Below are 141079 nucleotides of genomic sequence, written 5' to 3' on the forward strand. Positions count from 1 at the left end.
CTCGTGTTATCTTCCATCTGTCACAGTTTTAAGGGTTGAACAATAATTAGTATTAAATATCTTTTATTTCTCGAATTCGTACGATGTGTTCATCATATAACACAAAACAAGCAAGTTGTTATGACAAAAAAATAAAAAATAAGATTTTGGTGCTTAATATATAATTATTTTTTATTTTAATTACCTAATCCAAAATATTAAGAATATGAAGAGGGAGTTTTTTAAAAAGGTTTGAAATTTAAATATATATATATATATATATATATAATTAAATTTAAGAACATAAACAAAAATAATTCAATTTAAAGAATAAATTTATTGAATATTAAAAAAAACGATGATTTCTTAGCCACTTGAAACTTACTTTAAGTCATAAATATAATTAGTTTGGTGTATGAATATGTATATTTAAGTTTGTAGTTAATAAATTACAGCTAAGCAAGCTGAACGGGTTTGGGCTCTGTTTCGGCTTTTATTGGCAATGAAGTCAAAGGCTAATTTGGCGGTTTTGGATTTGAATAAATATATATTTATAAACATGAATTATAATAATATCCAATAAAATTGTTTGGTATATCTATGTAATCAATCAATCTCACCTAGTGAGAGGAGAATAAAAAAGGTTGACCTATGCTATAAAAAAGAAAAAAATAGGCTGAAAAATATCATAAAACAAAAACAAAATAATAATATGATTAATATTTTTTAAGTCTTTGATAAATTAATTAATATACTTAATTAAATAAATTAAAATAATTACATATTAAATTAATTTATTGTTGTAATAATAATAAATAAATAAATAAATATTTTTATTGTTATTTTATTTTTTATTTTTATTCTTTTAATTATATAATAAAAATAAATTTTTAAATTATTTTCATTTTAAATTTTAATATTTTTAAAGAGTAAGTATTTAGATAAAGTTTAGTAACATAAAAAATTAATAAAGTCAATTTTAATAAAAATATAGTATAATATTTATATCAAAAAATTGATCTCAATTTAGATATAGAATTAAATAAAATTGGAATTGAAAATACAAAACCACACAAATGTCTTTAGTGTGTTGATATAATATTAATGAAAATAACTTAATTGATATTTTTTTCAAAAATTAAAACTTAATTAAAAAAAACTACTTAAAATTTTTCAATCAAAATTGAAATGAAAAACTAATAGAAAAAAAAAAGACGATACTTAATAGAGTAAAGGATTTGTGAGTTGGGCCCAAAATCTTGTGCTAAGAGTATGACATATGCTACCTAGCGCTTTCTTTTTCCATAAAAAAATGGTGGTTAACACCTATCAAATAAATATGTGTATTTTATAATTTAAAATAATAATAATTTATTTCTTTAAAAATAATATACTCACTTTAAAATCTTTTATAATAATATAATAATACATATTAAAATTTTAAATATAAAAAATAATAATTAAAACATTATTATTTTAAGTTGTTATATATATATATATATATATATAAATAATTATTTGTTTATTTTTTAAACATTAACCGTTATTTGTATATGTTTTCTATAAAACTATTAGCAAAAACACAAACACTCTCGCGTACATGTGTATGCAAAAACACAAACACTCTTGCATAAAATAATTAATTTTTAAAATAATAATTAAGGGTTAAACTCAAATAACGAAATGTGGATACAAAAAATGATATCCTTTTTTATATATTGTTATAAATTCTACAGTTATTTTTTTTATTCATTAACAATTATTTTATCTTCTTTTCTCTATCTATTATACTTTAATTTTAATAAATATAAATTTACTTTATATATTAACCTAATAATATTATAATATTATTATCTATTAATATAATATCATATATATTTAAAATATATTTTTTAATTATAATTTTTAAAATAAAAATATCTTAAATTTATAAAATATATTTTTTTATGACATTGATTATAGACAATTTTTTATTGTAAATTGAGTTTAAAAATAATTATAAAATTTAAAAATTAAAAGTAAAATAATAAAATAAATTATATAAACGAAGATACAACTAATATGGAGTTGTTACACTAAAAACAATTACAAAGTGTCAATAATTATAAGGAACAAAAATTAATGTCCTTTAAAAGTGATAGATTATGTTTGATTTGAAGTGATAAGAGAAAAAAGAAAAAGAAAAAACAGTTTGTAAAGAGAAAGACTCTGGAGGCTAGTTGAAAAGAAAAGTATTTTTATTTTAAATTAATAAATCATTTTTTTCTCATTTTGTTTTTGCGCCAAATAAGAGTTTATTTTCGATTTTATCTCTTTTGGTTTTAAGAATGACATTAATTTTCTATAAGCATTTTATTTTATGATTGATTTTTTAATATTAAACAACCTTAATCCATTATTAATTTATCATTAAAACACTAATAAAAATGCTTACATAATAAAAAATATAAAAACTTCTGCACATTCAATAGCATTATTGAAGTGTCATAAAACAACAACAAAAACATTAAACCACACTAATAAAATATAATTCACTAGTTTTTATCTTTACTTGGATCATTTTGTGCAAAACGTCCACACCCCACACCAGTGCTTCACAATGAGCCAAATCCCATAGGATAACTATAAACACAGAATTATATTTCTTCCCTGCTTCACCTCTCTATCAACAATCTCTGTAAATTGCATAACCATTGGTTCACTTCTTTGCACTTCTGCCACATCGCCATTGGAGAAGAAATATAGCCAGTAAAATAATGCAGCTCAAGATGAAGATTCCTCACAAAAGAAGCAACATCTAGCAAACTAATATATAAACAAGTTTGGCTTGGACTTGAGGTACTTAAAATGTTGAACACCACTTAATTAGGGTCAACTTTTGTGTATGGAGACCCTGCACTTACATTATCAAAGGTGTCGTTGCTGTTATAAGGATGGCTGGAACTTCCTCTGCTTACTTCTTCATAGCTAGAAGAGATGGAGGGTGATTCCTCAGTAGGGTTTGCACCAGCTGACTTCAATATGTTCTCAATTTCTCTTACCACATCACTCATTTTAGGCCTTTCTTCACCTGACTCTTCAACACATTTCAGGGTCAAATTCACAAACTTGTCAAAACCTATCAGTGTTGTGGACGACACTCCCATGGCTGGATCAATAAATTCATGAAGACCGTATAAGCCTTTTGTCTTATCCACAGCATTCCTAATCTCTTTCACTATATACTTCCCTCGTTCCAATGGCTTTCTTGCAGATATCAGCTCCAGCATTAGCACTCCAAAGCTATACACGTCACTCTTCTCAGTCAATTGTTGAGACATATAATACTCTGGATCCAGGTAACCCTACATCACCAACCAAAAGTTCTCCATTCTCAGCATTGTTAGCATTAGAGTTTTATATATTTTCAGGAAGATACTATACTAACCAGTGTTCCTTTAACTTGGGTGGTAACATGATCCTTTTCTGCATCTACCATAGACTTGGAGAGACCAAAATCAGAAACTTTGGCATTTAGGCGGTTATCCAGCAAAATATTGTTTGATTTTATGTCCCTATGTATGATGGGAGGATTAACAAGTTCGTGAAGATAAGCAAGACCACGGGCAGTACCAAGGGCTATTTTTAGCCTTCTAATCCAATCTAGCTTAATCCCTGACTTCCCTGCATAATCAGTTACAGGAAAATTGAGTTACAAATCTAACACATGAGCAATTCCTTTAGCAGCAGGTATCGTATCAAAGATGTCATAGCAGAGAGAGGAATATGCAAGTTCAATAACACTGAGTGATGTAAAAAAAGAAATAAATTGAGAATCATTTGGTAACCATTTGCTCATATACCTGATAGAGCGTCCTTTAAACTACCATTTTTAAGATACTCATAAACCAGCATTTGCTCTCCTTGGTCAAAGCAGAAGCCCAAAAGGCTGACAAGATTCTTGTGGTGAACCCTTGATAGAAGTTCAATCTCCGCTTTAAACTCGAGCTTTCCCTGCATAGATTCTTTTTGAGCTCTTTTTATTGCTACCACGTTTCCATCGGGAAGGGTTCCCTTATAAACCTGTGTGTGGACTTTTACACATTACAAAGTTGGTTTATGTATTATAAGCACAGATGAACTTATGTCACAGTTGATTATACTACGATCACAGTAGTACATTCGGTACCTTCCCAAAACCCCCAGATCCAATGTCATTGACTTGAGAAAAACTTTTGGTGTACTTTTTAAGGTCTTCAAAAGAAAACATTCTTGCTTCTTTCAACTGAGGGACATCACTCTTGCTATCAACCGTATCCCAGCGTTCTGCACTCGTGAAATTTAAGCATGTTAGTTAAATCAATTCCATGTGAATGATTAGAATGCAGGAGATATAAGTATAGAGCTATATTACTAAAAGGATTGCTTTGTCCAATCGCTTTTTCGGCCCTTTTCTTCTGGCGGAAAGCATAAAGACCAGCTAAGAGTAATAACACTAGCAAGACCAAACCACCAACTGCAGCCCCAATTATGATTCCAATGTTTGAATGTTTACCCGATTCACTCAATCCTTCTACACAACAAGAAAGGTTGAGAAGAAGGTTATCTTAAAATGGAGCAATTACTACTACAATTTTATTCCAATCGTGTGTGAAATTGTTTTTACCATGGTTCCCAAAGTGTTCATATCCATCTGCAAGAAAAAAAAATGGTCCAAAATCCGGCTGTGGAGGCTTAAAAGTCTGGTTGCTTAGCATAAAACCAATTGTTGAAGTCCCAGTTCGATTGAAATAATCTAGTCCTGATGGGAAGACTTGTAAGCTCAATTTGAGATACCCAGTTGAATCAATACTTGGATGGCTCAACAAGACCGAATCCACAGGTACAAAATGTGACTTAAAAGACCGCATAAGAGAATCCTCAAGCATTGAGTAGTGTGTTATGTTATCCAAGTCCGAAAAGGAAGGTGACCTGAAAGCTAAGGTTCCTGTATATGGATATGCGCATTTACAGTTGGGACTCGAAGTCTGTTCGGAACTGCAGGCATCAGGTTCACAGTTATTTGGTTGTGTTGAATACGAGAAATTGGATTGAGAAGAGGAGCAATATGTCCCTCGTTCATTAGTTTCTTGGCAAACTGGGTTATCTTTGAGTCTGCAGGAAAAAAAGTTCAGAAAAATGGAACACCTTATAAAACTATTCGAATTACTAATCCTATGCAGTGACATACACAAAAGATGTCAGCTTACATTATCCTGACACCTGAAACTTCATTTTGCTTAATGTTGTCGATTGAATTTGTCTCCAAATCAATAAGTCGCAGCCGGCTGCTGTTGGAGGAGCCAACATCCAAGGTTCCATTTATCTTGTTGTCTTTTAGCACCCTGTGGTCAGATGTTAGGACATAATAAATATAGATTACTATTAGGAACTTTATTTAAAAAGATAAATTCACATATTTATAGAAACTTTCCCTAGTCAAGATGCTGAAGATAGGTGTACTTACACAGTCTGTAAATTGACAAGTTCAAACAAAGAAGAGGGAACCTGTCCTTGAAGTTGTGTTCGCTCCATCTCTCTGCCATGAAAAACAAGGACTAACTGTGTAACCGGATTTCATTCACGAAAGTAGAGAGAGGGTGGTGAAAGGTCAAAGAAGTGCACAATGAAAGACTTACAATGTTACTAAGGACTTGAGAGTAGAAAACCATTCTGGAAAATCCAATGGTTTAAAACTATTGTTGCTCATGTCCCTTCAAAATAGATTAAAGAGGTTACTCACTCACCATTACAAGGTAGAATAACTTTGAGTAAACATAGGATACGGAATGATAGTAACAACTACAATACAACTATCATAACTAAATGCTTTGAAATTTACAGGTAGTTGAGGGCATTCATTCCAGTAAGGTCTGGCAGGGAGCCTGAAAGTTTATTGTTGGACAAGTACCTGAAATGCATAAATCAAAGCCAAAAAAGTTCACTTTTCAAGTAAAAGTGTGGGTGCAGGGAAAGGAAATGTTTCACATGTTCTTCATGTTTGCTTACAGATCTCGAACATTTGTAAGATTGTTGATGTTTGAAGGCACAGGTCCATCCAATGAGTTACTATCTAAGCGCCTATTCACACAACAACAGTGTATTAATGCCAAAAGCAGAAAAAAAATTCATGAACTTGTTTGAGGAGTAATGTAGACACTTACACCACCTCCAGACTCTGAACTAGTCCAAGTGTAGCTGGAATTTTGCCTTCGAGTTTATTGCTTTCCAAAAGCCTGCCAAGAAGATTTTCAGGATCACAGGTGTATATTTTAACATATATGGGAGAAACAATGAAGATTTTTTGTGCACAAAATAAATCTAGATACTTCAGCATTGCAAGGAATCGAATATTAAAAATTCCCCGACAGATAAAACAGAAACGAATATGTTAATTCAACCCTTTGTAGCAACCATAATTTGAATTCTCTATTGGATTTTACTGTATTGTTCCTCTGCTGTGCTGTGTCTTTAAGATACACCGAAGAACACTGATTTTGAAGTTTTAAAATCTATTAAAAGGATTTTTAGAATATCAACATAGTATATTTTGAATGTTCAGCAGTTCAATGCAGGGTAATGTTACACGTGTTCAATTATCTGAATGGAGTCTACATGAAGAAAAAATGTAAGAACTGTTCTTACAAATGAATGAGAGCCATTTCCGGGCTAAAAAGTCCAGGAGGGATGGTGCCTGAGAGATTATTCTTCCCAAGATGACTGTATAAAATGGAGATGTGTTAATGTTTTTAGTATGTACAACGAAAAACGTGTTAGAAAAAATTGACAAGCCAAGTACTACAGAATAAGAGATTTGACATACAAATGTTTGGCATGGTGTAACTTATCAAGACCAAATGGGTCATCACCAGATACCGGGATGCTCCCTTCAAGTTGATTGTCTGCTAAATCTAACCAATAAAGCTTTGATAGATTACCTATAGAATTCGGAATCACTCCACTAAAGCCATTGGAATTTAAAGACCTGCAATTCGAAGTCTATGATTTAGACTAGGATCCAAGATCTTCTATTATAATGCCAAAACTAAAAACACAAACGAACATGAATGATGAAACCATCATTCAGTGAATTTTGCAGCAATTAATGAATTAAAAGGCATTACAAAAACAGGAGCTCCTGCATATTTCCTATGCTGTCTGGAATAGGACCACTGAAGCTGCAGCTAACGAGAATTCTGTTGACAAACGAATAAGAAAAATTTGTTGTTAGAATTGTTTTCATCAAAAACCACTTAAAACGAGTTACTACTTTAGCAATCAATTCTGCATTACAAGGTTGTCAGCTTCCTCAAATCCCCGATGGATTGTGGAAGTGGTCCAGTCATGTCCTTGTTGTAAGATAGATCCCTGTAGAGAAAAATCACTAGTTTAAGCAGAAAAAGAAGAATCAAGAACCGAAAAATAGATCAAATCATAAAATCGCGAGCTTAATAGTTTAACTGAGATGCATTAAAATACTTACAAAATCTCCAATTCAGACAGTGATCCAATATCTCCAGAAAGCTGACCACCCAAACCAGTACTTGCTAGTGTTCTGAAATAAATAAAATGAATCTCTCAAAAACACACTTAGGATAAGCGAAAAACAATTAAACATATTCAGTAACAGACGCTACATTGATGTAACACGTGTATTCTTGCACTTGATTCCTTCCCAATCATCACAAGGATCTGAACCCTCCCACTCTGGAGGGGTGTTCTTCCAGGTACTCGTAAGAGACTTTAGTGTGCTAACTGCAAAAAAGTTACACAAAGAATACAATTCAGTAACTGAAATCTTGTGTACATAATTGTCTAACTTTTGATTGCTCTGAAGATGTCCAGAAGAAATAATTGGTCCTGACAAACTTTTTCTAAAGCTTGCAATGTAAGAAAGATGGTATTCGCAGGTGAAGAAAAGGATCAAATACACAGTATATAACTAGAAAACTGAACTTACAATCCACATCATTTGTTTCTCCTTTTGCAACCAACACATAATTCAAAACAATCAGCAGAACTACTAATATTCTTTCCCACATTATCAACTTCAATGGATCTCAAAACCTCACCACTGATAACTATGTGATTACTGAAACCCTTTCTCATCCACCTTCCGTCCAAATTTATTCACTATACATTAATTATACAATCCAAAGTCAACAATGAACTAAAAGAGAAGCAGTCAATAAAGGTTGTTCTAGGGTAAAGGCTTTAAAGTTCTTCCTTTTCATGTTCTGTCACATATAGTCCCTCGTATATGTATTTTCCTTTTCAGGAACCTCCTGACAAAAATATCTTGACACTTTTTTACTATGATCTTGTGTTACATTATTTTTTCTTCACTGTCTTCAATTACTCAACAACCTTTTTTCGAATTTAGATTCTCTGTCATGTTTCTCACCGGGGAGATACAACACTAACTAAATCTGAGCTCAACCGCATAAGGTATTGACACCATTCTCAACCCAAAAACTTAAGATAATGGGTTTATAGGTATTTATTCTTATATAGTGCTCTACTTTCTCATTTCCATTTCTAGTATAGAATTTGGACTATTTTTTTTCAAAAAAAAGTGGATTTTTTATTTATGAAAAACCATATATTGAAAGAGACAGTAATCTAACACGTACATGGATATGTAGACTTAGTAAGAGTGGGAGATATTGGAGAGATAGAAAGAAAGGTAATATGTTTGAAGGTTGATGAGAAGGAGTTAGAAGAAAAAGAAGATTATTGTATTGTTATCTAGAATAGGGTTGTGGCGTCACTGTCAGCGTAGGGAAGACTGCATTGAATTAGTGTCTCTTCAGCCACACTGGAAACAGGCACTGGTGTGGTGTGCAGTTGACGTAGTCATTCAAATCTCTCTTTCTTGTTTTGCTATGCTCACCATTCAATTCCTTCAACTTGTATCCCCACTCATTACCCACTTATATGCATTAAGCTAGATTTTTAAAATCTGTTCAATTCAACTATTCTATCTACCACTTTTCCAACTATTTCATTACAATACTCTATACAGATAACAGAGCCTTGTATTCCTGACTGAGAAAGGGGTAGAATTGAATGTTTCAGCTACAATCCAATCGCTACCATTTTGGAGGACTACGTTGGTTTTGGTCTTCGCATGCTCGCAGACTTTAGTGTCGCTGTTAGGTTCACTTTTATTTAATATGAGATTTTATTACTAACATTGGCGTTTTGGAATAAGAGTCACACTGACTTTTCTTTTTCGGGTTCAAGATCCTTTTCAATTCACTTACCATGCACACTTTTTCTTAACTACTCATGTAAATTTCACTTTCTGATATATAAACTCATCAAAAACTTAAAAATGAAATTTTATTAATCGAAATAAATTATTTTATTCAATTTAATATCTTATCTTAAGAATATATACTTGTACTTTTTTATTTTGTAGTCTTTATATGATAGTATTTCAACTGATAATTTTTTTAATTTAATAAAATAGTTTTCAATAAAGAAAAATCGATGAGTTTTGACTATGATGTCTATCAAACTTTTCTTATTTTACCTATGCAAATTTTAATCACATTGTTTCTTTACAAATGTGACGATTTTAGTTTTAGTTTTTTTTTTCATTCTTTAGATAATTGACATTATTATATATATATATATATATATATATATATATATTATTAATTTATTATTATCTTTTCTAATATTTCAAGTTTTATTTAATAAATTTAAAGAATATAAATATTTGATTTATATCGTGTAGATAGGTGAAAATATCAAATATTTAAAAATATTATTAATAGAATTAGTAAAGATGATCGAATATTAAAAGAATATATCAACAAAATCAATTATCTACCTAAGTTAGTTCTTCAATTACAAATCACAATATTTGAAGAATATTTCAAAAATATAGAATCTCCAAATATTAATATATATATATATATATATATATATATATATATATATATATATATATTTAGGATATTCAATTATAAAATTAAGTACAAATTGAGAGATCTACTCCAATAAAAATCTATAAATTATAAAATTAAGTACAAATTGAGAGATCTACTCCAATAAAAATCTATAAATAAGAGGCTTGACAAGAATAAAAAACAAAAGTTAAAAGTTAATTATTGATGGTCCAATAACTTAAAAAAATGTATTAGATATATATAATTTATTTTATAATTACAGTTAAATTTTATAATATTTTTTATTATATCGGTAACAATGATAAAATATATAAATTTTAAATATATTATTTTGAATGTCATTAGCACCTGATAACTTGTCTTTAAGGAAATATATAGTTTTACTATTTTAGAATACACTATTAATTTATTCATCCCAACATTTACTTAAAATTAATTTAATAAAATTTGTGATATTAAATCTGCATAAACAGTTATTGTTTTTATTTTAAAAATAGAACGGCTGCATTTCGATGCCATATTAATTTTAAAAAATATTGAATATTTATATTTAAACTTTCCTATATATTAAGGACACTAATTGTGAGATAGTAAAAAAATATTAAATATTTCTTAAAAAAATAATAATTTAATTATGAAAATGCACGATTTAACGATAATTGAACAAGTCTCGTTCAAATCTAACATCCACCACAAAAAACTTTATCCAGACTTTTTCAACTCATTAACCTTTACCAAGACTTACTTTGAGTCAATATCTTTTAGTCACACATTTCAGTTGTCAATCTCAGTTTTCTAGTACATCAGAATACTTTCTTAAGAGAATGACAAGTAAGAAATATAAATTTAAATAATATAATTATATATTAGTTATGAAGATTACAAATAATTCAGTGAATTCATAAAATTTATGTACATTTTTTAAAATTTTAATAATCTATCTGTGATTGTATGATTTAAATTATTGTTCAATCTTGTTTCTTTTATAATAATAATAATAATAAAGTATTTTCACATAAACATTATCAATGCTAATGAAAATAAATGAGTAGCAGAGCAGTGTTATTTTTTTTATAAGGTTTTGTTCATGTTTCCGTCTCAATTGGATTTTTAGATTTGAAGTCGTTTTAATTGAGTTTTTTTTATTTTTTAAATATGTATTAAATAAGTCATTTTCGTTATGTAGTGTCAAACAACATCAACATAGGTGTCATATCATGTGTTAGCTGTGTTTTTTTTCTTTTTTTCTAAATTTATATTTTTTTATAGAATAAAAAGAAATATATATATATATATATATATATATATATATATATATATATATATATATATATATATATATATATATATATACTCTTCTAATATGTTTGTGACTTTAAATGCATAGTCCACATGACTAATTTAGTATGGGAAAATAAACATATACCAAAAAGCAGACCCATGTAAATTTTTTAATCTTAAATCCTAGAAAAAAAATGTTTTATTAGTTTTCATTAACATGAGAAATAAACTTTTGAGAAATTTTTGTACTCAGAATTTGAGTCTCAAATTTTTAACTTTAATGAAAGAGACCTTCAAAGTTTATAAAATTTCTACAATCTCCATTATTTTACTCTAAATTTGCATACTCCATTAATCACGCATCGACCATGATAGAAGGTCCAAAATGCAGTCAAGTCAATAAACCATCAAAGAAACAAAGCAGCGAATAGTAGGAACAGGTAGATCGTTAAGAATTATGTAATCTCAGTAAACTAGCAGCAGCGAGATGAAAGCTATAATCACAAGGATTTTTAACCATACAAAATAAATCACTTTCATCCACTCTCCATCATATTGTATCTAACAACTCTATTGCAAGAGTAACTAGTGACGCTGAATCAATTGCTGCTTCTGCAATATTTCCAACCTAATACCAGATATTTCTCTGATCAATGATTGGTGTTTAAAGTCATTAAAACCAAATAAAACTTGTATAATATAATGTATAATATGCCCTGTTATCTTCATCACAGAACTAAGCCAAATATGGCTATGAAAAATTGCATAGTTCTGGTCACTTACCACTCCCAAATTATTGGTTCAACTAATGAACTGCATCTGGCTGGTTCTCTGGCAAAGCCTCCCGAAATGCTGGGATTTCATTATATGCCTCATGTAATCTTGATAGAGTAGGGAATTCCTTCTGTTTGAACAAGAAAAGGAATAAAGATATATGAATCCAGACAGTTATATGAACTAAGATTTTGTATCATGAAAATACCATATGTATGTATGGAAAACGATAAAATATGAAAATATTTTACACAATGAGTTTCGTCTTGATAAAGTGTAAGTTTGAAAAATCTAACAGTATCAACTGAGGATTTAATCAGTATGGAGTAACAGTATAATACTTTTTTACACTCGTCCAATTATGGGCTGTTATCTGTGGTAAGATTATAGTTATGAACAACAGAGAAATCTTACTACTAGAGAACCATATTAAGTTTGGGAATATCACTGGCATAACTTGGAGGACGTTGAAGGGTGAGTATTAAAAAATGAAGGCAGAGAAGATCACATCACACACTTTTATCAATGAAGCTATCGTAATGATACCAAAGTAACTCAATTAAAACATCTTTTTATCACACTCTATTCCGCACCAAAATGGTAGAGGCCGAATCATGGACAGAATAATACCATGTCAACGTTGAATCTCTGGATTGCTGTATCTAACTGAGGTGCTAAAAACAAATCTGCCTGCAAACCATAATCATTTCTCTGTTATATTATAAATAGAGATGTGGAACATGCAACTGAAAAGTATACTCTGACAAAGATACAGAACAAGACAGAAAAAAGGAAGAAGCAGTGCATGCCGATTGATTTTCTTTATCCTTTCTCATTCTCTCTAGCTTCTCATCTTGTATAAAAATCTGATTTCATATCTCATCTTCTTCAAGATCGGATCATAACTTATGGATAGTTGTGAGATAGGGAGCAAATCCACCCAATTAGATTTGGAAACAGAGTAAGATAATTTTTGCTCTAAAATCCCTATGATTTCCACATTCTTCCTTAGTTGTGTAATTGAGAACTTTGATTATTCTCAACTAACCTTTAAATTGTTTGTAATTTGTGTTTTTGTTATTTTGGAATTAAAGGCTTCTGGGTGCAAAGGTTTTTCGAGACCTTGTTCTTGATCCTTTCGTGGATTTCAATTCAGTTCAAGGTAACACGGGAGTTATTACTTAGTTTTGTTTTAATTGGATGTGTAAATGTTGATATACATTGAAGATGTGTTGTTGATATTAATGAAAGTTGTATTTTTGGATGTTAGCTTCATAATGGCTTTTAAATCACCTAAACAGCAGGTCAAAAACTGTTTGTGAGTAAAGGTCAAGCTATCAGATTTAGTTGAAGTTGTTATAACTTTTTAACTTTTAAATAAGTAAATGTTATTTTTTACAACTTGAAGACTTCATATTCTCTTAGCTTTCTTATAAGTCATATTTAAGTTTGTTTGGATGAGTAGAACTTAGTATAAATTGCTATCTTTAACTATTATCGTGGAATGATTTATGTTTTATGAATTGTTTGTGTTTTGTTGGGATACCCTGCTGTGATTGTATTGGATAAGCAGGGGATGATGCAGGTATTGATGGAAACTCTGAGCATTATTAAGGTAGTTATGCATCAACATTAGCACACACATACGTATATTGGCTTATGTATTTTTTTTTTCAGCGGAATATTGGCTTATGTATTAAGTTGTTTTACAAAACCTTTGTTGGTAAAAGCTTAAACTATGTTGGATTTATTATCAGATTAGTGGATTTTTTTTTTGTGTCTTTTGAGTTAAGTTTTTAAGGGTGTAACATTGTCATTTTCAGAAATTTGTGCTGACTTTTTAGTTAAAAATGTGCTCCAAAGCATAAGTAGAAATGTTACATTACAGCAGGTGGGCATGCAAAGCAAGTGAAGATTTTTATTTTTTAGGTTATCGGACCTTGGAAAAGAAGAAAAGTTATGATATTAAACTCCATTAACATACCAGGAAAATTTCATCTCCAGTTGCATATCTTCCTGCATGGTCTTTCAACAGTTTTTCAAGTGCTGAAACACATGTACAATAGCATTTCAGTATTTAATTAATCCTAATCCACAACACTCCATTAAATGGCTCAAAATATTGCATTTTTTTGTGTTAAATTTCGTATTAGCCAAAGGGTGATATATACTTGTATACACACACAGAGAGCAGGACCCTAGAAGTTTAAAAGGCATAATTTGGAGCATTGCCCCAACCCTTCACCCTTCACCGAAAAAATAAAATGCAAATGTACAACAAGACCCCAAATCAAACTAGTGGTGATATTATCTCTACAAAGAGATAAGCTAAGTAACAACCTCAGCCATTATTCTTGGATAACAAGCTAGCTTGTAAAGTAAACAGAGTTACACAGCTGGAAAAACAGGAACAAAACAATCTTATATGTTCTTATCCTCTTAATTGGAATTTCATTCTTGTATATTGAGCTGAGTTTTAGTTACTGTAGTTAGTTTTTTGTCAATAACAGGAACAAAACAATCTTATGTGTTCTTATCCTCTTAATTGGAATTTCATTCTTGTATATTGAGCTGAGTTTTAGTTACTGTAGTTAGTTTTTTGTCAATAAGCGTTAGCTTAAATAATTTTCAGTCTCTAATATATGATTGATCTTTGGTTTGAACACTCAATAGATTTTTCTTTCAAATTGGATATGTGGTAAAGTAAACATTTTGATTTCAGTTCTTAAATGAACTATTTAATTTTTATTTCATTTTTTGCTTTAAGTTTCTAAAATAATTTTATTTTTTTCTTTCAGTTTCTCAAAATGATTTTTATCATAACAATAGATATTTTTGCATCATATGGTGATGTATAATATAGGGAATGGAAGAGACTTGTTCACTCAAAATGATGAGACACATGGATAAATTTAACTATAACTAATAGAACTGATACAGATAATATAAAAGACTTAAACCACAATGGTTAATTTATTAAGTACCCAATTTAAATGAAATTGTTATTGATAGAAGGGATTGAATAATCTGAAAGCATAGTGAAAGGATCTCAACTTATTTCATATGACTAGAGAAACTGAGAAATGAATTCTGCATTCATAATTGAAAGCAATGGTGCAATGGTTCCTTAGATAGATAATGAACTTGGCATAATACTTGACAGAGTAAATGAACTCAGAAATCCAAACTTTAAGAATACGGACAGAATGTCTTACAGTTGAAATGTTGGAATTAACTAACACAGGGAAGAACTTTTCCCTTAAGTTTTGAGCAGGCAACTTAATGAAACTGACACGAAAAACCTTTTCCAATTAAACTGTAAAGTGATGGTGAACAAGTTAGAGAAAACCTCACCCATAAAGCCTTTTCCTATTACACGTTGGGTCCAAGGAAGTTTTTCATCAGGGCCGATTTTTTCCCCTATATACTTCTGCAAATACAAAAGGACCAAAATAAATAATACATGATATACACCCTTGCGTCGTGATAAAGTTGCTTCAAGAAAAGAAATAAACGAACAATAATGTGTAACATCTAGATACGCTTAACTGATCAATAAAAAAGAAAAAAGCACTTAAAATGTACCACAACAGTATAGTTTTGAAAAGGTTGTATGGACGAGGAAACAATGGTGACAGCCTGTGAATGTGGATGAAAGTATTAGAAGAGATGGCATGTGATATAGAATTCAAAGTTGAAACGAATCAAGTAATAATATTGTACCTGGAAATTGATTGCTCTTTTGAGAATGTCATGAGGCAGCAAAGGAGGGTGAGGATACTTATCTTCCAAGTACTGCATGTGAAAAATAAAAATGAGACAATGGAAAAGAAATGAGGAATCACTCACTCCGTCACTCACTTACCATAATAATGGCAAAGGAGTCAAAAATTACTGAATCGCCATCCACCAGCACAGGGACAAATCCAATAGGGTTGTGCTTGAGAAACTCTAAACACAGGTCAAAGGAAAAAGAAGAAGGTCACAAAGAGGGAACTGAATTTATCAGCACAACTCAACTTACAATTTTGGTAGAACAGAAAAGAAACAAACAAACAAACCGGGCTCGGAAAATGTGGTGACTGTTTGATAATCGTAAGGTAATCCTAAATAGAAGAAAAAAAATGGGAAGGTGAGACATTTGGAAGATAGGAAGTAAGAGAGTAAGAGGGTAGTGATGAGTGAGTTGACCTTTGATGTTGAGAGCAAATCGGACTCGGAAGGAACAGGAGCTTATCCAGTGTGAATACAGCTTCAGCTTATTCTCAGAGGCCTCCTCATCAAACATGAAATATGCACAAACAAAGAATAAAAGGGTAAAGAAAAAAAGAAAAGCAAGTTGGTGTGGTGGCTTAATGCCATAACATAGTTCCATACCCTACCATGTCAGTACCACCAATGAAGCTCAGTCGCAGGCTAAACCCTCCGCTGCTGTTAGTATTTCCGCACTACTAACCCTGTTTGACTTATTTGCATCAACTTGCACATGGAAATTATATACAATACTGTGATGTGACTAGTCAAGTCTCTTGTTTGTTTTTCATCGCACAAGTTCAAGTATTGACATCAGCAGTGACACATACAGGTTCATTTTGTGATTTTATAAGAATTCTTCTTGTAATAATCATTTTCAAGTTTGTTACGAGGAGAAAAAAAAAGTATCAAACATGCAACATTTGTAAAGTGGTACCGTTTTCAGTAAAGTATTTGATATGATTTGGATAAGTTTTATATACTCTTTAAGAACTACTATTATAATAGATTAAAGACTTCATCCGAAACGCTGAATTTGATTTATTGGTGATCAGATCGAAGGTTTTGTCGGACAAACCCTAAAGCTTAGACAAATTAAAACTTTTACTGACACGTGCATGAGTCTTGTTAGACTTCATCCATGTTTCATAAAATTCTAACACTATGGACAGATCGAAGGTTTTGTTTGACGCGATTAACCCAACAAATTGTACAAGACAAAGTGAGCTTGGAGCCTCGCGTGACAATAGTGGGGAACTTTGAAGAAAGACAAAATAGAGTTAAGATAGTGGTGTGCTAACATGGAGGTTTTGTAAAGTCGTCAGACGAGTTGCACTGATAAAATGAAAACTCCATGCTATTGATAAATCCACTGATAAATGAAAACTTCCTAAACTTTTGTAGATAGCGTTCGGCCTAAGTTTTTTTTTTTTTTTTTTTGTGGGGTAATGCAAACTTCAGTTTTCGCATTTCTTATATAAAAAAAATCTGATATAGAATGTTATAAATATTATGGACACTTCTTTACTTACATTTAAATGTTTACTTATTAGTGTTACTTTTTACTAATATTTAAATTTTACTTTAACAATATATATTTTTACTAAATGCTTTGTATAGTACCAAGATAAAACTTTTAATATAATTAGAGAAAATAGATACAATATATAAGTTTTCTGTCATTATTTTTTGAGATACGAATTTGATATCACTTTTCCTATCATACACACTGAAAAAACAAGAAGCTTCTAATCTGATAAAATAATTGTAGATGATGTCCTTAAAGAATGTTACTTTGTACAAAACATAGGTCAAGTTGTTGAATTTTTTATTTTTTTATTTTTTTTTAATTTACCCAAAGTTTTGTAACTGTAAAAAAAAACGTTACTAAACAGTTTCAATTACCTAAAAGCAATAACCAAATGATATAATGTTATTCCAATTCTAACCTGTTTCTCGGTTATGTTAAACAGATTAAAACACAACTAAGAAAGCATAAAAGATAGCAATTTCAAATGATGTATAGTTATAACATATTTGATGATATAGTCAATCATAGAAGATAAAAGAGATGTAGAGGATATGAAATTCACTCCTGCTATTAATCCCACAACAATAAAGTGTTCATTATTTTCAATGGAATGTCCTAATTAATACATTAAGTACCTGTATGTCACCTTCACGATCTAGGTACGTGACACTTACTTTAAATATGTATGATTTTCAAAGGAATGCACTGAACTTCAGATGCATAAAAGTAACATTTTTTAGAAGAAAAACGTTTTACAAATTTCAACCAACATTCTAAGAAAACGTAAAATGAAGACTTTTAATTTCTTCCAACCATGCACAATTGGAGTCAGTCTGACATAACTAATGAGAGAATAAAGGGAATGGCGAGGTTTATGGTTGGTGCAGTGACACATGTCATAAGCTTGTGTTCTCCATTCTCACATTCACATAATATGAAAATGACATCATTCTAATGCATGACTAGGACTTCACCCCATAAATCCACTTTTGACTGCGTAAGGGTTGAATAATATGTTGAACCTAATCTCCAGAACTTACAAAGTGAGTTTTAAAATTGGTTCATTGTTAAAAAACCATCATTCTCATAAGCTCAAACTTTTTTGAAACATTGATTTAACGTAAAACATGATCATTAAGATTTGGAACTAAAGATAATATAACACTTTACGGACATACAATATAACCCAAATCAAAATATCTCTTGAACTACACAGGATGTGTGATACAACAAGATGTGGTAACCTTATTACTGAGTATCTTTTTATACCTTAATAACAACAAATTCAACCGGATGACAAATCCCTGCTGCAACTTCCCCTATTAATATCAGATCAAATTTCCTGAGAACAATAAATTAAAATAGTTTGAAATTAAAAACTGCTACCCAAATAAAAGGAGGGACACCCAAAATTAGTATGATATAAAAGCCTTAATAATAATTTTTGTTTGAAGTACTCAATAATATTTTTTGAAATTGAACTTTGAATAAATTACAAAATTTTAGTTTAAGGCCAAAATAAATATTTATTAATCCTTCCAATATTTTTAAATTATCTTTTATTTGCTCAACGTATCTTTATCATGACAACCAATGTGCCACGTCAGTATAAGTGACAGAAGATACTTAATGTATATCATTCTTCAATACTCTAGATCATATGAATCGCTACTAATGAACTCCTGAATAGTAAAACCGATGGACATTAAAGAAGAGACTTAAATCAAAATGTTTAATCTATTAGGTATCCAAATCGAAAAATAAAAATAAAAATTAGGTTCTCCAAAAAAATCAGTCACATTGAAAATCTGGAATTTAATTAGGCCTAATATATACGGTTCAAATAATAAATGGAGGTTATAAAAGTTTTCTAAAGTTCGTTAGAGATTGATTACCGGTCCCAAATTATTGGTTGAATTAGTGTACTGCATCTGGCTGGTTCTCTGGTAGAGCCTCCTGGAATGCGGGGATCTCACTATATGTCTCATGCAATCTTGACAAAACAGGGAACTCGTTCTGCTTGGACAATAAAGAGCAAATAAGTTGTCACAATAAAAATATTCAACAAACAATAAAAAAATTTGCAAACAACAAACAAAAGTTGTAAATTTTAAAATTTATAATCGATATCATGTCAATAAAATGGGACCGTAGATGAAGAAGAAACAATTCAAAGAGAAGATGAGAACTTGGAAGGATAAGAATCACCTCAAGAAGTCACTATTAGGGACATGACCAAAGAAATAGAAGAGAAGTACATGGGAAGAATAACTAAAAGAAGAATGAAGGAACCAGAAGAAGAAATTAGGAAGTATAACATGATTTGTAATTTTTAGAAAAATGACGAAAACGTATTTTACAAGTTTCTAGAGAGTTCTAAACATTTATATAAATTTTTAGTAGTTTATAAAATATTCTAAGGTGGAACAAAGTGGAAAGATGCATGAACTCACCTAATCACATCATTAATGGGGAAGTTACCCAAATTCCTGAATTTAACCACATTAATGAGAAAATTATGCAAGTTCATGAACTTAACCACATCGACTTCCTCCTTAGATCACCATCATGCATATTCAGCCAAGTAAGATTCATTAGACTTGCATAGGTTTGCTTTGCTTCATTAACACTTTTACAAATGCTTCTTTAACCCTTCAACACTATAGAGTTTCCTCTCTACTCCTCATATATTGACTAGTTCTACCCAAATTTGAAGTCCTACAATTATCACATCCTCCAGATGCTTCAAGTACCAGTTTTAGTTTTATGAAATTGCCTGCAAGTATTGTAGCAACCAATGTGTAGTTAAAGTGAGAAATTCATGTATTTTTGAGAAATACTACTGTCAAACAGATCTGAACAAACAGAGACCAAAGACAGAATACTACCATTGGGATGTCGAATCTTTTAAATGCTGTATGTAACTGAGGTGCTAAAAATACGTCTGCCTGCAAATGGTAATCATCCTGTTAGATTATAATTTTTAAATAACTATGATGTGCAAGCAACATTATGCTAAAAACTATATTCCAAAAGAAGATAACAACTCGGTGCTTGTTTAAAATAGTTAATGCTGTTCATTTTCAAAGTGTTGTGATGATTGACTTTGAGTTTGGAGTTCAATCGCATTGTAATAATGATCCAACATATTAGAGCTAGAACTGTCAACATGGACCAAAGCTCGTGAGTCAATCCGGCTCACCCCGAATTCAAGCCAGGTTTGGGTAAGAAAATTGCAAATTTTAGTACGAACCGAAATCAAACCCAACCAACTAAGAAATCCGCTCACCAACATGTGACAAAAAAAAATTAAAGAACACCCTAAAGTGGCCCAACAACAGCACAACACAACTAAAAAAATGGGATGGGGGAAATATACATGGCAGGGGTCCGTTCTCCTCCCCAGCTCTTCTCTCCTTCAGCTCTTTTCTCTCAAAATCAAAATCTCTCACTTCACGGGTTATTTTCTCCCTCTACTCTAGGGTTATTGACTTTCCACCGCCTATTACTGCACCTACCACCTCCCGTCACTCCACTCTTCATTGCCTGATGTTGCTGAATTACATTATTCTTCCAGCTTATTTCATATCACTGCCAGCAACGCTGCACATCAAATTATTTATTATTTAATCTTTCACTGTTATTAGTTAAGTTAAGATTTCTTTTTATTGTAGATGAGAATAAAAAAGATGCTTCAGGATATGAATGTGTTTTGAATTTCTCCATTCAAGACTCTAACTCTGATGTTAAAGAAAGACAGGGGACATAAATCATTTGATGTTAGATAGCAATTTGTATTTTTATGATCTTGAATCGTATGAGTTTAAGTTTTAAGATGATTTAGATTTTATTTGGATGTTATTTAGAAGTATCGTTTAGTGTTTGTGTTTGGTATGCACGTTATTTTGATGTTTAGAAGTATCATTTGCAGGTATTTATATATACACACACATACATATGGCATGGCTGTTTTATATATATTAACATATGATGATTTATTTGTCACCGTTATTTTAAATATATTAACATATGATGATTGATTTGTCATGGTTATTCCAGTGATTTGGAATTTGGTTCCGATTTTCATATTAGAAAAAAAAAAGTAGATTGAAGAGAAAAACAACAAAACTAGAAAGTTGCAATTTTATTTTCTTTTAAATTGAGTGAGTCGCCAAACGGTGATGGGCTGGGAATGGCTCCTTTTTCTGAAGCTCACTGAAAAGTGAGTTGGCCCATTTAACCCGCTAAACTGTGATGATTTGGCAGAGCTCAGTTTTCAGAAGCTCACTCATAAGTGAACCATGTTGGTTTGGTCTACCAAGTGGCAAACACATGGTGGCTACCCATGTTGACAGTTCTAATCAGAGGATCAATGTGAAGATATTGCATTAGGCCACCGTCAGACACAGGAACTTCTGATATTGCTAGTTAAGGCTACTATATGGGAAGACGTCCTCTTTTCCATTTATTAATTTTCAAATGACTAAACTCCAATAAGTACCAACATACCAGGAAAACCTCATCTCCGGTTGCATATCTTCCTGCGTGGTCTTTCAATAGCTTTTCAAGTGCTGAAACACAGGTTTTATAAATAGCATTTGATTAAGATAAAAACAAACCAAAATCTGGAAAGACGTACATAAACAGGATATATCTTAACAACAAGGGGGGATAACAGTGAATATTTTCTTAAAAACTACACCAACTTAGGGATAATTTGGAACATTGGATAGGATACGTTATCACCAAAGATTTCCCTCTTCTTTTTTTGCCCAAATCATAACTGCAATTTAAAAAACAAATTGTTTATAAAATGCTGTAGTGCTAACTACTGGATTCTCAATTTCCCTGCTCCCGATTGACTGTCATTTTCAATTTGGTATAGTCAAATTCTGTATGTACTGCCTATAAATGAAAACCTTACAATATTTAAGAAAACACCAATTAGGATGGTAGGATCCACTGTATAGGAAGAAAATTTTAATTAACGGGGTCATCCCCCTTTTGAGTCGTTTAGATATAAGCTATATAATATAACACTGGGCTCTTAAGTTTCAAACAAATGAGATCTACAGAACTAAAATTGAGAAAATAAAACTGTTTTATGAATTATCTGTTATGTTATAGAGAGAAATAAGCTAGTATTTCATAGTAAATTGTTTAACTTCGAACAAATTCTTGACACTTCAAAATCTCTATTTTTGCGTCTACTTCCGTTCTTACTATCTATATAAAGCAGTGGCAGCAAGCTAATCAAACCTCACCTGTAAAGCCTCTTCTAATTACACTTTGGGCCCAACGAAGTTTTTCATCAGGGCCAACTTTCTCCCCGATGTAGTTCTGCAAAGATAAAAGTAAAATAACAATAAAACATATCACAGGCAATCCAGCACCCAGCTATGGCTGCTTGGTAAACAAAAATAAATAAGGCAACAATATGTTAAAAATAATCAGCAAACTAAAAAACTGAACGCATAACTTACCAGTAAACTCAAGTTCTGAAGAGGTTGTATTGTTGAGGAAACAACACTAGTAACCTGCGGATCAAAACATCAGAAGAGAATGCACGCATTAGGTTGCGAAACTCCCCACTTTCTCTTTCCTTCAATATTGAATAAAAAGGAATAACATTATTATCGTCAGTTTCATCTTGGAGGAATGGGATGTAAGTGTACCTGGAAATTGATTGTTCTCTTAGGAATATCACGAGGGAGCAGAGGATTGTGAGGATACTTATCTTCCAAATACTGCATGCATTAGAACAGAAAATGCGATAAAGAAAAACTAACAGCGAAGATGAGACATTAAAGATTTTGAAGTGAAAGAAAAGACAGAAGACCAAAATAATGGCGAGAGAATCATAAAGAACAGCGTGGCCGTCCACTAGAACGGGAACCCAACCAACAGGGTTGAGCTGCAGAAACTCTGGAAAAAGATGAAACTCCTTCGTTAATCGATGAATATCTTGAAATTAGAGAAATTTAGGGTTAGAAAACAAACCGGGGCTAAATTGTTCTCCCTTCAACAGATTGACGGGCTTGTAGTCGTATTTAAGGCCTGAATCGAATGCAACAAACAATGGCGAGTGAGTGAGTGAGAGATAGAGAGATAAAGGAAGGAAGTTGGAGTACCTTTGAGGTTGAGAGCGATTCGGACTCGGAAGGAACAAGAGCTCCTCCAATACGAATAGAGCGTGAGTTTGTTATCTTCTTCTTTAGCAACACTTGCGCTTGCCTGTTATTCAATTACAAACAAGTGTAACAGTGATCAGTGAGTAGCCATCAACATAGCAGATTAAGGCATCAGAGGCATTGCATACCATTGCTGATGCTTCCAACTTCAGACACCGACCAGAGTAGTGTTTTGCCCATTCTTCCAACTTCATTCCTTTAAACACTGTCAGCCATTTGATTTTCCTAATGCTTCAGATTTTGCCACATGTCCTCGCATTCTTCAATACGTCTTAAATACATTTTCCGTACTCATTTTCCTAGTGTTTGTTACGGATATTCACATATTGACACAATGTTTAAAATGATTCTCATATTAATGGAGTACAGGTGATACTATTTGTATTACGTTGCATGTGTACTGTATATATGGCTAATTAATGATAACTTTTTAATTTGGGAGAAATTTTGCAATTAGTGCTTGAGTTGGATTGCAATCGTGTTTTTTATCGTTGGAGACGATTTCTTCATCTTCAATTTTCCAGTTAATCATCATCAACAAGGTAGGTGGGATTAGGGTTTTCTAGGTTGTGTTTTCTCGTGGGTTAGGGTTTCTATTTTGGAGTTTGTTTTTGTTCAAACATTCGTTACCAAAATCCTAACTCACATATTTATCCTCAAATATCTAATTACACATGTACAGACCACGTAACACATTCTAATACATACAAATAGTGTCACCTGTACAGTATTCCGTTACTGATTTAAACGGCGTCACAGAAAAGGACCAAATAAAATACGAATTACAAAAATGAGAACTATTTTAAATATTCTGTCAAAATAAAGACCATTCAAAACAAACACTACAAAAATAAGACAAAAAAAGGTATTTAGGCCTTTCAATAACAGAATTTGTTTATCAGCTCCAGGTTTTGCAAACGGGTGTTTATGCCTCCTAATTTGTCTATTGAAAATAATCTTTGGAAGCCTTTACGAGCATGTAATAATTCTCTTGAAAATTCATATTATTCCATTGAAATGTCTATATTTAGTCATCTAATATGGCATTATTTTATTACATTCTAACTTTTTGGCATCATTCATTTTTTTTTGTGCGTGCTTGATTAGAAAGTATAAGAAAAGAGAAAAGGTAATTTATAAGAACAAGAATTTATGTTTTTTTTAATTTTTAATTCAAATTTCAATGATTTTTATGCATCTTTATTTTTCTTCTAATATTAGGAAAGAAACCATAGGATAATAATGAGAGAATAATAAATTTGGTAGTGGCCAGTTGGAAATTTGGAATGTATGCTTGCGGTCAAATTGGACGCAGCTGGACGGCCCAAAAGCCATGATACACAATGGCCCATTATGGAATCAACTTCTCCAATTTTAAGAAACGCATTATTATTTTGAGAAAGAAGATTAAGAAACGCGTTAATATTTTAAGAAAGAAGATTAAACAAGACCATATACTAAAAACTCTGTTAGAATATTAATTAGTTTTTAGGTTTATTTATTTATATTTTTATTTAATGAAGTAATTTCCACAAATTTATTTTTCATACTATTTTCATTGTGTAACTTTTATTGTTAATCAGTTAATTTGTCACCTTATATATCTGAAGAAAATATTTCAATGACTACGGATGATTAATGTATAAAATATTTTATTGTTAACTAGTTTGAATTTCGCCAGTGCTAATTTTTACACTATCACATTGGTACATGTGTTACTAACTACTTTCATACCTAAAATACTAAAATGACAAATTTGTAAAGAAATTAAAGAGACTAAATTAAGAGAACAATGATCAAAACGAAGGTAGAAGTGAAAAGAAAAACAAGATTTGTGTTGTGTGGTATACAGCTCTGTTTCTGTTCCTAATTTTGTCGTATTTAAATAATTGCATAAATTATTTAAGTTGATTTTGCTGAAAAATAATTATTAATTGTTAGTTGATAAAAAGGAAGAAAAAGAAAAAGGAGTGGAAGAGAGAGCCGTTGGATGAGAGAGTGCAGATTAGTGAGAGTGAGCTGGCTAATGGGTGTCGCGAACGTCAATAATTTAATATGCGAAGAAAAAAGAGAAAGAAAGAAGAGTAAGGCGCGTCACAGTCACGTGTCTCAGTAGTCGTCTCTTTCTTCTGTCTCCAGAACCGACACTCCCTGCACACACAGAGAAGGAGTCACTGCAAATCTACTTTTCCAATCACAACATTGCATTACTGCATTACGTTGTTAGATTAGGGATTGGGGATTGGAGATTGGGGATTGGGAAGTAGGGGTTGGTATCGAAAATGAGTATGTACGGTAGGGATCCGTGGGGTGGGCCGCTGGAGATCCACGCCACGGACTCCGCCACCGACGACGAGCGCAGCCGCAATCTTCAGGAGTTGGACCGCCCGGCGTTAGACGAGACTCAACAGAGCTGGCTCCTGGGCGCCGGAGAACAGAAAAAGAAGAAGAAGAAATACGTAGATCTGGGCTGCATCATCGTCAGCCGCAAAATCTTCATCTGGACACTTGGCACTCTCGCCGTCTCCGCTGTACTCGCCGGTTTAATCACTCTCATAGTCAAAACCGTCCCACGCCACCACCACAAGCCCGCCCCTCCCGATAACTACACTCTTGCTCTCCACAAAGCCCTCCTCTTCTTCAACGCCCAAAAATGTAACTACTCATTTCACCATTTTTATTTCTTTATCGTAATTCTAATTTAACTGATTAGTTGATTTGGTTTCTTGTGTTGTGCGTAGCGGGAAAGCTTCCGAGGCATAACAACGTTTCGTGGAGAGGGAACTCGTGCATGGCCGATGGGAAGAAGTCTCAAGGTACGTCGAGTGCGATCAAGGATCTGATAGGCGGTTACTACGACGCCGGTGACGCTATCAAATTCCATTTCCCCAAGGCCTTCGCCATGACGATGCTCAGTTGGAGCGTTATCGAGTACAGCGCTAAGTACGAGGCTGCCGGCGAGTTGGCTCACGTCAAGGAACTCATCAAGTGGGGAACCGATTACTTTCTCAAGACCTTCAACCACACCGCCGACACCATAAATTCCATCGCCGCGCAGGTTGGCTCCGGCGACACCTCCGATGGGAGCACCACTCCCAACGACCACTACTGCTGGATGAGACCCGAGGACATCGATTACGACCGCCCCGTCAAGGAGTGCAGTAGCTGCTCCGATCTCGCCGCGGAGATGGCGGCGGCCTTGGCGGCCGCCTCGATTGTGTTCAAGGACAACAGGGCGTATTCGCAGAAGCTGGTTCACGGCGCCACCGCGCTGTATGGCTTTTCGAGGAGGCAGAGAGGGAGGTACAGTCAGGGTAACGAGGCATCTGTGTTCTACAATTCGACTAGCTATTGGGATGAGTTTGTTTGGGGAGGGGCTTGGATGTACTTTGCCACTGGGAATTCGTCTTACCTGAAGCTGGCTACCACTCCCGGCCTTGCCAAACATGCTGGCGCCTTCTGGGGAGGGCCTGACTATGGTGTCCTCAGCTGGGACAACAAGCTTACTGGTGCTCAGGTAATTCCTTTCGTCTTCTCCCTTCGTTTTTTCACTTATCTGCGACCTTCAATTTTGACTCAACACCTCTAAGGCAGTTTGAATTGTCAACTTCTGTGTTCAGTTCCAATCAACCATAGCTTTTGATGGAAAAGTTTATCCAAATAGCTTTCAAGTATTTACTGCGTTTTCATTCTCGATGCTTTTCAACTCAAAACTTGACCCATTCTCATTACTTGTTTAACTTCAGAAGGTTCCCTTGCTTTCACCCCATGCTTAATTTGATCATGCTGTAGATCGTAGTCATGTGGACCATTTGATTGACTGCTTCGTTTTCAATTTATAAGAAAGTCAGTTCTGGATATATGTTCAAGAGTGGAAGGAAAGTAACTTAATGTTTTGTCTTGTATTTAGGTTCTTCTGAGTCGATTGAGGTTGTTCCTGAGTCCTGGTTATCCGTATGAAGAAATTTTAAGGACATTTCACAACCAGACAGGCATAATCATGTGCTCCTACCTGCCAATGTTCACCAGCTTTAATAGAACAAGGGGTAAATAATTCTCGAGTTTCGACCTTTTTTCTGCACAACAGGTTTTCCATCTATTGTTCTAATGAGAATAACGATGTCTTCTTCACCAGGCGGCTTGATTCAATTAAACCACGGTAGGCCTCAGCCTCTCCAATATGTTGTCAATGCAGCATTTTTGGCTGCCCTATACAGTGATTATCTCGATGCTGCTGATACTCCTGGATGGTACTGCGGACCCAATTTCTTTTCAACTGATGTTCTTCGAAATTTTGCGAAGACCCAGGTGTGTGCTATTATACTCTTTTAAATCGTGCATAATGAAAGCCTAAATATCATGTGTTTGGGCTAATTTATTTTCCTTTTCTCTTTTCTGGGTGATTTTCTAGATTGATTACATTCTTGGGAAGAACCCTCGGAAAATGAGCTATATTGTAGGTTTTGGCAATCACTATCCAAAACATGTTCACCATAGAGGGGCTTCTATACCAAAGAATAAAATTAAGTACAACTGTAAAGGAGGATGGAAGTGGAGGGACACATCGAAGCCAAACCCGCATACAATTGTTGGAGCTATGGTTGCTGGTCCTGACAAGCACGACGGGTTCCATGATGTCCGAACCAACTATAACTACACAGAACCAACTCTTGCAGGCAATGCAGGTTTAGTAGCTGCGCTTGTGGCGTTGTCGGGTGATAAGAGCTCAGGAATAGACAAAAACACGCTTTTCTCTGCTGTTCCCCCAATGTTTCCAACGCCGCCCCCTCCTCCTGCACCATGGAAACCATGAGGTGTTTTGTCATTCATCATCCTCTATCCGCCAAGTACCACATGTGACTTCAGTGTATCGATGATTTTGAAGATGGAGGTACATTAAAGCCAAGGAAAAGTGGAAGTAGTGCAACTAGGCATAGTGAATCTTGTTTGTCTAAGAACAATCTTCGCTTCAAGAATAGCATTAAAATTGATAGTGGTACTTGAGACTGTCTTTTTTTTTTTTTTTTGTGATATACGTAGTATGTATGTATGTATCAAATCTTGAATTCTTTAAACTTGAAAACGAGCATAATGTAAGGAACACGTTGAACTAATGTTTTAGAGTAGTTACTTTACCCAACTTTCTTTTTTCTTTACAAGTTTGAGGACTTATTTTTTTTTTTTTTCAATTTTGCAAAAGCTCGTTTGTTCTGCATGTGTTCACTCAAATTGCTCCTTCATTCTCAAATAATTGATTGTTGGTATAAAAAATTGCTATTTACAACGAAACAAGTGTTTATGAGATTTGAGGTTGAGACCAATTCCTATAGACCTGCATGCACTTGCCAATTCAAATAAAACAAAAATCATTATATCAAAACCGGAGGCGGCGACAAGTTGCATTTCGTTACTGAACGCTGTGCTGATTTTATATTCCAACTTCAAAGCCGCTGAATGTTCTTTCCTGTACTGCATCGAATCAGGTGCCATATTCTAGGGACTGGTCCTCATGTCTAGTCTAGCACTGTGGGACATCATTTCTTTTTCATGCGGGAGTTGTGGAAATCATTGACCGACACATGTTCCCCATGTCTACATTGGTGCGTGTAAAAGAAATATAATTGATGAATATGGCATTACCATTAACTTGATGAAGGGGGCATCAACATCTACAATTGAGCTTCCGTGCTGTCCAATCTCTCTACTGGCAGTGGCAAAACAGGAGTGTCATACCAAGGTTCCAAACCACCGATACACTGTTTCACACGCATCTGCTGAATAAACGACTAGCACATTGTATGACAGCATAAGATGGTGATTCAGACTATAATGCAGTGTCAGTCAGTCAGCACCGGAACAGAACGACATAAGGATAGTTCAAGAGAGGTCACAAATTTACATCTGCAATATACATGGTTCCAATTTGAAACTCAGACGTATTGCACAAAACAATTCAATCAGCCCTTCTCAACTCTCTACATAAACCATTGTTGGCCTTTTTGTATTTTCTCCTTTAACCTGTTCTCAAAATATTGTTATTATATTACAACCCAAAATGGCCTATGGGAGAAATGGGGTTGTCATATGAAAATCAAAAAGACATAAAAGGAAAAAATATTATAATTTATAAATGTAATTCAAGAGCAACTTGTTAATAAACGAGTCACGAAAATTTCGACCAACTAGGCTGTTTAGGCCGTTCAAGGGGAAGCTTCTCCAGCTCAAAACACCCCTTCTCAGAAACAGAGGTCACTTCCTCATTCAACCCTGACAATTTGAGTTCATTGAGCGTTCTCTTTGCATAAACAGTGAAAGCAATGGTGGTAACTATTGCACTAAAGAAAGAAATAATGTTGTATACGATTTCCACAGTAGTCAAGTGGTGCCTCCCGTACTGTGCGTCAGCCAACGTCTTTAATAACCGACCACTGACGAAAAACATTAAGATGTTAGTGTGGGGGTTAAGAATTATAAAGAAAAACACAAACACCCTGGTAATCGTGGTAAGAAAAAAGAGTTTGAGTTAGTGAGGGTATTTGTCTGAAGATCTAACAGAACTCCAAAAAACTTCGTCTTCTAGCCATATCAGAAAGGAGGAAATGGCAAGTGTCTTTGCAATTACAATACATTTACAGTTCCTCTTTCTTTCTAATCTTTTTCTTTAGGGAACTCATTAAGCCAATGAAGGACCCTAAATAGAAAGAAAACAAACCTGTAGATATAGATGAAAGCTTCTGGTACCATTCCAGCAATTGACCCACCTAAGTAGGGCCAAAACCTCATATTTGTGACTACCACAGCATAATTGAATATAGTATAAGGAAAAGGAGAAACCCTAAACAGTGCAACGACTTGAAATTGATGAAACCAGTTCCCCTCCCCAGCAAGCCTAATCATTGCAGCATTCCGGGGCCATCTCCTTAACCATCGCTGGAGAATATAAAGGCAACAATCACAAACAAAAGGAAAAAAACTAGTCAGAAAAAATACAGCACGAAATTTAAGAAGACTCTTGATCATATAAGAAATAAAATGACTTACATGAATGCGGTCACGGAACGGTAGCCCAATTAAGTAAGGCAGGACCATCCCAACAGTTGTTCCAAACATTATTATAACGAAGCCAATGCCATAACCAAAAATCATCCCGCTCAGCCACATGGAGGGGCCAGAAGGGATTAAGAATACTGGGAATAAAGCCAGAGAAGCAACAAGTACCAGAGCAAGAACTGGACGGCCAAAGGCAGCAGCTTCCCATGCCATAAATGGGTAAACAGCCTGCATATCAAAATTAAAATGATGAAGCATCAAAAAACTAATTTAATCAAATATTACAAGCATCCATATGGAATGCATTCCATTCCACAAGAGCTGAAATATAGAGTCTGAGCTTGCTTTTAGTAGTAAAGATGTCATTACTATAATGCTCTTTTTTAATATCATGCTCAGAAGTAACCTTAAAATGTCAGCGGGATTTGGAAAGTGAAAATGAAAACAGAAAGTGTGCAAAAATAATTTCTTGCTGAGTTGAAAGAAAAGAGTCCCTCTTGTGCTTCTGCATAATTTCATCCATGCCATAGATCGCACATCAAGTCAACTCATCTAGGGTGTGTTTGGATTGCACTTAAAAAAATTACATTTGGTTGAATGAAACTGAAAAAGTTTTATGATTTTGCTTTGAAAACAAACCACGTTTAAAGTTCAATGAAACAGAAAAAAAATTGTCAAACATCATTTGTAACTTTCTATGTAAAGTAAACTTGGGTTTGAACTCCGAAACATTAAACCAAACACACAACTAGAGATTTCCTTCAACACATTTACAAAAAATATGGTAAATTGTTCGTTTGTGAAGCATGATTTAAATCAAGTGGGAGGAGAGCATGGAACTAGCAACAATAACTATGAAGATTGGCTCGGTGAAATCTTGATTATGGTTTCTAGACTGTCTAATGTAGTAGACCGCTTGATATTTCAAGAGTGTTTGATGGTACAAGACCATTTGTCTACAGAGCATGTGGTGATCGCCTAACCGTTATCAGACTGTAACTTCTTTCATTTGTCATTAGAGACTCCGCCTTGTTGTTGACGTTTCAAGCTCAGATGTGGGAGCACTATTTATGTGTCTTCTCCAACAGTTTAGGCGTGTAACAATTATTTCTCTAGATATAAAACTTTGTATAAATTATTTAACCAATTGAGAATTGAGAGTTCATTGAGAGAAACTTTGAGTTGTAACTTTGGTTAATAGTAAATTTTTTACTGTGAATGTAGATTGAAGGTCGTTAATACTTCGATTGAATCATGTTAATTTTATGCGTTTTCTTCATTACTCCTCTTTGTTAAACGTCTAACTGTTGCAGGTTTCTCTATTATCATTGTTATTCATTTGTGTTTGGTAAACGGTCTAGTAGGTTTGTTTGAACAATTTCCACAACAATTACTGAGCTAACATATCATTTCATATATCATCATATATCATCTCTTCAATAATATATTTCAGTTAAAAACATTATAAGAACAGCGAAAGTGACACAGGATTGCCACAATTTAGTCCATATCAACGAATGCATATTAGCCAAATAACGTCAATACCAGTTCATTCTGAACAGAAAATGAAACTGTAGTACCAAAATGGTTGTAAAAGTAAGAGCAAATACCTTTTTGAAAAAGAGTGGCACTCCCCATCTGATAAGAATAAAAGCAAGTAACACAATGACAACACACCATAAAGAGGATTTAGTCCACCACCAGAAAGACTGTAATCTTGATTCTGCTCGAGGCAGCAAGATTTCAGATTCAACCGCCCTTGTTTCATCAGGTATGACCAATCTAACATATTCACTATTCCCCCTCGCATGAGAGCCCGAGCCTGCATGTTTTTCCAACACCTCTGATGATTCTTGTGTCATCATTGAGATGCCGGCAGGCTATAATAACAGCAGAAAAAAAAAATCAGAATATAAGCATCAAACTGAGAGTGTATGATTCAAAATTCAAAGTGCATATCTGATTCCACTCTAAATAGTTACATTACGGCAAGAACAGTCAGCAAATAACAATATATAAAAAAAGAGGGACACAAGGGATTCTATACCATCATTGTAGGCAAGTAGCATTCCCAATATTATGACAATAAAGCCAACTTAATAAAATAACCCAAAAAGAGATAGAAGACACCGAAAAGATGTTGAACTGACTTATAATTATATGCAGGTGAGTATTAAGGACGTAAATATTTCAGAGATCCGGTAGGGTGCTCTGTTAGAATAAATCCAAGTCAGACAGAAAGAAAAAAAAATGGACTACAAGAGTTATTGCATGAGTAAAATAATTTTAATCTTATGGGTGGAACAAATTTTCTTCAAGCATAATAAAAATTATGGCTGATGGACAAAAACTAAATGTAGACAGCAATATCGGTAGGTTTATAATGCATTTCAATCAGATATATCAGTAATCCCTCGTCTTCGATGAAACTCTCAATTTTATATACTTTAAGAAACTGCACCTCCTGCTACGTAATTCCAAAACACTATGTTTGAACTTCTAAATTTCCCAGAATCCACTCAATTTCCTAAGCAAAAATCAATTAAATAAAAAATATTCTGCTATCGAAGTATCTACTTGGAGACCGTGACGGAAAAAAAAAAATATAAAGACAACCTAGAAACAATTGCAGCAACTAGACGGAACCTACCTTCTGATTCTCCCACCAATCGATTGAATAACATTTGTATTCAAAAGAAAAGCGAGAATGGGTAGGGAAAGGATAAATATTATATACAGAAGAGTTGAAATTGGTGAATTGGTGAATTGTTGAATTGGTGAATTGACAAAGAAACATAATTATTTTGGAGGAATACCCAATTAAAAAACAAAGAAAAGATATGAAAGTAGCTTTTGCGACAAGTGAGACAATGAAACGAACCTTGGGAGAAGGAGTTGAGCTCTGGCAATTTACGAACACAACAGAGCAAAACAGAACAAAAGTGAATGGTTGTGGCTGGGTTGGGTTAGATTCTGAATTTGATGGAAACGTCCCACTCACGCTACCATACTCATTAACCAACTAACTCCTTTTTGCCCCTACCTTGCCTTTGCTTTTACAAATGTTTCCTTGTCACATTACACCAACCATACAAACGCACCACAACCTTGTCTTTTTCTTTTTTCTTTCTTCTATTACAAATATAATGCATCCACTTTTTTCCTCTTGATTATTTAGTTATTTAATTTTCTAAAAGTTCCACAACATTAATTCATTATTAATGTAGTGTCAATTTGCTAACATAATCTATTCATTTCGTAATATTAATGTCAATTACTTATATATTAATTGTAAGCTTTCAAAAAAACATACTTTAATAGTTACTGCTACATTCACATTTTGTAATAATAGTTGTAGTATATATTTAATAACGGATAAAGTTACAAACTAAATAACCAAGTACGTGATTCAAATAATATAAAGTTCAAAATTACGCATTAACAAATTATAGCGTGAAAAGTGGTTTCAATAAAAATATAAGAAAACTATTTTAGTCTTATTATCTATTTAATTTTATTTAGCTTCGGGCATCGAGGTGTTCAAACAAATGTTTCAATTTTTAAAAGTGCAACCTTGGGACAATTTTTCTATAAATCAACAATGAATGGTTAACAAATAGATATTGATGATTTTAATTTAAGGATAATTTAATTTATAACCAACAAAAAACAAGAATTTGTTAAATTTAGAAATTATAAAAGGGGTTAATGAATTATTTGGATTTGCAAAAAATGCATTATAGCATAATAGTGAACCAATGAAAAACATGTTGGAAAGCTTTACCCACCCTTCCTAGGGATTCCTACGGGTGACTATCAAAAACTAAAAAAAATAGAAAAAAGGCATATTATTTTCTTTATAAAACTAATTTAAATAGACGATTTTAATTACAAAAAATAAAGTATGTGCATGATTTACTTTAAAACTTATTTGAACATTATTTTTTATTAACATTAGAGAAATCAAATTCATAAAATAATCTAATGCTAACAAACATAAATTTTAATTCTTTAAAAATATTACACAATAAAAACATTTAACATACAATAATTATAGTCTTCATCAATTATTTAAATAAGTATATTTTTATTTATTAAACTTTGACAAAAAGAAAATATGAAATTCGCTAATGTGTTAAACTTTGATAGAGTTTAATCATAAAATTTTGAAAATTAATATATATAACTTTGTAAACCAAACTTTAGTTATGTATTAACTAATATTTTAAATTAATATTTGACTTGTTTACAAGTAAGATTAAACTCAAATATTAGATTGTTTAATACGTAAAAAATTGATTTTATTGAGTTAAAATAATTATTTTAATTAATTTTTTAACTTTAAAAATTAATATATATATATATATATATATATATAAATTTGGAATAATAAAAATTATTTACTGGTATAAATATTAATAGTAAGGCTAAAAAAATAGTAGTTGTTTATATATAAATATTTTCTATTAATAATTAGATTGATTATAATAATGAATAAATTCATTTAATATAAAAAATAGAAAAATGAAATATATAATTAAAATTTTATAGTCCAAAACACGTTTACAAATTATAGACTGAGAAGTGAGTTTAATTCCAATATAATCAAAATATCTTCAGCCTCACTGTTAATAAAAATATTGATTCAAATCTGTCAATTTTTAAAAAAAGTGGATGAGTAAGGAGTGAGTGATGGATCTTTTAAGAATCTAAAGGTTTGTACTCTCCAAAATTTCTATATAAATTTTGTAAGTAAAAATATATACATATATATATATATATATATATATATATATAATATTTAATTTTTATATTAAATTATGTATTGATTTTCTACATTTTATTTTAAACTTTTTATTCCTTCAAAATTATTTCAAATTTTTTATCCCCAAATTTTGTAATAAAGTTTAACTACTTTATAGACTTCGTTTTCAAAATTACAGTAAAATGTTTAGAAACAAACATTGATGATTTAAATTTACTTATAATTCAATTTATAACCAATGTATATATAATGTATAAACTTTAGAAATAAAGTCCTACCAAATTTAAATAAAAAAAGAGATAGTCTACCAATAAAAAAATAGTCCGAAAAGTTTTATACATATGACTGAATTAGGATACCAACCCACCAAAAGATTATAAAGAAGTAAGAAAAAGAAAACAAAAGAAAAAATTATATTATTTACATTGTAAAATTAGTTCAAATAGGTAAGTTTACTTAAAAAGACGTAAAATATTTAATAATTTAGTTTAAATATTATTTACATAATTTTTATTAGAAGAAATTAAATTCATAAAATAAACTAACAATGTCATAAAAAACGTATATTTTAATTCTTTCAAAACATTAAAATTAAAAATTACATAGTAGAAAATTTAAACATAATATTTTATATAGTTATTTTGTCAATTGAAGAAAAGTGGGTTGGCCCCGCGTGATCTGAGATTTTGAAGTGCACCTGATAATGGAGTGACACGTGGATATTGGACTTATGAAAGAATATAATAAACAATTTAAAACGTGATAATGGAGTGACACGTGGATATTGGACTATATACGAGGAAATATAATAAACAATTTAAAATAGGTTAGAACATAAAGTCAAAAATGCACTTTATGTGTGAAAGGACAGATGGCAAAGGCGCTGACTTCCACGTGGCAACCCAAACTGAAACTGGCCATAGCAAGCAATGCAGAAACTATAAATTACGATTATTTGATATTTAATTAATGGTTTAGTTACTTCTTACAAGAAGAGAGCGTGATAGAGACAGCGAAAGGGAATTGGGTCGATTGAACTGATGACGGAGGGTAGCAATCCAATATCTCCGGCGGACGGCGTGGACGTGATCGGCGGCGGCAAAGAGCAGCAGGCGGCGGGAGTGGGGATTCTCCTTCAAATAATGATGCTGGTTTTGTCTTTCGTGTTAGGTCACATCCTTCGTCGCAAGAAGGTTTACGTTCTTCCCGAAGCCAGCGCTTCTCTTCTCATTGGCTTGCTCGTTGGTACACTCGCTAACATTTCTCACACTCAAACTAGTATCAGGTCTCAATTCACTTTCTATTGCCATTCTTATTCTCTCATTTCTTTTTCTGATTCTCTGGAACCTCACTCACTTTCTATCACAAACAGGGCGTGGTTCAACTTTCACGAGGAGTTTTTCTTCCTCTTCCTTTTACCTCCTATAATATTATATCCTTAACCACTCGCATTCTTCTGCTGTTCTTTAATTTCATCACAATTACTTATTGCTTTCATTTCCTTGACCTTGCGCTTTCGCTTTACTCAGTCTGGCTTCAGTCTCTCGCCTGTAAGTTCTTTTTTCTTGTCCTTTCACTCTTGTTGCATTCTTTTGTTTTCAAATTGGTTCTTTCACTTTGCGTTTTCGCTCTTTGCAGAAACCTTTTTTTTCTAATTTTGGAGCTATTGTCACGTTTGCCATACTGGGCACCTTTCTGGCTTCCATTGTGACGGGTGTCTTAGTGTAAGCATTTTTTTTTTTGGCATTTTTCATTTTTTCCATTCCAGTTTGTTTCCTTGTGATTCGTTTCCTTGGTTTGCTTCTCTGTCCACAGTTATATGGCTGGATTGATGCACCTTATCTACAGATTACCTTTTGTTGAGTGTCTAATGTTTGGTGCACTGATATCCGCAACCGATCCTGTTACTGTTTTGTCCATATTTCAGGTGATGTAGTTTACGTATTGCTTTAATTTTTGTTTTCCTATTTGCTTGTACTACATGCTACATACACTTGTTCCGAGTCTCCTCGCTTCTAAGGTTATGTGCCAATTGCTCCTTAATGCAACATGGTGTTAGTTGTGAAGAACCATTTTGGGTAACCTCTTTCTAGAGCTCTTCTGCTCCCTTTACCAATGCTTTTCACTACCATTTTATTAACTTGTGAAGGTTTTGGCTTTCCTAATTTCAATCCCACTACCCTGTCATCTGTTATCTTTCTATTTCATTTTAGTATTATAATATGTTATGCACCTTACATTCTGATTCGATTTGTTCCTGATGGGCGCTTTTGCCTGCCTTATTGCAGGAGCTTGGCACAGACGTCAATCTTTATGCCTTGGTTTTTGGAGAATCTGTTTTGAATGATGCTGTAATTTTCTATTACTACAACGTTTCTTTTTTACTCGTGAAAGTGAATCAATTGTGATTTAAATATGGATGGTACCACTTGCTGATCTTTTCCCTCTTTTATGTCTCTCCTTTCTGACCCTTAATCTACGCTGGCAGATGGCTATTTCTTTGTACAGGTATATGGAAATTTCTACGTTTATAAAAGATAACCTATCATTATTTTGACTCAAATATTCACCTTGCAGGACAATGACAGTGATTAAAAGTAATCCATCTGGACAAAATTTCTTCATGGTGGTTGTTAGATTTTTAGAGACTTTTGTCGGGTCACTGTCTGCTGGTTGGTTTTAGAAATCTTACACGAACTCTTTATGTAGTGTTTATGGGCTTTAAAGTTGATTATCCCCATCTACTTTCGTACTTTCCCAACCTACTCCCCCCAATTTTTGTGTTACTTAATCCCTTCTACTTGGGATTTAGATTAAAACGAAACTAAGTTTCTTATCAATTTTAATGGTTACATAAAATCCTTATATTTGGTGAAAATAATCCTTTTGGTGTCAATTTATTAAAACATGTTAAGGAGAATTCAGAAAGTACTTTTTATTTGTACCACTTAATGAATTCACATATATTATCAAAATAGGTGAATACCACTTTTATGATAGAAATTAGATGCAAATTGATATTCCAGTTGTTCAAATGAAGCATTCAGACTCCAACTTGTTTGAAAGGAGTTTGTCATGTTTAAAAGAAGCACACATAATTATATTGGTAATAACAAATTTGGATCTACCTGTGGAAGATTGTTGTAATACTTGATTGATGAATAATAGTAGAAAGTGTTAACAGTTGGTGGAGGATGCAATGTCCGCTGTGTGATAGACATGAGAAACTATTATTCTTGTTCCAAAATTAGATGAATACCACTTTTGTGTTAGAAGTTAGATGCAGATTGATATTCCAGTTGTTCAAATGAAGCATTCAGTCTCCAACTTGTTAAAAGGAGTTTGTCCTCTTTAGCAGAAGCACACATAATTATATTGGTATTAACAAATTTGGATCTACTTGTGGAAGATTGTTGTAATACTTTACTAATGAATAATAATGGAAAGTGTTAACAGTTGATGGAGGATGCAATGTCCGTTGTTGTGACAGACATGAGAAACTATTATTCATGTTAGAAGTGGAGTTTAAGTCTAACTGAACCCCACAAAATTGACTTGTAAGATGAGGTTTGCATCCCACTTATATAGTATGAAATTGCCTTATCTCTAGTTGATGTGGGACTTCCAACCCCCCTCCCCCCCACCCCTCATGTCAAGGTATATATATCTCGTGCGTGGTCTTATCTCTGGTTGATGTGGGACTTTCAAATCTCCCCCCCCCCCCCCCTCACGTCGAGGTATATATATCTCGTGTGTGGATCTAGAAATGGGTGGTCCGTTAGCGGCCCGATAGCGGGTGAAGCAGAATGTCCAAGAAATCTCATTAGGATAGGCTCTAACCTGTCTCTGATAGCATATTAGAAGCGGAGTTTAAGCCAACTCAACCTCACAAACCAGCTTGTAAGGTGAGATTTGCACCCCACTTATATTGTATATTGTATGAAATTGTCTTATTTCTAGTCGACTTCCAACAATTCCTATTGAAAAATTAGATGAATACCACTTTTATGATAGAAATTAGATGCAGATTGATATTCCAGTTGTTCAAATGAAACATTCAGATTTGAACTTGTTATAATGATACTAACAAATTTGGGTCTACTTGTGGAAGATTGTTGTAATACTTTAGTGATGAATAATAATAGAAAGTGTTAACAATTGGCGGAGGATGCAATGTCCGTTTTGTGACAGACATGAGAAACTATTATTCCTGTTCTTGGAGATCATATTGACCGGTTAATGTAGAATAGATTGTCTTCTTCACAAGACCGAGATGGTTGAATCCTTTGTTGTGGTGACTTTTGTTGTTATCCTTGTCCTTCTACATTTCTCCAAGAGTCAACTAAGGAGGGTTGTCACCTGTAAGAATTAAGATACCTGAGTTAGTGAGGTCAAAAGGTGAGAAAGTAAAGAATGATGTGTACTTGGTTAGGGTTTATCCTCCCCTATATATACCACATTTATCACAATGGTCATGATCATGCGAATCGTCATGATAAGGATTGATTTGTATGTTCATACTCCTTGTTTCCTACTACAATTATGTGATCATTTTGGGGATTGAGCAATTGTACATGTGATGCAGGAAAAGATTGTGCCAACTTATTTGTTGAACGATATTGGTTGGTGGCTTTGGGCTACTCTGGGTGCTTGGTCATTGATAAGTATCCAAACATTTAAAGAACCCACCTTCAAAATCTAGCTATTTAGTGGGGATAAGAGCATTTCAAGGAATCGCTTAACCACTCTTTTTCAAGAGGTAAGTAACCAATCACCTGGAGAACCCACCCTTAAAAGCTAACCATCAAGGGATGAGAACCAAATACTTTAATACTCTATTGAACATTTCATCCCTACTCGATGTGGGAGCACCCCGTAAAACTCAAGTCCCTATTAGTTATTCTAGAACAAATGATTCATTGTACTTGCTACTATGAATTTTTCTATTTTATTTTAAAATGGCTGTTGTTAGTAACTCAATGGTTGTTAAATAATCTCTTACACTTTGTTTGATGAGGTGATTGAAAGAGAGGGATTGAATAAGGAAAGAAGAAAGAGAATTAGAGTGAAAGGTAGGGATGACAAATAAACTTGTACCAATGAGTATTGTTTGAACTCGTTTTGAGGACATCGGAATGTCTATGAGTAATACCGTCCCCTTTTAAATTACTAAAACGCCTGTAGTTTATTTAGTATTATATTTTGAAATTTATGTAATTATAATTTATTATTATTATTATATTTGATTATTTGACATTGAAGAGAAGAAAATGTGTGTCCTTTTGGTATTCAATATTCCTGATTTGGCATTTTTTCTGTGGCTCTGCAGGTGTTGGAGTTGGTTTTGTATCTGCATTAATATCCTTTTAAATTAACCGTTGTGCTAAACATATACATATATATGGATCTTAGCAATTCTTTGGAGATTTGAAAATCAAAATATAGTGAAACCTTAACTATCAATACCTATTCAAATATTCAGGGTTGGATATTGACAAGTAAGTATTTATATTTAGTTTCTTGGTTGAATATAACCAGGTCATATCTTGAAATTACTGATCTTTTTGTTCTTCAATTTAGTCTTCAGAACTTGGAGAGCTGTCTTTTTGTTCTTTTCCCGTATTTCTCGTAAGAAAACTCCTTGGACCATTTCTACATAACTTTATTGTAAAATTTCTATAAATTTCCTTATGCTGGTGCAAATTATTTTATTTCTCAGGTACATGCTTGCTGAAGGTCTTGGACTGTCTGGTATCGTATCAATATTGTTCACAGGAATGGTAATTGCATCTTATATTATTTTATTGGTCATTTCATGTGTTTTAAAACATTCTTATGCCGACTTTTGTGTTCATTTTAGGTCATGAAGCATTACACATATTCGAATTTGTCACGTAGTTCTCAAAGATTCGTCTCTGCTTTTTTTGAGTTGATATCATCATTAGCTGAGACATTTGTGTAAGGAGGATTTAATGGCAGATTCCCTTCTAGTTCAGCATTACCTCTAAATGATGCACGTGAATCATTTTATCTAATGATCTACAGATTTATCTACATGGGCTTTGATATTGCTATGGAGAAACATAGTTGGTCGCATGTTGGATTTATATTCTCTTCCATTGTATCCTTTCCTTGGTCCTATAAATTTCAATTTTTGTGATTTGTACTATCCTGATGTTTCATATTTGTCCTCCTCCTCAACTTGCCTGGTAACCACTTCAGATATTCATTGGAATTGCAAGGTATCTATGCTGTAATTTCTGTAGTCATGAGTTGTTGATCAGTGACATATGAGCCTGTCAGGCTTTTAGCTAGTTTGGTAAAATATAAAGAAATGCATGCACTTTGACACCTCTCTGCTTAGCTTTCATATTTGTCCACGAAAATATAAGTACACTGTTTGATCACTTTGTGCAGGGCAGCCAATGTGTTCTCATGTGCTTATTTGGTCAACTTGGTTAGACCTGCCTATCGACAGATTCCGCGAAAACACCAGAAAGCACTTTGGTATAGTGGTAAGGTTTCAGAATTTTACAAATCCTTGAGTATAATCTGGAAAGCTTTCTTGATTCGGTAAATAAAACAGACTACTTGATTTTGGTGTGTTGTTCAATGCCCTGTCTTTTTGTGTTGAGTTTTGTACTTTATGAACATGTACAGGACTTCGAGGGGCAATGGCTTTTGCCCTTGCTCTGCAATCAATTCATGATCTGCCAAATGGACATGGACAGATCATCTTGACTGCAACTACTGCAATAGTTGTTTTGACGGTAGGCTTTCTCATGCTTGTCATCAAATATTTTAAGCTAATCATTAGTCATTACACTAGAAATAAATTCATGTGGAAGCAGAGTACGGTCCTTTGCTATTTCACTCTTTTGAATGTTATTTTCACGCTTTATTCTGTTTCTGACATTCCATATCTATATTCCTATCTAAAAGGCTATTTAAAGAAAGAAAACTTTATATAAAGCATGGTATGCCATTTCTATCCTTTTTTAAATTGTCATTGTGTGCATCTTTTTCTTTCTTACCTCCATAGATATTCACTGCCATGCCAGATACAAGAAATTGGTATTCTGACTAAAATCATTTGGTGCAATACACTATCCTACCTTTCTATTGTTCAAGGAGGAGTGTAGTTGCTTGCACACTCTAACACTTTATTTCTACTTGAAATTTATTAAAAATTACAAAATCATGACTGAAACTTATTAATAAAGAAATGAGACTCAAAAAAGAGTGGTTCCAAAGGTTGTTTCACTAGCACTTTTATTGTGCAAATGTGGGTTTGTCTAGGCTTGGGGGGAAATTCTCATGAATGCTTCATAATTTCTGACTGTAACCAACTAATTTGGGTTTCTCCATTCAACATACGATTTGATTGGCTGATGTAGGATCTTCCATGAAAAGGCAATCTTAGCAGTTGGACTATTATTAGCTCCATCTTCAGATGCAAGAGGGGCAAAGAAGGTTGAGAAGGAAATCAATCTATAGAGCAGGAAGGCATCAAGAAACGTGAGGATTGTATTACAATAAAACATGAAAAGAAACTGCAGGGAAAAAACATCAAGGAGACTGAGTAGTAAACTTAAAGTTTATTTAAAAAATAATATTAAGTTAGCATATTCTTGAATTTTCTGGACGAATCTTGATAAAAATGTGCAAGATCTGAATCCAATGTTAAGGAAACACTGTCAGCTTACTGATATTTAAGATAAATAGACCATTCAAGAATCTCAGCGGGAGAGACAGAAATTTGGACATTTCCAATGGAGAATACTGTGCCTCATCATCTGTCAAAAATGTACTAGTTCTGGGGTGAATTGGACAACTTGATAGGAACTTCTGGAAAATTACACGGAAGTTTGGTCCACCTTTATTTTTCTTCTTAAGTTACTTGCAGCGACCTATTTTTTTCACCACCTTTTCACAGTCCCTATACCTGGCTAGTTATTCACAATAAAGTTTGGTTACTTTATTTCAGGTATTACTGATTGGTGGTTCAACAGGCACCATGCTGGAAGCTTTACAAGTTGTAGGTAGTGACAGTCCTATCATCCAGAGTCCTTTGGCTTCAGTTACCAGATCGGTAAGTTTTTCCTAGATGAGGTTCTTTTGCTTATCAAACAGTAGAACCATCTCTTCATTTTTGTTTCCACATAATTGCCTTTTACCTGTGGAATAGCAAGAAACACATAGCTGACTTCTGCTCGAGTGAGATGTGGTTGGGGGACTGCCTAAATTGAAAAATACTTGACACATGTTTGGGATGGATTTTGTAGGGAAAATAATCGTTTCTTTTTTTATCAAAAGATTTTATTTAGATCTTGTGTATGTGACTAGGCTATATATTTGTTGCTGAAAGTAACAGAAGCATGAAAATTGACTTATGTTATAATTATGCTCTTAAATGGCATACAAAACTGAAGTTGAGTCATTCCATTAGGGAAAACAAATCTCTTGGATCTATAGTCAACCCTATAAAACCAGTTTATAAGCGAGGTTTGCACCTATTTATATATTATAATTTGGTTATATCTTTAGTCAATGTGGATCTCCAACAAAATTAAATAGTCTAGAGCTATGATCTGGAACCAAGTTTAAGTGTTAGATATAGAATATATGTAAAACTCTGAATGCAATTTAAATTCAAAGAAACTACATATTTATGAACTTTGTCATGGAATTGTATGTTTGTTTTTATTCTCTTTCAACTAACATCTTTGGTTTCATCCACAAGACTTTTGGGGGAACCAATGGTTATCTTTCTCCTGAAGATGAAGAATCATCATCAGGGAACAAAATCAAGATGAGGCTACAAGAATTTCAAAGAAGGTACCATCCGTGCTCTGAAATTGAAGATATTTTAAATGTATGTTTACATTACTGAAATTTCTAGTTTTGATTTTTCTTTGCTTTTCTGTTGTAGTACTGCATCTTTTACAGCATTAGATAAAAACTACCTCACCCCATTCTTCACTAGTCAAAATGAAGATGAAGGTATGTTTGACTTGGCATTGATTTCTAATCAATAATATATGTCAAATTCTCGCAGAAGATTAAGAATTAGTATTTGGTGTTACTATATCTGACGTTTTTGCTTTTTAATATGCTGTTTTATGCGTCTTACTAGTTCAACAAGCTAAGTCGTAGTCTTGCATTCTAAATATGAATTACCTTATTTTGAATCGGAGATTTCTTGGATGTTTTTCCCTTTCGTACTTCTATCTGCTTACAAGCACAATTCTATCCCGTTAAAGAGGAAGGAGGAGCAGGAGCATTTTTGGGTATTATCTTGTTTTTTCAAGCGATTATGACCATATTTTGGGCATTTAGAAACTAACTATTTTTTAACCTTTAAAATCTTGTTTTGTTGTTACTGTCAAACTTACATTGCAGTATTTGATCCATATTATGCACGTATGCTTCATAGTAAGTCATAAAATTCCTCCTTTATACGAATGCAAATTTTTCATGAAATATCTATCAGTTGCGATTCTGACATGATTTCTTCTCTTTGATGTTGGTGTGCACTACTATACTTGTTTGAATTTTATGAATTAATTTTAGGCTTAGTGAATAAATTTTGTTGACTTCGTATTTGCGCAATTTGGCCCTGGTCTTGGTCTTAACAGCTATGCCCCTGACTTCGGAGAACATGGGATTGGATGATGATGACCGTGAAAACTACTCGTCATGATATTTTTGGAGCAACGTACTCAATAATACTATGAAGGTTCCTTTTTGTACACACCTTGAGTCACGTGCAATTTATTGATAACTTGGAGGAATTGCCATAATAGAAGGATCATTCCAAGTTTCCAACAGAATTCAGAAACTTCGTCAAGTAGGCAGATTAGGTTGGAAGACAGACATCTTATCTGCTGCATTAGTATTCTATGCTTTCAAGTTGATGACTATGGTTCTTTCACGAAGCTGGGGATTTGTAAACTTGATCTAACATACATGTTTACTCACTCTAATATCGATAGTCCAAGATTAGGCAAGCACATGATCTTCATATAAAATATTCGCGTTATTTGTTCCTTGCAGTAATCAAAAAGATGGAGAGAATATGCATGTTGTACAAGTGATGATGATAGAAAGAAATACTAAAATGTTTCAATTATGCTATAAATTCGTTCGAGTTTGAAATAGTCTTAAACAGTCCTAGCATAACTGTATTCAAAAAGTTCATATTACCTTGTACATATTTTATTTATTTATGCTGGCTCACTGCTAGTCTTGTACGAAGTCTAATGAATATAATAGTGTATCAAGTACATGTGTATATCAACTTTATTTTAAAAACTGTGACTAGTGGCCCAAATATTTTGGACTGAGGTGGAAAAGATGAATGAACTCCGTCTTTTTTTTCTCTTAATAAAAGATTTTCAAACTAAATAATTTGAAAGCCAAAATTGACTTTTGGATTGTGTAATCAAAAGTTAAATGACTTTTAATGGATGGTGTAATTCAAAAGTTATATTTAACTTTTGAAATATACAATTACTTTTAGGTTATGTAAAAAGAAAAATAACTTAACTTTCAGATTACGTATTGTGAAAATCATTTTTTTACTTTCGGAGTGTACATGTTGAGTGTGAATTTGAGGAAAAAAAGTTAATATGATTTTGTTTGAATCAAGAAAAACATGATAAAGAAATTATATGATTTGAGATGAAAATTTATAAAAGTTAGTGGCTTGACATTTTAAATAATAGAATATTGTTAAATTTAGCTTTGATAGTTTGGATATTTAATTTATTTATTTATCTAATTATATAATTTGATACTTTAATTTTAAACTTTCAATTTTATAATAATGTTGAAATAGATGAACATTTCTAATTATAGTGAACGAATCCAATTTGATCGTAAAACAATATATTTGTAATATAAATTATGAGTATAAAAATATTTAAGTGAGTCATTCCATCTACATGTGATGGACCAAGTCGAATTATAAAAAAAAAAAATTATCAAAAAGTGAATTCGATTTATCCAATTCATTTTTATTTCAACTCATTAACTTGTATGAGCCCAATTAACACATTTTAACATTTCTAATTATAATATTTTGTCAAGACATGATTATAAGAAATGAGGTTATTTTTCTTTTTTAGCCCACAGATGCTCCATAATAGTTTACCCAATGATATCAAATTTTAAGACGAGAAAGGTAAAATAAAGTTAAATTACTCTTTATAATAAAATTATTAGAAAATATATTTTACGTAACATATTCATAGTGTTAGCTAGGGATGTTAAAAAAATTCGTACCCGCGAGTATTCGCGGATAAAACCCGCAACGGGTAGAAAATAGATATTAAAAATGGATACTCGCTACCCACGGATGCAGGTATTTTTGATACTCGCATGTTAATGGGACGGGTACGGGTATCATAGTATCCGTACCCGTGGATATCCGTACCTGTTAAACTTAAACCCCTTGACATTCTTCTCTTTCCTTTCTTTGAAATTGGGCATATACATCAAACCCTGTATAGACAGTGACATTTATGGTATGCTTGTTGTCAAACGATGGAATCAAAATAAGAATACTTGACATGTGGCAATTGAAGTTTATTATTTGTTTATTTTGTTTATTTTTTAGAAACCAATCAGAGAAAGTGAGTTTGTTGATCAAAACACTAATTAAAGAATCTCCATTGTGTTATGTCATTTTATATTTACTTTTACAATTATTTGGACTTATATCAACTTGAGTTTATTTGAACTTTATTTAAAATTTATGACAGTGATGTATTTTATTATATTTTATTTTATTTGAATTTATGATTAGATATTTGTTTTTTAAATAATTTTGCAAATACCCGTGAATATGAAAAAAATAGGCGGATACCCGCACAATGAATACCCACGGATATGGGTACGGGTACGGAGCAAATATTTATCCAGCGAGTAGGGTATGGAGGAGCTACTACCCGTACCCTACCCGCCCCGTTGACATCCCTAGCAGTGGCGGAGGATGCAAGGGGCAGACGGGTGCCACGCCCCCTTCCCCAATTTTTTTTATTTTTTTTTCATTATTTTACATTTAATTTTTTTTTTAAATCTTTAAATTTTTTAATTTTTTATATTTTTTTAAATTAAATAATATTATATTCAAAATTAATAAAAGTTAAATTAAGTATTTTTTATTTATTTTATAAAGTATAATAATAAATAATAAAATATAAAATTAAATATATAAGAAAACAAAATTATTAAGATATTTTTTATTTTCTCTCTTATTATCTTTTGAGTTTTTCATATGTTGTATTCTTCTTTTATGTTTATTTATTTTCTTTTATTACTAAAAAAAAGTTAGGTATAAATTCAGTATTTCTATCCTCATCTTTTTATATTTTCTCTTCCATTGTTAAATAAATAAATAAGGTAACTTTCTCTTGTCTCACTTGATAATGAACTATTTGTTTAACATTTAACATTATTTTTTATCTCATAACCTTTTTGTATATTAATTTTTTATTAATATAGAAGAAAAAACAATGTACTATGTGATTTTTCATAGTCAATTTTTAATTGTAACTTGATTATCATAGATTTTTTTAGTAATTATGTCTCTCAACTTTTAATTAGATTATGATAAATTATTTTTTAGTCTTAAACTTATTTTTTAAAAAGATATATTAATGAAAAACAAAAGAATAAATTTATTTTTTAAAATTGATAGAGAAACTACTGGTGAAGATGAAAACATGACAATATGGTTATTTATCACATAACAATGAAATGAAAACTTGTGAATATTTTTTGAATCAAATGTATGTTAATAAAACAAAAGATGAATATTTTGCGGATAATATGATTATTTACATCGAAAAAAGTTAACTAAAAAATCTAATTATAATTAAATTACCATGAGTTCAAAAATATGAAAAAATGATAGACATTCCTTTAGATTGTGTAATTTCTTTGATAAATATATATGTACTAGATCATGTATTCATTTTTATTGAATTAGTCACAATAATATTAAATATATAAATTTTGAGTATATTATTTTGACTCCCCCAAAAATTTTGGTGAAGATCCGCCATTGATCCCTAGTGTTAGCTTATAAAAAGATTATTTAAATATTTTTTTATTTTTTAAAAATGACTATAGATTAAAAAAGTCCAAACGAATTTGTAGTTTAATTATGGTAAAAAAATTATCAAGAGTATATTACTTGGACATTAAGAATCTGTTTGGATTGGGATGTCATACAGTCAGAGTGTGAGTGCGAGAATGGATGTGCAAATGTGTAGTGGAGTGATTGTTTCAGGAAATTTAGAAGAATTTGAGAATGATGACATCACTTATAACCATCCGCACATATACACACGATCTGTGGAGAAGAACTATTCAACTTTAACAAAAGACAAAAAAATTACCTTTTTTTTTTTGTATTAGATAGTGACTTTGTATTTTAATTTGTCAGCACCTTGTTTTTGTGGCATTTTCACAAGTCACTCTGGTCTCTAATTTTTGTAATTAGAACATTTGCATATATATATATATATATATATATATATATATATATATATGTATATATATATATATATATGGTATTAATTTTATCTGCTAAACAGTTTTATTATTTTTGGTTAATTGTAGGAATTTAATTTAATTTCATTTAGGTTTAAGAAGATATATTATTTATAAAACTTTATTGCTGTTTATGACTATAATGTTTATAATAGTTATACCATTAATATAGAAATTATTATATAGAAAAATATAATTAAATATTTTATTTACAATTCCCTTTTAATTTTAAGTTTAGCTTCCTAAATTTTATTTTATTTTTAATTATAAACAACAATTTTAATTTAATTTTGATATCATTTGTACAATTTCTTTTAAAATTTTATTACATTTATTCTCAAAGTCAAAATAGCAATAACTTAATTTTATTTATTAAAACATTTTTTTTAATTTATCAACACATCATATCATACACAAACTTTCATTTCAAATTTATTCAAATCACATCATCTCTTCCTTAATCCAAACAACACAATTTCTTTTTTATCCCTTCAAATTCATCTACTCACTCTCTCTTAAATTTACTCTTTTTGAAATATGACACAAGAATGGTAAGCTAAAAAAAAATGTATTACTAATACATGTAAATTGTGATTTCAATCTATATGATACAAAGTTTACCTAATGTAAGCCCCATTTCTTTTAGCTTATGAGTTTTGGGTCTGGCCTTTTCGTAAGCTCAAGGTCAGCCTAGTAGGGGACCCCAATACCCTTGCAGCTCATCCACTCTGCACTTGTTTCCTTTCAGAAGATTGTCTCCCTCCCTCAAACACCCTTGAACTCCAGTTAGAGTTCTGCTAGGGCATAAGTTCCCTTTCTTTCCAGCTAGTTTTTCTACTTCGTACTTTCAGGTAAGTTGGACTTTAACTTCATCCTTCCCCTTTTTCCAGTTAAAAGCTTTGGTTTCGTCTTAGGTTCTCTCTGGTACCCCATTCTCAACTTCGTGAGTGTTTGTTTTCAACTCTGTAGGTTGCTCCTGTACTCTTTTGCTCTTGCTTGGGTTACCACTCTCTATGTTAGCATCCAAAAAGGTAAGGGAAGCTAGAAACTTTGTGTTTTTAGGTTAATTTTGCTCATTTATGGTCTATTTTGTGTGTCTGGCGTTTGACTGATATCGATGGCAGTATGAATCTATTTTAATCTGTGTGTATGCTTGGTTGAAAATGGTAGTACATGTGCTAACAGGTGCGGAACCTGCTAATCTCGCCCAAGCGAGTGACCCTCGCCTAAGCGAGAGTAGCAGGGACTCACCCCTGGATTCCAGCTCATGTTGTCACCTAGGTGACTGGTTTTTAATTTTGAGTGAGGCGCAGTCTCGCTTAGGCGAGACGTTGTCGCCTGAGCGAGACGTTGTCGCTTGAGCGAGAACCCGTTGGAACCTTGCAGTGGCCACTGTTGAGCTCTCGCCTAGGCGAGAAGGGGTCACCTGAGCGAAAGGAACCCTTTCGGCTTGGCGAGGACCTTTAGCTTGGGCGAGAATCTGTGACAGGAGTTGTTGTGTTGGCTGATGTGACTCCATGCTTGTGTTAATTATTTTCTTTGCTCATAGTATGTGGCCATGCTTGGTATGTATGCTTGAATGGGACTGGAAGGAAAGTGTTGTTATGTAATAAGCTATGATTTTATTGGATTGAACATTTGTATGCATGTGATAAGAATGAAATGAGAAATATGATATATTTGTTGGTGGAATTGCATGAAAATTGGGTGATTGAGATGGCATGTGGAATGTGTTGGTAAGGGAGTTTCATGGGAGACTCTTGGTGATATATATATATATATATATATATATATATATATATATATATATATATATATATATATATATATATATATGAGGGTATCCTAAACTCTAATAATCGTTCACGCTCACATAGAACATAATGGTTTATGTGGTGAGAGTGGCAGGAGGTCCTAGTCTTGGGACAGTTTGGGCCCAAGACAACAGAGGATTAACCTGTGTGTGGTTGGGTGATAACCCCTTGCGTCTAGACTCTGCAGAGTTTAGAAACCAACACAGGTGCATACTTCTTTTAGAATTCTATATCAAGAGTATGATCCGGATATCGAGTCGTAGTAACCTGCATTTGATTGTTCTCACATGATCTGAGTGTTTCTAGTTAAATGTTAATAACTTGCCTTGCCTTGTACATGCTCTATAATTTATTAAAGATATTTTCACACTAGCTTACCCTTTTATCTTCGTGTTGTGCTTGTCTTGTTTTCTCTTTTACGATGATCACCTTGTTGGTGGGAGCAGATGGGAAGAACGTTGAAGGTGGACCTGATGGTAACAGCGGTGCGGTGTAGTGGGCCTTGTCACCTTTGGCTCTTGGGAGCAGTTTTTATGGCCTTAGTTCCTTTTGTCATTCCTAGCTCTAGAAGTCTTGTTTTTGTATAACTGCTAAACCCCTGTAGGTTATGTTTTGTTAGAGGCATGTATGATAGATGTGCTTCAATTTCTTTAAATACTTCTTGGATGACTGTAATGATAAATTCTGATGTGTACTGTTCCATCTGATGACTCTTTTATTGCTATGATTATGTGATGTTTTAATTTAGTAGAACTATTCTATTATAAATGGGATGTCACACCTAACTTATCCTAAAGTATATTAGTCTACAAATCGTAGTTTTTGTGACTATAAAACAACAAACCGATATTTTCCGAAACACTTATATTAGTTTACTCATTTCAAACACTTTTAATGTACACATAAGTTTATTTGTATATATACAATTGTAAGTGTGGTACAATAACTAATCACCTTGTCACCACCCAATATCTTAATCTTTAAGATAAGTTTATTTTACAAATATTTGTAACATTGGTGTAAGAACTCTAATAACCTTACCACCACCTAATGACTTAATTAATGTGATTTATATTACACCGGAACAAGGGTAATTTTTAATAATAGATTACTGTACTTAATATTACAAATCACAATCATTACATCAAAAGTTTTGACGTAATATTAAGTATTTAATCTGATAATTAGTATTTAAGTCAGGGTCTCAAGTTTAATTTATAGTGAGATGATTGTCGAGGCATTATCCAAAGACGGAGTGAGTTAAGTCACATTCCGTTGAGATGAAGGTGGAAAATTTATTTTGCGGGTGAAAGAGTGAAAGGTGAATTCTGATCTATTGCCTTTTATGAACCATGAATAAGCCCGTCTAGAGTACAAATTTAGCACACACTCTTCCATCTATGGCAAAAGATATTGAAATAAAAATAAAAAGGTAAGAGATAGGAAATCAAGGTTATTTAAAACAACGGAGTTTATGTAACGACCTTATCATCCTACATTGTATGATGAAGCATGCCACCGATCATTTTTTTTTTTTTTAGTGAGGTGGTGCCACAATTCCTAGACAGAAGAACATAAACTGTAGGTTCTTATAGACAAGGGGTATGCAGTCCGATTTACATGCAGTCGAGATATTTATAGTTTCGCCGCCGATTGTACTGAAGAAGGCTTCCATAGGTGCGATCCCAAACACCAATGAAAAGTGATTCTGTGTCAGGGCTAAAAGATAAACCAGAGATCTCCCCAAAAAAATCGATCTCCTGCTCCTTCTCGAACCCACTCTTTGCATCATAGACATGCACAAAGTCAGCTGGCTCAGCCATTGCCATGAATCGCCCATCAGATGTGAACCTTATGGAACGTATAGCTCCAAGGTTGCCCTTAAGCACAGCAACAGACTTTGACAAGCTCCTAACATCCCAAACACGGCATGTTTTGTCTTGGTTACCGGTAGCAAAAATGTGGCCATCAGGATGCCATGCAGATGCAAATGAGTAGTCCAAGTGTCCAGATAAAGACTTCACAGTCTACAAGAACCAAAATTTAATTCATTTCTAATTTACTCATACACCGCACATAAGGAATTTATGACATAAATCAACAGAATACACCACCTTTCCAGTTTGAGAATCTACTAGTAATCCTTCTGGGTTATCTCCAACAATCACAAGCAGTTTCGCATCTGGGCTCAATGAAGTATGCTGCGGACAGAAAGGGAAACAAATTCAGATAATTTATTCTATCTATTAGAAGAAGGATATCCTATTTTCCGGCATTTGGCAGTGTGCACAGTAATGAGCATGCAGAGAGAAAAAATTTATATGTAGACATGCTCTCAATTCTATCTCCTTTTAAAGCTTAAAAATTTCCCCATTACTATTCTACTATCCTGTTTGAAGTTTCCTTAATAATAGTAGACCCATAGATCTCTATTAGAAGCTCTTCCAAAATAAACCCATAAATCGATGTGATCATTTACAACTTAGATTAGTAATGGGTTTTGCATGGGTGCTGAAAATTTAAATATTAGGAATCTTGTGATTTCCTTAAAATCCTAAGCCCTATAAACTGGGGGATTTAGTGACTTCCTTTGGTGTCTATCTACTATAATGCAGCTACAGGGGTAAGATAGGAGCAACAATCTCTTTATTTTGAGTTGTAGGTAATACTACCATTGGATAGCAAGGTTGAAAAGTTACGATAATTACTATGTGGAGTGATAAGGTGACCTAGTGATTAGAAGGAGGCAAAAAGAGGGGACGGTTGTGGGTTCAATCCTTCCTGCTAACAACTAACAATTGCCGATAAAAAAAACAAAAAAAAAAAAGATAATTATTATGTATGAATTACATGATTCCTATATGAACTATTAAAAAATGTTTATGCCAAGGGCCTAAGCGATGATGTATGGTTTGTGACACTTGATTGTTGGTTTGCAGATATATATGTACAAATCCCACATGGATTTCTATACAAAATAAAAAACTTAACCTAATAAAGACTTACATTTACAGGCCAAGAGAAGGAGAAATGCTTGGAAAGCTGAAACTTTTCCATGTCAAAGTCTCGAACTCCACAGTCATTATTCGAAGCCATGAAATGAACAGCTCCACTGAGATATCAATTAATTATTAGTATCCTTTGTGATCAATAATTGCTAGCACCATATGAATCAATAAAGATCCAAAATAAATAGAGAAAATAAAAGAAAATTAGTGAAATGAACAGCTCCAGTGAGATATCAATTAACTGTTAGTATTCTTTGTGATTATAGTTGCTAGCACCATATGAATCATTAAACATCCAAAACAAATAAAGAAAATAAAAGAAAAATAGTAGAGCAGAGAATCAAGACCTTGGATGCTCATATATCTCAACAGCATTTGTTATTGCATTGTCATCGTAAGTAGTTCTTGAACAAAAACTAACCCCCGGTCGATCTAGGTACTGCAAGAAGAGATGTATCATTTAACCACTCAAGAAGTTTCAATTATATGGAATGAAAACAAAGTTCAAATAAATGAGAATGAATTCATATTATTGTTTGGCTAGTCAGTAATTGTTCAATTAATCACATCCATTTTAAGGAAAAATAATTTCTATACCATTTAAAAACAATGTAGAAATCTAACAAATATATAGAGTACAAAATTCGTAATCTTGTTTGAACATCCAAGGCAAAAGATAAAATATTGAGCACAATAAATCATAGTGACCAAGTATCCTGCATGGTGTGTAACTATAGTGTATTCAAATAAATAATAATAAATACTAAACATATAGGGAACAAGAATGAAAACTACAACCCCCATAATAGTAGAAGTACCTTGCAAATAAGTTCTCCTTGAAAACCCCCAGCAATCAACAAATTATCCCGCACAGCCAGTGTACTAATTTGTGTTTGAGTAAATCCTTCCAAAAGGCTTCCAGGATGTTTCTATCACCAACAAGCACAAACGGCTTAATTTCATTTCTAGAAGTGATCCTTTTGATAACAAAGGAGTGCATAAATGATTACCTCGCATGGAGCTACATGCCCTGATACATTCAGTATTTCTGATTTCTTGGAACTTAAAGAAGACCAGTGCATAATTGAGTAACTAGAAACAAGATACACATCATGCTTAGATGTTGACCACACCAAATTCCTCAACTGCAAATGGCAGATTGGAGGTATCACATTAACATTAGTTAACTCATTGAGCATGGCACACTGAATTTCTAGGAGGTAATAGTCTAATATTCATCGCATCATCTGAAATGATTCAATATAATTCATTAGTATATAAACGTACCTGGAAATGAAGTATTGTCGATTTCACAGATCTGGTGTTTTGCCAGAAATCATAATACTTTCCTCCCTTATATGTTTGTGAGCATTCCTGTAGGCAAGAGATGAATAGATGTGAAAAAGATAAAAATCCCTAAAAAGCATTACTCAAATGCCACAGAACTCGAGTAAAACACAGTATACCTTTTCTGACAGTTCGCCCGATTGAGGTATATTTTCATAATTCTTGTACTGCTCTAGTCTAGTTTGTCTATACTTCTCACGACTAATGCTCAGTCTATCCCAAGGTATACCTTGAATATCCTTTCCTTTCCTAGCTTCTGCAGCAGTGGTGTCTGTCATTCGATTTTCCTGCAACAGAGAAGCAAGAACCCGCAACCCAACAAGGGCAATCAGAAAGGAAAAGATTATGTCAAAGTCATTTCATAACATTTTACTTATGTAATCGTAAATTAAGCACATAAGACAAAACCAAAAGACATGAACATTTTACTTATGAGGGGAAACCAACCATTGATTCATATTCATCATCATCATCGGATTCGGACTCTGAATCGCCAAACACTCTGCCCCTAAAATATATATCATCTTCTGCATCCGCCATTTCATTATCGTCAGCTACATACTCCATTTCGTCCCCCTGTCGTTGAGCCATCGTTCCCTACGTTATCGATTCCTGCTAAACAAAGGGTGGGAGGTAAAAAGCGGAAAACTCGTCAATTTCACCCGTACGAAAATAAACAAACAAACAAACACCCAATGTCACATAACCCTGAACTAAATTTCAATTTCAATCTCAATTCCAAGTATAAAGATGATAGTCCTCGGTCTCAGAACAGTGACCGGAAAAGGAATAACAAGCAAGCAGTAACCTAACCCTAAAAACGTGAAACCTTCAAAAAAAGCATTTAAATTCTAAAGCTAACCGACAAAGGAGTTGACGAGAAGTGGAAAATCATGAGCAAAACAATGCATGAATTTGGAGAATTCAGAGAGGCGTTAATGCGTAAGGTGCAGAAAGGTTTTATCTTCAAGTTTGGAGACGATGAATTGACGAGAGAAGGCCTCAAAATAAAATAAACCTTCATCGAAAAATAAAAGGGGAAGGAGGAAGAAACGGCATGGAGAGAGGTGAAGGTGGAATTGGGAAACATATTAGAAGGTACAGAGAGATAGAGTTAGAGCTAGAGCTATATATAGAGAGAGAGAGAGAAAGAAGGAGAGAGAGACCTTAGTGTTGGTGAATGGAAGAAGAAAAATAAAAGAAGAGAAGAGAAGAAAAGGAGAAGACCTTGAATTGAAATTGAAATGAATTGAGAGAGACAGATAGAGAGAGGATCTGATCTGCGTTCAAGATTCAAGCACTTTCCTCGGATAGATATATAGGACACATCCCAAACTGTCACTGCGCGTTTCATGTTTTCTTTTTTTCTTTTCATCACTCTTCTTTAATTAATCTTTTAAATTAACTGTCACTGCGCGTTTTCCTGTCTCTTCTTTTTTCTAATTATTTACTTTATTTATTACTAGCGTACACACAGACGTTATTGCGTCTGTGTATCCACATTTTTTAAACATAAATGATAGTATGTTAGTAGGTGATAATAGTATAATGTTATTAAATTAATTTATAAAATAAATTTATATTTATTAAAAATGAAGTGAAATGTTAAAAATAAAGTGAAATAAATGGAGAAATTAATTGTTGATGAATAAAAAAAATAAAAATGATAAACAGTTATATAGAAAATTGATAAAAATAACCATTAATTTTAAAAAATTTAATAAATAATTATACTGTAAAGGGTAAAATTGGTATTATGAAATGTGTACACAAAAAATAGAATTCCCTTTATATATTGTTATAGATTTATTATTGGTATTATGATACATGAATACCGTACGTATGTAATATATAAATATATGATATGTTTATCTATAATAATATAATAATATACAGAGTAGGGATTCTCTTTTATTTTCTCACATTTAAAAATATCAATTTTACTCTTTAAATATAATAATTTATTAAATTTTAAAAAATTGACTGTTATTTTTACAAATTCTTTTATAAAATCTGATTTCTACTTTTTCTCTTTTTTATTTATCAATAGTTATTCTTTCATCTTTTCTGATATATTTCACTTTATTTTTAATAAATATAATTTTAGTTTATATATTTAGTTTATATATTAACTTAATAACATTACAATATTATCACCTACTAATATAATATCACGCATATTTAAAAAATGCATACACACAAACGCGATAACGCCTGTGTTTATGCTAGTTTAAAATAAAATAGGATACGGAATATATATATATATATATATATATATATATATATATATTAAAAAGTGTAAAATAATTTTTAAAAATATGATAAATATATTAATGTTATCGTATGCATTCAAAATAAAATCACAGGTATTCAAGTTGTTAACATAAAAATTATAAACTATTATTATCTTACAAGTATCGTTGTTTTATACATTAAATACTTCATTAATAAATATTGATAAAATTTTAAAAAATATTGAATACGAATACATGTCATGAATACAAATACGTGTTACATATGAATACATTACCCAAATTGAAGTATAAATGTTTCATAGTACCACATTTTTTTCCACTCTGTGTGTGTTTGATCGAATAAATTTTATGCAATTAATACAAAATTGAAATATATTCTTTATCATCCTTTTTATTGTTTATTGTAGATTTTTAAACTTTTTATTAATTATTATATATGTTTATACGTTTTTATTATTTGTTGATTGATAAATAATCTAATTTTCTAATAACTAAATTTAATTAGATCATTACACAAAAATTTATTAAACTAAAATAACATAGGAACCTCATTTGAATAATAATTTAGTACTATTATTTAAAAGAATTTCATAACACCTACGATATAAATGGACAATGTTCATAAAGTTTTACTTTCATTCTATGACACTAGCGTAACACAGGCGCTATTGCGCCCATACATTTTTTAAATATGCGTAATATTATATTAGTAGGTGATAATATTATAATGTTATTAAGTTAATATATATATATATATATATATATATATATATATTAAAATTATATTTATTAAAAATAAAGTGAAATATATTATAACAGATAAAAGAATAAATAAAGAAGAAGAGAAGAAATAGAGACATATGATTTTATAAAAAGTTTGTAAAAGTAACAGTCATTTTTTAAAAATTTAATAAATTATTATATTTAAATGATAAAATCGGTATTTTAAAAAGTGGATAAAAAAGAGAAATCTCCTTTGTATATTGTTATGGATATTAAAGGAATACTTTAGCTGTTAAAATTACTACCGAACTAAATTAATCAACCTTCTAGATTTACTTTAGATTTAGAAGTAAATTTGAACGGATGGAAATAAGTAGATTTTAGGGGAAATAAAGGTGATAATAAAGTTGTTTTATAAATTTGTTTGGATCGGAAAGGAGATTTGAAATAATGAAAATGAATGGATTTCAGGAGAAATATAGGTGAGAATGAAACTCTTTTGATCAAAAGATAGTCAAGATCAATATTTAAATAGTAAATTCATAATATCCACAATTTATATAATATTTACGAGTCAGATCCCACCATGCATAATCCTAAAATCGTGTAATTTGTTTTGTTTTTTTCAAATTTTCAGTTGCACTGGTTATTATTTTTTTTTAATAATTAAAATTTTACATTGTTATTACATGCATTCTTAGTCACATAACCATTTTTTATCTAATTAAATTAAATATTAATTCAATTAATTTACTTTTATATAAAATAATAATACACTTAAAATCCAACTACAACACAGCACCACAACATTTCAATTAAAATTTAATACAATTATAATTTTCAAGTTTTCGATCACAATTTTGTATAGACCAAAAATATAATAACGTTTAGTATTTATTAATTATAATATTAGTGTTTCTCTTATTTATTAATTATAACGTTATTATTTATTTTTTCTTTGTTTAAAGAAATTTTTATATCAATATTATGTATGAAAATTGATAACAAATTAATTATTTTAATTTATTTTCCATATGTTATTTTATTTTAATTATTTTCCATTACATTAATTACTTTTATACATGCTATTTAATTTTTTTTTTAAAAAAGATTAATTTATATTCTTATAAAAAGAACTTTTCTATACATGGTACTATCTTATGATTTACAATTATATAAACCCCTCTATCTTATGATTTACAATTATATAAACCCCTCAAGATTCTATTTATAATCTCGAATTTTAATAATTTGTTACATAAAGTATTGATTGATGTAATAAATTTAAGTTTAATTACTCTCGTTTAAATGTGTCAATTTGATATTTGTGTTTAAAAATATTTTAATTGAGTCACAACTTTTAAGAAAATGTCTCAATTAGGTTCTTTTTTTATTAATATCTACATGGTATTAATATTTAAAATGATTTATAAAATTAAGCATTGATATTTATATTAAAATTTAGTGATAAAAATCATGAATAAAGTGAACGGTGTTAATAAAGAATGGACCTAATTGAGACATATTTTTAAAAGTGGGTATTAAACTAACACATCCGAACAAAAATGGATATCATTTGACTAATTAAACCAATAAATTTAATAGATTAAAAATATATTTTAATTGATAAAAATGAAATGTTATTTATATTTATTATTATTATATTATTTATTATTATTGTTTATCTTTTGTTTATAATTATTTATTTTATTAATGTTGTTATCATTTATTTTATTAATATAACTATTATTATTTATTATATTATATTATTATTATTTGTTTTATTATACTCTATTTGATTTTAATTAATTGGATTTATTTATATAATAATTATGAAATTAGTTTTTGATATAAAAAAACGTACTTTCTTATCGAATCTTTCCAAAGGAGAGAGGAAAGTTAAATGAAGAGTTTTGTCTTATTTTTCGTCATTTATTGTTTCAAATTTTTAACGTCTTTTGCATTTATGAACTTACAAACTTTCCATATGCAGAAATAAACATACCATTAACAAATGATTTATTCCACTTTCCATCTTATTTTTAGGTTTAGTGATCTTTTCCCCCTTTTATTATTTATAATATTTAGTCCACCTTGCATCTTATTTTTAGGTATAATTATTTTTTCCGTTTTATTATTTATAATTATTAACAGGATTGTCTTTGTTAATCTTTTGGTAAATGTTTTCTTAACAGAGATATATGTCGTAAATATTTTTTATTTATTTTAAATATATTTTTGTAATTAAAAAATTGTTAAATTTTATAAAACAGTCAAATAAAAAATATTAAATTTTAAGAAACATGAATAATATTAATAATATAATTATTTTAATTTAAAACAAACTTTATTTAGATAAAATTGAGAAATAAATGTGAAAGGTAATCTCCTTAGTATAAATTATTTTATCACTTATTTTATATATCATTTAACTATTTTTTGTAATTATTTTAAAAAAATATATATTTATATAAATTTAAAATATTTTTTATTTTAACCATAATAATTAGAAAAAATAATTTTATTTACTATTAGAAATAGGATGTAAAATTATAAAATTTTATAATTTCATCATTTAGATCGTGAGTTAATAAATTGTCATTTTAACTCCTCATGATATTACAACTCCTTATATGAATGTTTTTATTGAAAATATTTAATAAACATGTTGTATTTAATGAATTTTATGAATACATCATTTAACATTTACATTTATATATTGTTTATTACTTACATTATATTTAATATATAATTTAATACTTACATTATATTTAATTTGTGAGTTAATAAATTGTCATTTTAACTCCTCATGATATTACAACTCTTTATATGAATGTTTTTATTGAAAATATTTAATAAACAGGTTGTATTTAATGAATTTTATGAATACATCATTTAACATTTACATTTATATATTGTTTATTACTTACATACATTATATTTAATATATAATTTAATACTTACATTATATTTAATTTAATGACTATGTTAATTAAAATATTCACTTTAAAAAAATTAATATAATATTCACATTATACTTAACTAGCAAAAATATACCTTTTGTTTTACATATCTTATTTGTGTGTGTATATATATATATATATATATATATATATATATATATATATATATATATACGTGTATTAATTTTTGTGATAATACAATAATTATTATTATTTTAATTATGAAATTAAATATAAATTGTTTTATAGTTTTATTGTAAATAATTTTTATTAATTTTATAGATAATTAAATAATTAAAAAAATGGTTCAGTTTTAAAAAATTGTCAAATTGAAAAAAATAAACACCGTTAAATTTGAAAAAGATAACGATTTTAAGAAAGTTTAAATTAATAAAAAACCAACAAAAATATAGTATTAAAAATCTAAAGATTTTATAAAAAAAGCCGGCATAAGAAAATTTAATTTAACAGAAATCAACAAAAAGAGTAGCGTTAAACATCTGCAAATTTAAAAAAAAAAACAATTAAAGTGTCAATTTGAGGTTTTATTGATTTTTTTTTCTTTTTAGTAGAAATTTTAAAATTTTCAAAGTCTTTGTTCTATATCAGAAAGTTATTGTCTATAAATTTAAAAAGGTACTTTTATCTTTATAATATTTGTTATGTGCATTTATACTATTTTAATTATTGTACTTAATTATTTCAAATTTCAATGTAAAAATGATAATACCAATGCACATTCATTATTCCCTTACCAGTGTCCACTGGTTAGTATTCTCCTAACATTCTCCTAATTGTTATTAGGTTATATTTTATGGGTCTTCCTAACCAGTGCCCTAAGGACACTAGTTAAGGATAATTAATATACATTGGATCCTACAAAAATACATAGAAAAGTGTAATATTAAATAAAATATGACCTAATAACCATTAATGTAATTTTATTTTCTTTAAAAGACAAAAATGCCCATAAATATTGTACATGTGTATTTAATATTTTATTTAATGTTCACAAATAAAATTTAAAAACTAATTAAATAATAAAATAACTATATTTTTAATGTTGCTAAAAATTAAATATAAGAAAATTAAATTAACATAAAACCAACAAAAAAATAGTGTTAAACATCTAAAACTTAAAAAAAAATAACATAAAAAAGTATAAATTAACAGAAAAACCAACAAAAAAAAAATACTTTTAAACATATAAAAATGTTACAAAAAAAGAATAATTAAAGTGTCAATTTAAGACTTAATTGATTTTTTTTTCTTTTTAGTAGAGACTTTAAAAATTCTAAAAACTTGTTTTGTAACAGTAAGTTATTGTCTACACATTTAAAAGGGTGTTTCTGTCTTTATAAAATTTATTATGTACATTTATACTATTTTAATTACTGTTTTTAATTATTTCAGTTTTCAATATAAAAATGATGATATCAAAGTACATTTATTATTCCTTAACCAGTGCCCTTAGGGCACTGGTTAGCATTCTCCATATTTTATATATCACACTTAATTATATATTTTTGTAGGATTCAGTGTATATTAATTATCCTTAACTAATGTCCTTAGAACACTGGTTACCAAAACTCAAAATTTATTTCATTTGTATTTATTCTGGTATCCGTCATATTCTATCCTCTTTCTCCTCTTCATCATGTGTATATTTTTATTTGTGTATATATTTTTTATTGTTTCAAATGTCAATTAAAATATTTTATAAATATGTAAGAGAGATTGTTGTTGTAAAAATTATGAATTCAATAAATTATATATATATATATATATATATATATTTGTCTATTTTATTTGTAAGTTAATATAGGTAGCATATAAAAAAATAGTGAAAAGCTAAAACATAAAACAAAAATAATAAAGTTATAAAATAATTTAAAATGAAATTATAAAAAATGAAATAACATAAAAAAGATAAACTAATAATAATTTGAATTAAAAAATAAACATTTTATTTTTTTAAACTTTAATACCAAATATGTTGGTTAAAAAATATGATATCCAAAATTACATTTGTGATATTAAGTTGAAAATATAACTATATTAATAATATCAAATATAAATAACAAATAAAAATATTTAAAAAATAATAAATATATGTGATAAAAACAATTTGATAAATTATGGAAATCAAACCGAAAAAAAAACAAAAATAATAAAGATTTGATAAGAGAACTTGGAGATTTAAGAAATCTTATTATCAGCCATTGAATCATTGAGGAACAATTAAAATAGTTGCAAGGAAACAAATGTTGTGCAAATGAAAAAATAAAAATAAAACTAAGATCAAAGAAAAAAAAATAGAAATAAGTTTGTGTTACCACACACAAGTAAGAGATTACACCATTGGACACTTGAAATAAAAAATAAATTACAAATCATTAATAAAAATATTAAAAAATATTACAAATAATGAAATGTGTAACTTGTAATAATCTATTTGATTCAATAAATTTGGGAATAAGAAAAAAAATGTTTAATGAAGATTGTGCGGAAAATAAAAGTACTTTGAAGACTTTAGTAAATTTTGTAGATATAAATAAATCTAATATTTGAGAGACAAGGAAAATGTGTGTAAAAAATTATTAATATATATGTAAAAAATTATTGTTAAAATGAAAACAGATTTGAACAATATTTAAGATATCAGTTTGTCACCTCTATATACAAAACTAGTGTATACAAATATGTATATATAATGTATTTGTTTTATCATAATTATAAATAAAATATATAATTATAGATTAATTACTACAATAATTAGTAAAACATATTTTAATTTTTTAAAATGTTATAATTATATAATAGACAAAAAAAAATTCTTATTATTTATAAACTATTATCCACTTGTTGTTGTATATACTAAAAGTGATTAAAAGAAATTATAAAGAAAGAATATGTATCAATTATTGTGGATCTTGGAATATAATATCTGATGCATAATAGTACATTCAATTTTTTTTTAATGATTAACGAGGATGAAATTGTGCCTTAGAGATCTGATATACTTTATTGAAAAGATAAAAAAAAAATTGTACAATTTTAATATGAAACGTGTAGAGTGAAAGAATTTTATTTGATTTTATGATGTGTCACCACCTACATTTTTGGTTATTTGGATTTTGTTGTATATAATCATTTATCCATAGATTTTAAACATTAAAAATAAAAGGAGTAATTTTATACTTTCTGTGTTTTTTGTGGAAATGTTAAATTTTCTTTTACTTATTCTTTCATTAAGTTTTTATGGATTAAACAAAAACTAATTAACAAAAAATAAAATTATTTTTTAGTACAGACATTACTACATTAATTATTTTTTATCTTTTTTATTTAGAAAATAAATAATATTTTTTAATTTATTCTTTTACATTTAATTATATTTTAATCTATTATTTAAAATATAATTATTTTATTACAGCGATATAATATTTGTGGACAATTTTGTTTTCCAAATGAAATAAATGTATACTAAAAATTATTAATGTCATAGTTTATTTAATATTACATATATTTTATGAACTTTTATAAACTTTAACATTTATAAATTATGTATAATATCTTTAGGAACTCTTGTTTGTAAATATATATTAATACACTTAATTAATATAAGTAATAAATAAATCGCATTAAATAAATTATTAGCAGTATTTTTGAAACTATTTATGTACCATAATTGGAAATATTTAATAAATACCATGTATTTAATGATTTTATAGTTTAATGCTTATATTTTATGGATTTCGCGAAACATCATTTAATACTTTTATTTATAGTTTTACAGTATACTACTTATATTTAATGAATTGTATTATATTGAATATTTTTAGGAATAACATTTCAATATTTTTATACATGTATTAATACATTTAATTAATATATTTAATAAATAAGTCGCATTAACTAAATGTTTTAGCAGTATTTTTAAAGCTAGTTATGCATCACAATTAATGTTGTCAGTAAATCTTTATATTATTATTAATTGAAAACATTTAAGAAATACCATGTATATTAATGATTTTATCGTTTAATACTTATATTTAATGAATTTCATGAAGGCATCATTTAATATTTACATTAATGATTTTATAGATTAATACTTATATTTAATAAACTGTATTATATAGACTATTCAACTTTATATAACGTTAAATCTAAAAGTCTCATAATGATATTTTATTTTTTTTGAAAATAAGTTTCTTTTATTATTTATGGATAAAACATTAAATATTTTAGCATAGTTAGTTGACGTGTACATAAGCAAAATCTTGAAAATTTAATATAACATTATATGTTTTTGTAAAATTATTTATCATACTTTATATTTTAAAAATATTAATTTTGAACTAATTCATTAGATGTGTAAGAGAAAGAAGTAAGCGTTAAATACGTGAAACAAAAAACTACATGATTAGATAAACTACACAAACATTACTTCATATAAAAATATTTATAATTTCTTGGCCACGTAGAGCTTTATAAGAACATGAAGGGGTAAGAGATAAAAAAAAATAAAAAGAAGAAAAAGGACAATGTTACAACATTTAAGTAATTAATTAAGAAAATAAAGAGGTACGTTTAGATGAACAAAAACCACTACTCAACAGAAAGAAAGACAGCTGGCTATTACCGCTCTTCTTTTCTTTCTTACATTACATTCATTTCTCATCTTCCTTCACTTCTCATCTTCTTTCATTCAAATTCAATTCTCCTTCTCACAAACCACAGCACCAAAACCAACAACAACAACAAAAACAAGAACCAACTTCTTTTTCAATCCACCTTTTTCATTATTTCATCTCTTTCTTTTACTTCTTCAGACAAGCATTTGCTTTTGGGTGGTAAGTCCTAACACCTTCCCACTTTTTTATTCGGGTAAAGTTGTTTGCTTTTCCCCCATTCTTTGCAGCTTCTCCGTTTCTTTTGTTGAGAAAGTAAGAGGGGAACTGCATCCATGGGCTTCAATGTGGTATTTTGGATGTGGGATCTCGTCTGACTTGGAATTCGTGCCTGTTATATTACCCCACATTTCTGCTTTACGAACTTTTACCATTTTAAACACTTTTCTTTCTTGTTTTGCATTTGGGACCCTTCTGTTGAGTTGACGTGTACCCAGTCATCCAAGTTTGAATTTTTTTTGACATTGGATAAATAAAGCTTATTTTCCTGCAATCATGGTACAACTCCAAGGAGTTTAATCTAAACTTTTCTTTTCTTTTCTTTTCTTTCTGAGGAGGGGTGTGTGAATGAAAATTTTTGGTTACCGTAACTTTTTCTGGTTTTAGGATATGCATTCCTTTTCAGGGCATTTGGATCTGGAAGAGCCTTTTGAGCCTGAAGATTCTTTTCTCTCTTCCACTCTCTCTCTTCAATTCATATGATTAGTTGGGACCTGCTTCTGTGTAAATTTTTGAATTTTTTTTACCACTGCTGCCACTGGGTTTCTTGCTTCTTCTTTTCTTTTGTTATTTAAATTCAAATACCACTCTAAGCTGGCGTCGTTTCTCTCAGGAATTGGGCACTGGCAGTTTAGCTTGTATGTCTGGCATTGACATTGATGAGTAAAAATTATTTGTGAGATTTGAGATCTTTGAGTTGCGAAGATGGTGTGGCCAATTGCCTTTGAGCTTCTTAGCGAGGTCAACTTGTAAGGTGATGAGGTGGAGTTGCAGTGAGCTACATGTAGGAACAAGATGATTGAACAATTCATCAATTTCGTTATTCGGCCTCCCAGGTATTAATTTTTGCCTCTCTGGTTGGTGGCATGGCACTATTCAAGTAAGCAGGTACTGTTATGATGCCTACATGAAAGAGAATGTTAACTGTGCCATATTCATTAGGGCTCTTTCTTTTCACAAGAGGATTCCTATTTTGTTCCCCACCCTAGTAATTACGTGTGTCCTGTACTTTTTTGTTTTTGTTTTCATGTTTATCTCTTGCCTTTGATTTCCATACCTCTTTTTACTAATATAGAATCGTATTAAATTTTCATGGCCATGTCATCTTAGTTGTTGAGAATTTAGGGGGAAAGTACTTATATGCATCAAAATCGTCTTTAGCTTTTTAATATGTTGGTTCTTTCCTTGATAAGCTATGTTCGAATAAGTAGTTTTTTTTTTAATTTGATTTTAAATTTCATTTAGGGTATTTTTGTTTATAGGTTAAAGTTGTAAGTATTTGAATGTCTGTTCAACCCAATCAAGTTTGAATCATACTTTTCTCTTGAGATGTTTTGAATGTTTTCAAACCTGTAAACCAAGCACACACTCAATCATCTTCAAACAACTATGTTAGACAGGCTTCGTTGTAGATCTTATCAACTTTTTCTTTACTCCAGTAAATAACTATAATAGTGCCCCTGCATCCATGTCCATTTCTCAACTTGTGATTATTTTTTCCAGCAAATTTAGTTACAACTGTATCTACTTTGTCAGGGCGGAGTATAATCCTGACCAGTACCTGTGGGAAAAAGAATTCACCCTTGCAAGTCGAACATACCAAAGGCAGGATTTGGAGGCAAGTATGGACATCATTTATTTGATGGTTTTTTGTTATTATCATCATATGTATTTAGTTAAATCATGATTTCAATTATTTGCTTACTGTTAGATTATCTGTTTTCCAATTCTGCAGCTTAAGAATGCCAGAGGCTATACCTTGAAGTGTAGCCACTATCTTCCATCTCCTTTCCCAGAAGATACTTCTCTTCCTTGTGTTATATATTGCCATGGAAACAGGTGTCTGTTATTTAAAGGGCTCTTGTCTTGACGCTTTGAAAAAATTTTAAATTTAATTTTTTTTAGCTATTCTATTATTCTCCCTTGTGATATATGTGTGCACATGTACAATTATGCAGTGGATGTAGGGCAGACGCCAATGAAGCTGCTGTAATTCTTCTTCCTTCAAATATTACTGTTTTTACCCTTGACTTCTCGGGTTCAGGTTTATCAGATGGAGAATATGTCAGTCTAGGCTGGCACGAAGTAAGTTATCTCTATATGCATGTTTTAATTCCTTTATTAATTTCTGGCTATTAACTTAAGTTTTTGCCTATCCCATCTTTTATGAAAGTACTAATATGTGTCCATTCCTTTGTGTGGTAGAAAGATGATCTCAAGATGGTGGTGTCATATTTGAGAAGCAACAAACAAATATCTCATATAGGACTTTGGGGACGGTCAATGGGTGCAGTTACTAGGTATTAAATCTCCCAACTAACTTGCTTGATGTTGATTTTTACAAGTATTTCTGCACCTTTTATACTTTATAGTTTCTATGTGTACCCCGTACTAAAAAAGGTCCTAGGTGGATGATTTTAATGTTTGTTCTAGTATAGTTTGATGACCTAAGTTATACATCTTCCTTGTATATCTGTCTGCGTGAGATCAAAACTGTTTAGGCCTTCCTATGGGAAGTCATTCTTTTAATTATCCAAGTAAGGAGAATGCTAACAAATGTCTTTAGGACACTCGTGAAGAAATAAAAAGTGAAATTTTTTTGGGAATATTATCAATACCTTCACCGTGATTACCAATACAAGTTTTTATTCATTAATTCTTAGTCAGTGTTTGTAGTATACTTGTTTGCAAGACCCGCCACCCTTTGAGAAATTGGGACAAAAAAGAGGAAAATAACTGACCCCCCTTTTGGAATGCACATTTTTCATAATTTTGATGTCTAAGTTAGTAGGTTTTGTAGTATATCACATTCCCAACCTTACCTGTATTAATGTCGTTATGAGCTACCATTATGCACATATATCTAGTTTCATTGACTGTTCACTTTTGCTTTGGTATGATGCAGTCTTCTTTATGGAGCTGAAGATCCTTCTATTGCTGGAATGGTGTTGGATAGCGCCTTTTCAAATTTATATAATCTTATGATGGAGCTTGTGGATGTTTATAAAATTCGGCTTCCTAAATTCACTGTAATCTCTCTCTCTCTCTCTCTCTCTATACCATCTTCCTTTGTAGTAAATGCTCAATCAAAAGAGAAAAAAGGGACTCTATCTGGTCCCATCCCAAAAGTCATGCATCACTATATGAATCTTTAGGGCATGATATCTGCCAGAGGTCTTTAAAACTATTTGTAGTAGATTTAGTAAAATGGGTGGATATAAAAAACTATTAATATGGTCAAATTATAATATAGGTGGAAGCCAATATGACCTTACCAAGCCAGCTTTTAGGTTGAGTTGGAGTTAAATTCCACTTTCTTAATATGGTATCAAAGTTATTCATAGTCAATTCTAGTTAAACTATGGTTCCTCCACTAACATATTACCCCATTTTACTATGCTACAAATAATTTTAAAGACCGTTGATATCATGCCCTAAAGACTCATATCACTACATGCATGACTGGAATGGTTGCTCTACGTGCAACTTTTTTTAAGGGGATATTGCTCGATTTACTTTCTTGGTGGTTGCTTTTGTCTCCAAAACATTCAAACAACATGGATATAAAGCCTATAGCTGTCAACTATGTTTATTTGGTCTGATATTCTGCTGGATTTGCCTCAATTAGGTTAAAATGGCTGTACAGTACATGCGGCGGGTTATTGAGAAGAAGGCAAAGTTTGATATCATGAACCTGAATTGTTTGCTGGTATGTATTAGTTGTGCAGTTCTGTTTTATTTTTCAGAAGAATGGCAAGGCATATTTCGGGCGTTCTACATTTTTTAATTATTAAAATTATTAATGTAATTAGTAAACTCCATTAACCATGACAAGGATGCATTGACACTCCTCGTTTGAGGTGTTTGGTATTTTACACATCTCCCACATCGACACCTCCCTTATATCCTTATGACATGTGTTAGGCAATCTAGTCTTCAGTAGCTTCAATTAAAAAACTTTTTTTTTTTTTTTATCAACTCAGTTACTACTTGAGTAAACACTTTAGTATGCATGGACACTTGCAAGGTCACTAGTAGTATAATAAAATTTTGCAATTTTTTATCTAACTTTTAGAAACAAATATAGCCTAAAATGTAATATAAAAAATATTTAATGACTCTTCTTGCAAGGCTTGTATATGTGTGTGTGGTGTCCCATTATCCTACATTTTGAACACTAGTCATGTTAGAATGTTTTCTAATTTTTACTATGGAATCTGGGCATTACAGTTTTTATTTTCTGCCTAAACAAATTTTTAAGTAGAGTTATTTCCTTTCCATGTCTGAATTAATGTGTTTTAAATCCACAGGTTGCACCAAAGACATTCATTCCTGTTTTATTTGGACATGCAAGTGATGACAAATTCATTCAGCCCCACCATTCTGATCTCATCTCTGAATCCTATGCGGTATTGATTTATTCCAAATCTTTCAGAACAAAATATTCTGAAAGCAATTTATACTTTCTCTTAATTTGCCGACAAAACATCTAACTTTTTTTCTGATTCTGTAGGGTGATAAAAATGTCATAAAATTTGATGGTGATCACAACTCCTCTCGGCCACAATTCTTTTATGATTCAGTTTCCATTTTCTTCTACAATGTCCTTCGCCCTCCTAATGTTCCTAGAGCTCATAATAAGCTTGAGAAATATTATGATTTGGGGAATTTGAAACTTGGTTCTGGTGTGGAGGAGGTAATTAGCATTTAGAATTTCATGTCTTGATTTCGTGCTCAGTTAAATTCTGTCCTCAATATATTTATTCCCTACGAACACTGCTGCCTACTGGCCATTTTTTGTTTTCTTCACTTCAATTGTAGAATGTTATCAAAATACAAAACCAACTAAAATTGACTAATGAAATGTAGCTGATTTTGCACATTATGGCTAGAGTGCAGCTTGTGGACTAATGAAATGATACATAAAAAGATGCAAACTACAACCCTTAACATTCTCATTTCCGTCCCTAATAGATTAGGTAGTACATTTTCTTGACCTTAGTGCCAACCTTACTCAAATTGCTAGGCTATAGCTTGCCTGAAACCTCTAAAACATGTTTAAGATATGTGGTGGGTCATTGTTAGCATTGATTGAGTCGGGCCAACTTGATGGACCCAAGAATCCAAACCAAACCAGTTAAATTGTTTAGAGTTTTGTGTTAGATCGGGCTCTGTGGAACTGAACCAATCAAAATTCGATGTTAATTAGTCGAAAGTCAGATTCACATTTTTGTATGCATGATGACCCAAAACGACACTTGTTCTAAATTATGTAGAAATTTTCTGTTAGATTGGGTCTTGTGTAACAAAATCAATCAAATTTAATGTTAATAAGTGAGGAGTCAGATTCACATTTTGTATGCATGACGACACTTGCTCTATTATTAATATTTATATTTTAGTTTTTGTACTAACTTACTAAATACTAAGGGACTACATGAGTAAACCTGAGCCCCGTAATCACCATTTTGTGTCATTCCTCATTTGTGGGAGACTTTGTTTCCCAAGCCCCAAATGGCAGACAGTCGCTCCTTATGGTCACTCTGACAATACCTGGCAATGGTATGAACTCCATCACAGTTTGAAAGGTTCAAACCTGTTTTTTTCTTTTTTCACTGTTTGGGCTTTTCTGCTTTCTTTTGTGGGTTCTTCGGTGGGAGACACCATTAAGAACGGGAAATGTGTTAAACCCAAACGTATATTTAAAAAATGTTCTTAATGGTGTTCTCTCTATTTCTATCTGTTATGATAGGTTCAAAGTAGGATAAGTAAGCTTTTTTCAAAAGCTGCTTGGGTTGTACCTAAATTACTTGTTTTTTACTCTTTCATCTATCAACGTTGTATCACATATTAACTCTAAATACATATGACTACCTAAGGGAGAACTTTTCAAGCTCTCAAAATACACTTTCTCCTTTTCTTTAATTTCTCAAATTGGTATCAGAGTGGGACCTGCTCTGCCAATCCTTACCTTGTTTTTGTTCGTTGTCGTTGTTCGGCATTGTCAACCGTCCAATTTTGTCCAGCAACCATCAGATATGGATTGTCTCCGAGTGACAACCAACCCTACCAGTCTGTTCTCAGAAATGTCCACATGTGCCTCCATGTAAAAAGTTTAAAACTGTATAAGTTTTTGGAAAATCAACAGATGAGTTGAAGGGTTTTAAGAAGCAGAAGAGAGGAATAAATAAGGCCAAAAGACCAAAGTGGTAAAGTAAGTAAGATAAAAAGAACAATAGTTTGGCTGAACTAGTGAAAAGACAGCCAAGAAATGGGTAAGTGAAATAGAAATAGGGAGTGAAAAGTCAAGACTTTATTTTCCATTAATTTCAAAAGTAATTTGGTTAAATTCCTCAATTTTATTTTATCTCATTTTCCTTTTAAGCTTTGAGGCTTTGAACTTCTCTTATTTACTTGCCTGTTCTTCCTCAAGCCCCTTAACTTATCTTACTTCTTTACATCATTGACCTAATGGATCTATCTGAAATTTATTGCTGCAATTTTCTAATCCTTATACTCAACCTACGAGGGACTTAAAACTTAATTAAATTGTTTTTTTATTTTTCATGTGGAGACACTTAAGTTATGTTGATGCAAGGTAACAACTATGTTACCAAATTGACAGCAAAATCAAACGGTGGATACTCAAATAAAAAAATAAAATAAAGATCGAGTACTCAATATGGTGAAAATTTTTAATAGGGACTCAATTGAAAATCCCCAAAATTATAAGATACTTAAAATTTACTTAAGCCTTTTTATTCATCTTATTTTCCTTTTTGAGCTTTGATGCTTTGAACTTTTTTCCCTTATTTACTCGCCTCTTCTTCCTCAATCCCCTTAAGTTATCTTTTTTCTTTATATCATTGACCTAATGGATCTATCTGAAACTTGTTGCTGCAATTTTCTAATCCTTATATTTGTCTAAATTTCCAGTCCCTAAACCAGCCTGCATGTCTGATCCTTAAATCTAGTTTTGCCACATTTGCATCCTTTGCACTTTAGATGTGCGCACATTCTGAATCTGATTATTATTTATTGTGTGGAGACTGTTTGACAAAGATAAATAGTCAATTATCAGAAGTCAAACACACCATTAGGAATTTTAGGCAAAGCTTGCTTAAGTTGTCCTTCACTGTATTAATTTTGTTGGAAAAAGTGTCCCCACATTAGATCTTAGTTAGATAGAAGTTCCCTTATTTGATTGCTTCAAATATTGGATAATGATAAGAAATTATTTCATCATTTTTGGATAAAGCCTATGCTAATGGCATATGAAGATATTCTTAAATTTCACCTTCGTTTGCAAAATAATTTGTTGTGTAATGGTGACCTTTTCGTATTTGTTGTTGTGTTCATATACTTGATTGTTCAAGAGGGTTCGAAAGTGTGGAATGGTGCACTTTATAAAATTTAAGAATCAAATGGGAGGATGGTTCTTTCAAATATTGTTTTCAAGATTCTATTATTGACATTATTGTTAATTTAAGATTGGATGTATCAACCAGGTGGGATTCAATATAGCTGATGTTTGGAAGTGCACTTAAATTTGTAAGAACATTTGATATTATTAGGCTGTCAGATGCAAATTTTTAGGATGTCCATCTAATGAAGATTTGAGGGGATAAAAATGACAGTTTCTGGAACCATTTTGAGAGCATAAACATGATACCAGATTCATCTTACCCAACCTCAAACCTATATTTTTAGCATGTATAGAATATTGAATGCATGTTCAATGAGAACTTGCTCGATAATGGAAACGTGTGCAAGAATGAAAAGAAAATTGGGTATTAGTCAACATTAGAAAATAAGGTTAAATGTACAAGATGTTGAGAAGCTTTATGGAAAATTTGATTAATTTTAATGCACAAAGTGCATCTCAATCATGGTATGTTAGATAAGTCAAGTGGGGAAGGAAGTAGGAACAAGAGGTCAAAAGTACTCAAAATAATTTTTTTAAACGATTAGTCATTACTTTCATACTTTCATCAACTTTTTTGTTAAGATGACTGATTAATAAATTACTTTTTGCTGGAGCTTAACAAGTTTCAAAATGGAAATAAATCTTAACATTAAGAAAAGTGAACTGAATGTTTGTTTGGAAGTAAAACCACTTTATTATGATGGCAATGAAGATTTAGACGTGTTAAGTTAGAAAACTAATAAAAAAGATTCTCTGCACATGCACTCATGGCATAAGACGTATTAAGTATTCCAATCGCCACAGTAGCATTGGTGCACATGCTCTTACTAGATGAAGAAGTTTTTTCTCACCGCAGAAGATACAAAAGTTTGAGGCACTGTTATTGAGATTGACTGTCTTATTTTTGTCTTTTTCTATTAGATGAAGATAGTTCAATGTGCTATCAAGATGAATATAATTTTAGAACAATTAATGAAGGACAATTAATGAAGCCCACATATTTCTATATGTGGTTATGTATTGATATGGTCATATGATTGAGCTTATGTTATGTGAGCATTTTTTTTGAAGAACAGGAACTAATTTGCTCTTGTTTTCATTCTAGAGCTTATTGTATGAGATTCTCTCCAGTCTTAGGTCTGCATCAACCAATGCTGCAAGTTCATCTTCTGTGCTTCCAGCAATTTCCACCACAAAATCAGTTACAGAACTTCTTTCGGACGTCACACCACTGACTGATGTAGTAGGGCCTGTTCATTACTTTTTATTTAAACAACATTTTAATGTTTAGTTCATTCATCACTTGTAAATTTATAATGCAGGAATCCTTTTTCAGAGAAGATAGTGTTGGCAATGGTGAAACTGGCCGTGATGAACCCACGGATGTGCAGGTGATCTTATCACGAGATAGAGTGTTGTGTTGAAGTGTGGCATTTTATAATTTTAGCAGTCTTTATTTTAAGTGTGGCATGGTTGAATTTGATAGGATAAGCTGAACGGCGAGGGTGAAGATTGCTGTTCATATACTAGCTCAAATAGAGAAAGTTGGGGCAGATGTTCTTCTTTAGGAGGCAGTGATGAAGAATGTTGTGCAGATTTAAGGGCTGATGATACCCTCTCTCAGGTATGACATAATAATACATTGAAAATGATATTGGAAGTGATTCAGTAGTGTAGCATCGATTATGTCAATCAGAACCAGTTCTGACATGTTTCATTTATAAATAAACAATGTCAGAATAATGTGAAGGTGTTTGCAACACCCATGCGTGGCACTAGAGAGAAACCATCGTACCCAAAAGAAGATGAGAAGAAGCAGAAGAAGAATAAGAATAAGAAAAAGAAAGATGAAAGCGTTGTGAAGAAGCCGAAGAGCGAGAGGTTTGAGAAGCTGGAAGCTCTAAGCAGACGCCTGCGGCATTGCCTTATGAAGGGATCAAACCATCGAAGGCACAAGTCCTCTTAGACTAACCTCTCACCCCTTTCTCTTTTGTATTATATTATATTATCTCCATCCATCTTTTAACTCTAATGTTCTTTCAACATTAAATATTACAATACTATTTCTAGGTAGTTCTCCAAATTCAACTTGGTTTTTAGGTTACTTTAGGAATTGCCTAACATTTGTTTCTCTTCGGCTTTGATTTACCCCACTGTGATTATTACTTGATATGAACATTATTACTTTTTGTAACTTTTCGGGTTATAAAAAAGAGTATCTTCGTAAAAATCTCAAATCATGCATTATTAGCGCTTGTTATGTTCTAATAATGTATCGATGATTTCGGACGTGTATAGGTTCAATATATTTCAGACGAGTTTATGAATAAAAATTTGACAGCATTTCAAAACGGAAACAAAAAAAATAGTGATTTAACAGTCAACAATCTTGAAGCCAGAAAGATAACGATTTGATTCAATTCATGCAACTGGAAGGATCCATACAAAAAAAAATTGTCTCATTCTCATTTACTGTCACGATTTGATCCTGTAAAGCAAAATAGGAAAAAGAAAAATTCCAAAAGCAATATTTAACAAAAAAATAAATAATGGTGGACTGGGCCAGTCCAGGGACGGGACGGGCTATATTTCCTGAGTGCTGTGTTAACGGGCTGGCCCGGCCCGACTTCAACGGGTCAGACACGGGTTGTGGCTGAGTTCTTCCTTCTCACCACCGCCGCTACGTACGTCTCTCTTCGTCGTCTCCTCTGACTTCCCTCTTCTCAGCAATCGTCGTCTGTCGGTTCCAACTTCTCACCGCCATCGGGCTTAGCTTCGCGAAGTCAATCGCTCATCTCTCTCGCTCCACCACTTTGATTGTTTATTCCCCTCCATCTCTCCCACCTACTCTCGGTTATGGCTTGCCCCATTGCATATTTGAATCTCAACATTGGATTGCCCTAGTGTCCTAGTCTATCGTTCTGTAGATGTGTTGCTGTATTACATTCTTTCATCTATCTAATTTTTATTTTGTCTAGGTTAATTTGTTTGAATTTGGATTTATCGTTTAATTTTGTTAGTTTTCCTTTTGTCTATAATCTAGGGTTAATTTTACCCCACACAACTATTTGTCGAAATAAAGTGATATTTTCAGGACTGTATATTTAAATCTGAAATAAAGAATAAGAATAACCAATGTCGCAAAGAAGCTTCCAATTTCTCCAGAAAAAGAAATCATTTTTTCGTTCCGTTGTGTAGCTCTCACTCACGCTTGGGACTGCGAGGGGAAACCAACGAAGAAGACTTGATTCGTGTCTCGGCTAATGACGGTCTCGAGGTAATTTACTTCGCTCTGTCAAACCTTTATTTGGATGTCTTCTTGAAGTTCATTCTGTAATATGCTTGCTATTGTAATCGTTTCTGATCAATATTCTTTTCTGTTGATCATCATTCTTTGTATACTTCTGATATTTGAAACACTGTTGCTTCCTGTTGGATTTGTCTTGACTTAATCATGCCTCAAATCCTCGCTGTATAAAAATTTAACACAAAAAAGGAAGATACACATAGAGACCGACAAATGATAAGACGGTGACATATGAGATTCGCAAAATTAAGACTTGGGACAGAAAAGTATGATTTATATTGCTGCAAAAGCATCAGCCTTAGTGTGTTGAGTGTTAGTGTTTATATTAATCGGTATAACGAAAAACCTCTGATATACCGAGTGCCGGGAATTTGAAAGTTCCATATCTTGTAAAAGGTAATTTCTTTGTCGTTAATAAGATTGTACTGGTTTGTTTTTATTCTATATTTCTAAATGTTAAAAAATCAATTTAGTTTTCTACATTTGCAAAGTTAGAGTGGTTATATTTAATTTGGAAATTTACGTAGGTTTTATTTTTTCCTTTTAAAAGCAGTGATAAGGAGTGAATTTTAAGTCTAACTCAACTCTACAAAATCAGCTTGTTAGGATGAGTTAGGTTTAAAGTCCACTTCTTAATATAGTATCGGAGTTATGACTTGAGCCTATTTTAGTGAAGTTTGTTCTTTATTTGGTTTATGGTTCTACTTGCTATTGAGACGTTATTGAACCACCCATTAATGTTACAAATGACAAACTTTACTAGGATAGGCTTAACCAAGGTCCTTTATAGCATGTTGAGAGGTGAATTTTAGATGTAATTCAACCTTACAGAACCAACTTATAAGGTGCAATCTGCACTTATATATTATAAATTGAATTTATCTATAGTCAATAGTAGCTTTCAACACACATATCGAGACATATACATCTCAAGAGTGAGACTAAACATTTCTCAGGAAAAGTGTAAATTATTTTGAAGAAAGCTCTCCTCGTGGAGCTGTACTGGCTAAGAGCAGTTCTTCAACAAACTGATGACTGTTATATAATGTAAAGATAATTAGAAAGCTCTTGGAAACTAATTTTTTGTTTGATATATTTTTATCCTCCTATACTTTTCTTCTCTTTTATTCTTCAATACTTTATTTTTATAATGTGAAAATATGAAAGTAGAAATATGGTTATACACCATACCTGACAATATCCATGGAAAAGTAATAGCTTGGGAAGGCCTAAGCACGGTACTGCTGAAGTTTGTCCTTTGTTTGAGTGAACAGAACTTCAATTTAAAGCATAATTTTGCAAGATAAATATTTAGGTGTGGGATGTGCAATCTGTAGGAATTATGTTTTATTCACATACCTGTCTTATATACTCAGTAATTAGCATAAGGGGCATCCTGTCAGTCACACAGTAAAGTTAACTGACGAGTTTCATGTGTAACCTGTGTATTCCATGGGGATTCACATCTAGATTTTATTGCTTGTTTACTACCACAATAGTAATCTAGGGATTAAGTGTTACACTTGACTAATGGGCCAACAACTAAATTTAAATATTTTTGGTCTATATAGGTTTTTCAATTTTCAATCTGTAACTTGGATAACTTTCAATAACTCTTGGATGTAGTTCAGGATATGCGTCAAATGTTTTAGATTGAGTTTGAATTTCAAAAGAATTCTTTTAGTGGAGCACTTCATCATTTTATATTTACATTCAACAAGTGATTTAGACTTTTGGGTTTTTGAATGCCAACAAGGTTAATACGAATGGGGTTGCTTATCAAATGATATAAAGTTGTGCACACAGAAGTCAGGTCATATATTGACTTGATGGGTTTGGGTTTTTGTTTCTGTCGGGCTTATGATGAACAGTTCTGTAATTGATATTTGAAGGACATGGATTTCGTTGTATTTAACTTGTATTCTTGAGTTCATATAATTCTCAAGCTTTTGCCTGTTTTAGAACATTTTCTTTTGATACAGGAATAGTTAAAAAGGTTACTGGGGAAATCGAAGAAATTACCGCGGAAAAGCTGACTTCGTTTTTGAACAATTAATTGCAAATCAAAACAAGTTTACATCAGGTTTTTTAAAGCTTCATTAGCACAGTTGCTCCCTTTTGTTTAACCATAATAATATTTGAATAAATATTTATCATGAGTTTTGTTACAAACACTATATTTTTAAATAGTATTGTTTTTGTTGTGTAGTTCTGAACTGATTAGAAACCACTTCTGGCTTAGTTGACTTGTTTGTGTTTTGGATGTATTTTACTGTTAAGATGTATGCATCATTAGTTTTTTTTTTTTTTTTTTTTAACTTTTTGAGACATGATCTCTTCATGATCAATCTTAACAGATTAAACTTCAAATTGAAATGCTATTGACTAATAATAATTTGTTGATTTTGCTGAAATATTACTGTTTCTCTTCTCATGTTATTTCAAACCATGCCAGGATAAAAATCTCCGTGGACTCTTAAATTTTTTTGATACTTTGATACTTCTCATGCGTTGAACACATGATGAAAAGAAGGTGAACATTTTTTTTTTATCAACATTGTGTTATAATCTGAAATTTAAGCATGATAATGGAAGGAAGATGTTTTGTTATCTGAAATTTATAGAGTCAGAACTACCATTATGGGCTATGTTATGATTTAGTTATAGGGTCATAGTTATCGTTTTGGGATGAAATTACTTTCATACTGACATAAAATCAAGTCTCACATTTGTTAGAGATAGAACCTGAAATGAGTATGTAAATGGAGCGTGACTCTCACCTCACAAGCTAAGTTCTGTAGTTAGACTCAATTTACATTCTAAGATGGTAATTGAGAATCTAAACTAGATCTATTTAAAAAAGGGTCACCTCTTATATTATCTACTCACCTAGCCCAATATCATAGGATGTGAGAGGGTGTATTGGAAAAAATTGAGTCCCATATTGGTTAAAGATAAAGTCTAGATAAAGTATGTAAATGGAGAATAACTCTCACTTTGCAGGTTGGTCTTATTGGGTTGGGTTAAGCCAAATCCTATTCTAAGATAGATCATATCATTTTCTCTTGCTGACAAAAAGAAAAAGAGGGATGAGGAGGGATTTTCCCTCCATTCCTCTCAGTTCCTCTCCTTCTCCTTGTAACTTTGAACCTTTATCTGATTGTTTCACTTAATGTCATATTTACTAAATATAAAAATAATATAATAGTACACTGGCACGTGAAATGTTAATAAATATCATGTCCTAATGTGTCAATATTCCATCTATTAACAAAGATCAACTATGTGAATCCACTTTCTGCATAGCACACTTAATTCACAAATGATTTTTTGATGTTATGTTTATCTATTAAGAGTGATGAGATAGTTTCTCCCTTTTCCCAATGAAAATAATTCAAGACATTTGCCAGCCATATAGTCAATTAATCTAGGATACATGATTCATTTTATTAAATTTGACCCTTGTTTTGTAAACAAGCCTTCAAAATATTCACTTGAAAAATTTTCTTGAACTTCATTTTAAAAAGTTCTAGAGTAAAAAAACTCCAATAACATTTTTTTTTGTTCAATATTTTTATGAAATTAATTTTTAAATTGAATAAATATTTAAAGTAAAAAATAAAAACATATTTACATTAATTTAAAATTATAAAATATTTTAATTGACTTTTTAGTAAATATATTCTTAATTTTGCTTTAATTATATATTTAAAATCGAAATACTATATTTTTATTTATCTTCACTCTAGTTTTACTCTTCAACACTATATTTAATAAGGCCTTTATTACATGTTTATTAACATTCTCTATGTTTGATGTAATTTTTTGAAAAATATTTTTCTTATTAATTTGATTAAGAAACCAGTTTAGACAAAATAATATTTATTACTTTAACAGGTAATATAACTGTGTGGAAGATTTAAGTGGGTTGATAATCATGAAACAACAATAGGAAAAAATGGGAACTTAAGAAGAATGTTGTTTTCAAAGAAATTCTGTTATCCCATAATTTTAGTTATATTAGTTTTTTATGTTGCTAATTGTTATATTCAAATGTATTTAATTTCTTTTATGGAACAAAGTTGTTAAACTTTATCTTGGTAATTTGACATATTTATTTTTATTCATTATGTAAATAATTTTTTGCATTTTTACAGTAATTAATTATGATAAAACTTTTACATGGATGATTGATCCGTACAGTGTAGGGGCTAAAATACTTGTATTTATTAGTGTGGACTGTCCCGGCAATATCTTCCTACCTGTTGATTGAGAATACAATATATATTATACACAGTCACTGCCTAAATTTCAGAAGTGGTTCTCTGAAACTTGATTATATCAGTGAGAAGGAGGAATGGATTGTTCAATTCCAGAGGCAGCAGAATGCGATCTCTCCATTCCAATTCCGAGAGGTGGACCCATTTACGTTCCCAACATGGTCGGCCCCTCCACTAGGGTTCCTCACTTTCAGACTTCTCTTCTTTCTGAACTTCAGGTTGGCTCATTATCTCTCTTCTCTTCCCTCCCTTTCATCTTTTCCTTCTAATTTATTCCTTTTCTTGCAGAATCTTGAGGCCGAATTGTCTGAAGATTTCTCTCACCTTGATATCTCGTATGGATTGTTCCTCTCTACCACTACCGTCTTTCTCGGGTCACCATTAATTTATGATGATTGTCTTTGCAGGGTGGATGACCTTAAAATATTTACCGAGGACCAGTTGATGGATATGGCTCTCAAAGAAGTATTTAAGGTATTATACACATGCACTAGCCTATGCTGTTTTTTTTTATTCCATTGCTGGAGTTCTTTAGGTTTCACTCCTTGACATTAGTAATGGAAGTGATATTACAGGGTTCGGAGAACGATGAAAATCATCCTCCTCTTCCAGACCAACCCAATGCAAGGTCATTCTTTTTTTCTTCTTTTTGTTGTTGTTATGGTTGCTGTTGCTCTTGTTGCAAGGATGGCTTAGTTTGATTAGTGGGTAACCAAGAATGGGAAATTGAGAGAAAGAAGAAAATCTTCTATATGCCAATTGAAAATTGTCATCTTTTTGGAGGGGGAAAAGATCTAGCTAGTCACCAACATATGCCCAGTCTTATGTCATCCTGCACCTAATCTCATTGATGTTACGCCCAAACAGTTTACCCAGTTTTTCTTGAAAAACTAATTATGACGTTTATCTAAGTATATCCATCATGTATGCATACTTTGTACATGGCCATTATGGGTACGACTCAATAAAATCCTGACACTTAGACGAAAAAGTTTACTGTTACAAGACATTCACCTTCCGTTACACAGCAATTTTCTTTTCCGTGTTTTATTCTATTCTTTCTTTCTTATTTAAACTTCCTAGTTCACATTTTGGTAATTTGAATATAATTTGTAATGTGTTTTTTCCCATTAATTTCACCATCATCTTTCATTGCTATGCCTTTATTGCTCCCAGATTGATTGTGATTATGAGTGTTTATTGTTCATCATGGATTCCTTTCTTTATTTTTGTTTTTGAGTATTTATATGTGTAATATCAATTATTTAGTTTGTATCATAATATTTAAAATATTGACCATCCTAGCCTGCTTTAGCAGTTTTAGAGTTGGCCTCTCAATGCCAATATCTAATATTGATAACTTAGCCTAATCTGTGTGTGTAATTTCCTGCAGATATGGTTGTAACTTCATGTTTTTGTGATCTTTTATCAAGTGGTAGAGAATTAAGTAGTTTTCTTATACTTGTATTGAATCTCTGTAAGTGCTCTGCTGGAAACCTAACAATGACTAAGAATGTGCACCTATTCATTACATGCGGTCTGAACTTGTCAGTTAAGAATTGTTGGTGGATTTGGCTGCAGGTGTGGTGAGAAGAAATCAAAAAGAAAGAGAAGTGGAACAAATAATTCTGTTCTCGACGTAAGCTAATTCTCTAAAAACATTTATGTTTCCCTATAACTATTTGATACTTATATTGCTCTTGTCAGTTTAATGCCTGAAATGAGATAAAAGTTTATTACATGTATTAGAAGTTGAGAATTAGTCATTCTAAGTTATGAATTTAAGTTTTTAAGTTTCTTTTGGATTAGAAAGAAAACTATATCATTCAGTTTCAATTGTTATTCTTTTGCTCCTACCAAAATGTCAAAAAACTTAAATTGCTCCTAAATAATTGAGACAAACAAAATGTGGTACTGTTCAATACTCCCTTCATAATACCTGCTAGACTGGCAATGCATGGTGAAAACTAAGAAAATGGTAGGGATTCCCCTTCAACTGCCACCAAAACCCCAGAAATGATATATATAGTCTCTGATACAATGTCAAAGATAAAGTGATATCATGAAAAAGACTGAAGAAAGGTTTTTGGTACTGTTCTCTGGCCTTTATGTCATTAAATTAACAAATCCAGTTCTTTATAAATACATGAACGATTGCAAGATATTTTGTCCTAAAGTCTAGCCTGGAAAATATTCTGTTAGTTACAATATATTCATGGTAAGAATGTAGGGGTACAAGTAATAAACACGTGACAACGTTCATTGCAGCTTGGCCTAGTTGATGGTGGTACATGTCAGTTGAAAATAAAGTGTCCAAGTTTAGGATAACTGAATAAGCATATTAAGTGTGTTCATGATTCATACACCATAACCATTTTCAATTTATTTTTATGCTGTCATAATTTTGACAATGTTGTTAGAATAGTTTAGTTAGACTTTTCAAATTGTTTAAAACTGTTTCACACAGGACCTAGACATGAATACGTGTTCAGATCTCTGGACCATTTAGCTTCCAAAATGTTGTTTAGAATCGAATGTGTTGTCAAGTCAATCATAAAGCCTTAACAATTTTTTTTGGGTTGAAGGTGGGGGTGTTGTTATGTATCTCTTCTTATGTATAATTAATTTTCAGATTGACTGTATAGAAAAGGTGGAGCATGTGGTGAGAATCAAACAGAAGCAGGAAGAAGACAAAGCAGCCGTCAAACTTCATTCATTTAAGTTGGTATTGCTAATATTTAGTGATTATTCTATTTTGTATATAAGGTCTGATTTCATGTATCTTGTCTTTGTGCAGTCCTGCTTTCAAGATCAATGAAGCTGCACATAAATCAACTAAGACAGAAAGGATGAGGACTCTTAGGTCTATGAGTTCCACCAGAAAGGTTACTTCAAAATCTTATATGATTATTGTTGCTATTGAGATTGTTTCTTCAATTTGAAACATTTTACTGATGAATCCAACTTTCAGATAAGTTAAAGCAGTTAGTTATTATAGCCTCTCATATGTGTACCTTCTAAGCTTTTGGCTTGCCTAATATATATTCCTTTCTCAATTGGATTAATTATTTTATCTTGAAGTAAAGACGTATAAAACACGAGAGTTCATGAGAAATTATATTCAACTAAAACATGAAATTCAATTAGAAATTGTATCAGGAGTTCCTTTTGTTGGGTGTTATAGTTCCGTTCTTGCAACTGACTAAAGTTGGTTTTGCCCTGTCTGAATGGCTGCAAGTGCAAAGTTGATATTGTAAACATGTCCAAACAGGAATGAGTTTTATGCATTTCCCCACATATTTTCTTATTTATAATCCCCATTATATTTTAGATTAATGTTTGGCAGGTCAACGCAGTCAACCTTCAGGAACACGTACCTGTGCAGTATCCTGAAGTTGTTTTGTTTGTGGAGGTGTACCATAGTGTTCGCAAGGGTACCAAGGTATTTCTCAAATTTAGAAGGACTAATATTCTACTTTATTGTATAAATTATCAGGTCATTGGACCTATAAATGCATCAACATGCTGGTTATTTTAAAAAATATGGACAGCTAATTCTAAGGAGACAAATATAGAACTTATACACAATGAGCACCCACCACGGTTTTGACAGTATTGAATACCATGCTGATATGAACTAAATTGAAATTTTATATCTGATTTGTTGAAGGAATCATGAATCGCTACCATTCTGAAATAGCTGTTTAACCAGTAGGATATCTGTTCTTTAATTTTTGGGTAGATCCAGGAGTTATTAGTTCTTGGAGGACAGATGTTAACTGCACTAAGGGACAAGATCTTTTGCTCAACAGACCAGTTGATGCACAAAGCTGGGCAGCATGATCCTTCTGGATATTTTCTCATAGAAGTATGCATGATCACTTATTCTTATCTTCTTATGATGTTAATATGCTAATTATTTTTTCTTTGAATTTGACGACAAGCTATTTCTCTGTAGGATGTATTCTGCCCTGATTTGAGGGATCCATCCGCTATTGATCTCACAAGACCTATTTTGGATTGGCTCCAAAACTCCAAGGAGGAGGCACAAAAGAAATGGGAATATATTATAACTGGGGAGCTGCAAAAGAAACAAAAGGCAATCATGGGTGAACAATCTGCATCACAGTTGCCTCACTTTAGATCCATTGAGATGCAGAAGTTACGTTTTTGTGACTTAAGCTTTCGACTTGGTGCTGGATATCTCTATTGTCATCAGGTACAATATTTTTTCTGTCTCAGATTAATAGGTATGGTATATGAAGGGGGGTTTTATAATGTCAAATACCATGGTTTCACCTGTGGCACTTGATGCTAGATGTAGTCTGTTGGTTTAATTGAGTAAAATATGTTCTTTAAATAAGTATCCATACACCCTAGCCTTCAGCCACTGCCAACAAACCAGGAGAACAAGGACATAATCATGCCCAAAAGGACAGAACCAGGAGAACAACTTAAATAAATATGATGGAGAAAGTACATGATATTCAACTTATACTATTTTACCTTCTATTGATGTGTGTGTGTGTGGTTACAAGAAGAGGCTAGACACTTACCTTAAACCTAACCTTAAAGCGGGATACAAGATAAAAAAGAAGAAAATAACATTAAATTCCACAAAGAGGATGTTTCATACCAGTTTGAGAGTATTATTTTTATATATATTTGTAATTTTTTCATGTGAGATATACTTTGTAGTTTTTCTTTTATGTTGTGAATTGTTCTCTGCGTGAAACCTGCAGGGTAACTGCACCCATACCTTAGTGATACGAGATATGAGGTTAATTCATCCCGATGACGTGCATAATCGAGCTCTCTATCCAATAGTCACGTTTCAACTGAAGTTGCGTTTTCAGAAGTGTAGTGTTTGCAAGATATTCAGAGCTACAAAGATCACTGTGGATGACAAGTGGACACCAGAAAACCCTTGTTATTTTTGTGATGACTGTTTTTCCCTACTTCATCAAGCAGATGATGGCACTGCATTATATACCGACTTTGTAGAGTATGATTACAACCATGATTGATTGCTGTTAGCCTTGGACGAACACCAACACCCGATTAAAGTTGCTTACAAAAAGCTCATTCAAAATTGCTTCTTTCATTTATGTATTGAATTTTTTTTATCTTTGAAAGTAAAATCTATAGGTCTACAGGGTAGGAGAAAATTTGTTAGATACCTTCTTGAAGATGCTTATGTATAAATATTATTTACAATAATGTCTTTTTAGGATCAACTGAAAGAGTAGGTACGCTGCCGCATACACAAACAAAAAATATACTCCAGTTTCTACCTCTAAAGCTAATGCTAATATATTTAGTTTCTACCTTCAAAGCTAATACTGTATTTATACTTTAAATGATATCTTTATGGATTAAAGATAAAATTAATTTATAATATATATATATATATATCTATATATATATATAATATAAATTATTATTACTTCAAACGGACGGGAAAGTTTAAAGCTGACATATATTACATTCACCACATCAAATAAGTGGCGGAGTACTGTTGGTGTAGGGAGGGCCATGTCCCCCAAAGTTTTAATTTTTTTATATATTATAAATATTAAAAAATATATATTATAACTAAATCAAATATTTTATTTTTTTTATAAACATTCTAATTAATGTTAATAAATAATTAAATATAAAATTAAATATAATAAAAAATAAAGAATATAAAGATTTATTAAGATATTTTTTTTTATTTTTTTATTTATTATGGTTTGAGTTTCAAACAGTTTTCGTATTCTATTTCCACTTGTTTTTTCTTATTTTTGAAGAGAAAAAGATCTATTATTTTTGCTCTTATTTATCTTCTGTCATCTTCCTTCCATTATCATGGAAGTAAAGAAGAAGATAATTCCTTGGTCTCAATTGATAGTGAAATATTAGTTTAATAATTTATTTAATGATCATCTTTTATATTAATTGTTTATTTCATGAATATAGAAAAAAATATTGTACTGTGTGTTTTTTTATAACCGAATCTTAATTGTGGTTCCATTATATGTTTTGAGTTTTTCACAAATTGTTCTCATATCTAATTCTCAGGTGTTTTCTTTTGGTTTTGAAGAGAAAAAGATCTAACATTTTTGCTCTTATTTCTCCTCTGTTCTCTTCCATACTCAAGGAGAAAAAAAGAAGAAAGTAATTTTTTGGTCTCATTGGTGAAATATTAGTTTAATAATTTATTTAATGAGTCTGTTTTATATTCATTTTTTATTTTATAAACATAGAAGAAAAAATATTATACTGTGTGTTTTTTTTATAATTAAATTTTAGTTGTAGTTCCATTATATGTTGAGTTTCTTATAAATTGTTCTCACCTATCTTCTTTTGTTTCCTAAGAGAAAAAGATTTATTATTTTTGCTCTCATCTTTCAACGGTTTTCTTCCATTCTTGAAGAAATAAAAAAGAAAGTAATTATCTCTTGTCTCACTTGATAGTAAAATATTAGTTTAATCAGCTTCTTGTATATTAATTTTTCATTTTATGATAGTAAAGTATTGTACTTTGTGTTTTTTATAACTGGATTTTAAGTGTGGTTTGATTATTATTGAATTTTCTTTTGACAATTTTTTAAATGTGTGATTTCTTTTTTAGTTATTGTTATACTAAATTATGTATTTAATTTTATTTTATTAGTGACAATAAAAAAATATATAAATTTTAGACGTATTATTTTAGCTTTCCAAACAATTTTCATCGAGATCTGCCACTACATCAAACTGTTTTGAATCTGAAGTTGATTTTTATTCACCTAAATTAAAACATAAAGTTAGGAGTATTCTACTTTAGTCCATAAACTTGTGAAGTGAAGTACTTACGTGTTACGTGCTTACAATGAATACATGGACACCTTATTAGCTCGGAAGTCGTGCTGCTTCCACATTAGTTACGTCACATATGCAATGGCGGATCTTCACCAAAATTTTGGAGAGCCAAAATAATATACTCAAAATTTATATATTTAATATTATTGTGACTAATTCAATAAAAATGAATACATGGTCTAGTACATATATATTTATCAAAGAAATTACACAATCTAAAGGAATGTCTATCATTTTTTCATATTTTTGAACTCATGGTAATTTAATTATAATTAGATTTTTTAGTTAACTTTTTTCGATGTAAATAATCATATTATCTGCAAAATATTCATCTTCTATTTTATTAACATACATTTGATTCAAAAAATATTCACAAGTTTTCATTTCATTGTTATGTGATAAATAACCATATTATCATGTTTTTATCTTCACCTGTAGTTTCTCTATCAATTTTAAAAAATAAATTTATTCTTTTGTTTTTCATTAATATATCTTTTTAAAAAATAAGTTTAAGACTAAAAAATAATTTATCATAATCTAATTAAAAGTTGAGACATAATTATTAAAAAAAACTATGATAATCAAGTTACAATTAAAAATTGACTATGAAAAATCACATAGTACATTGTTTTTTCTTCTATATTAATAAAAAATTAATATACAAAAAGGTCATGAGATAAAAAATAATGTTAAATGTTAAACAAATAGTTCATTATCAAGTGAGACAAGAAAAAGTTACCTTATTTATTTATTTAACAATGGAAGAGAAAATATAAAAAGATGAGGAGAGAAATACTGAATTTATACCTAACTTTCTTTTAGTAACAAAAGAAAATAAATAAACATAAAAGAAGAATACAACATATGAAAAACTCAAAAGATAATAAGAGAGAAAATAAAAAATATCTTAATAATTTTGTTTTCTTATATATTTAATTTTATATTTTATTATTTATTAGTATATTTTATAAAATAAATAAAAAATACTTAATTTAATTTTTATTAATTTTGAATATAATATTATTTAATTTAAAAAAATATAAAAAATTTAAAAATTTAAAAGATTTAAAAAAAATTAAATGTAAAATAATGAAAAAAAAAATAAAAAAAAATTGGCACCCGTCTACCCCTTGGATCCTCCGTCACTGGACATATGTGCTTTTAACAATATTTTCCTCCTACAAAATTTCAGGGTTTGATTTCAGTCACCCATCATGTTTAGACTCAAATTTATCTTTAGTCTCCATAAATTAATTTTAAATTAAGTTTATCGCTTATATTTAAGATTTAAATAATTTATTGGGCTTCGTAATTTTAGTCTATACATTTTTACATCTGCTTTGAAAAAACTAATCACTTGTTTTACGCAAACAACGAATTAAGACCCGAAAATGAGAAAAAAAAAAAAACACGTTATAAGATAGGTTTAATTTTTCATGTGAATGTGAAAGAAAAACCGTCGATATTGCTAATAATTTATAGATATTTATACTACATTACATATCTTACGTGTTTGGTATAATTGACTGTATGATTACTATTTTATCAATATTTATACTTTTTCAGAATAACAATAATAAATAATGCATTACCTTTTACATATCTTATTTCCTTTTTTCTACACCAAATTGTTTTATTTTTCATGTTTTTACCTTTTCATTTTCCATCATTCGTTTAAACTAAAGGATGAAAGAAAATTATAAAAAACTAAAAATGAAAGACATTAAATTATAAGAATTAAATTCATATTTAATTATTGTTATTATTTTTTTTCATTTCCTTAGGTAAATCAAATATTTTTCGTCTTGTTGCTTATGCATATTTAGAATCCCATAAATAGTCTTTTTGGTTGTAGGATAATTATGATAAACTGATATCTTTTTTTTATATAGTAAATTATAAGTGTTACATTCTATTTTAATTTTCTGTAATTTTGACTTTTATCTTTGTATGTGTAAAGCATCCTAAGTGCTCTTTATTTTATATATAATTTTATTGTTGATAAAAAAAAAGTTTGACACGGACACCTCACCTCACCGTACCAGAGAGAAAATAGTTGATCACACTCTGAATTCCTTAACGCTATTCAAATCCCTGTAATCATCCATATTAAGGTGACTGAATGAGGGGTGTTTGGGTGTTCTCAGAACTTCACATAAACATAAATCAGTAATAGCAATACACACGCTTACAATGTGATGTGATCAATGAAGAAGCAGAGGGTTCCACCACCACGTGATCATAACTCACAAAATCCTTTGTTTTTCAAACCCCAACCTGTATATGGGACCCTGCTTTGAATGTGATGTGACATATTCACCCCACACAATCTTTTTTTGTTTCAGTTGAGTCAGTGGTACTAAATTGTCGGTGCATGCCCACAAAATGTTTTTCTTCCATTCAACTAATAAGGATTAGAAGCGCTAGTAAACCGAAAGGAATTTAAATAACGCTAACATTTCATTTACATGTACAGAGGTAGAAATGTCTCTGCAGGTATGTATGTATGCGATTTGATTTTAACTGATGTTGCATACCTATAACAAGATACTCATGAAGCTGTAACAGAATACAAGCTCTACACATGGAGTTGCAGACCTATAAGAACATACCAAATGCCAAGAAAACTTTGAAAATTGAATGTATCATCTATGCATTGATGTTGCATTCTCGCAAATACACAAGATCATGGTCAACATATTTTGTCCAATAACCTCGAAACTTGGGAATAGTGATCTCAAGCCATGGTTTCATGTTTCCATTGTAGTGTATAACAGCAGCCCGTTCAATTTCCTTTTGGTTGGTATTGGGGTTGTAGCCTAGACCTAAGACATGCCAAGAACGGTGCAGTGGAAAAGTGCGTTTCCAGAATGTTATAAGACCCGGTGGCAGTGTTCCTAGCTTCCACAGTTGTCTATCTTCATTCTGTATATCAGTTTAGTTACAAAGGAAACATCAGTTCAGAGTTCAAATCAGAAAGAAACAAAATGAATTTGAATTATCTGTTGAGTTTTCATTTATTGTTCCTTTACACTGATGTTTTAAAATACTAATATAAGTGTATTTTTAATATTCAGCAGAGAACAGTGCCGAGATTAAGCACAACAAAAGTGCATGGTAGATTGAATTCCAGAGAGAAATACAGTTGTAAGGACACACAAGAGATGTAAGGGAAGTAGAAGAAAGTAACCGTCATGATAAAGAAAATGGAAAACAATGCGTTTTGCTTACCAGCTTCTGCCAATTGTGGTACACCTCGGTGATGTTTTGCTTCTTCCATTGAACCAAATCAAAAATATTCATGCCGTATGCCCATCCACATGCACGAGGATCAAAATTCTTTGCAATAAGAGGATTTGAGAAATTGAGATAGCGATCAAAACGATGGAAACTTTGTTGACAAGTTTCTACTGCACCATTAACATTGCCCTTCAAATCAATTGACCAAAGACCTGTCAGATCCTTCTGCACAACTATATCATCATCTAAGAATAACACTTTGTTGAGCTTTGGAAAGATCTCAGGCAGGTAGAAACGAAGGTGGTTCAATATAGATAAATATTTCGGATTCCGGAACTTTAAGTTCGAATCAGAATTTGCCCGTTGAGTCTTAAAGTAAAAATCTATCATAGTAGGAGAACCCAACTGCTTAAGAACTGGACTGTAACTCGAATTCAACCATGTAAAGTCTTCAATGTTCTGAACTTGAATGGTTGCCTTCCGTGGTGGATTCACCAAAAACCACATCCTCATTGCCGCATAATTGAGCCTATCAGTGACGATGTGGAAAACATGTTTTGAGGTGTCCTGAAAATTTATTAATGTAACATGCTTAATGATATGATCCAAAATGGCACAGCCACTGTTAATATCAAATAGCCCCAGTTTCTTTCTTTTCATTCTTAATTCTTCACTAACTATAGGAGGCAGAAGAAATGGAAACGAATTTCTGAGTCAAAATAGAGACAGTATTACAGTAACTGCAAAAACAAACCAAATTTTCATTGGTGTTTCATAAGCCTGGGAGATAAAAACTACCTAAGAAATTTCTGCGAAAATAATTTACCTTGGCATGGGAAACAGTAGAATTCACAACAACAGCTGTTGCCAATATGTTGTCTGAAAATATAGCATAATGGTATAGTTGAGGGTCTTCTAACTTCTGTTGGTTTGGGAATTGTTGCTGAGAAGTATTCAAGCTATAATACTCAGATGTAAGGCGCAATGGAAGACAATGGAGACCTTTAGGCAATGTTTTTGCTATCAACTGTGATAAGAACATGGTCTGCTTCTTGTGCACACGAAGCTGCTCCTCTGTTGAGTGGAGCATAGCCCTAAGCTTCTTCACAGCAGAAGCACAATCATTTTGAACTTGCCTTCCTTTTAGCAATGTTTGCTCCATTGCCTTCATTCTCTCATTTGCACTGCATTAGTAAAGAGTAAAAAATAAGACTAAAGACTGAATAATAAAATGTAGCTCAGTGCAGAATTGAACTACTCAACATGTGCGATAAACTTAAAAGATGAAAAACTAACTTATGAGTTATAAAAACATGAAAACCCGACATATATAACAAGATTCTTTAAGCTACACTTACTTCCTTGGTAAATCAGAATCTTTGGTTGCATCTCCCAGTGTTCGTGAGACTTCCTTCACCCGTAATCGAAGCTCTCGAGTGATATGGGGAATGTTCCTTATTACCTGAAGGGAAAGAAATACCTTGGCCTGGATGAGCTGATCTTTTAGTTGTCTCAGTCGAGCATCAGCTGGTTTTAGGTCATTATGCTTATCAGTTTCCAATGATGAGGGTCCTTTCTTAGTTATTTGACCAGAAGATTCAGCATGCTGTTGCTCCTGCTTAGTGTCCTGAAAGAGGATGCACCAAATGTAAAGAAGAAAACTTCAACCTATATTGAGGTTGTTTAACATTTATTATATTAATATAATGTGATATTTTTTTCTGAATATGTAAGCTAAGAAAATAAAGTAAAGAGCAGTGATGGCAACACTTTGTTCCTTTTCCTTGTTCAGCAGGCCCGGGAAAGAAATAATTAAAACTATATAAGTGTGATCCAGGAAACACGACCACAGATTAGGAGTTCTAGTTTTACTCATATTGATAGCCTCTTTACTCGAGCTTTTTCTGAAGCTCTAAAAGGAACATATTTATGAAAGCCAAATAAGAGAGTGAGAGAAGAAAAAGGGTTGAACTCAACCAACGTATATATGTTTCTTAACATAATTACACTGCCACAATTGCACTCTAAACCCTATCTGCTATATTTCGGTCTCAACCAGATATGTAAATAAATTTGGTCCAAGATGTGCTCATCAAGGGCATAAAAACCTGCATTTTTAGATTACAATGGTATCATCTTGACAAAAAGAGCATTCAAACATGAACACATTTTCAATTAAGAATGAAGTATAGCAAGCAATGGAAACAAAACAGCTTGATCTTAAATTCCTCATAGCATTATCAATTCGGGGTTCAAGCACCAGAAGCATTCAAGTAACCAGCTACTAGACATACATGCACTAGATGCACATAATTTGTTTAGCATGACCAAAATCTTATAGGAACTTTTGAACTCAAACTGAGCAAAGAAACAAGCAGAAAAATCAAGAGGCACATATATCGCATACCATGGTTTCAGATGCTTGATCAGAAGCATCAAAAGATTTAGCTAGTTTCCCTTCATTGTCATCAACATCAATAGCATCTTCCCCATTTACACTATCACCGGTTGTATCATATTTCTCCAGGTTGCTGCTTTGATTTCCTCTCTTAATTCCATCGGTCACCAGTTTGATGGGGTTCTCACCTATAGTTTGACCTTCCTCATTTGTAGCTGACAATACCCTCGCAGATGCATGCTCCCCCGGTTTGGAAAAGAGAAAGCCTGGGCCAACCAAACAATATCATAGACAATAGTGAAAATTACAAGAAATAGAAGCCCAACAGAGAAGGGGAGAAAAAAAAATCTTGCTGAACAAGAAGAACAAACAAAATACCACGAGGCAAATTCTTTGTGTTTGTAGTGTCCTCGATATGTACAACCTCACTTGGTTCCTCAAGGGCAGCAGAAAATTCCTGTTTTCGGAGAAATTATCAAGGATTTAGTTCACCCACACATGCAGTTGCCAGCCATAAAAGGAAAATTTCATCACAAAGTTGCGTTGTGGAGTAAAAGGAAAAAGAAAGAAGGAAAATATGCCTGGGGCAGGAGATTCAAATGGCCAGAATCTGCTGCATTGACAGCCTGAGACATCATAACAATAGAAAATCCACTAAGTCAGAGATCTCATTCTGCTTAAACAAAAATTCAATTTATCTATCACTATCAGGTATATTACTCACAAAAGCAGTTACAGCTTCAATAAACTCCTGCTCAGCTGCAAACCCCATACAAAAGACAAACCAGACAAACAAAGAATTTAGCTCATTGCAAAAGCATAGGAGAAATTAGAACCATTTGTTAGCAGTTTCCAATAAATGAAGAAAAAGAGAGAGAAATACCAAAGGGATAGTTGAATGTGCCAAGACGTTCAGTGTAGAGCACAATCGGAGCAACAACAGTAATAGAAAGCAGCAGCAACACAATATTTCTGGTGGTTACCATCTCTGCTCAAACCCACTGCAATGATTGGTGCCGCAAAGGAGCCACAATGCCTCTGCTGTCTTTTTCCCGTGTAGAATCTATCTCATAGGGCACTGGCAAGACCAAAAGCAAAGAAATTTCATCCCAAGACACAAACTTTTTAAGCTGTAAAACAGACCCACTTGGTGTTTTAAGCTCTGGGCACGTTACAAATCTGAGGATTGTAGAAAAGGAGGATGAAGAAGCGAATCTGAATCAAGTACATAGAGTTGGCGAAAAAAACGCATTTTGGGGTGGTAAAGAGAGAGATGCGTAGAAAACGTGGCCACAAACCACACAAACAAAGAGATAGGACCCGTTCTTCAAAAGCCGCTACTTTGTTGTTGTAATGTAAAAACAAGAGATGAGGAAGTCGTAGACAATAGATGGCAGCTAAAGCATTGATGAAAGACAAAGGAGAGATAATAAGAGAGATATGAAGACAATGACACCAAAAGTCTCTCAACCAACATAATCATCAACTCATAATGAATCAGTGTTTAGCTGTGTTGTAGTCTCTGTGTGCGTCCGTGATATCTTCTTTATTTGCTAATGCCAACTTTTTTTCCTTCTTGGTAACGCATGAATTCAATGAAAAAACACTGAATGGTGTATGATGCATGCCCAAAATCGACAAAATATTGGTAAAGAAAAAGTAAAGATCGATTCTTGAAATTAATCTTTGTATTAATTTTGCTATTAATGGCAACGCGGGTGGGACATTGCCCAATAAGGTAATCCCTACACACGCTTCTCTGGCATTTTCGAATTACACATTTGTCCTAGGATGTTATTGTCGGAGCTTATTTTATTTCATCAATGAAATTTTGTTGCAAATCTAAGAAATCATCAATGGATTCTCTCCAACACCCCAAACAAGTAAATAAATCTTCGATTGTTATGTAAATTTAATATTACGATAATGACAACAACCTGCAAATTTATGAAAAACTGTTCATCCCTTTTGAGTTTTGAAGGAAAGTTTTCTTTGGTAATTGTTTGATTGAGCTGGTTGTTATGGGATTGGTCAAATACTCTTGCTAAATTCGTTACTAAAATGAAAACAATGTAACTCAATATTGAAAGGTAAGACATGAGAGAATAATATATTCAAAATTAGTTAACTTTGTGATTATGTTTAGTTCAAAGAATTCTTATGTTTTATATCAACTGTGTTTTTTTTTATGCGATTAAAAACCGAAAACATAATAAGCATTTATAGTTCATTATCTATATTCAATAATTACATAAGTAAATATGTTTTCAGTATCTTGATTTTGACATAAAATTAAAATTTAATTTTGCCTAAAAATTTATTATATTTTAATTTTTAAACTTAAAAAAATATAGTCATTTTAACTTAATCATATTCTAAATTTCATTAATTTTTCTAAATTTAAAAATCAAAATATATTAAAATTTTGAAAAAAAATTAATTTTAATTTTGTGTCTAAGTTCAAATATTAAAAATATACTTTAACTTATAATTATTATATATGTAAATATGTTGAGGATTTCTAATATTTTTGTGTGATTGATCCATACATGTTATAATATTGTTGTTCATTTCAGATTCTACTTTTTTTTAACCTTTTTTCCATGATTAAAAAAACTCTAACCAATACATTATACAAGGGAATAACGTTTAGTAGATGTATTATTCTAGTTAATTCAGCATTCAATTTTGTTGTGTATCAACTAATTGTTTTATGCTAATTAATTCAGCATTCAATTTTGTTATTATGTATCAACTAAGTTATCTCAAACATGGATCAAGTTGACTTCCAAAGTTAACTAAAACACCACTTAATACAAATTATAATTATATACCATTTTTAGAAAATAATTGACACAAATTTTCAAATTTAATAATTATGTTTATAATATTAAATAGAAAATTTACTGATTAGTAATATTATTTTTAAATATTAAATTAATTAACATCATAAAACTCTCACTCCAATCAAAACTCCATACATATAACATCCAACACACAATTTACATAATTAAAAGTTATAAGGAAAAAAATATATACATATAACATGTATAGATTTATCCCAAAAATAATTAAATATAATTGATATGTTATTCTTATTTCTCCGTATTACAATAAACAATGATTATTATAAATATGTTAAAATATCTTTTTTGTCTCAATTTTCGTCAAATTTTGTCAAATCGGTCTTAATTTTGTTTTTTTCACAATTTTTGTCAATTTTATTCAATTTTATCCTTTTCTGCTAATATTATTTAAATTATTAATGGTCATGAAAAATGACTACTACATAACATTTTATGATTCTTTTATTTTTTTTATTTTAATTTTAATATTTTTTAATATTTTTAAACGGAGTTAGTAAAAAGAGACAAAATTAAATAAAATTAACGAAAATTAGAACTTATTTGAGAAAAAAAAATTAAAACTTATTTAACAAATTTTGATGAAAATTGAAATTAAAATATATTTTAACCTTAACAATAAAAATAAAGATGTATACAAATTCAATTATATAAGCTATGATATTTTAATTAAAATTAATTCAATTTTCTTAATCAGTCATCAATTATAAATCAACACATAAATCAACGCATGAAATTTACATAGTTAAAAGATAGTTGATATAGAATATTATTCAAAATTTAGCAAAATTTCTATTAAGCATGTCACTAAATATTATCACTTTATCCATTTATGTACATTAGATACATAAACATTGATTTCAAACATCAATGACGTAAGTTTCAGACATTCTATATATGAAACCATCTACGTTCCGAACGTGCATTAAACTCAGTTTGTACCTTAATACATATATTCAAACAAAGGAATCGTCCTACATTTATAGTAAACTTCATTTCTTACGCATTCCAATAATATTTAAATCACCACAACACCATTCAAATTCACAAAATCACTTAATTCTATGAATAAATAAGCTTAAAGAATACAAATAACATTTAAAAATGTCGCTTGATCAGCAATACCAACTCAGTTGAGTGAAATTAAAAGAATATGATATGTTTTTTTTTTTCTTGAGGAAAACAAAAATTAACATAAACAAAGTTCAACTATTTATCTTACTTTTGTTTGAGCGATAATATCTCACTTGAGTAAAAATGAATGTCTTTATCCGATAAATACAAATATTGTAGTTATACCCTCATAAATGGTTTAACATACCAAATTTTAACTTTTAATTGCACAAAATCCACTTTTCACCATTTAAACTCAATTTGACGAGGCAAAACTCAAAATACTATTTAATGAAGTTTGTGTACAGTTAATTTAACAAACAAGATCTCAATGTTCTACTAAATTTTAAACTATAATTGACTGCGACTTCTACTATAACATGCATTAAGTTTCAATTAAAACTACAATTATCATCTAATACAATATCCACTCAACTCTTAAATACATCTGAAATAGAATAGCACATATACTACCTAAACGGTATATAATAACCGATATAAACCAACTTAATGTGAGTTTAAAGAACAAATATTAAAAGTTGAGGTCATATTTTATGTCTTTATTTTTATATAGTGTTTAACTTTGTCTATTTTGGACTATTTTCAACAATCTCCTCTCAAAGGTGAGTCCCTTATGATTATATGACATTAATCTTATACATATAAGATATTTGACACTACTTTAACCCCAAAAGACAATAGTGTTATAGGTCTTTATTCTTATATAATGTTTAATTTTGTTTATTTTATCCAATGTGAGACTTTTTGACTCACACTTGAACTATTCCCAACACTTTACTACTCCTATTAAAATAGAATTTTCCATAGAACTTGATTTCATGAAAAGTAATTAGACCACTTCAAACTCTATATAGTTATAAAATGTCAAAAATTCTCATTTAAAATTAACATTTACTTCTCAACTCATTCTTACATGTATTTCTTCAATTCAATCAAATCGCAACACAATATTATTTCAATAGTAATTCACTTCCTAAATAGATCCTAAAAAATATAATAATATTTCAAAAATAACACGTCATCATAAATCTAATCTAACAAAAACTCCTTTATCCAGTTACACCTGCGATAACCAGGGACGAATCATTCAAAGGGCAGGTAGGGGCCATGGCCCCCTATATTTTTGATTTTTTTTAATTATTTGTATATTTTTTTATTTTTTTATATTATATTTATATTTTTTAAATTATATATTTCTTTTAAATTTTTAATTTTTTTTAAATTATGTGCAGTATATTTTAGAAATTAATGAAAATTAAATTGTGTGGCTTTTTATTTCTTTTATACAACACAATCTTTAATTTTAACAAAGTTGGTCATCTAGTTTTTTTTAGTCTCAATTTAGTTCAAATTTTTTAAAAAGTTGATGGAATTTAGTGTTTTTTATTAAATTTCTTGAAGCAGATCAAAAGATTTTTTATCAAAATTAATACTAGGGTTATGTTAATTGCACCAACAAAGTAAATCATCTTTATTAACCGTTTGAATTTTCAACAAATTCAGTCTACAAAAACACTAGATAACCTACTAGACATTTTTTGACAAATACAGAAACAACAAAAATAATTAAAGCAAATATTTATTAAGATATTTTTTATTTCCTTCTCATTGCCTTTCTAGTTTTTCACAAATTGTATTCATCTCTCACTCTCATATGTTTTCTTTTTGTTTTTGAAGCAAAAAGAAAATTAGACACAAACTCATTATTTTTTTTCTTTGAGTTCTTATTTGTTTTCTTTCTTTCTTGAAGAAAAAAAGGTAAAACCCTATCGTCTTACATGATAATAAAATATTAGTTTAAGAGTTATTAACTGCTTTTTTATCTCACAAGCCTTTTGCAGATTATTTTTTATGAATATATAAGAAAAAATTTGTATTATATGTTTTTATAACTAATTTTTAATTGTGACTTAATTATAATATATATTTTTTAATAATTATGTGTCTAAATTCTTTATTAGATTATGATAAACAATTTTTTAATATTATTTTGAAAACAAATATTTATACGGATGAAAATAAAATAATAGATTTATTTTTTAAAAGTAATAAAAGATAAACTATTTCGTGAAAATGAAAACAGATATATTCTATTTTTTCATATCTTTTGAAATTTATACTAATGATACAATTGTTTAATTAGAAAAATCTTTTTTGAAACATTATACTAATAATATAATTTAATAATAAAAAATTATATTATTTTAACTCCTCCAAAATTTTTGATAAAGATCTACTGACGATAAAAAAGACCTCTAACTACCAAATAAATAAAAACTCTCCGAATTGGATAAAATATAAAACTTATTCTCATCAAGTTTTCAATCAATAAAAATTGATATTCACTTTACTATGTGATGATGACAAAAATTAACTTAAGAAAGTTAATATATATATATATATATATATATATATATATATAATATTTACAAATAAATAACTAAATGATTAAAAATCTAATTTGCATTATCGACCTAAAATAAAATAAAATCACAACTGTAATTAAAAAAAAGAAAAAACATCTCTACTGGTGTGATAATAATAGTTATGTGTTACTTTTCTTATAATGCTAAAGACTCTCTAACTATAAAATTTAATGCGATACGACTGTTTCTGCGTTATTTTCTACATTAACATAGTACAAAATATTCTTAAAATGTAAAACTGCTAAAATTCTAGTCTCAAGTCCAAAGAAAAAAAAATTATTATTATTATTATTGAAAAAAAGGCAATATAAACTTTTATTTGTTTCCAATAATTCTTAAATTTAAAACTTTTTCTACATTAACATAGTACAAAATATTCTTAAAAGGTAAAACTGCTAAAATTCAAGTCTCAAGTCCAAAGAAAAAAAAATTATTATTATTATTGAAAAAAAGGCACTATAAACTTTTATTTGTTTCCAATAATTCTTAAAATTAAAACTTTTTCAGGCAAAACATAAATTTAAATATAATCTCAATTAATTCTTAAAATTTACTTCTTTGATAGAGAGTGCCTTTTACTAATTTGGGTTAAATTACTGAACTCGTACGAATTGTTTATTTGATTTAGTCTCTACTAATTATTACCTTTTTTGTAAATATATCTTTTCACTGCTTTTATCATTTTCCTTTTTTATATCTTCTAAAACTATATTTTTATTATACATTAAATACAGAAAACCGAGTTTTTAAAAATAAGTGACTAAAATTTAAGATAAATAATTATTAGACCTTTTATCTCGAGCTAGCTATTTAAGGATACAAAAACTTCAATCAAAAGAATAAACTTTAAAGATCAATTGGATTATAATTAAGATGGCAACGAGATGAGATAAGATGGATTTCGTTGTTTGATACTTATCTTTAAGAAAAAAGTTTATCTTATTTATACATTTATATATCTGGATATCAAATTTTTCTCATTATCATCTCATCGAGTATATATTCATACTTATACTCGTACTCTCTTTCTTATTATTTCAATATTAATTAATTATTTTTATAAAATAATAAAAAATTACGGCAAAAATGTTATCAAATATTTAATATTAAGATTATGATTGTTTCTTCGATATCAAATATTTAAAAATAAATTATAATTCTCAAATTAGAATATCAAATAAAATTTCACGAGAACCAAAACATTTATTAAATTTTCAAACATTAATAAAACCTACTTGATAAAATTTAAAAATACTTTTAAAAAAATATAAAAGGAATTATTCAAATTAAAATATATTTAAAATATTTGTTTATTTCATTTTTTTGAATTTTAATGAATCTCTTTTTTATACCCTACTAAAAGTTATAATACAACATTTGATCAAAATCACGCAAAGAATAAAATTAAACTAATAATAATAAATTTTTAACATAGATCTTGTATCTTTTAAATTTTAATATATGTTAGATGGTGATAAAAAAATTTCATGACAATTACATTTTATTTTTATAGTATAGTAAATAAAATTTATTTATACAATTATAGTGAAAAAATTACAGTATGATCATAAGTTAGAAAATAAAAAATATTTATATAAAATATATCAAAATAGTATTCTACATGATAAAAATAAACAACAAATAAAAATATTAAAATATTATTAAATATATGTCTTAGAAACAATTTCAAATAAAACCGTACAAAGGAAAACAAATATATAATTAAAGATATAATAAGATGAAAAATAGTTTAAAAATCTAAGAAAACTTTTCAAATATCAACATTGTTGATGATTGAAAAATAACGAAAATTGTTTTAGCGAAACAAAAAAAGTTCTTCAAGTGAAACAAAAATTAATAACAATAGAGTAAATAAGATAAAATTTTTATATTACCTAGTAAATGGAAGGTTTATCCTATTGAACACTTAAACTTAGAGTGTTAAACATTCTCATGTTAAAAGAAAATATACAATAAAGAAAAATATTTAAAAAGAATATAAATATTCAAATGTAAGACATAAAAAATATTTAATTGACGTACATCAATTGAACAATTGATCATAATTGTCTAAAGGTTATAATAAGATGAAAAATATATTGGAGATGCAAATGAATTTTATGAAAAATCAAACAATTAGAAAAAATAAAAAATATAAAGTGTGTAATATATACATACACACACAAACACACGTACATATATTCATTGACTATGAATGTTCTAATAATTTAAACGGAGACACGAACATGGCGGGGATATAGGTATTATGGTGGGTAAGAGGATTGAAACCGGTCAGATATGTACATCCCAATATCCAATTGAAAAAGTCAGAGATTTCTCATACCCATACCTAGTTAATATGAGAATTTCCCGTCAAAACGTGAATAGATTCAGACAATACTCCCGAGAACAAGTTTATTTGTCATCCTTAATTATAATGGAACTTCAACGTCATTTTATGAAAAACGTTAAAGCTTAATTTTTATCTTTAAATTTAAAATGTTTCAACATTGAAAAATAGGGGTATCGGCATTTTTTTTGTTATAATTTCTATAAAAAAAAAAACATGCCATTGATTTTTTTTTATCAAATTAGTGTAATTTTTTTTAAATTTATCAAAATTAATATTTTAAAAAAATATTATGATTAAGACATGTCATCTTGATACAAATTCATTGCAAAGAAGTTGAATTCATGTTGATGCCACAACTTTAGTTTAATGGATTTTAAATTGAAGTTGTATCAAGATAACACGACTTTAATTTATTTTTTTGTTGAAATTATGTCAAAGTGACACAAGTTAAGTTTAAAATGGTTTTAACTAAAGTCATGCCAACTTGACATAATTTAACTTTTAAAAATATTTTGAACCAAAATCATGTTACATCGACATAACTTATTCACAATAAAATTGTATCACTTTGATATGGCTTAACCATATCCATAATTTTTAAAAATTATCTATTTCAGTAAATAAATAAATAAAAAATACTCTACTTAAGTGAAAAAGCCATAAGATTTTCTAAAGTTAAAATCCCTCTTAAATTTTTTTCTACTAATCATGTAATTTCAGTATGATTTTTTTTAGCATAAGAGTTTTTATATATGTATGAGTATACTTTAAACATTATTTTTTAGCAAATTCAATTTATATAAAAACACCTGCACATATTTGTATTTTCTTTTTTTATTATATTCAAAAATTAATAATAATAATATTATTATTATTATAATTATAAAATCAAATATAAATAATTTGTATAATTTAATTATAAACAGTTTTATTTATTTTGTAAATAATTTTGTAGTAAAAAAATTATTAAGTTTAAGAAAATGTCGAGAAAAATCGTTAAATTAAAAAAACGATTACTTGAAGGGTAAAATTAAAAAAAAATAATGATTTTAATTTAATTTTTTTATTTAAAAGATAAAATCAAAAAGAAAATATGGATGTCAAAAAAAGGTATCTTCCTCTCTCTCTATATATATATATTCAAACAACTTTTTAAAAATTGAACTTTTAATTTATTTTTATACTAATTTTAACAAATAAAAACTCATATAATAGTATTTTGATACATCATTAATGAACTCTAAATAAATAATAGTTAGTAATTTGGTCATTTTATTTAGATATTATATTCATTTTGCTGTGGTCTTTTCTGATAAATTAAATTGATGTTAAGACTCTTAAAAAGTGTTACATATTAAAATTTAAATTTGTCAAAAGAGATACTTTTATATATTGTTACCCTAAGTTAACCGGAAGAAGTCATGTTAAGTCTTCTAAGAAAAATAAAGACTCAATTAATTTATAAAAAAATAAAAACTCAATTAATTAAACATTATATAAAAGCAAAAGAAATCAAATGTCTAAGCCAAATTACTAAGATATAAAAATATTCGCAATGTTTTAACACATTAGTTATTTAATAGAAAAGGTCATCTCTAATGGTAGAACTTATTCAGGTTCAGTGCACTTTTTTTCTAGATAAGCTAGTGTCATATATAATTATATAATTAAAATATATGAAGAACTTTCAGAGTTTTTTTTGCCCTCTGATACTAAAATCTGGTTTCAGTTTTTAACTTGATATCTTTTCTCTTCTTCTTTTCTGTCATATATGTTTGTGAGATAACAATTCAAAATTTTCATACAAAAACTGAATTTATATGTGACAGTAGCTCATCCTCTTAAAATATAAAAATAAAATAAACAAAATTCTTATTATAGAGCATGAGAAGAGGAGAAGATCCAAGAGAGTTTTTATATCTAGGCATGCATCAATCTGGGTACAGTATGAGCTCCAGATTTAACTGATAATACAGTCCATGTAATTTAATTTGGACAATGAACGAAAAGGGTGATATATGTGACAATGTCTTCCAGATCCATGCAGAAAAAAGGAAGGGATTTAAATTACAATGGAAAAAGAGAAGAAGAAAACGACGAAAATTAACATATTAAAAATATTTTACACCTAACTCCAATGAACCTATCTGAGATGAAGAATGATAGAAAATGTTGGTGGTGATGTGGTCAGAGAGGGTGTTTGAGAAGAGAGCTCCAAATGCAATCCACATCTTCTGCTTCGTGCTCTACCATCTCACTCTCAAATGGCTGCCATGCAATATGCTCCAACTTCTCTTCTGGAGTCTCAAACAAACCAACACTAGAACCTTTGGAGGACGCGTCTTCTTGTTCCAGCAATGATGAAAAATTGTCTTCAAAACCCAGAAAATACTCTTCTGATTTACACCTCACACCATCTTTCAGCCATGGGAAATCAAACACCCCAAGTCCCAATTGGGATTCCCATGCATCTGAAGAACAACCCTCCTTCTCCTTCTCCTTCTCTTTCTCTTTCTCCACCTCCTTCATCAACTTCATGCCACACACGTCTCTTCTCTTTGCGTTGTTCGCATTCTCATACCATTCCTTCTCACTCTCATCATCATCTTCTTGTCTTCCTCTCTTCGTCTTCTGCTGCTGCTCCATTTGTAAACCACTGCAAGATTTACAAAAGAAAAAACTTAATCAAACATTTTCACACGGGAGAGATCAAACACAAAAACTCAGATACATTATTTCAAGATCCTTTGTAATTGAAGCATGCATGCATGCATTTCTCCATCTCAGATTTATCCAGAGAGTAATGGGGTAGGTGGGGCACCTTTAGATGAGTCTTGAGGCGAAGAACCAATAGCTAGGTAGAATGGGTATATATATCTTAGGTATGCATCTGAGGGTGGTAACGTATGCATGTGTCGAATGATTAGAAATGGTGATGGTTAGACACACGCCACGCCATATAAATAAATATATTAAGCGAAGCCAATTAAACCGTCTCTAAACTCATCATCATCGCAGAAACACATGCATGAGCACACTGTCACACATTTTATTTCATGCCATCCACCCTTCCCCCGTGGCCTAAGACCAACAAAAGCAATCTGAGATACGTGTTTGCCCCTTCTTTTGCGTCCCTAATTTTGGCCACCACAAACAATCAAAGGGGTTTATGTTTAACGTTCCTACTCTCCACTCCCAACGTAACACTTTTTGCGTTTTCATCGTTTCACAGTTATTTTGGGCGTGAAAAGGACACTTTTTTGAGTTTTTCTTTTCTCGGGTTTTTGCTAACCAACTATTGGGTGTGACGACCCATAATCTATCACAAAACAGGACCATTCAATTCAACTGTCAAATCATCCAATTGTTAATTCTCAAACTTCGATACAATGAATACTTCTAGCGGTTATCACGAGGTTAGTCACATTTTCACTGATTAAATATTGTTAGCTTTTTTGATGACTGAATGTTATACAAAGTAAGCAGGGATTTTATGCATTGATCTAATTGGACTGGGTTTATTGATTATGAGATTTGATTTTACCCTTAAACATGGAGCCAAACTACATAGAATAATTGTTGGTGAAGCTTACCCGAAATCAGTAATTGGTTGTTATTCAGCAGGTGAAAAAATTATGCAGATATGGATCAAGTTTCTAATATGTACAGTTCAGTGAGAATAAATCAACTGACCATATGTACGAGGGCAACAAACCATGCAGAGATGTAAACTTTTTCTTTTCTCCTGTTAGGGTTAAAGTTTCGTATGAATAGTTTACGTAAACCTATCAAAATAAAATCCTAATACCGATTGAAACACACACACACTATTATTATGTTATAGAGACATAGATATAGATAGAACAAACATTTATTTATTTATTTTGTTCTGACAAATGATGACCTTGAAAAGGATGGAGCTTTATTTGTTCTCCCTTTTCTCAATCTCCTAAAAGGATGTACATAGAAAAGACTAAAGCAGATGAAAAAAAGATGTCATCCTAATTTTTAATCTAATCACAATTTCTAGCCTTTAACTCCACCAACTACAATTGGACTCCTGACATGATGTTTCCCATCTGACCAAGTTATGCCTCCAAATGCTGTAGCCTCACCCGGTAGTGTTACTTTCACTGTTATCTTGTAGCTCTTCTCTTCACCAATTTTGTCAAATTTCAACACACGAGGCTCCACAGAGATGGAAAGACTTTCTGGTACCTTTAGCCTTGCTGTGTAAGTGCCCGGTGAACCCACATTTTTCAACCTCCGTGTCAAAGTAGCTGTGGCATAAAGTTTTGGTATTGTAATTGAAGGGTAGTTGAAATCCAGGACTTTTATTATTTCAGGGCAACGATAATGTGCACCAGAGAATGTCGTTATCTGAGTCTGGTTATAGCCAGTGACACAAAGAAAGTTTAGGTAATCATTCATGCTTAAGTCATACACCAACCCGGGATCCATGGCACGATTTGGTCTGATGTGGCCAGACCCATAGGCAAATGAATCTGCGTTCTCACCATCCACATCAAGAATTGGCTTACCAGTATTGTCCTTTGTCCTAGCTGAAACATGACATTAGTATATGGTGGCAAAAAAAACTTGACAAACAAAATATGGTAAAGGTCTTAATTAATTACCAGTTGTCATTATTGCAGATTTAATGGCTGCTGAACTCCAAGTAGGATAAAGAGTCCTGAGAAGGCCAACAACTCCAGCCACATGAGGACAAGACATGGATGTTCCAGACATGGTGATAAAAGGAACCCTGCGTTTATCATAATCGAAATCGGTCGGGCTAACAGCTCCTGAGTAGGCAGCGATAATGTCTACACCGGGAGCGGTGATATCAGGCTGGAGATATCAAAAAGAGGTGCATAAGGAATTAACTACAAATACTTACTAAGGAATCACATAATGGAGGAATGGGCAAACCTTAAGAATCTCTGACGTGACTGTGTTAGGCCCTCTTGAGGAGAAACCTGCCATGACTGGAGAAGGCTTTATCCCCAACTCGGTCATGGGTGGTTCAATATATCCTAACGGAGTCCTGCATCATAACATAATAAGATAGATGTTGACGGAAGAATATTATGTGGGGTGGAATGGAATGTTTGAAAGATAGGAAGAGAGAGCGAGAGAGTTACTCAGTTGAATTGATATAGGCATAGATAGCAAGACCATCTTTATAAGTAAGTTGTGATGCAGGAAGCATATGAGGATCAGCAGTAATGCCATTGCCAGTAGACTCGTCATTACAAAGAATCATCCCGGCTGCACCAGCGTTCAAAGCAACCGCACTCTTATCCATTCTTGCACTCTTACCTCTAAGGCAAACCAATATTTTGCCCCTTGCCTTTTCAGGGTCAATTGTTCCGCTCAGACACAGAGTACTACATACACAGGGACAAGCGTGTTAATCACCACTACATACATACAATACATTTTTTGGAGATGTTTTAAACAAACAGCTCTTACGCGTTTTCAACTGATTCATTGCCGCATTTTGCATCTGCAGCGTTGATGAGTGGATAAAGCTTGTCTTCCGGCATGGCTTTAGCAAGACTTGCTCCCTGATAACCAAGAATTCATATTTGTCTCTATCAACTACTGAGAGCACCTACTTAATTTACTATAAACAAAGAAATAGAAAAAATATATACCTTGAAGCGTTGTCCATTGTGGAGACGAACAACAGAGCGAAACTCTCTGTCCAAGGTGCTTGCAGCAACTGTTAGTATCCAAGGTGCAATATTAGAGACAGTTTTAGGATATGGTCCGGAATTTCCACCAGAACATACGACAGGAATGTTCTTCATGGTAGCATGAAAGGCCCCGATTGCTAAACCATCTTCAAAGTAATCCATAGGACCCGTTCCGAGAGAGAGGGAAAGAACATCAACCCCATCATGTATGGCCATGTCTAAGCCTGCCATGATATCGGCATCGGCGCACTGACCGCCATCAAATTCCGGCCAGCAAACCTTGTAAGAAACAACCCGGGCCTTAGGAGAGCCACCTTGGGCAGTTCCATTTCCAAACCCAAACACGCTCGCCCCAGGAACAAAGGTTCCTCCCATTGTTGACAGTGTGTGAGATCCATGACCCTCATAGTCCCGTACTGTGTTCTGTGACTTGTTAAATTTTGTTTCTCCTGCTTCTTCTAAAAACGAGAGATAACCTTTGTTGAAGTACCTTGCCCCTATAAGCTTCCTGCATGTATTATCACAACAATTCAACTTCTTTTTTTTTTCTCATTGCGCTAATGTTCGTTTTTAAGAAACAACTGCACCGTAATTGATACACATTCAGGTGACAGGGTGAAAAAAACCAAAAATTTGATCACCTGTTGCAACGGAATCCAGTCATATCATGCTGGCAAATTCCTTTCCACCGTGATGGTATGGGTCCCATCCCCTCATCACTAAAGCTTGGAGATTCTGGCCATACACCTAAGAGAAAAAAACTCCTGACATGTAAAAAATCCCTGCTTTGTGTTTGTGTGATACCAATACCATAACACATTCTAGTCAAAATCCCTTTACATGATCTAATGATAATTACAATACCAGTGTCAAGATGCGCAATAATACTGTCTTCACCATATCTGGCTTTTCTGAACACTGAATCGGGGGGAACTACATTGCCCCTTTTCATGTCCATGAATTCCCATGAATGAGTAGTGTGCAGTTTTCTTAATTTGTTTAAGAAAACTGACACAACCTCGGGATGTTCTGCATCAAACACACACAAGTAACTTTGTTAATTAAGGATGGACTTTCATTTGTGAACAATGTTTTTGTTTTGGTGACATTCTCACCTGCAATGTCAGCCGCTTCTTCCTCTTCCAGCATGGCGGCAAAACCATTGATGTGCCTTGTGTAAGAGTATATCATTGCCTCTTTTGCTTTCTCAAAGCTGTATTACAACGTTAATTAGAGGAGTTTTGCACCGAGGATTGAAGAAACATTAATTTAGTGTGTGTACCTTCCAACGTAAGGTTGAAGGAACTCATGATGAGCTTGTGTAACTCTATCAAAATCAGCATCCGTGGCTCCTTCACCATGCCCATGTGATCCCAAGTACACTATGTAAGACTATTAATATTTTTTTTTAAGAAGAAGAAAGAAGTTAGTCACTTGAAAACTTGTGTAACAAAAAATTGTTAAGCAACCAACACACAGTGTTGCACAGAGAATAGTGACATAAAGCAAACCTTTTTTGTTGCAAAAGCAGGTGCACTGAAAACAGAAAAGAGAATGAAGGAGAGGAAGAGGAAGAGCAAAACTGAATGCTTTCCGGACATCATCTTATTATCTCTAATATAATGCAGGAACATTGAATTGAAAATTGAAGAAGAAAATTGAAGGGAGATAGATGAATTTAAAGTTCAAATGTACTCGTATTTATAAGTGGAATATACTGTTATGCAAAAGTGAAAGATACTGTTATGCAAAACAGAATTGCAGAGCCTATGGTTAAATTATAATAAATAAAAGTTAGAAAATTAAATATCTTTCCATAGTTAAAATTAAGATTGAATAAATAAAGATACAGTTGCTTTTATGTTGCTGGGCTGTTTTCTGTTTCATGTTGTTAATTATTTTTTTAAATTAAATACATAAAAATAATCTACAAAATGAATAAAAAATGTACAAATTATTTATATTAATTTTTATAATTATAATTTTTTTATTTTTTTATTTTATTAAAAAAGTCAAGTGTAACAACCCATTTTAAATAGATAATTCCAATTTAAATAAACGCCACATATATTAAATATTCAGAGAGTGCAGAAAGACGGAATATGACGTACATAGTATCCCAACATATCCATAATAAAAGGAAGCGGCTCCACAGGCCTAAACGAGGTACAAAAACTCGCCAAGAGCGAGAGAAACTACTACTACTAAACTCCAAACGCTGAGGCCACATAGTGAGCCTGATAGTCGTCCAAGATATCATCAAATCGCAGCATCTCAATTATCACCACTGTCAGAGGTTCTCACATCTGCTCACATCAACAAGGTTGATGATCATCGCAAAGGAAGAAACCACACACAATCATACAAACAAGCGAAAGGGTAAGCTAGTGTAACAGATCCTTATATTATAACACCCAGCAGGTAAATTCAAAACCAATCATAATTAACAGACATCCACACATGATATACCCAAACCACTTAAGGCTTTTAGACTTGACTAATCCGGATACATACGATGAGGCACCACCACCAAACTGTGGAATTACGTCCTAGCAGTGAGGCATCACCACGAGGTCTTCGCGGAATTACATCCTTACATGAGGCACCACCACGAGACCTCCGTGAAATTACGTCCTGGCCTTGAGGCACCACCACGATACCCCGTGGAATTACGTCCTTATGTTGAGGCACCACCATGAGCTATCACCCTGAGGTCCATGGAATTAAGTCCAATAGATGAGGCACCACCATTGACTCCCCCCAAGAGGGTCCATGGAATTACGCCCATACGATGAGGCACCACCATTGACTCCCCCTAAGAGGGTCCATGGAATTAGGTCCTATTGCTGAGGCACCACCGGCGACTCCTCCGAGAAGGGCATGCGGAATTACGTCCGTAAGATGAGGCACCACCACGAGCCCCGCTACAAGGGTCATGAAATTATGTCCTAAACCACCCTTACTCATACATTATCAATCAATCATGAAATTCCTATGCATACCCTTAACACGTCATTTAGTATGAGTGATCAACCATCAAATATATCTCATGCCAAGCTCATTTCCAATTCATTTGTTCTCACCCATAACATACATAGCACATGCATATCCACCCCCTTTGTACTTAATAAGTCAATGAACCAGCCAATCAAACAACCATCAACATTCAAGAGACAAAGCATAGCAAAAACCCAAAAGAGGTCTCGCTCAAGCTGGAGTCCTCGCTCAGGCGAGAAGAGTGCTCTCGCTCAAACAGCAGACTCTCGCTTAGGCGAGACTGCAACAGTGGCTCCTGAAAAATGTCGCGAGCTCTCGCTTAGGCGAGACGGTCTCGCCTGGGCGAGACTGTTTGTCGCTCAAAAATACAGCAGCTCGCCTAGGCGAGCGCTCGAGCAGAAACCTGAGCGAGTTCCTGCTATTCTCGCCTGGGCAAGTATATCAGTTTCCACAACTGTTCCACGCATGCTCAAACACAAACTCACTCATGACAGCACCCAAAGCATTTTTACATCATCATAAGCAACATACTAGCACCAGAACTCGAAACGGAACCAACACATACAAAAGTGAATCAAAACGCGAAGTCTAGCTTCCCTTACCTGGAGAGGGCTTATACGGGACCTCGACACCAACTGCGGAGTGCAATAGTTCGAGAAATGGAGCGAAAACAAAGCTGAGCTCGAGAAATCTTTGGCCAAGATTGGAGTCAAGCCCTAACAGAGCGTCCTGAGAGGAAGGGGGCAACGCTTAGGGTTCTGTTTTGCAAGAAATAAATTAGAATTGGAAACCCTAACAGCTTTAGGGCCTTAGCACCCTATGGGCCAGCCCTTAAGCCCAACAGATTAAGGCCAACCCTTAAACATTAGGGCAAACATAAAACTGGGCCTTACATCAAGTGGTTTTACTCATTTATATTTATTTATTTATTATATATATATATATATATATATATATATATATATATATATATATATATATATATATAAAACATTGTTCATAGGTACACATGAATCTTTTTGTATTTCTGTTCTAGTTAGATTACTTATAAGGAGTTTCTGACTAATAACTTAGGTCTTACTTTCTAGAGTGTTTGTTTCTCTCTTGCAGATGAGATCTTCTATTAAGTATCAATGAAATAATTACTTTATATTATGTTATGCTAAGTTCTTGGTAGAGTAAATCCAGACACAATCTTATCTGAAAATTCATTGGAACTACTCTTACTATCTATAACATGTAAGAGAAGTGTATATTTTATGACAGGTTGATATAGTGTGTTTGAGGACTCAATAGAATATGAATGATTAAAAAAATTCTCTCATGTATTCATTATACATGTGTGTTCATAGGATAGTATATACAATTTGTTGTGAAGATTTATAGAGAGATAAGCATGATTTTTGTAACTAAAATTATACGCTAAATTTCTTGGATTTTGAATGGAGTTTTTTTATTTGTGAAAGAGTTAAGACACTTCAAACATTTTATCATTAATATTAATATATCTATATTTATTTGTTGATAAAAAAAATAATTTTATTTTTTTAAATGTAATCAGTTTTTAACACTAAAATAACTTTTTATAATTAAAAAATTATCTGGTATGAAATAAATAAAATATCTATATTTTTTATAGTTATTTATAATGTTGTATAAAATAACTCTTTTGATTTACACATTTTTGTTTATAAATATCTCTCTTAAAGGGTTTGTTTTAAAATTTTAACAATTTTTTAAATGTAAAGAGTTTCTAAAACTAAAATAATTTTTATAATTACGTATGAAATAAATAAAATATCTATATCATTATATTTTTATGAATTAATGGTAGTTTATATTTTTATGAATTAATGGTAGTTCATGCGTATACTTGTATAATTTATTAATAAATATTTGTATTAATTATTTTGTTTGTATCCTGAATGGTTGATTTTTAAACTTTAACCAATTTTGTATTTATTTATTTTTTAAATCTAATTACTTTTAAAAACTAAATTAATAATTTTTTATCATAAAAAATATTTATAAAATAATATATATATATATATATATATTTTATAATTATAAAAATAATAATTTAATTATTTTTTTATAATAAAAATAATATCCATATATGTTTTTACCGGTAATATATAATAATTGATATGTGTTTTACTATTAATATATAATTAGTATATAATTATAAACAAATAGCTAATCAGATGAGATATGCCATCTAAAACATATCCACTCATTGAAATTTGAACTAATATCACTCATTATAATGAAAGAGAAACCAAGTGGAGTGAGAAAAATGTATTTATTCGGATTTATAACTGAAAGATACTGTCATGCAAAACAGAATTCCAATTCCGTTATTTTAAAATTATAACAAATAAAAATTAGAATGTTAAATATCTTACCATAGTTAAAATTAAAATTGAATAAATAAAAAATACTCTTGCTTTTATGTTTCTTCGTTGTATTTATTTTTGTTAATTATTTGTTAAAATTAAATAAATAAAAATAATTTATAAAATAAATAAAAATTATTTAGAGATTGTAAAAATTATTTATCTTAATTTTATAATTTTTTGATTTTATAAAAAAAAATCTTTTTACTAATTTTATTTATTATATAAAAAAATTCTTCATAGTGTACACATTAATATTTTGGGTTAAATATGTTTTTCGTCCCTTAAATTTCATTGAATTTTGAAATTAGTCTATTTCAAAACTTTGAACCAATTTAGTTATTCATTTTTTAAAATACGTAAATTTAATTATTTTAATCAAATTTTGTTAGGCTTATTTGATGTTTCATACGCATTTCAAAATTGTATTTATGTTGTTTATACTGTTTGACACATTTTTATTTTAAATATTAAGTCAAATACTATTATAAACGTGCTTAAAAAATATCAAATAAACTTAATAAAATTTGATTAAAATAATTAAATTCATGTATTTCAAAAAATGATGGATTAAATTAATTTAAAATTTCGTATTAAACTAATTTTAAAATTAATTAAAAATTAAAGGACAAAAATATATTCAACTTTTTTTTATTACTGTTCTAGGGGCTATAATATGTTACTTTACTTATAGAGACTTTCTACCCTATATCGGTTTTACGGTCCAGAGTATTTGATTTTTTTTTTGCAGATATGATTTGTTGAGTTCTTTGTAGGTATGCTTAGGGATAATCTTACCTGAAAATTCATTAGAATTATTTCTTCTATATATTATATATAATATGTAAGAGGAATGTATATTTTATGACAGACTGATATATTATACTGATGGTTAAATAGAACATGAATGATTAAAAAATACAGTCTCATATATTTATTGTAATTGTGTTCATAGATAATATATAGAACTATTTATGAAAATATATAAAAAAATGAACATGTCTCTGTAGGTAAAATTGTATGTTAAAATTGTTAGATTTGTATTGGATGAACTAAATTTTTTACGTGTAAAAGGTGCAAAAGGTTAAAGCATCCAACTGCTTCATCGTTAATATATCTATTTATTTGTCCAATAGAAATAATATTTTTATGTTTTTAAATGTCACCGATTTCTAAAACTAAAATAACTTTTTATAATTAAAAATTTACATGTGAAATAAATAAAAATATCTATATTTATTTGTATAATTATCTATATTATTATATAAAGGAACTCTTTCTAGTATAAGTTACATCGTTTTAAAACTTTAACAATTCTCACGTAACCAGTTTCTATCACTAAAATAACATTTATATATACTATTATATAAAGTATATAAATTTATGTTGTTAAGTATATATCGTTTTAAAACTTTAATATCTTTTGTATTTAATTATTTTTTAAAATCTAATTATTTTAAAAAATTAAAATAATAACTTTTTATAATAAAAAATTACTTATGAAATAAATAATATATATACATATATTTTAATTATAATAACAATAATTTTATTACTTTTTATAATCCATCATTTTTACCAGTAATATATAATTAATATATATAATTAATATGTGTTTTACTATTAATATATAATTCTAAATAAATATGAATAATTTAGCATCTAAAACATATTCTTCTAAACGTGGGAAACAAGACAAAGATATAAAATGTAACCGTTCAAATCCTGTCATCCTATCACTAACAATATGTTCATACCACAAAAACTCGCATTAATAAGTGAGGGGAGACTGATACTTTGAAAACAATCTCACAAATAATATGCTGAACAGAAATTTTAAAACAAAATACTACCATTAACTAAGATGTATAATAATGAATTATAATATAATTAAATATTATAATACAATTATATATATATATAAATAATTATATATATATATATATATATATATTAATTTTCTAAGTTTATCCTTATATATCTATTGCTTTAAAGGATTTGTTTTAAAAATTTAACATTTTTTTTATTTGGCCGTTTTTTAATTTTTTTAAGATTTACTATTTTTTTAATTAAAATAATTATTTATAATAAAATTTAATTTGTAATTTAAAATCTATTATAATTCAGAATTATAAAAAAAAAATACCGTGAGGGATATTATAATTAATTGTGGTTAAATTAAATTAAATATATTATAATACAATTAAATATATAATATAATATATAATATACAATTGTAATAAAAATATCCATAATTCAGTTAGGATAAACAATCTACACCGACTCCTGCAACTTAATATCACCAATCTCATTATGAACATTTCTACAATTCTTCCTATTACACATCCATGGTGTACTCGGGCACCTCTACTGTTTTTATTGAAAAATAGTTTTGATTTGTATAATTTAAAATGTATTTTTTATTTTGTATTCTATATTATTTAATTTATAACATAGTTTTATTTATATTTTAAAAATATAAATTTATATTTTAAAATAAAATCTACAATATAATTTTTTATTTTCGAATACAATTATTTTAATTATATATTTAAAATGACTCCAAATTAAATCGTGGGAGAATAAATTTATAATGTAAATTTATGTGGTGCAGATTGAAATATTCAAGTAGAGAAATAAATGGGCCAAGCCCAATAAATGTAAATAAAAACTTAATTATTGTAGAAATGAAGGCCCATCAATCTTAGTGGATTTTATTCTAGGGTTACATAAGACGCTGTGTGAGGGTGTTTTCCTGCTAGTGCCAGTGCCTTCACTTGTTTGTTGTCGTTGGAAACCAAAACCCTAGCATCCGGCAACAATGGTGTGGGTTCTTCTTCTCCGATGAGACGAGATACATTTGTGGTGGCTGTTATCCTTAATATTTTTTCTTTTTTTTTTATATGCAGGCAGACGTTGAGGTTGATGTGGCGGCAGGAGCACAGCCGAAGAAGAGAACATTCAAGAAGTTCAGTTTCAGAGGCGTGGATCTGGACGCGCTTCTTGACATGTCCACTGATGAACTTGTCAAGCTCTTCAGTGCCCGTGCTCGTAGAAGGTTTCAGAGAGGGCTTACCAGAAAGCCCATGGCCTTGATTAAGAAGCTTCGCAAAGCGGTACTCTTTTCTCTCATCATCATACGATTCATTTCACCTGCGTTCCTTTTAAATATATATAGATTTTGTTAGGTTTTGCTGATTTTATTTTCCTATCAATCTGAAATTGTTTGAATAAGCAAATTGATGACCTTCAAACGGATTTTGTTAGGCTTTTGTTGATTTTTTTCCTCTATCAATCTGAAATTGTTCGAATAAGCAAATAAATGACCTTGTTTGTTTCGAATTGTGTTTGCCTGATTTTACTGACAGAAAAGGGAGGCACCGGCAGGTGAGAAGCCAGAGCCCGTGCGTACTCATCTGCGTAACATGATTATTGTCCCTGAGATGATTGGTAGTATCATTGGAGTGTACAATGGCAAGACCTTCAATCAGGTTGAAATCAAACCCGAAATGATTGGCCATTATCTCGCCGAATTTTCAATTTCATACAAACCTGTCAAGCACGGTAGACCCGGTATTGGTGCCACTCACTCGTCTAGGTTCATTCCTCTCAAGTGAAAACAGTCATGCTTTAGTAATTTCGTGCGACCTATTGGATTTTGTTTGTTATTTAAGTGTTTTATTTTCAGTTCCTTATTGTATGGTTTATCCTGACTTGATTCCATATATCAACATTGTAGTTTGTTTTATTTTCACAACTTGTTCATTTAAAGCATGGATTTATCGATATAGTCTTTTAAATTTGATTTGCGGATGTGTTCATGGCTGAATTCTTTGCCCTGTGCTTGGTCTTACTTTGACTAACTGGTATGCGATAAAGTAATAACTCGTCCCATTCAGAATGTGAATCTTCCAACTGTGGTTGTGGTAGATAGAAAATCTTTTATTGTTCGTAGTGGTTTTGGTTCGGTTTGATATGTTTTATTTTTACATATAATAGGTTATGTTGTTTTTGTTCAATTTAATATAATGTCTGTTTAATGTATCAGACTGTGTTACATCACTTGCTTTGGTGTACAATGCAATCATATGATAGAAATTACGATGGTTTTGAGATTTCTGTTCTTAGTTTTAAACTAATACGATTTTCAAAGCATATTATGTTGTATTTTTTCTATCAAACTTATACACACATCACCTAATTCATCCCACAACCTCTTTTTATCTCTGTATTAACACCTTATGCTCACTGAAAACTGAATAAATATGGCTAAATTCCCTTCAGTGTTCTATTATTGTTGCTGCAACTGTATGAACTATTATCTGTCGGTTATTTGTTACCCATGATGGAGCAGTAATATTAGTGTTAGTTCATATTGCTCTTAATGGCTAAGAGAACTAAGTACGTTGAAGATGCAATTATAATTGGTCTTCCTAGGTTTGGTTTGTTTGGAGTTGTTACAGGCATTTAGTCTGATCTCGGAATAGAAGGGAATGAAATCGATTTACAGAGGATCTTTGGGGAAAATTTATACTGTTGATAGGGATTTCAACTGATTTAATAAAAAATGCAATTTTGTATTATACAAATATTTTAAGTAATAAACAATTTTACATTTTAACTTATTAGCACTCCTTTTAATAAAAAAATAAAAAGTATTATTTAAATAATATTTGAAAAATGATACTTTGACTTTTTTTTTATCTATTTTTAACCTAGTGTTACAATTATTCTTTTATTATTTATTTTCTTTTATCATTTATCCTTTTTTTTATTAAAAATGAATAAAAAAAGTAGGTCAAATATTATTTATTTTTATTTAATATATTCATGTATTAAAATATAAGTCTAAATTGTTTTATTGGTTATTTGTTACAAAGGTGTTGTTTTATGGTTTATTGAATGATTCAAGTTCTTTTTTCTCTTTGCACAATAATTAAGATTATGTTGCACAAGTTACGACTTTAAGGACCAATTTAATTTCATCAACCTAGTATAATAATTATGTTTACGCTATGTTATTTTTCATTATGTTTTGTAATGCTATGCTATTTTTCATGTAAAACGACCTTCTTTGTGAATGGAAATATTTAAAACATAACAGTATTGGATCAAATTTACCATTCTTTCCAACAAAAAAAGTTCATCCTTACATTCTTAATGTTTTATCTAGGGAACAAATGATATACTCTTTTGAACTTTCTTTTGTTAAATTAGTGTATTTTCTTTTAAATTTATCAAAATAATAAGTTTTAAAAATATTATGGATAAGTCTTGCCTTCATTTTGAAAAAAATGTTTTAGAGTAGCATCAACACATCTTAAATTCATGCAATATTGACACAAAATTGTTTTAGGGTAGCATCAATATATAATTTTAGTTTAATTTTGGTGAAAGTTGCATCGAAAAGATACAATTTCAAAGTGAAATACCTTAGTATGACTTATCCATATACATAATTGTTTTTTTTTAAATTATCTATTTTAGTAAATCTAAAAAAACGCAATTTTGATAAAAAAAAAAACCTTTTGAACATTTGTGATCATCCCGAACTCGTATTATCATTAACTTAAAGTTAGAAATGGAATATTTAGTCATCGTGTTAATGTGATATTAACTTATATGTATACATCACGTATTATTAAGATTATGAACAAAACGTTTCGTTAAATATATTTTTGGAAATATTGAATAAGAGGAGTAGTTTCTCCTAATGTTAGATTTAGAAAACCTATATCTAAATTTATTTTTCATATTAATTTATATAAGGTATAATTATTCGCAACGTACCCAGATTCGTTCCAATGTGTCTAAATGGTACCCGCTTTTAACTTTGCTTCTATTTAGTACCCAAATTAGTTAATTTGCATCAATTTGGTCCCTTTTAGTTGACTTCGTTAAATGACTTAACGTCTGACCATGTTGACTACTTAAGTGGGAAAAAAATATTACGTGGCATTACCAAGTGTGTGATGTGGAACAATGTTTCGAAAAATGAAATTGAAAAATAAAAGGGGATGCGATTTGGGAACGAATTAGAAGTTGAAGTTAGGGTTCAATTCGAATTGACAATTTCGAGCGTTGTGGAGGAAATTGAAGCTGTAATTGACATCAAAGTAGCAAGTATTTCGGATTTCATGTGCGCGAATCATTTTAATTTGTCTTTCATTGAATTAATTGTTTTTAGAATGGTGGGGTTTAGGGTTTGATTAATTTAATTGTTTTATGCGGTGCTATTTCAATTTTTTATGATTTGTTTGACGATGGTTGTCCTTTTTTATGATTTCATTGACGATGGTGGTTCATGAAGTGTGTTTGTGGGCACGAGCAGTGGTCCCCTATTATGCTTTTGTCTATTTTCATGTTTTTGTCGGTCTTATAGTGGTATGAAATTGTAATTTGTGTTGCTTTGTTTGGGTAAAATGGTATTTCGCAGGGTAGTATTTATATGTTATTGTTGGTATGGACGATCATTTCGAAGTTGTTTTTCATCATGGTGGGAGGTTTGAGAGCAATGGGTCACTGCAATATGTTGGACAATTAAGTATTTTGGCATGTGACCCAGATAGATGGAGCTATTTCGAGATTTTGGGTATTCTGAAGGAGATGGGTTATGCAAATGTGAAAGAGATGTGGTATGCAGTGGGTGGAGGATCTGTTTTGGAGGGTAGATTGGAGTTGTTGTCTGATGACCGAGGGGCATGTCATATGGTGAATATTGCCACTCTTAATGGTCAAGTACATTTGTATGTGGTTCACAAAGTAGATGAAGCTGAGGTAGTGAATCTGTTAGAATATCATCCTGTTGTGGAAGAGGGTGATGTGAGGGAGGGTCTCCAGGTTCAAAATGAGGATGATGGAGGAGAGGTTGATGAGGGTGTACAGGTTCAAAGTGAGGAGGATGGAGGTCAGGTTGATGTGCTTGTAGAAATTGTAATTGAGGAACATGGAGGTGAGGTTGATGTGCCTGTAGAAATTGTAATTGAGGAACATGGAGGTGAGGTTGTGGAAGCAATAAGAACTTATGGTGTGCACAATGGAAGGAAATTAAAAATCTTTAGAAATGACAAACGAAGGATCTGTGTGAAGTGTCTTGGAGCAAAAGGAACATGTAAGTGGTATGCTTATTGTGAATACAAAGCTGCTCAAAGTACTTAGCAGCTAAGACGAATTATAAATGAACATACCTGCAGTAGGGAGTTTAATATCAGGATGATAACATCTAAATGGTTAAGTCAGAGATTAGAAAAAAACATAAGAGATAGTCCTGATATTAAACTTACAAATATTAAAAACAGAGTTGGAAGAAAATGGAATATTGGAATCTCTAGGGCAACTGCCCATAGAGCAAAAAAAATGGCATACAAGAATGTGGAAGGGTCATTTAGGGAACAATATAAAATTGTTTATGACTATGCCCAAGAACTGTTAAGGTCTAATCCAGGATCTACTGTGAAGGTCAGTGTAGATGATAACGAAGGACAGAAAACTTTCAAAAGACTATATGTGTGTTCAAAGGCTTGTAAGGACAACTTTGTTAGTTGTAGGCCTATCATTGGGTTAGATGGATGTTTCCTAAAAGAAAAATATGGTGGGGAATTATTATCAGCCGTGGCAAGAGATGGTAATGACCAAATGGTTCCTTTGGCGTATTGTGTTGTTGAAGTCGAGAATAAAGAAACGTGGAGTTGATTTTTAGAGCTCTTGGTGGATGATCTTGGTGGGATTGAAGTCTACAGGGGAATTACCTTCATGTCTGATCAACAGAAAGTAAGCATCTCTATAACCATTTATATTACTGTCTGCATCTATAATTTGTGCAAGATTTCATAATTTATTTTTTGATTTTTACAGGGACTGCTTCCAGCATTACAAGAATTAATACCTAATGTTGAACAAAGATTTTGTGTAAGGCACATATATGCAAATTTCCCCAAGAAATTTCCTGGCAAAAACTTGAAAAAACTGTTATGGAAGGCAGCTGTAGCAACTCACCCTCAAGCATGGGAGGCCACAATGAGAGACATGAAAGAGTTGAATGAAGATGCCTTTAAACATCTTATTGCCATTCCTCCAAGGCAAGTCATTCATGCTTTTCTGATTGAACAATATTAAGTTTTATGTACTCATTTTGCTTTGGTGTGACAAATTTTGGTCTAGGTCCAAGTTCACAGGGCAGGCAATATGTGACACACTGGTGAACAATATGAGCGAGGCATTTAACAGTACAATCATCAATGCAAGAAGTAAGGCAATCATCACCATGATGGAAGACATTAGGATTTATCTTATGAAGAGATGGGCCAAAAATAGAGTCAGCATAAAAAAGGTTGAAGGTTCCATCTGCCCCAAAATCAAAAACAGACTGGATAACGAATTAGACTACAAGTCAGTCCACAGTTGAAGCACCAAATGAGACTCCAATTCAGCCCCCAACACAAGCTCCTCCTGGACCACAACAACCAATTCAGGCACCACCTCCACGTACAAATCAGAGACCAAAATTGGCTTTTAAAAGGGGCCCAGTATGGAAGTCATGATCCAGAAACTGAATGTTTTGTCTTGAAGAATTTGGACCTTCTTTTTGTTTTTTAAACTGTAATTTGTAATTGACTAGTTGGTTTATATTTGGGCTTATTTTGAAAGACAAATTATTTTGATATGCCCAGGTTATGTACTCAGCACATGATATTCAGTTCTAGTTTAATGAATGCATTTTCATCCATCTTTACTGTTATGGTTCAGCATGTATATTCATCCAATTATTTACAGGAGATTAACTTTAAAAAGGTATGATCACAATTTGAACACACTTTTCATCACCAACAATTTCACTTCCAATTCATTTAATAATCATTCATTACAACTTCATCGAACACAAAGTACATACCCAAATACAAACCATATTTAACCATTGAAACAGTTAAACCTTCACGGATTTAACAAAACAAGAACATCAAACCAAAAAGTTAAACCATCCTAACTTTTAACAATACAAATAGAAAGAACGATCACAATTAAACCCAACAACCCTATTATCCTAAACAAGTACATCAACCACTTCTCGGAATCAATCAAATCTTTCTCCCGTTGACGTATTCTTTGACTCTGTCTAGCAATGGTTGCATCTCTTTCATCCCCATTATCTTCCGTCCACCATTTGAAGTAGTTGCAGGCTTTGAAATCTTCACCAACACTCCGCTATTAACAAAAAACAAAGCAAACATGATTTTCCATAACAAAACTCAGCCCAAACGAAAATAAAAGTCACATATCAAACCTTGTAGTGAGGGCACCCCCAAAATTGTTTCCCACAATTCTTCGCTGTTCTTGCAACTCTTAACACTGCAATCTCCCCGCAATTGCAATGTGGTGTTCCACTCACTGACCCAGATACAATACCAGGAGAAGAAACACTGTGATTATGTGACCCACACGAACAAGATGACAATGGATGACTAAAACCACACGACATTTCCCTATTCGCCAGCGACTTCACTACTGCAGCAAGTAAGCTTCACGGTCACTGCACCAATCGAACAACGAAGAAGAAAATGAACATGGGAATGGAAAATTAGGATTTTTTCAGTAGGGAAAATCAATTGAAATAGGGTATGACACGTTACCCACCCATTGTCACTGTACAATTATTCTCATTGACACGTATCCGTTCTACAATGCCAGATCATTGTTCCGTTAACTACGTTTCTGAAAATTTAACGGGATGAACCATATTAATGCAAATTAACTAATTTGAGTACTAAATAGATGCAAAGTTAAAAACGGGTACCATTTAGACACATTAAAACGAAACTGGATACGTTGCAAATAATTATACCTTTATATAAAGCAAACAAGAACTAACTTAATTTTCCCATACGTTAAAATAATTCTTACAAAATTTTAGAAAATTTGTCAATGTATGAGAGAAAGAAGCTTATGTTAAAACTAAATTAAAATAAAAAAATGGAGATAAGGATGCACAAGTGTCTAAACATGGTGCACTAGGTGTAAATAATTCTGGTGTAGCGTGTCAAAAACCTGAACCATGAAGCGCCACGTACTCACCGCCATTTTTTCAAAATCACTCTACAAAGGAGACTCAGAAGAAGAACTGAGAAGATACACAGCCATGGCTGCATTTTCCAACTCAGAAGCAGAATCAGAATCAGACCTATCCAACTTGTTCAAACCCATATACCTGAAAGAGGTGCCTCATCTCAGCCACTATGTTCCGAACCTCCAAACACGCCCTAACCCGTTGGATCACAACCCCTACTTCAACACCCACCATCTGCATGATCATGGTTTCTACCTTACTCATTCCGACCTCGTACTCCGCCAGATCGAAAACAACCCCTCTCCCTTTCCCCGCTTCGCCTACCACCGCGCCGGTCCCCGCAAGCACATCCACTTCGACCCTTCCCATGTCCGCGCCGCCATTGTCACCTGCGGGGGTCTCTGCCCGGGCCTTAACACCGTCATCAGAGAGCTTGTAGTGGGTTTGTGGCACCTCTATGGCGTCCGTCATATTATGGGCATCACCGCTGGGTACAGAGGGTTTTACTCCTCCGAGCCACTCCCCCTCAACCCCAAACTTGTTCACCATTGGCACAACGTCGGTGGCACACTCCTCCAGACATCCAGAGGCGGTTTTCACCTCAATGACATCGTCGACGCCATCCAAAATCACGCCTTCAATCAGGTTTAGTTATTTCTAATCAATGTATTTGGTAGAAAAAAAAATGTAGATACAGAATGCAGGAAAGGTAGAAAGAAAGAAAAGTAACCGAAGTTGTTGATTATGCACGTGAACAGGTGTACATTATAGGAGGAGATGGGACTATGAGAGGTGCAGTCAAGATATTTGAAGAAATACAGCGTCGCAAACTGGGAGTTGCAGTTGTTGGAATTCCTAAAACTGTGGATAATGATGTGGGAATAATTGACAAATCTTTTGGATTCCAAACAGCTGTTGAAATGGCTCAGCAAGCAATCAGTGCTGCTCATGTGGAGGCCGAGAGTGCAGTGAACGGCATAGGCCTGGTCAAGTTGATGGGTCGAAGCACAGGCCACATTGCTCTACATGCAACTCTCAGCAGCCGCGATGTTGATTGCTGTTTAATTCCCGAAATAGATTTCTACCTGGAAGGGAAAGGAGGGCTCTTTGAGTTTCTTGACCAGAGACTGAAGGAAAATGGACATGCCGTGATTGTGGTTGCTGAGGGTGCTGGCCAGGACATAATCCCCAGAACCGATTCACAGAAGGAAGAACGAGATGAATCAGGGAACTTGGTGTTCTTAGATGTTGGTGTATGGTTGAAGTCAGAGCTAAATAACTGGTGGGCAAGGGAACACCCCCATGAGTTATTTACGGTGAAGTACATTGATCCTACGTACATGATCCGTGCAGTGCACGCAAATGCCTCTGATAACTTGTATTGTACACTCCTAGCACACTCTGCAATCCACGGTGTTATGGCAGGGTATACTGGATTTGTTACTGGTCCCATTAATGGAAACTATGCATACATTCCCTTGGAGGATGTGGCGCAGGCAAATAACCCGGTTGATACCAAAGATCATAAATGGTCGTGGGTGAGATCTGTCACCAACCAACCTGATTTTGTAAGGACTTAGACACAACAGACACAACAGACACAACATCAAAGTTTTCAGTGACCTGGTGATCCTGTTCGTAGACGATTGACATGTTCTGATGTCAACCATTACAGGTTTATGCCATAATCTTCCTACTGCCTGAAGAGTCTTGGTAAACGATGGATGTGGAGATCATGTGCAAATTAGAGTGATTTGTGCATACTCTGTAACATTAGTTTTTATGTTGGAATTTAATTATATATCAATATAGCGACTTCCTTTACACTAAAATTTCGACTTTTGTTGAGATCCATTATCAAATTACTATTAAATTATATTATGGGACTAAGCCTTGGTAGGATTAAACTATTTCTTAATTAATTTACTTTCTGAGATGACATTCTAAATTTATTGTTTTCCATTTAACTTGGAATTTACTTTATAAGTTGTTTATTAAGTAAATCTCACTATCAAAGAGAATGGTAGGAGTTAGAAACAGTTATACGTTTCTAGTATTCTCTTTTTGTTGTAGTGGGAGACAGCATAGTCAAAAATGAGTATAATGAGCTTCCAATATTCTATGCTAATGAGCCCAAATTCCCAATTGATGCTCGATTCCCTAAAAGCCTATTGAAAGGCGAAGGAGAGGAGAATAAGAACAAAGGTTGAATTGAAATTTTTGCCCATAATTCTGCTTTGTCAAGGTTTTATTAAAAAAAGAAGCAACTATTGCCTTTTTGTGTTGATTGGGATTGGGAATATTAAAATAGGGCTTGAAGGCCTCCTAAAGGACATGCCTCACAACACAACTACTCCTATCCTATGTATCCAAATGTAGAAATTCTTTTATACATTACTTTTTAATAATCTATCTCCTTTTATCTACGCTCTGATATATTTATCTGTCAACTAAATTTTCATAATTAAACTAATTTATAATACAATTCAAATTAATAATTGATAGTTTATAATATAACTTGTCTTCAAATTCATCTTAGTTCTAGTTCCTTCACTTCCCATATGAACCAATGAAGAGTGGCTACAAAGGACGACCTCCTTCTGCCACGTGATACTCACTACTTTTCTCTTCACTCAAATTACGATTATGTCCTTTTTTCTATTCTATTTCTATTTTTCAGAGATTTAATTAGTTAAATGATATTTATGGTTATTTAAATATATCAGTTTAAATATATCAGTTTAGTATTGAATTGATGTGTTAATCGAATCTCAATTTTAAATAAAAAATATCTTAAGTATTTTTCGATAAAGAATCATTGACTTTATTAGTGATTTTTACTAATATTTTTTAATATAAATACCAATATTTAACTGTATTAATATTGTATTAATATATTTTTTCTGAAATTAATCTAATTAAGATATTTTTTTTTCTAAAATTGACATTGACATTTTAAAAATGGATAATAAACTGATACACTCAAACAGAAAAATTGACATTGACATTTTAAAAATGATAATAAACTGACACATTTAAACAGAAGTAGATATCGTGAAGTAGATATCGTGGACTAATTAAATATTTTTCATGTTTTAGAACGTGAATGTGAGAGAGGAAAAAACTGCTAAAAATGTAATTAACTTAACTTTTCATTTTATCAAATGATATGAGCATAAGCTCACTGTAACTTGAACATCAGTGTTTTTTTCTACAGGCACCACTCTGATCATATGGAGAAGATTACCGATTCTTTTGCTGGTATTATCCAACCTTTAAATTAAGGGAGTTCCTGAAGTAATGAAACTAAGCATCCTATGTGACTTAATTTCCAATTACCAGCTACCAAGTTATATATAACTTATACATATAAAATCAGTGAAGTCGGAATTTCAGTCATAATTAAGTATATCTCCAAAGAATAATATAACAATAATGATGAGAATATTTCTCGTCCAAATCAATAACCTATTTGGGCAACCCAAGTACCAAACGAACAAAACTAAATAACTAATCACACAAATGGTGTGTGTGAACAAAGGAAAAAGTGGATTTCAGAAGCATAGCAATTTCCTTAAAGAAAAGATGGAGTTATTATAATAGCCATAAAACATAAAAATCTAAAAACAACAATATTCTGTTTGCAATATGAAACATTTACAAAGACATGGAGGGCATTCTGGTAAAGCTGCATAATCTTAATCTTTGTCGAGCTAAAAAGACAAGGAAGTTCCCATTAATCTTTGTTAGCAGTTAACACAGTTAGTGTGTGAGGACTGAGCTAGTTCTAGCTCTGCATTCTGTGTCTCTCCCCCCTGAAATTGCTGCAAAATCTTTGTTTAATGAGCGGTTAAAGCGTGTTTGTTTGTTCTTTTTAGTGTTAGAATGTTGGAGGGAAGGTTGTGGGGTGGTGCTATGATGGTGTGGGTGTTGGCATGGAGGTGGGTTGTTCCGATGGGAGAATCAGCAATAGGGGTGAACTGGGGCACCGTTTCTTTCCACAAGTTGAAGCCTTCCACGGTGGTTGATCTCTTGAAAGATAACAAGATTCCAAAAGTAAAGGTGTTTGAGGCAGAGCCTGAGGTGCTTAAGCCTCTCATGGGGAGTGGGATTCAAGTGATGCTTGGGATTCCCAATGACATGTTGGCCCTCCTCGGCACTTCCCCTACTGCTGCTGATTTGTGGCTTCGCCAGAATGTTTCTGCTTACATCGGAAAACATGGTGCTGATATCAGGTTTTTCTTTCAAAACCAATACTTTTACTTGGGGACAAGTTTCTTTTGAGTTATGTAGAGATTATCAAGAAGCGTGTTCTGTCTTTTCCAACCAAGTTTTTCAATACACATGAGCAACTTGTTTAAGAATCAAACCTTAAGTTTCAAAATCAATGGCTATTTTTGTTTCCTTAACGGTGTCTATCATTAATACTGACGCCATGATAATAGTGTGTGGAGTGGTTTATTTTGTTGTATCAACACGGAGGAAAGTTTGCTGTATGATAAAGCTATCTTTTACAGTCAAATAGTGTCAAGAATCAAGTCCTTACTTTATTATCTTCAACATTATATGATTTGAATTTCTTGAAGAAGAGTAGATAACACACATATTCAGTGTTTTTGCTCCCATCCTGAGATGTGTTTTGCATATTGCACTGGGATTTCTTATGGCATGAGTCGCTTAATGCAGTCGTTTAAAGTCTTCATCAGCATTTAGTTCATCTATTATAATATTCTTTCACGGTAGATATGAAAAGATTATTTGATTCTTTTTTTTTTTTACCATCAAGTATATCATGAACAATTCAAAAATATCTGTGAATGAGATTACCTCAAATAGAAATTATCAGAAGCTTTAATCTTCCATGGAATGTTATTATTATGTTGAAGTCTTGAATTTGCTCTCTGCCAAACGAACACTATAGTTTGAAGTATTTGTCCCAATAAGAAAGATCCTATTCATTTAGCATGAAGAACAATGTTTGTAAGTTTAACTAAAGTATCATGTATACTACAGTTAAAGAACTTTTTCTTTTGAACACTGGCTTCTGTTAACTTTCTTTACGACCTCGAACCTTTCCCCTTCTTCCCCAGCCATAAGTATCAGCTGTTACAGACTTATAGCTAGTTTTTTTCTTTAGAAATGTTTTGATGTTTAACAGCATCTAAACCATTGTTCTTTTTGTTATAGGTACATTGCTGTTGGTAATGAACCATTCCTCACTAGTTATAATGGTGAATTTCAGAACTTGGTGATGCCAGCCATACTCAATCTACAGCAGTCTTTAGTGAAAGCAAATCTTGCTAGTTACATCAAACTAGTTGTCCCTTGCAATGCAGATGCATACGAGTCTTCACTTCCTTCCCAAGGGGCATTCCGGCCAGAACTGACCCAAATCATGACTCAGCTGGTTCAGTTTCTCAACTCAAACGATGCCCCATTTGTTGTTAATATCTACCCATTCCTCAGCCTCTACGACAACAAAGATTTCCCACAAGACTATGCATTCTTTGAGGGAACTACTCATCCTGTCACAGATGGGAACAATGTGTACACCAATGCATTTGATGGAAACTATGACACTTTGGTTGCAGCCCTTACTAAACTGGGATATGGTGAAATGCCTATAATCATTGGGGAAATTGGTTGGCCCTCAGATGGAGCCATTGGTGCAAATATCAGTGCAGCAAAGGTTTTCAATCAAGGTCTCCTCAGTCATGTTCTAAACAACAAAGGGACCCCTTTAAGGCCAGGTGCTCCTCCTATGGACATCTATCTCTTCAGTCTGCTTGATGAAGGAGCAAAGAGCATTCTCCCAGGAGGGTTTGAAAGACACTGGGGGATATTCTCATTTGATGGCCAAGCCAAGTATCCTCTAGATCTTGGCCTTGGAAACAAGGAATTGAAGAATGCAAAGAATGTTCAGTATCTTCCACCCAGATGGTGTGTTGCAAGCCCCTCCATAGATGCTCAAAACGTAGCAAACCATGTGAGAATCGCATGCACTGTTGCGGATTGCACCACACTTGGTTATGGAGGTTCTTGTAATGGGATTGGGGAGAAGGGTAACATCTCATATGCTTTCAACAGTTACTATCAGTTGCAAATGCAAGACTCACGAAGCTGCAATTTTGATGGGCTTGGTATGATCACTTTCCGAGACCCTTCAGTTGGTGATTGTCGTTTTCTAGTTGGCGTCACTGACACTGACTCCTCCTCTGTTTCTCAGACCAGATATCAGTGGTGGGTTCTGTTACCATTTCTGATCATAATACAAATTACCTCTTCTTTTACATTGTGATTCAGAGGTTCCTTAAGTGGGATTTTCATGGTTCCCATTATAAATTAGAAGTAGCAGTGAAGTAGAATATCTGATATATATGGACTAATAACATAATACAAAATATTCAACTTCATTCTTGGTTCTGAAACCAGCATAGGATCTAATCATTGTTGTATCATAATACAAGTGATGATCTGAACACCAGAGCATTCAATATTACACATGATTTATCTTTTGTACTTCTTCTTGTCACTTCTGTTACATTATTAGCATCTCTAGTATCTAACTTGGGCATGTGCAGAAGATCCAAATCCTTGTTTATGTTGTATCAGCTACACAAGAGTTTCACCATCACCTATCACTTTCTCCAAGTATTACTTGGTTCTCAATATTTTAGAATGTAAACTCCTAAAACATTTACATTCTAAGAACTAAATGTTCGATTCAAGTATTTAAATCTAAAATTTATTAAAATTTGAGTAATTTTTTAAATGCCCAACAACTATAAGAAATCTGAAATCATTTCAATCCAAATTTTATTACTTACCAAATAGTTAATTTATAAATGAACACAAATTTCAAAGTATATGAATACAAACATTTTCAATACCTTTTTAATAAATAATGGAAAACAAGTTAACGAGAATAACTTCTGAGGTAGTACCTAACTATAATGAAGTCTAAATTCATTTTAATTGTTATAAATTTGAGCTATTTATATTAATATTAGTTTCTATGTTTTATTTAAATTTATCTTCCTACCTAGACATGTCAAAGTGAGCCAACCCGGCTCACACGGGTTGGCTCACCACGAGCCGGGTTGAAAATGAGTGAACCCAACCCGGCTCACTTTATGGTGAGCTAGAAATTTTGTAACCCGGCTCAACCCACCACGGGTTGGTGGGTTAAGTGGGTTGGCTCACCAATCCACCTAAAAAAATTATTTATTTATTTATTTTTTAGTATTCAAATATTTAAATAAATTTTTAGTAACCTATGAGATGACAATCATAGTAAAATCAAGAACCAATGTTTTGATCATGTTCACCACCAATATATGAAGAATTATTTTCAAGAAAGTACCATATAGTCTAAGAAAGTATGACTAATATTACAAATTTTCTGTCATGCTATTCAACAAAATATAAATAAAAAACTATACATTTTTTTCATGCTAATTTAGAAAAAATTGTTTATAAGACGGTCACTTGAGTAATTTATTATAAAGATTATAGTTAAAGATTAAAGTATCAACATATATAATTTGACAATCAAATTAATTAAATATTCAAACTATTCAAATCTAATTAAGCAATATTCTAGCATTTAAAAATATGAAATTGTGAACAAATATAATAGGAGTAGTAAATAATTTTAAAAAAAAATTAAAAAAAATTAAAAAAAAATTAAAAAAATTGTAAAAAAATATTGGTGGGTTAAGTGGGCCAACCCACCTTCAACTCGGCTCGAACCCGTTTAACCCATGGATTAAGAGAGTCGGGTTGAGTTCAACCCACTTTTGAAAAAGTTGAATTTTTCTCAACCCAACCCAACTCGAACCCGTAGTGAGTCGGGTAGGCTCACGGGTTAAAACCCATTTTGACATCTCTATTCCTACCAATAAAGTAAGGCATTTGTTTTTCTTTCACTCCTTTAAATGTTAATTCCTATAGCTTTTATTCGTTAAAGTATCACGATTTATAGTGTGTGCTGCTGATATTATTGTAATTGTTGAATTTATCCAAAAGGACTTTAATATATATAATAACTGTTTTTGACAATTAAATTAATTTATACATAAAATAAAATAATTAAATAAGAAAACTTGTATAAATTAAATTTAACTTATAATTTTTATCCTTGAACGTCTAATACAGAAACTACTTCAAATAAACAAAAATATAGCCTAGAAAACACACAATCACGTACAAACTACAAGCTACTCATAATTTTGTAACAGAAGATCCACGCTGAACTCCATGTTCTTGAAGTGAAGACATTCATAAAAATTTTCTACAGCTTTTCTTCTTTTTCTGAAAAGTATTTTTACTTCTAATATTTTCAGTCAAGTATGGTCCACGATTCTATACTTTAATAGCAATGAATTTTCTCTCAAAAGAATATCAAATAAGTTTAGTTTTGAAAGTTAAGAAAAATGTAAATGCAGTCCCTAATTAACTATTTATGAAATTAAAGATGCTCATATAGGAACTAAATCTATAACTTCTTTTCAAAATCTGAAAATAAAAAACATCAATATAGAAGAAAAAAAAACCTTATATACGTTTAACCAAAATTACAAAGATTAAAAAACACTACCTTTCCTGTTATCATTAGATTTACCTTTGCCCTTCCGCAAAAATTACATCTGAAGATTTCTGAGTGGCATATAATCAATCTAATGATTTTGTAGACATTAAAAAAAAACAAAAAATAGGTAATCCACCTTGTGATTTTAGACATTAATAAAAATAATGTTTCAAATAATATCTCAAATACATACCCTTGCAAAAAAATTTGTAATTACAAGAAAGCATACGCTGCTAACTGATTTTTAATCACCAATGACCTAAACAAAAATAATGGCAATAAGAGCAAAAGAAAGGGACATTATCCTTTTGTGAAGGAGGAAAGGCTCCGGTGTTTCTGGAGCAGCAATTCTTAACCCTGGACAAGTGTTCAAAGAACTCTTCACAGCTTGCTGAAGCAATTGCACAAGCCTTGTGGTAAAACATGTTTCTGACCAAAATTAATGCCAAGGTGCTAATGCTGAAACGCCTGAATAATCTATTTTGTTCCCCCTTTTATTCTCAAATGAAGTAAATAAATAAGCAAACCCATTCATTCAATCTATAAACCTCACCCATCCAAAACGGGAAGACAAAGTTCTACTCATAATGAAAATATAAACAAAGTCCATATCCACCCCTAGTGAACCCTTCACACCGAACCCCATCATTCACAAGCCAATAGAAAATCACTCCCAGTCAAGAACACTGAAACTGACATGCATGATGTAGTTGCCTCAAGTATCATCAACTTGTGAGTGAAAAACAAAACTGGGAAATGTAGTGGTGATATCTCTGCCAGGGAAACAAGTTAAATCAGATGCTAGATGCTTGAGATTGATAAAATAAAATAGTTCGAGAGAACTAAAATACATGTATATGTTAGAAATGCCATCAAGGATAAAATCAAACATAAAGGTAATCGAATTGATGCCAAAATCCAAACAGCTACAACTTAAGCAAATCCACATAGGTCATGAACATGTAGATATATTTTGCTTTTTCTAAATTATTCTTCCAATGATACGTTACATCAGCACAGAACTTCTAAACTTTTAGTTACAATTTTTATTTCGAAACCATTTGGTAAGTTTCTTCTTTTCTTCCTTTTTCATTACTAACTTGAAAGCGAAAACAATTCACATGCATTATGAAAGTGCTGAGAATAAGAGGGGACAAGGGAAGATGAAAGATGTATGGATTGTAATAATTTTAAAACAGTAAAATATCATTTCCGTTTTATTATGATTTTATGTATAATATCTGCATCAATCTTTAAAAAAAAAAAAATAGTCTGTAAAGATTTGAAAACTTTTACTATAAAATGAGGTCATCAAAAAGAAGAAAATAAAAACACCCCCTATTTCTTCTCTTTATTTGATATTATAGGGGTTTTGCTATCCAGTTTGAATTGGTAACAAAATCATTCGAGCCAACTAACGAATCAATAATAATAAATTCCTATTGCGAATTGTGTAAGGAATGCAATATAAATCATTGAAGGGATTCATTAATAACATTTTTTAAACAAAATTTGGGGTTTGCCATTTGCCTTAGAACACTGGCTAGTATTTCCGGTTTGCATTAATAATATGGGAAATTATCTTTTGACAAACAAGATTTTGACAAAGTTAACCAAGTTTCTAAAAGTAGAATTAAAGTTGATTAATTTTTTATTTTTTAATTAAAATAAAATAATAAAATAATAGTTTTTTACCTAAATAGGAAAGTTTGTTAAAACTTTGTTAAAAGTACTTTGTTAACATATCATAACTCTAATAATATTAGCTTATTTTAACAAACACATCCCAATATGCATGGTAACATTTCACCAACAGGAAGGAACTCACTTGAGATACTGAAGTGTCATATTTTTCAGAAGAGATGGATGCCGCAAGACAAGGTTTCGCCATTCTTCCTTGTCAATCTTCCCATCATGTTTGGTATCAGCTTCCTCAAATGTCTAAATAACTTAAGAACTATCAGTGAGATCACCAGATAAGACTATAGTAACACAAGAATGGTTTTATATACCAACCTCACTATTATCCACTCAACACACAAAACTCTAGTAATTTAAGATGTCCACAAGATTAAGGCTGAAAGAATAGTTTACTTTATTTAACAGATAAATTCCGTAGCAACTTCGGACAGACTATGAGGAAAACGTCGCATTATTTGCATAGAGTACACACAATTGTTGCATTAATGAATCACTAGTGTGAGATACAACAAAGGAAGGACATGAACTGCCAAAAGGACATACATACTTAAATTTGAGAAACAACAGAACTAGCAGCCTGTTGTAAACAATTACAAAAACAAAAATTAAATAGATTTTTACTTCATAGTTCCCATAGCATATATAATTTCCCATGCTTCATAATACTGCTATTACTTCTACAGATTTTCAAGAGTAAAATTATAAATATTAAATGTCATGCTTACTCTAACACAAAGAACTTACGAAAAACAGAAAGCAAGCAAAAACAGGTACTTATCCAATGCTTCAAAAATACACAGTCTAGTAATGAACATAAGATTTCACATGCAAGTTATCAGATAATTTAAGCACCTTGTCAATAATACTTTCGACCACATCATCTGAAAGATTCATGCCAGATTCAGCCAGAGTGGCCACTACCATTTGTTTTACCTATCACAAATAACATCAATCATCAATGTATACTATCAGAATATGAAGCAGATTCCAGGTAAAGAGACAATTTTTTGCCCTACAACTCTAATATATGATTTTAAATTCTAGGAAGATACTCAAGTTTTAAAGAGGCAAAGGGAAAAATAAAAGTAATGTGTAAACTTTTGGAATGCCTACATAATGTTGTTTAATTTCTGAACAGGTTATCAGCTATAATTCAACTCTTTTTCTCCCAGTGTTAATAGCCTTGGCCTTTAGATGAGGATGGTCAATCAAACTTTGAAAAATCTTGAGCTAGACTTGTTTTCAGTCCAGGATGATGGACCACAAAATAATTGAAAAGAAACATGCAGTGGGCTTACAAAAAAAAGTATGCAAGTCAAGGCTGATTCAAGTTCCCAACTGTATCCCACATTGGTTGTCAGATGAGCCAAACACAGTTAAAAACTAGTCCTACATGGTGGGTAGACAAAAAAACATTATTATTCAACATCATAAGAAAAAAAAGTTACCTCTTGCCTTTCAATGAAACCTTGCTGTTTGAGATCATACAATTGGAATGAAACTGCAAAAGGTAAAAGTTAGGATTCCTCAACAGGCATATACATTACTATCAATACCAAATGCATTAAAGAAATAAAAAGACAACTACAGAAACAACACATGACCTAGCTCCCTCTCCAATAAATGCCATTTCCATTCAAAACCTACATTAAAAAGTAGACCAGATAGCAGAAGAAGTCTTCTAAAGATTTATCATTCTTACACTCAATCTTATCATCAATTGGTGCATTGGGATGAAAGACAGAGAGAGCCCGTGCAAACTCTTCAAAATCAAGTATGCCATTGTGCTTTGTATCAAACAAATCAAACACCTACAAACAGTCCGAAATCATAAACAGGACAATTACATTTCTTAGGTTCATATGATATTTATATGCTATGCAACTAACTTCATAGTAACCAGATCATATATATTATGTAGGAAAGAGGCTCCCACCTAACAAATCAAAGATAGTACAATAATGACATAGAGTGTCACTTTTTTTAGGCCAAATTATGACATGGTAAAAGAAACCAACCAGATTATAAAGTATACAAAGGTAGTTGAAAAACAATTTACTACGGAAATTGAAAATATTATTTAAAGTTATGGCATTTTCAGAAAAATAGTGCACACAAATATTTGTTATATTGTTGTTTCTTTTTCATCAGGGTGGAAATGTAAACGGCAGATGGAAAATAAACAAGGTAATGCTTTATATACCCTATCTGCAAATAAGCTCTCTTTCTTGTTCGTCTTGAACAATGCCAACTGAAATTCTTCCTGCCATATAAAATAAGGAAAGCATAAAAACAAACAAAAAGACAACATTTAGATCTACAAACAAAATCCATAAACAATATAAATATTGTTATTAGTACATAAAACATAATGCACTTCTGAAAGTATGATTCAAAGGTTAGACTAGGAAGCATGCCATTGTCCAGAAATGTTGAAAATACAATTTCATGAAACAAAATGACAGAAGGACAGAGAAAAAGATTGTAAGAAACCTTATTGATCAGACCATCATCAATCACTGCACTGCTGATCTTCTTGAACAGTTCATACAGCGCTTCAATCTCACTTACACTAACTGCATTTACAATAAAACACAGGAATGTCGTATTTTGTTAGTATTTGTTTCCTATTTTTTTATGTTTTTGATAAAAGAGAAAAATTGAGAGGAAAACAGATGAATATTTATTAAGTGAATAAATTCTTAAGAAAGGCACAATAGCTGAACAATAAGGCTATATAGATTCATTTCCATCTAACTGTTACCTAAGTCTTCAACAGCTTTCAACAATTTCTGTAGCCAGTAAAAGGAATTAGAAGAAAATAAAATGATAATATTTGAAGTGAGCATCATCTCCCATTCAGATTGTACAAGTCATCTGTGTTAAGTTATGAATCTCAGAATCTAATTGTATCGTAGAATCTTTTATTTCCACCTTCATTATGTAATTTGGTCCTCAACAATGTATGACCGCCATCTCCAATTAATGGTAAAAGACATATAACTAAGTGTTCTCCACTGTAGTCTTCCAAATATTGTGATAACCAAAGAGGGAAGACAAGGACAAAAAGAGATCCAGGCACAATTAAACACAATAAAATAATGAAATAGGGGCTAATTTAATAATTGCCAATGACAACACTGAAATAACAATTAATAACTGGTTTACTACTCCCATGAAAAGCTCCTCACTCAACATAAGAAAGAAATTCAGGACAATGACATACACACTGTCTCTCTTGCAAGAACTTCCGGATTTTCTAAACCTCTAGGTTGCTTTGACGAATCGGCATCACAACAATTTACCAGAGCAGCACACAAATGCTTTAATCCGTCTAGGCACTGCACCATGATATCTTCCGGATGTCAAAACACCCCATACCTGAAATCCAGGAGGTAAAAAGATAAGCTAATCATATGTATATATTTTTATTGTTACTTTAGTCATTGATAAAGAAAACAAGCGACGTGTTAAATGTAAGACAATAATTTTGAGTCTACTTCTGCCATTTGATATAACAATTTTGAAAGATTTATCAAAATATAAGGGAAGACACCTACAAGTTAATTTATTTTACAGCATACATCTGCATGTACAAAAACACCTATAATGATGGTGCAAACAAGAAAAAGGAGCAGAGCAGCACACAAATGACTACTATTTATCTGGAGAAAATTGAAGACAACCAAGCCTAAACTTGCGCTAAGCAGATTCTAGCCAGTGGTAACAAACAGAATGAAACATTGTCAATCTATGTTTCGAAGCTCACACAATCTAATCAATGAAAACCTTTTATTTCTCATTTCCTTCGAAACATAACTTTGTTGCTACTCAGACTTAGGAGAAGAGGCATAGAAAAGGATTAGGATACAACTTTATTTGTATGACAACAAACTAAGCAAAATGTAATGCAACAGATGCTTCTACAATTTACATAACTAAAACCTTGCGTTTTTGGCAATGGCCGCATTAATAGCATTGTCAACTTAAATCTATCCCAGTGACATTCCGTTTCAGCAACAGTTGATGCAAGCAAGCTACCTTTGTCATCATATTGATTTAATATTCACAGATTTAATAGTCTTTCAATCAACAACAGCAAGTAAATGTGATATTCCATGGAAAAATAAATTCACATCAATGAGAACAGGGTACATGCATAGCATAGTATTGGAAAACAGTATGTATCAATAAAATGTTCGCACCCCATAGGAATCTATAACAAAAACACCAACCCTTTGTTTGTTACCTCTTTACTGGGGGATTTAACAATTCAATTTAAATTTAATAGCAGAGCAAACTTGACCGAGCCTTCTATCCTCCCCACCTAAAATTTCTATGCAGTGTGCGGAAGGGAAGTATTTCTATCCTCTAAAGATTTTTTTAACAGTAACAGGTGCCAGTAGTATAAAAACTAGCAATTAAAGAATGATTATATACACGACACAATAAAACAGAATCACCCCCATTCCAATTTCAGATACTCTACACCGTCAACCATTGAAAGCAGAAACATGACATCAGAGAGAAACCAACGAATTTAATCTCCCAATCAACTTGGTTACAAAATCAAACGATAATCCGATTCAATATAATAAAGCATATTAGCTAAGTGATAACTTTCAAAACCAGGTAATCGAAGATCACAGTTTCAACAGCAGAGCACAAAATTGAGAGACACTGAGACACGAGATTTTTAGCTTGATATGAAATAAATCAAGGCAAAATTAAAGCAACAATGTGACACAGGGCATGACCCTCCTGAATTGGAGAAACACATCCCATTGCAGATTTCGAATCCAGAACCTAAACGCATACTGACCGTGCAACGATAAACAGATACATCTCCGTTGATTATTGATTAATACACATCAAAATAAAATATATACAAAATTGGGGATTTCTAACGAGATCTACAGGGATTAATTAAATAATACAAAAAAATAAAAAACAGAACTTGAACAGAATTAAGGTGAGAAGAGTTGAAATAGAGAAGTGGGGTTTACCTTTCAGAGAAAGAAGAAAGAGAGAAGGGAAAGCGAAGGGGAGTTGGACTGAATATTCTCGGACATGTTTGTCTGCCTTTGAAAATTGTAATCGTAATTTAGGAACAGGCAAGCATCAAGGTTGGGTTTTTGGTTTTATATATATTTTTGGAGAAAGAAAAATAACGGGGTTTGATTAAATTTTTGATATGCAAGGGAAGTTTGAGGTATGCAAAATTGAACAATCTTGTTTGCCCTTTCACTCCAACCCAAAATAACAAAACCCACTCGATTAATTTTGAATTATGAATTGTATTTATGGAATGAATGGTAGAAATGAGAATATTATAACCAAAGAACCCTATTTCTTATTTCAAACATCACCCTCATTTGGAAATTGGAAGCCATATGTCATGGATGGTAACACGTGCGCACCTACCTTCCCACGTGCCTAACTGTGTCTTCATCTGTGTTCCAATGCATCTTGGTACAGGATTTAATAAAATTAATTACGCTCAAATTTGTTTGAAGTATATTTTTTTTATTCAATGCAAAATAATTATTCCAATTTCGAAAAACTTTTTAATATGAAACATTAATCTTCACTACAACAATTACAAGTTCCTCCTTAGTTGACCAAATTTATAAAGTAAATAAATAATAAATATAATAAATAATTTATACTGTGATATATTTTTGTTTTAATTATTGGTAATATTTTATACATGTTGAAAATCAAATTATGAATGACATATTAAAAAAGTTATGTCGAATAATTTATTTAAAAGGATAATAAATAGGTGACTCAGGTGCAAATTTATTTATATTTGAAATAAAAATTTATCTTATAAAATTTGTATTTGATACATAGAACTCACTTTTCAAATGTTCTTTCTCATCTTTTGTAGATTTTATCAAAATCTTAATTCTCAAATTTCAAAATGTTAGTCATCACTTTTAAACCATCTTATTTTTTTTAAGTACTACTCAACTTACTCGATCACATGATTTTGACATGTTGATAAGATGTGAACACTTTTGATCAATCCTATTCATAACTATTTCTATAATATCATAATTCTCTTAACTTGAAATCACTAGTTTAATTAATAACAAACAACTCTAAGATACATATCAAAATAACATCGTTTGATGTGTCTTATTTTAAGAAATTTTGAGAATTTCACCTGTTATAGGCAAGTGACTATACTAATGAAATCTCTTCTTAACTTTACTTTCCAACTCAAATTTTCATATTTCTCCACCAACTTTTACTTTTATAGTGTGAAACCAAGGACTTGAATTTTTTTTTCCATTTAAACATTTATTCTCACTTTCTCACTTTTAGGTTCACACTTCAATTTGAAAATATAATAGAGTTATTTTTGTCCACCGTTCCAAATACCTTAATTAAATGGAGTTAATTATGAAAATGTTACTAGTAAATTTTGATCTCTCATTTAGATTTTCTTTACAAATCAACATAAGTAACACATCTAAAAAAAAGAAAAAGAAAGAAGACAAAAGAAACATATTTGATAATCTTAAAATTTATTTTTAAAAATTATAAAAAGAAAACAAATAATAAAGTTAAAAATAATGAAATCTTGTTTATATACTAATTAAGATTATATTATATCATTTGGACAACATCACTCTCATAGAAAATTAAACAAATGATAATTTTAATTTAGATTCAATATATGTGATAAAAAATATGACAATAAATTATTATATTTTAGTAAATAAAATATTTGTATACAATATACTCTAGTAATATAATACTTATAAAAATGAGTTAGAGAAAAAAAATAACTACATAAAAAATCATTAAAATAATATTTTATGTCAGAGAAAAATATTAAAAAAATTATCAAATACATTTAGTAGAGACGATTTGATGTATTTGAGAAAACTGATCTTGGAGATATAAGAAAACTCAATCATATATGATTGAACCATTCAAATAGTTGAGAGACAATAAAATTTGTTTTAGTAGATTTTTTTAAATGAAACAAAAATTAAAGATTTATATTATCTAATTAACCAAGAATTTATGTGATTAAACAGTCAAAATTAATAGTGAAACATTTTTATATAAAAAATTAAACAATAAATAAAAATATAAAAAAAATAGAAATAATAAAAATGTGTGAATTAAAAATTATTTGATTAATAATTTTAGAATATATCATTTAAACATAACCGTATAAAAAATGTGTAGCCAAAATTGTCGAAATATAAAATAAACTAAACAATTGAGAGAGTAGGAAAGTGTGTAAGAAAGACAAAAAAAAAAAAAAAAAAACACTAGAAAACCAAAGAAAAAAAAAATATTCCTATTCAAATATCCAATTTAAAAAATTGCATCCGTATTCAATCGATGCATGAATCATTTATCAAAAGAAAGACATCGAACAATATTCACGAAAATAAACTTATTTATCATCCCTACATCTAAGTATCATATCTAAAATGTTTTATATACATATTATTGTACAGTTACTTTGATGTTTTTTAGTTTTCCAA

At 31.3% G+C, this 141079-nt stretch overlaps 17 protein-coding genes across 51 annotated transcripts; 8 read left to right on the forward strand and 9 right to left on the reverse strand.

Moving 5' to 3' along the window:
• Positions 1-2414: 2414 nt before the first annotated feature.
• On the reverse strand, positions 2415-8245 carry LOC114176737 (leucine-rich repeat receptor protein kinase HPCA1-like). Its single transcript, XM_028061871.2, has 19 exons — positions 7958-8245; positions 7635-7752; positions 7481-7552; positions 7291-7365; positions 7122-7193; positions 6821-6982; positions 6643-6717; positions 6162-6233; positions 6007-6078; positions 5840-5908; positions 5637-5711; positions 5465-5536; positions 5208-5342; positions 4625-5112; positions 4373-4531; positions 4148-4284; positions 3822-4041; positions 3407-3642; positions 2415-3323 (listed from the first exon to the last, which is right to left on the reverse strand). The coding sequence occupies exons 1-19, from the start codon at positions 8037-8039 to the stop codon at positions 2841-2843; spliced, it is 2874 nt and encodes a 957-aa protein (XP_027917672.1). The 5' UTR covers positions 8040-8245; the 3' UTR covers positions 2415-2840.
• Positions 8246-11626: 3381 nt separating this feature from the next.
• LOC114177855 (glutathione S-transferase zeta class-like) lies at positions 11627-16429 on the reverse strand. 2 transcript variants are annotated; one of them, XM_028063434.2, is made up of 11 exons: positions 16355-16429; positions 16164-16245; positions 16034-16078; positions 15838-15923; positions 15696-15767; positions 15558-15611; positions 15327-15402; positions 13957-14018; positions 12603-12662; positions 11982-12102; positions 11627-11826 (listed from the first exon to the last, which is right to left on the reverse strand). In XM_028063434.2, the coding sequence occupies exons 1-10, from the start codon at positions 16355-16357 to the stop codon at positions 12004-12006; spliced, it is 639 nt and encodes a 212-aa protein (XP_027919235.1). In that variant the 5' UTR covers positions 16358-16429; the 3' UTR covers positions 11627-11826; positions 11982-12003. The 2 variants fall into 2 exon arrangements, with proteins under 2 accessions (XP_027919235.1, XP_027919234.1); XM_028063433.2 differs by having other exon boundaries at positions 16164-16248.
• Positions 16430-18370: 1941 nt separating this feature from the next.
• On the reverse strand, positions 18371-23727 carry LOC114177856 (glutathione S-transferase zeta class-like). Of its 3 annotated transcripts, none has more exons than XR_003603233.2 (12): positions 23576-23727; positions 23388-23490; positions 23257-23313; positions 23096-23181; positions 22932-23003; positions 22740-22793; positions 22521-22596; positions 21766-21827; positions 20145-20204; positions 20010-20032; positions 19152-19272; positions 18371-18598 (listed from the first exon to the last, which is right to left on the reverse strand). XR_003603233.2 is itself a non-coding variant. In XM_028063437.2 (11 exons), the coding sequence occupies exons 1-10, from the start codon at positions 23639-23641 to the stop codon at positions 19174-19176; spliced, it is 735 nt and encodes a 244-aa protein (XP_027919238.1). In that variant the 5' UTR covers positions 23642-23726; the 3' UTR covers positions 18371-18598; positions 19152-19173. The 3 variants fall into 3 exon arrangements, 1 of the variants encoding a protein (XP_027919238.1); XR_003603232.2 differs by having other exon boundaries at positions 19979-20032; XM_028063437.2 differs by lacking the exon at positions 20010-20032 and having other exon boundaries at positions 23576-23726.
• A 1742-nt stretch (positions 23728-25469) lies between these two features.
• LOC114175854 (endoglucanase 25-like) lies at positions 25470-28582 on the forward strand. Its single transcript, XM_028060691.2, has 5 exons — positions 25470-26102; positions 26189-26964; positions 27358-27493; positions 27583-27755; positions 27859-28582. The coding sequence occupies exons 1-5, from the start codon at positions 25730-25732 to the stop codon at positions 28258-28260; spliced, it is 1860 nt and encodes a 619-aa protein (XP_027916492.2). The 5' UTR covers positions 25470-25729; the 3' UTR covers positions 28261-28582.
• Positions 28583-28664: 82 nt separating this feature from the next.
• Positions 28665-33540, reverse strand: LOC114175856 (uncharacterized). Of its 2 annotated transcripts, none has more exons than XM_028060692.2 (5): positions 33379-33540; positions 32108-32377; positions 30489-30725; positions 30160-30377; positions 28665-29875 (listed from the first exon to the last, which is right to left on the reverse strand). In XM_028060692.2, the coding sequence occupies exons 2-5, from the start codon at positions 32360-32362 to the stop codon at positions 29611-29613; spliced, it is 975 nt and encodes a 324-aa protein (XP_027916493.2). In that variant the 5' UTR covers positions 32363-32377; positions 33379-33540; the 3' UTR covers positions 28665-29610. The 2 variants fall into 2 exon arrangements, with proteins under 2 accessions (XP_027916493.2, XP_027916494.2); XM_028060693.2 differs by lacking the exon at positions 33379-33540 and adding an exon at positions 33148-33293.
• Positions 33541-36253: 2713 nt separating this feature from the next.
• LOC114177173 (sodium/hydrogen exchanger 6-like) lies at positions 36254-45412 on the forward strand. The gene is made up of 21 exons (XM_028062430.2): positions 36254-36547; positions 36635-36694; positions 36788-36812; positions 36901-36986; positions 37078-37189; positions 37551-37613; positions 37751-37770; positions 37840-37934; positions 40592-40620; positions 40729-40760; positions 40843-40890; positions 40982-41042; positions 41123-41220; positions 41308-41383; positions 41485-41504; positions 41680-41777; positions 41923-42032; positions 43250-43354; positions 44006-44100; positions 44195-44265; positions 44901-45412. The coding sequence occupies exons 1-21, from the start codon at positions 36303-36305 to the stop codon at positions 44963-44965; spliced, it is 1614 nt and encodes a 537-aa protein (XP_027918231.2). The 5' UTR covers positions 36254-36302; the 3' UTR covers positions 44966-45412.
• A 6677-nt stretch (positions 45413-52089) lies between these two features.
• LOC114179513 (putative WD repeat-containing protein C2A9.03) lies at positions 52090-56353 on the reverse strand. 6 transcript variants are annotated; one of them, XM_028065873.2, is made up of 10 exons: positions 56219-56353; positions 55439-55603; positions 55111-55278; positions 54932-55018; positions 54655-54789; positions 54463-54573; positions 53992-54083; positions 53643-53748; positions 52751-52837; positions 52090-52663 (listed from the first exon to the last, which is right to left on the reverse strand). In XM_028065873.2, exons 2-10 carry the CDS (start codon positions 55580-55582, stop codon positions 52253-52255), a joined length of 1341 nt encoding a protein of 446 aa, XP_027921674.2. In that variant the 5' UTR covers positions 55583-55603; positions 56219-56353; the 3' UTR covers positions 52090-52252. The 6 variants fall into 6 exon arrangements, with proteins under 6 accessions (XP_027921674.2, XP_027921675.2, XP_027921678.2 ...); XM_028065874.2 differs by having other exon boundaries at positions 55439-55606; positions 56219-56346; XM_028065877.2 differs by having other exon boundaries at positions 56158-56253.
• A 9234-nt stretch (positions 56354-65587) lies between these two features.
• On the forward strand, positions 65588-78662 carry LOC114179752 (uncharacterized). Of its 8 annotated transcripts, XR_014993655.1 has the most exons (16): positions 66141-66349; positions 66459-66681; positions 67382-67463; positions 67581-67684; positions 67804-67930; positions 68051-68145; positions 68751-68874; positions 69474-69554; positions 70156-70254; positions 70359-70541; positions 74377-74514; positions 74594-74662; positions 74758-74895; positions 75010-76208; positions 76470-76548; positions 78561-78662. XR_014993655.1 is itself a non-coding variant. In XM_028066180.2 (15 exons), the coding sequence occupies exons 3-15, from the start codon at positions 66641-66643 to the stop codon at positions 75235-75237; spliced, it is 1509 nt and encodes a 502-aa protein (XP_027921981.2). In that variant the 5' UTR covers positions 65588-65788; positions 66233-66349; positions 66459-66640; the 3' UTR covers positions 75238-75501. The 8 variants fall into 8 exon arrangements, 7 of the variants coding, with proteins under 7 accessions (XP_027921981.2, XP_027921985.2, XP_027921982.2 ...); XM_028066180.2 differs by lacking the exons at positions 76470-76548; positions 78561-78662 and adding an exon at positions 65588-65788 and having other exon boundaries at positions 66233-66349; positions 75010-75501; XM_028066184.2 differs by lacking the exons at positions 76470-76548; positions 78561-78662 and adding an exon at positions 65588-65788 and having other exon boundaries at positions 66233-66331; positions 75010-75501.
• On the forward strand, positions 76003-86198 carry SRD2 (snRNA activating complex family protein). 14 transcript variants are annotated; one of them, XM_028066195.2, is made up of 14 exons: positions 76003-76208; positions 76470-76548; positions 79034-79111; positions 80894-81076; positions 81147-81193; positions 81266-81332; positions 81434-81486; positions 82440-82497; positions 83491-83579; positions 83656-83743; positions 84190-84300; positions 84601-84726; positions 84817-85077; positions 85601-86198. In XM_028066195.2, the coding sequence occupies exons 4-14, from the start codon at positions 80936-80938 to the stop codon at positions 85883-85885; spliced, it is 1326 nt and encodes a 441-aa protein (XP_027921996.2). In that variant the 5' UTR covers positions 76003-76208; positions 76470-76548; positions 79034-79111; positions 80894-80935; the 3' UTR covers positions 85886-86198. The 14 variants fall into 14 exon arrangements, with proteins under 14 accessions (XP_027921996.2, XP_027921997.2, XP_027921999.2 ...); XM_028066196.2 differs by having other exon boundaries at positions 80924-81076; XM_028066188.2 differs by lacking the exon at positions 76003-76208 and adding an exon at positions 78561-78661 and having other exon boundaries at positions 80782-81076.
• Positions 86199-90131: 3933 nt separating this feature from the next.
• LOC114178244 (putative galacturonosyltransferase 4) lies at positions 90132-94723 on the reverse strand. The gene is made up of 9 exons (XM_028064044.2): positions 94226-94723; positions 94067-94101; positions 93924-93968; positions 93721-93799; positions 93352-93608; positions 92303-92571; positions 91771-92128; positions 90936-91511; positions 90132-90629 (listed from the first exon to the last, which is right to left on the reverse strand). The coding sequence occupies exons 1-9, from the start codon at positions 94326-94328 to the stop codon at positions 90354-90356; spliced, it is 1998 nt and encodes a 665-aa protein (XP_027919845.2). The 5' UTR covers positions 94329-94723; the 3' UTR covers positions 90132-90353.
• A 9288-nt stretch (positions 94724-104011) lies between these two features.
• Positions 104012-105212, reverse strand: LOC114175306 (uncharacterized). Of its 2 annotated transcripts, none has more exons than XM_085670832.1 (2): positions 104941-105212; positions 104012-104775 (listed from the first exon to the last, which is right to left on the reverse strand). In XM_085670832.1, exon 2 carries the CDS (start codon positions 104763-104765, stop codon positions 104307-104309), a length of 459 nt encoding a protein of 152 aa, XP_085526958.1. In that variant the 5' UTR covers positions 104766-104775; positions 104941-105212; the 3' UTR covers positions 104012-104306. The 2 variants fall into 2 exon arrangements, with proteins under 2 accessions (XP_085526958.1, XP_027915890.1); XM_028060089.2 differs by having other exon boundaries at positions 104851-105212.
• A 328-nt stretch (positions 105213-105540) lies between these two features.
• LOC114175577 (subtilisin-like protease SBT5.4) lies at positions 105541-111699 on the reverse strand. Of its 3 annotated transcripts, XM_085670835.1 has the most exons (11): positions 109333-109665; positions 109104-109213; positions 108937-109034; positions 108686-108850; positions 108463-108568; positions 107780-108329; positions 107595-107689; positions 107264-107509; positions 107052-107166; positions 106757-106970; positions 105541-106681 (listed from the first exon to the last, which is right to left on the reverse strand). In XM_085670835.1, the coding sequence occupies exons 1-11, from the start codon at positions 109453-109455 to the stop codon at positions 106146-106148; spliced, it is 2358 nt and encodes a 785-aa protein (XP_085526961.1). In that variant the 5' UTR covers positions 109456-109665; the 3' UTR covers positions 105541-106145. The 3 variants fall into 3 exon arrangements, with proteins under 3 accessions (XP_085526961.1, XP_085526960.1, XP_085526959.1); XM_085670834.1 differs by lacking the exon at positions 109333-109665 and adding an exon at positions 111421-111699 and having other exon boundaries at positions 108686-109213; XM_085670833.1 differs by lacking the exon at positions 109333-109665 and adding an exon at positions 111421-111699 and having other exon boundaries at positions 108463-109213.
• Positions 111700-115907: 4208 nt separating this feature from the next.
• LOC114176091 (small ribosomal subunit protein uS19x-like) lies at positions 115908-117019 on the forward strand. The gene is made up of 3 exons (XM_028061005.2): positions 115908-116038; positions 116124-116330; positions 116583-117019. The coding sequence occupies exons 1-3, from the start codon at positions 116036-116038 to the stop codon at positions 116829-116831; spliced, it is 459 nt and encodes a 152-aa protein (XP_027916806.1). The 5' UTR covers positions 115908-116035; the 3' UTR covers positions 116832-117019.
• Positions 117020-120570: 3551 nt separating this feature from the next.
• LOC146888037 (uncharacterized) lies at positions 120571-121618 on the forward strand. The gene is made up of 4 exons (XM_085670493.1): positions 120571-120838; positions 120914-120984; positions 121069-121292; positions 121375-121618. Exons 1-4 carry the CDS (start codon positions 120571-120573, stop codon positions 121616-121618), a joined length of 807 nt encoding a protein of 268 aa, XP_085526619.1.
• Positions 121619-123277: 1659 nt separating this feature from the next.
• Positions 123278-125155, forward strand: PFK2 (phosphofructokinase 2). The gene is made up of 2 exons (XM_028061414.2): positions 123278-123919; positions 124033-125155. The coding sequence occupies exons 1-2, from the start codon at positions 123347-123349 to the stop codon at positions 124852-124854; spliced, it is 1395 nt and encodes a 464-aa protein (XP_027917215.2). The 5' UTR covers positions 123278-123346; the 3' UTR covers positions 124855-125155.
• A 1569-nt stretch (positions 125156-126724) lies between these two features.
• LOC114176375 (glucan endo-1,3-beta-glucosidase 5-like) lies at positions 126725-129806 on the forward strand. Its single transcript, XM_028061415.2, has 2 exons — positions 126725-127509; positions 128462-129806. The coding sequence occupies exons 1-2, from the start codon at positions 127160-127162 to the stop codon at positions 129570-129572; spliced, it is 1461 nt and encodes a 486-aa protein (XP_027917216.1). The 5' UTR covers positions 126725-127159; the 3' UTR covers positions 129573-129806.
• Positions 129807-131988: 2182 nt separating this feature from the next.
• On the reverse strand, positions 131989-138914 carry LOC114176377 (calcineurin B-like protein 3). Of its 3 annotated transcripts, none has more exons than XM_028061416.2 (9): positions 138572-138913; positions 136792-136946; positions 136059-136141; positions 135769-135828; positions 135268-135376; positions 135014-135066; positions 134418-134498; positions 133693-133805; positions 131989-132637 (listed from the first exon to the last, which is right to left on the reverse strand). In XM_028061416.2, exons 2-9 carry the CDS (start codon positions 136913-136915, stop codon positions 132580-132582), a joined length of 681 nt encoding a protein of 226 aa, XP_027917217.1. In that variant the 5' UTR covers positions 136916-136946; positions 138572-138913; the 3' UTR covers positions 131989-132579. The 3 variants fall into 3 exon arrangements, with proteins under 3 accessions (XP_027917217.1, XP_085527256.1, XP_027917218.1); XM_085671130.1 differs by lacking the exon at positions 138572-138913 and adding an exon at positions 137511-138151; XM_028061417.2 differs by lacking the exon at positions 134418-134498 and having other exon boundaries at positions 138572-138914.
• Positions 138915-141079: the final 2165 nt, after the last annotated feature.

This window comes from Vigna unguiculata, chromosome 3, assembly GCF_037176805.1.
Source record: "Vigna unguiculata cultivar grain cowpea cultivar isolate G323 ecotype 2 chromosome 3, ASM3717680v1, whole genome shotgun sequence".
Classification (NCBI taxonomy): Eukaryota; Viridiplantae; Streptophyta; class Magnoliopsida; order Fabales; family Fabaceae; genus Vigna; species Vigna unguiculata.

Bases quoted from the DNA above. Each gene is read 5' to 3' on its own strand.
- LOC114177173 (XM_028062430.2), top strand. From the start codon at position 36,303: ATGACGGAGGGTAGCAATCCAATATCTCCGGCGGACGGCGTGGACGTG. The intron at 37,190-37,550 runs GTGATGTAGTTT...GCCTTATTGCAG, and splicing joins CTGTTTTGTCCATATTTCAG to GAGCTTGGCACAGACGTCAA. The intron at 44,101-44,194 runs GTACCATCCGTG...TTTCTGTTGTAG, and splicing joins CTACAAGAATTTCAAAGAAG to TACTGCATCTTTTACAGCAT.
- LOC114179752 (XM_028066180.2), top strand. From the start codon at position 66,641: ATGATTGAACAATTCATCAATTTCGTTATTCGGCCTCCCAG. The intron at 68,146-68,750 runs GTATTAAATCTC...GGTATGATGCAG, and splicing joins TCAATGGGTGCAGTTACTAG to TCTTCTTTATGGAGCTGAAG. The intron at 74,663-74,757 runs GTGATCTTATCA...TGAATTTGATAG, and splicing joins ATGAACCCACGGATGTGCAG to GATAAGCTGAACGGCGAGGG.
- LOC114176737 (XM_028061871.2), bottom strand. From the start codon at position 8,039: ATGTGGGAAAGAATATTAGTAGTTCTGCTGATTGTTTTGAATTATGTG. The intron at 7,366-7,480 runs GTAAGTATTTTA...TTTTCTCTACAG, and splicing joins CTGTCTGAATTGGAGATTTT to GGATCTATCTTACAACAAGG. The intron at 6,718-6,820 runs GTATGTCAAATC...CATTTTATACAG, and splicing joins TTACACCATGCCAAACATTT to TCATCTTGGGAAGAATAATC.
- LOC114178244 (XM_028064044.2), bottom strand. From the start codon at position 94,328: ATGGTAACCACCAGAAATATTGTGTTGCTGCTGCTTTCTATTACTGTT. The intron at 93,969-94,066 runs GTGAGTAATATA...ATGATGTCTCAG, and splicing joins TTGAAGCTGTAACTGCTTTT to GCTGTCAATGCAGCAGATTC. The intron at 92,129-92,302 runs GTAAGTGTAGCT...TTACTAATGCAG, and splicing joins GATTCTGATTTACCAAGGAA to TGCAAATGAGAGAATGAAGG.
- LOC114177855 (XM_028063433.2), bottom strand. The intron at 15,768-15,837 runs GTAAGTGAGTGA...TTTCACATGCAG, and splicing joins ACTCCTTTGCCATTATTATG to TACTTGGAAGATAAGTATCC. The intron at 15,403-15,557 runs GTACATTTTAAG...TTGTATTTGCAG, and splicing joins TTCAAAACTATACTGTTGTG to AAGTATATAGGGGAAAAAAT.
- PFK2 (XM_028061414.2), top strand. From the start codon at position 123,347: ATGGCTGCATTTTCCAACTCAGAAGCAGAATCAGAATCAGACCTATCC. The intron at 123,920-124,032 runs GTTTAGTTATTT...GCACGTGAACAG, and splicing joins AAAATCACGCCTTCAATCAG to GTGTACATTATAGGAGGAGA.
- LOC114175856 (XM_028060692.2), bottom strand. From the start codon at position 32,362: ATGATGACACAAGAATCATCAGAGGTGTTGGAAAAACATGCAGGCTCG. The intron at 30,726-32,107 runs GTATTTGCTCTT...TTTGATATGCAG, and splicing joins TGCCACTCTTTTTCAAAAAG to GCTGTTTACCCATTTATGGC. The intron at 30,378-30,488 runs GTAAGTCATTTT...TATATTCTCCAG, and splicing joins CGTTCCGTGACCGCATTCAT to CGATGGTTAAGGAGATGGCC.
- LOC114176377 (XM_028061416.2), bottom strand. From the start codon at position 136,915: ATGGTGCAGTGCCTAGACGGATTAAAGCATTTGTGTGCTGCTCTGGTA. The intron at 135,067-135,267 runs GTAAGAATGATA...TACCTTTTGCAG, and splicing joins AATTGATGATAAGATTGAGT to TTTCATTCCAATTGTATGAT. The intron at 134,499-135,013 runs GTAACTTTTTTT...TATTTGTGATAG, and splicing joins GTTTCATTGAAAGGCAAGAG to GTAAAACAAATGGTAGTGGC.
- LOC146888037 (XM_085670493.1), top strand. From the start codon at position 120,571: ATGGCATACAAGAATGTGGAAGGGTCATTTAGGGAACAATATAAAATT. The intron at 120,839-120,913 runs GTAATGACCAAA...GTTGATTTTTAG, and splicing joins ATCAGCCGTGGCAAGAGATG to AGCTCTTGGTGGATGATCTT. The intron at 120,985-121,068 runs GTAAGCATCTCT...TGATTTTTACAG, and splicing joins TCATGTCTGATCAACAGAAA to GGACTGCTTCCAGCATTACA.
- LOC114176375 (XM_028061415.2), top strand. From the start codon at position 127,160: ATGTTGGAGGGAAGGTTGTGGGGTGGTGCTATGATGGTGTGGGTGTTG. The intron at 127,510-128,461 runs GTTTTTCTTTCA...TTTTTGTTATAG, and splicing joins AAACATGGTGCTGATATCAG to GTACATTGCTGTTGGTAATG.
- LOC114179513 (XM_028065873.2), bottom strand. From the start codon at position 55,582: ATGGCTCAACGACAGGGGGACGAAATGGAGTATGTAGCTGACGATAAT. The intron at 54,790-54,931 runs GTACGTTTATAT...TGCCATTTGCAG, and splicing joins CGACAATACTTCATTTCCAG to TTGAGGAATTTGGTGTGGTC. The intron at 52,664-52,750 runs GTGGTGTATTCT...TGGTTCTTGTAG, and splicing joins TAGATTCTCAAACTGGAAAG to ACTGTGAAGTCTTTATCTGG.
- LOC114175577 (XM_085670835.1), bottom strand. From the start codon at position 109,455: ATGTTCCTGCATTATATTAGAGATAATAAGATGATGTCCGGAAAGCAT. The intron at 108,330-108,462 runs GTGATCAAATTT...TAATACATGCAG, and splicing joins ACTGGATTCCGTTGCAACAG to GAAGCTTATAGGGGCAAGGT. The intron at 107,690-107,779 runs GTATATATTTTT...CTTGGTTATCAG, and splicing joins ACAATGGACAACGCTTCAAG to GGAGCAAGTCTTGCTAAAGC.
- LOC114175854 (XM_028060691.2), top strand. From the start codon at position 25,730: ATGAGTATGTACGGTAGGGATCCGTGGGGTGGGCCGCTGGAGATCCAC. The intron at 26,103-26,188 runs GTAACTACTCAT...TGTTGTGCGTAG, and splicing joins CTTCTTCAACGCCCAAAAAT to CGGGAAAGCTTCCGAGGCAT. The intron at 27,494-27,582 runs GTAAATAATTCT...CTTCTTCACCAG, and splicing joins CAGCTTTAATAGAACAAGGG to GCGGCTTGATTCAATTAAAC.
- SRD2 (XM_028066195.2), top strand. From the start codon at position 80,936: ATGGATTGTTCAATTCCAGAGGCAGCAGAATGCGATCTCTCCATTCCA. The intron at 81,077-81,146 runs GTTGGCTCATTA...CTTTTCTTGCAG, and splicing joins CTCTTCTTTCTGAACTTCAG to AATCTTGAGGCCGAATTGTC. The intron at 81,194-81,265 runs GTATGGATTGTT...TTGTCTTTGCAG, and splicing joins TTCTCTCACCTTGATATCTC to GGTGGATGACCTTAAAATAT.
- LOC114177856 (XM_028063437.2), bottom strand. From the start codon at position 23,641: ATGAAGTTGGAAGAATGGGCAAAACACTACTCTGGTCGGTGTCTGAAG. The intron at 21,828-22,520 runs GTGAGGTTTGAT...CCTGTGTTTCAG, and splicing joins AATTAGAAGAGGCTTTACAG to CACTTGAAAAGCTATTGAAA. The intron at 19,273-20,144 runs GTAGTATTCTGT...TTGTCCAAGCAG, and splicing joins AAAGATTCGACATCCCAATG to AACGAGTTCCCTGTTTTGTC.
- LOC114175306 (XM_028060089.2), bottom strand. From the start codon at position 104,885: ATGCATGCTTCAATTACAAAGGATCTTGAAATAAT. The intron at 104,776-104,850 runs GTATCTGAGTTT...TAAATCTTGCAG, and splicing joins ACAAAGGATCTTGAAATAAT to TGGTTTACAAATGGAGCAGC.
- LOC114176091 (XM_028061005.2), top strand. The intron at 116,331-116,582 runs GTACTCTTTTCT...TTTTACTGACAG, and splicing joins TTAAGAAGCTTCGCAAAGCG to AAAAGGGAGGCACCGGCAGG.